Genomic DNA, 141,902 nt, shown 5'->3' with positions numbered 1-141,902 from the left:
CAGGGAGCTGTGCAAACACACAGCTCTTGGTGCCACTGACAAACACAACAATTTGTCCATGCAGGGTTGGCCATTATATTATATGAATATTTATTATGCTCTCCTACAACACCATTTACCCGAGGGTCTCAAAGCACTTTGAAAACAATAATTCTTTCAGCTTTGCAGTCCCATGAAGGGGGTGTATTAGCCTCCATTTACAGATAGGGAAATTGAGGCATAAAGAGAGAGCTTGCCCTTGATTGCACAGCGGGCCAGTGGCAGATCCTGGACCAGAACCCTTCTCTAACTACTAATGTATGCTGCCTTCCCAGCACTTTGGGCTGGACATGCTTTGGGATTGAAGGACCAATCCAACAGGATGCTGAGTGCCCTCGGTTCCTGGTGAACTCAGTGGGAATGGGGGCACTCAGAAATGCTAAGGAGGTGCTCAGCACTTGGCAGGATTGAAAGCTGCTGTATTTGTTAAGCGATAGCCAGGATCTGGAGTGGGTTCAGCCCTCGGCTGGGCCGTGCTTACAAGGAGGCTGGACTCTGGGCCGGCATGTGTCCTGTACGCAGTGGCAGATGAGAACAGAACCGCTGCAGAGAGCCCGGAATGGATAGATCCAAAACCTGGGGGTACCATTCTCCTTGGGAGAGGGGCAGGCAGCAGTTCCAGGTGGCAAGGAAGAAGGAACCCACCTCCTGGCTCAGCAGCTTGCATGGCTGAGTGGGCAGGAGCTGGCCTAACCTGGCCTCCTGTGGAAGTGGCTCTGGGCAGATCTCTTTTGGGGGATTATATGCTGTAGAGGCGGGGCCCTAGCTGATGCACTGTGAACTGTCCGTGGTCCTGCTGCTCCCAGGGCAAGGAGTGGAGCGGGTGGCTTGGGCTGGCCAGGATCAGGTAGTGGAAAAGGTATAAATAATACACTTGGGCATGGCTGTGTGGTGAGGAGGGGTGGATCAACTACTTTTTCCTAAATCCCTCCTCCACCTGCCTTGTAAAGGGTCCTTTCCCCAGGCTCTCCAGAGAAGGGTCTGGACCTCAGTGTCTGAAGAGGATTAGAGGCATGCAGAGAGTCCTGATTGCTCACTGGGGTAGAGCATCACCAGGTTCAGGTTTGAGAAGGAGATTTTTTTCTCCATGTGGGCAGGGACTGGGGGGGCTTAAGGCACCTTCTGGAGCACTGAATGGGGATTGGCCAGGTGGGGATATCCCACAGGCTCAATACTAATCCATCCCATTTTCCACTTGTCTGACGCGCACAATTCCAGCTCTGCAAGGAAAAACTGCAGCTATTGCAATGTTCTTCCTCCTTCCCCCATGCCAAAATGTACAACCACCCTCCCTTCCTGGTATCTTTCCTTTTGTGGGCTGGAGGGGAACCACAGAACGGATGAGTAGGGCGTCTCCCTCCAGGTTCTGGCCTTCTCCTGCAGCCGCTGCCCTGAGCTAGACACGCAGCCACAGCCTGGAGTGCCTCAGCCCAACAGCCCACTCGGTCCTTGGCCTCTTCTGTCCTAGTGAATGTCTGGGATCTGGCCACCTGTGCTGAGATCCACCCAACTCCTCTCCCTCCCCCCCCCCCCCCCCCCCGGAGCCAGGTCCTCTTCCTGGTGAATGTCGCCCGAACGGTCTGTTGCTTGGCGGCATTTGCAGGGTGACTTTGCCAACCTTTATTTCTCTTTCTATTAAGAGCATCAGATCCCACCAGCTGAACAAGCCCAAGGAGGGTGTGTGTGTGGGGGGGGGGGTTAGGGCACGGCACAGAGTGGGGGACAGCCAGGAAAAGCTAGAGACTGGAAAGTGAAAGAAAACAAATCTTTGGGCAGTGAGACAGCTGGCTCTACCTTCATTTCCTGCCCTCCCCCATTCACGTGTCTTGCAGCATCTGGCAGGCGATGGATAAGCAAAGGCTCGTTCAGCTGTGCACATCTAGATCCGGGGAAGGGTGCTCTGAGAGTGGCTATTTCCCTCTTGAAAGGGGCAGCCCCCGGGTCATCCTTTCTCTGTTTTTCATTTGACTTTCTTCCTGAGTCACTGAGCCCTTTGGCTCTGAAGTCAAGGCCACACCCCATACGGGGGGTGGGGGGGGATGGGACTCTCCTGCGGGCCGGACAAAACCACCCCCATGCCTGACATGGACTAGCTGGGCCAGCAGGAGTGTCAAGACCGAACAGCTCCCCGCAGCCCTCCCTGCAATATAGAAGAGTGGCACTCAACCTTTCCAGACAACGGTACCCCTTTCAGGAGTCTGATTTGTCTTGTGTACCCCCAAGTTTCACCTTACTTAAAAACCACTTGCTTATGAAATCAGACCTAAGAATACAAGTGTGTCAACATGCTATTACTGAACAATTGCTGACTGTCATCTTTACCCCATAATTACAAAATAAATCAATTTGAATATCAATATGGTACTTATGTTTCAGTGTATAGTATACCGTGCAGTATAAAAGTCATTCATTCAGTATGAAATTTCAGTTTGTACTGACTTTGCTAGTTCTTTTTATGTAGCCTGTTGTAAAATTAGGCCAATATCTAGAGTTGATGTACCCCCAGGAAGACGTCTGCATACCCCAGGGTACACATACCCAGTGGTGCTGGAGCAGTTTTCAGATTGGGGGTGCTGAGCTGTGCCCCCCTTACCCTTGTCTGTGCCGCTCACTGACCCCTAGAGCTGGGTCCAGGAGCAGGGCCGTGGCTCCAGAAGGGAGGAACACGGACGGGGTAAGGTGGCTGAGCCCAGGTGCGGAGCCCCTAGGCACGGGGGCTGGCAGTGGAGTCCCTGGGCATGGCGCTGGTAGCCAGAACCCTGCACAAAACCTGGCGGTGCTGCAACACCTCACACACCCGTAGTTTCTGTACCTATGCACGTACCCCTGGCTGAGAACCACTGACACAGAAGAGTGAATGTCTGTGCCAGGGGCCAAGTCCTGCCTGGTTTCCCATCCAGAGGGAAAGGCGAGATGCGCACTCCCAGACAGAAGCAGTCTGGCTCTGTGCTCTTTGTCCCAGTATCACCTTCCTTGTCCAAGCTGGGATGTCTCTGTGCAGGCGCTAAGCTGAGGGAGATCTACAGGGGTCACGTCTCTCTGTCTGCCCTGCAGAGCCATCTCTGTCCTTGGACTCCAGGGCTTTTCATCTCCCCACGCAAACACAGGCTTGTCCTGCTGCGGAGACCTGCAGAGGGAACAAACCCCTTGTTTAGTCCTACCAACCCAAGGGGTAGGCTGTGTGGCCTAGAGTAGGCCTGCCCCATCCCTTTCCCGGTCACTCCATCTGCAGAAGCCAGCCTGGCTGAATCTATCCAGAACCTCTTGCTTCAGTCCCCTTCCCCACTAGCTGCATTGCTCCTGGCATGAAGGGTTTCTGCTTCAGTTCACTCCCTCCTGGATCCTCTTTGCCAAGGGTCCCAGCCTGCCCGTAGTCCTTGTGTCTCAGAAATGCATCCTGGCTGAGTGATGGTGGGTGCACGGCCCGGCTGCTTGAGAAATGCGACCACGGGACGATCCTGAAGTGGGAGGGGTGGATAAAAGCCAGCGCCACAGAATCCCTGTGTATGATTTATGGATTTGTTTTTCTCATTATTGCAGCTATTAGCTAGATATGATTCCCGCTGGCGCCACCTGCTGGCCACTGACCTTTGGTGCTGGCAAAGTGCAACACGAGTCCCTGGTGAAAACAAGTGGAAGTCCATAGACTACACAGCCAGGGTGACGTTGGGCCAAGATGCTGGGTAAAAATTTGGCATTAAGAAAACCAAGATCTTGAAAGAACATTGAGCACCTGTTGAGTCCCTTACCAGTATAGCAATCCTGGAAGATTAGGCTCTGTCTAATCTTCCATCTAGACCCCCTACCCACACACACACACACACAGTCTACGCTCTTTCTATCTGCACACTTTGATGTAGACTATAATTTTTAAAAAAAATTGTTTGTCTGAAGAAAATGACTCAGCTAATTAGAGATGCGGCATCTTCTGGAGATGCCGCATGGCAGGTAGATTTGGGGGTTGGAAGATAAACATGTAGCCAATGACACTTTAAAACATGGATTTTAGAGAGACTAACATGTGATTTCAGTGGCTGGTGCATATAACTGCTGCTGGGAGTTCTATTTCCCACTCTGCCACAGGTTCGCTGGGGAATACCTCACTGTGTGCCTCAGTGTCCCCATCTGTGAAATGGGGATAAGCATACGGTTCGGATTCAGTGTTTGCAAAGAACTTTGAAGATGATCAGGGTTGAGCATTATTTCATTTGTAGGGGGCAAGGTGAATATTGTCTAAAGGCTCCCCATTTTGAGAAGATTAGGAAAAACTGTTTTTCTTTCTTCCATGAGCAGATTTTTTTCTCTTGGGAGCTCTGTTAGCTGTTGCAATTCTATTTCAGGTCTTGTACTGCCCCACATGTTGTGGCATCTGAGCATCATCTATGATCAAGAGTAGACTGTCACTTGAGGTTTCCTCTCCATTCACCACCACCCCCAAAGAGGGAGATGTTTGTGTGTGTCTGGTTTTCCCCCGCTCTTTTTGGTGTAAGTCTATCTTATCTCTCTCTCATGGCTAATAGGCTGAGGCTCGGGTAGTGCAGACAGCTTGGGCATGCTGTGTACTCAGAATAATCCTGTTACAGGTGGATTTCCCGATAGTCAGACAATCATTTAAAAGGGGGAAGATATTATAATGGAATGTTGCAGTGGGGAGCTGGTTGGCATGTCTCGGTATTGCATCTCTGAGGACGGGGGCGGGGTGGAGCAGAAAAGGGACAGTGGGCAAGTGAGGGTCTTTGAAGAGCCCTTTTCTTTAAAAGAAAGAAATGGTGAGGTTGGGTGCATGATGCTGGTGAAAGGCCCTTAGAGACTGATGTACTGTTTGCCTACAGCCTAGGTTCAGTGCGGGGACGGGGCGCACGGCAAGCTGTCGCACCATGGGGCCTCAGCCCTGTCCTAGGTGATCAGTTCCAGCAGTAACAAGGGAGATCAGGCACGACTTGGCTTCTCTACCACAGCGGCCACAGAGTTAGTGCCCATCGCACTGGAGATTTGTGAAACTTCATATCATGAGACTGAGACCCAGCAAACTCAGCCCACCCAGCCGCTCAGCAGCTGTGCTGGGGACCAGGCTGAGACCCAGCAAACTCAGCCCATACAGCAGCCACATTGGGCTGTTTTCCCATGCTGACCTGAGTGCAATCTGCAGGCACCGCCCAGAGGAGGAGGGCTATTCTGCCATCCAGTGTGGATGGGGAAGGGCATGAATAGTGCCCCTGGGCCCTCATCAGTGGCTGTCCCTGAACACCTTAACAAAGGCTCCTCTGAGCTTCCCGAAGTCTCTTGGCCAGTTTCCAGAAGGCCCTTCTGTGCAGCAGCATGAGCCAGCACAGCCTCCCCGCTCAAGCAGAGCAAAGAACTGGTTTGTTGGTTTGGTAGCTGACCCCAACATCCCGCAGTAAAATCTGGGTCCCTTGGAACCAAAACACAGCTTTTGGGGAGTTGCTTACCAAAACGACACAAACCCAACCATGGTGTTTGGGTTGAAATGAACATCGATCCCAGCCCCTCCCTGGGGAATGTGTCTTGAACCATCCCTGTCCCCTGAGTAACCTTGGGTGTGGGCCAGGAAAGGGGGGGGGGGGGGGGCTGTTCCCAGCCAGACCATCCCCCGCTCTGCTGGCTCCCTCCCCTCCTTCTGCAGCTACAGGCCGGCCTTCCTGCACCTCAGTGTCTTGCTCTCTGAAGCTCCCGGTCTGGGACCCCAGAAATCGCTTCATCGTGGGCAGTGCCTGGCCCAGGCCTTGCGTGGCCATCTCTGGCCCAGGCCAAATGGGACACCTTGTTTGAGGGGCATTGGTACCAGCAGCCCTGAACAGCTTGTCCCTGCTTGCCTGCCCTGACTCTTCCTCTTGTCAGGGGAGGAAACTCTTTTCTCTCAGCTCCCCCATGAGCAGAGGGCACCTTGGGTTCCTAAACACACCCTGGAATTTGCAGGGATGCTCAGTGCAAAGGCTTCAGGATGCAGCAGAGAGACTGTGGCACCCATTGCATAGCAGGGTGGGTGCAGGCTGGGCTGCCCAGTTGGCTAACTGTCAGGAGGGAACCAGTGGGGAACATCTTCCCCCCTTCCAGCAGATTTATCATTATCCCCATTTAACGGAGAGGGAGAGTGACCTGCAGGTTGGGAAGTTACTTGCCCAAGGTTCCAGAGCCAGGAGTAGGACCCAGGAGTCCTGGATCCCAGCCCCGTCCCCTGCACTAACCACTAGGCTGCACTTCCTTTGTATGTGCTTTATAGTCCCTGGAAAGGCCTAACGGCGGCCAAAGGAAGGAAAGATGAAGGAAGAGTGAGGCAAAAATGTGGCTGCATTGATCCAGAGCCTGCTGTTTATCCCATTTCCCCCTCCATCCCTCAAACCAGGGTGATCCCATCTGTCTGTCTGGCATCTGTCCCCCTGGACTCGTCATCTGCCCCATTTCCTGCCCCCAGGGAGGTGCCCTGAGAGGCTGGGGAGCCCCTTGAATAACTATCAGCTTGGCTGCCTACTTGTCATTCAGGGACGCCCTTGTGCTCCTTGTCTGCAGCATGGAGCTGGAGATGCCAAGCGGAGGGTGAACTGGAGGCCAAGCACGGGCCATAAATAACCCCTTCTGCAGCCAGCCCATCTCCAATAGCGGAGCCCTGGGCTTGTGCGTGGGCTCCTCCCAGCTCCATCACACTGTGAGGGGTCTGCATGGAGATGCATGCATGCTCTCCCTGCTTGCTTGTCTCCATTCCCTCACCTCGCTTCCCCTCCCTTCTCCTTGTCTCTCTTCCTCTGTTTCCCCATATCTTCTGCTGCTTCACACTTCCCCTGGGCTTCTCCTTCTCTGTCTCTTTCTCCCTTGTCTTTTTAGCTTTCCCTCCCCACCCCTTTCTCTTCACTCCATTCACCTGCTCCAACTCATGTGTCTTGTTCCTTTAAACCCTTTGATGGCTTCCTCCTGATGTCATTGGGAATGCAAGAGACAGAGGGTAGGGAGGGTTAGATACACCAGCTCTCACTTCCCCACGGGAATGCCTGGGACACCAGCCCCACTAGAAGGGCTCTTTGAGCAATGCTCTGCTTCTCTCCTCCCTGCAGCTGGGGCATGTGGGCATCAGCTGGAGAGCACATGAGGTCCTCAGGCTGTTTCCCTGCAGTCAGTCTGTCGGCCTCAGAGTGACACAGCAGTGGGAGCTGTGCCTTTCCTTCCTCCGAGCTGAACTCTCTCTTTAATGAAGCTGCCTGGCCCTGCGGAAGTGGCGTTGGATCTGGGAGAGACAGCTGTCAAGGGGATCTGCTTCGGGTGCCGTCCGTTCCTCCAGCCCATGCCTCATGAAGGCCAGGGAGGGAAGCAGCTGTGTTTAAAGCTCAGCTGGGCTTCTTTGGTCAGCAAAGGAGAGATGATTGCAGAGTGAATCCTAGCTTGTCTTCCCTGAGTCTGATGTGGAGGGGAGAAGAGAACCAGCCAAGGAGATATCAAGGAGCCAGCCTCCAGGAAAATGGGCATGAATGAAAGGAAGAGAAGTTGGCTTGTGGCCTTCCGCTCCCCTGGATTTATCAGCTCAAGATGCAGGTGAAAGCTCCATCCTGCATTTGAGTGCCCATGAGTGGGATTATGGCTCAGTCTATTTGACTCCAGTTCACGGGGCTCGGGCTGCTGGGTTAAAAATTGCCATGCAGACCTTTGGGTTTGGGCTGGGGCTTGGTCTCTGAGACCTACCTCCCACACAGGGTGTCAGAGCCCGAACGTCTACACTGAAATATTTAGCCCCACAGCCGGAGCCCAGGTCAGCCAACCTGGGCCAGCTTTAGCTGTGATGCAGGTCTTTCATTGCAGTGTAGATGTTCCCTAAAGGCCCCACTCACGCTTGGGATGATGCTTGCCGCTCCCTAGGCTTGATATGCCTGCTTTCTCTTGAGAAGCATGGTGACTTGCAAAGAGTCAGAATTCTGCGTCTGGGCCCGCTTGTGTCTCACGCTGCCATGCCTGGGCTGCCCTTACATGGCTCTGGGGGATGGGGGAGAATTGCCTGCGGGCGTGGAGAGGGTTAATTGAGTCCCTCCCCTGCCTCTTGTTAGATGGAATAAATGGGCTCAGAGAGTCAAAGGTGTTACAGGATCCACCTGACCCAGCATTAAACAGTTTTAAACAAGGTTCTGGATGGTATACAGAGACCTTGCTCTGTCCCATGGCAAACACACCACTAACAATCCTTTTAACCTTTTATTAAAGATACCAGAAAGAAAGAAAGAAAAGTAGTTAAAGCATCTGAAATGTAAAGCATTAAAGAAGCCTTTCTTTTTAACCATTTCCCTTTAGCTGGAGAGAGTTTTCTAGAAGGGAAACCCCCCTTGTTTCTTAGATGGTGGTAACTGTCTGTTTTGGGGACGGTGAAATTGTGACTTGAAATGGGCTGGAGCTGCTATTGCCACTGTTCAAGTCTGATCCCGTTTCCTAGCAGGCAAAGCCAGACAAACGCATGCAAAAGCGGGAGAGAAACAAACCGAGAAAATGAAGGTTCTGTCTTTGAGGTTGCCTTTGACTTGTAACCTCACCGCTGGAAAACACAGGCCCAGCACGTGGTCTTGTCAGCCACGCTTGAGACCTGGCACACTTGTACTAGCATCGGGCTGTTTGGGGCACTGCATTTAGCTGCCTTTTTCTGGTCACAGGCTTACAGCAGCGTTGAGAAATATACGCTCTTGGCCAGCTAAGCCAGACTCATTAGACAGAAGGCAAAAGGAGAGAGATAAGAAATAGAAGGAAAAGGACACAGGGCAGGTGTGTGTGGGGAAGTCTCGCATCCCCGCTGATGGTTGGGATGAGCTGGAGCCAGAAGAGGTGGCGAGGTCATCTGGCTCCCTCCCTCTGGTCTGGTCAAGACCTCTCTGGATTAGGATGAAGGAGGTTTAGGGTCCCAGGAGGCAGTGGGAGTGGCAGCTGTGATGTTGAAGCTAGTTCTTTCCACTTCCTCTCGTCAGCCAGTGTAGCAGTAGCCGCTGTCTGGTGATCCATATTTTCCTCCCAAATCTTATTTTTAACAAACCCAAAAGGGAGTGATGGGAAGAAGAGGCCCCTCCTCTTGTTGTTTTTGTCTACCAATTAGGCCTAATTTCCAAGGCAGCAATTTTGGTTCATTGATTTTCAGTCTCTCACTGTTTACCAGGCATGATCTTAGCACAGTCCTTGAATCAGTTGGCCTTTTTGTTTGGACTAATTCAGTCTTTGTCTCTCTCTTGCTCATTTTCCCACCAACAGGTTATTGTGACGTCTTACCTTGATTGTGAGCACGGGTGTAAGTTGCTATATCTGTAGGTCCAATTATCATAAGACTCCTCAGCTGGACCTCACTGCTCCCAGCTTTGTCCACAGTGACCATAGAGTTCACACCCACAGAGATCAGCTCTGCTCAGCCCGTGGCTTTCATTTTCTGCCAAAGGGGAGGGGGGGTGCACTTGCAACCTCACTGGGTGGTCACGTCTTCAACTGGCTTTTTCCTTGTTCAGATGACAGAGAAGAGCTAGCTAGGTAATCAGTCAGAACTAATCTATATAGGAGCAGGTCTCACTCACTTTTCTCTGCATTGGGGATTGAACCCAGACTCCCTGGTTACTGTCCGGGTCTTCTGCTAATGGGGACTGAACCCACGGCCCTAGTTATTCTCCAGATGTTCTGCCAGCTGGAGATTGAACCTTCAGGAGCTGTTGGCCATGGTGCAGGAATGTTTTGTTTTCCAGGTGTTTCTTGGTCTCTCCCACTCTAGCAGCTGGAATTACAGAGCCCACATGAGTTGGGGAGCAAGACTCCCCATTTGTGTATCCTGCACATCACTGTAGCTCAGGCCCAGAGCCCAGCAGCTCCAAAAGGCAACAGGGGTCCCTCCCTCTGGGTTCATCTGTTAGAAGCATGTCTCAGCTGGAAGCCTGCCACTCACAGTGGGGCTGGTCTCTTCACCTGCGGGGTTTGTGCATGCCTGTGAGGATGGGCTGTGCAGGGAGCAGTCAAAGGGCGGAGGACTCTTGGTGCTAGAGATCCAGGTCTCGTGATTCAGGAACAGCAGTAGTTTGTGTTGTGGTTGATATTTTCTGTGTTAAGGGATCAGGAAAGGAAGCAGGGTCTAGAGATGAGAATGGGGAACTGGGCATCTGGCTCTGAGGCCTACTCCCTGTTCAGCCACTGACTCCCTGGATGACTTGGACAAGTCACTTGCTCTCTCTGGACAAGATTTTCTAAAATACTCAGGGCCAGGTTTTCAAGTGCTCAGCACCCAAAATTGGGGCCAGATTCTCCAAACAGCTCAGCTCCCACTATGCTCAGCACCATGGGAAATGTGGCCATTTTATTTTGGTGCCTAAATGGGATCTGAGGACTTTTGAAAATCTGGACCTTTGTGCCTCAGTTCCCCCAGGTGAAAAAAAACTGGAATAATGCTACTTACCTGACAGCCAGGGCTGTTGTGAGGCATGATTCGTATGTCTTTTAAAACGTCTTTGAGATCCTCCAATGAGAAGTGCTGGAGATGCGCGAAGTATTATTGTCATCGTCCCAATGAATGAAGTCAACCCAGTCTCAGGGCGGTCTCTAAGCTGTCTAAGAGCACTGTACTCACCCTGTGGCTCCCGTGTCTGATTACATACCGTCCCAGCGAGTAATTACGTAGGTGGCAAATGTAGCTGTGCTGGGGTTGCTGTATGAGCCCATGATCTAGATAATATTACACCACAGTTATGTCTGAGATGAAAGCAGTTACAGTGCAATTAATGTCAGCGAACGGAACACACTTCAGCTCCACCCCTCTGGTTTCAATGGAGCCCCTGGGTTTACTCATCCAATCAGAGATGCTGTACGCGTGGGTTAGCAACTTTCCCGGTACGAGTGTGCTGTGCTGTTGCAAGCTGTAGAGGAAAGGGAGTAGCTGTGCGACCAGATCCTCAGCTGCTCAAGGTGTAGCCACATTGTGCCCGATGCTCCACGGCCCTCATCCTTGTGTAGTCCCTCTACACCAGTGCGAGTTGGCATGGTAGAGCATGGCACTGGTGCAGACAGCCACCCAAGTTGGAGGGTAATGGAGAAAGTGGCCCACCGACTTCAGCAGAGCGATGCCAATTTACACCCATGGCCGTGCCGAGAATGTAGGACCCACGTGCGCTCCAGGATCTCTCACCTCCCCATTTCCTTCTGCTCCGAGGTTGAGCTCTGTGCTGCTTTTATGAAAGGGACATAGGGTGGAGACAAATCAGGGCACCTGATTCTCCACGCTGTGAGCCCAGGGCCAATGAGTCACTTCCGTGAAGAAAGGTGAGCTAGAGCAGTGCAAACCGCTGTAAGTGACAGGAGAGTCAGGCTCTGTATGGGATATCTTGTTCAACATGTTGCTGCTGATACCCCCACGGGGCAAATTCTAGTTGCCCCGAATGTATATGCTGTGTGGGCCAGGGGGAGAGCCATACAAAGGCACTAACATCCTAGTGTACTTGTGCACAATGCAGCTGATGGCATGGGCTGAATGCAAGTGCGGCGGCTGCTGCATGGATGAGTGCTGCACCCCTGAAGAGTGTCCTGAGGGCATCAGCTAGTGGTGGGACTGTACAGCTGTGGGAGGGGCATGTTCCCTCTTGGCTACTAGTTCAGCAAGTGTCAGCACTTTGTGTGCTGTCCCTGGTGCCCTGTACAGACATGGTCCCCCTCTGCCACTGCTGCCGTGCTCCCCCGGCTCAGCCTGTCCCTGCCCCTGATGTCTGAGAGTTGTGACTCAGCCCTAAGTTATTAACATGGCAAAGATATTAAAGCTGAATTCCCTTTCCCCAGAGACGCTGTTTGTCGTCTTTCCAGCCCTTCTCTTAGCTCAGTTAGGGAGCAATTCGTTCCTGGCCTGCACAGGGGTGAATCTCAGCCCAGTGATGCTAAACCAGTCTGCTTCACTTCCTGGCAAGGCTGTTGGGTTTGAGCTTCCTTCCCAGAGGAAGGAAGGTTAATGACTCTTTTTTGATTTTTAAGTTTATTTTTGTGTTTTTTACAGATTCAGGGGGAAAAAACCAGCAAAAAGGAACCGAGATTACAAGAGTTTTTTTTAAAAAACAACCCTTTGAGTAAAGGACCCGAGGCTGTATTCTAACTGTGGCTGAAACCAAACGAAGCGCTTAAGCGTGGTTACCTGCGTCAAGGAATGTTAAGCATGTGTGTCAAGTCAAACACATGCTCAAGTGCTTTGCTCGATCAGGGCCAGCCTCCTAGGCCCCAGTCCTGCATTTGGGCCCTTGTCGCAGCGTTAACCCCACAGATGTCAATGGGTCTCTGGGTGGGTCCTGCAGTCCACTTGCGTGGGGGCAGTGAAGGCAAGTCCAGGATTAGACCTGGGGAAGGATCTGACCTACAGTGATTTACTTATTTTCTGTAATGTTCTGATATTTTCTCTGACAATGAGAGGTTTGGATGACCTCTAAAGAAATAAAACTGTAAGGTCTGACCCTCCCAGTTGTCTCCATTGGTAATGCAGCCTGTGACCCAAGTGCCGGTGGAGTTGGAAAATTTATGGCCTGATCTTGCATCTTCAGTTTCTTTTGAAGTCGGTGGAGCTGAGCATACTCAGCACCCCATAATCAGAGCTCAGCACCCAGCAGGAACAAACCCATTTTTGTATGACTTCAATGGGCTTTGGATCAGGCCTGTGATATTTTATGTACAATGGGCCGGATCCTGCGCCCACTGCGGTTAATGGACGTTTTGCTATTGACTTCAGCGCAGCGAGATCAGGTTAAATGAGTCCAAGCTTACACCCTTTACTCACCCGAGGAGAAGTCCCACTGAAGTGAATGTGAGAAGGGCAGTAAGGATTTATCCTAATGGACTTTTTGCATCAGTAAATATTACACACGTGAACAAAGCTTGCAGGATCGGGCCCAATGACTGCTTGAATCTTGCTTTTTCTTCTTCCTGAAGTGTTAGGAATTTGCTTCCACTGGAACGCATTCTCTCCACTTCTCTTGGGCCAGGTGGAAATGCAGAGGAGAGGGGAGACTAGGAGAGAGTTTTGTTACAAAATTGACAAGAGAAGACTGCGGGTTTATATTACCAAAGCTGAATCCTTAGATAAGGTTAAGACATGACACACGATTCCTACAGCCTGATACGGTGACTGTTGTACAAGTCAGTCTGCTGGTGGGATTGATGACTAACACCATACGCTGGAAACTGGCTGATGAGAGGGAGAGTTGCAAATCTGATTCAATTGACCCTCCCTGCATGAATTACCACGTCTCTCTTTAAATACCACAGGTGGATTGTTCTGAGACTTGGTGCCAGAGGAGGAGCGGAACGTCAGAAGAGTTGCCTATGTGAGCCAGCTGCTACTATGAGCCAGGAACGAACAGCTGATCACCCAGGGAAAGCGAAAAGAGAAATGCACTTAATAGAAAAGACCCAGCGGAAGCCACATGCAAACTTGAGCCTGTTTGACCATTTGTCCTTCAAAAGCTCAGTCAAGGGGCTGTTTTGTTTTTCAGATTGCAGCTTCCCTATATTCACAGCGACACTTAGGGCTGGCTCAGCATCCCCATTTTAAGTTCTCATTTTCAGGGGGTTTGTGTGTGCTGGGGAAAAGAAAATGCACTCTGCCCTGACCCAATCACTCTCAAGGTTGCAGCATGGACAGGGAGGCTCCCTGCTCCAAGAACTGGGTGTGGGGGGACAGCTGTGAGATAATCAGATCTGATGCATGGGATAGGGAACCCCCTGAAATATGGGATGCTATGGGACCTCCCCCAAACATGGGACACAGATTCCTGACATGTGGGATGCAGATCTCCCTGTGGATCAAGCCTTAAGAGATTCACGTCCTGATCTTGCATACACTTACACGTGTGAGTAATTTTATGCAAGTACAGTGAAATCTCCCCGTTGGCATAGGGCCAGCACATTAAGCCCCCGTTGAAGGCTTAAGTGACACTGACCTCATGCAGGCCCTCCGTGTGGGAGTGGATTTCACCCACTGAGCTGTCCCACTATTTCTGTGCCTAAGTGTTTGCAGGATCAGGGCCTCAGCTTGTTCTTTTGTGATGGAGGCCTGGGGTCCTGCCGGTCCACCAGGGGATTGGCCCTTTGGCACATGCAAGGCTCAGCGTGCTTCTTCCAGAGTCCCATGAAAGCGGGTGACTTGAGGGACTCCAGATGGAACACATGAATGAATGGGATCACGTGACTGCCTCTGCGGATTGCATGAGGCAGAGTTCTGAGCGCCCTCTGGAAGAAGTCCAGTGTGGTGGGGGTTTTAGACAGACAGCCCCCAGGAGCAGGCTTGTGTTGAGTGGAACTTTGTCTGTTAATAAAAACAAACCCCAGAAGGGAAAATATAATTTGGAAGCCCAACATAGGTACTGTTTGACTTACAGAAAGGAAACAGAGGCCTGGCCAGACCAATGATGGGGAAGGGAGTAAGCTGACTCTGTGGCATCTCTCTCAGCATGTGAGAGGTCGGAATCTGTGCCCAGGTGTTGTCTAAGGATCCTGGCCAGGATCCTCTACTCTGTAATGCAGAGGAGCATCTCATGAGCTAGCGTAATCAGTGCAGCTCGATTGGTGCACATCCCGCTACGTGCACTTGCACCAGCTGAGTTGGCTGCTGAATCTATTCTAAGTGTTTTGGTTGTAATCTTTATATTAAAAAAAAAAAAAGTGAGGATTTTTTTCTCATTTAAAGATGGTTTAAATTTAACAGTGGCCAGTTGTCAACTGAGTCATCCATAATTAGCATGACATGGTTGTGGTGTATTTTTGGCTGTGGGATAGAAGCAGCAGAGAAAGGCCAAGTTATTGAAGTTTCAATCCTGGTGTTTAGTAACTTTTTTCTTTTCTCCCAATGATTTGGAAAATATGGGTTTTATGGCTCCTCAGAGGCAGCCGTCACAACAGATGAGCAGGTAGCAGTTCCAGAGGAGATGGGCTCCACAGGTCAGCGAGGGGAAAAGGAGAGGGATATATATGAGGGCTGGGGATGTCCTCATTTTGCTGCTGAAAGTTCAGTTCTTTAAAAAGGGCCTCGATGGAGATTTACACCTGAGTTGCCCCAGCTCGCTGGGCAGGGACATCTCTAGCTTCAGGAATGAGTGCATCCCCCCCCATCAAAGCCATGATACCTTTGTCTGTTCCAACTGGTCATCTGTCCCCAGAGGGGATGGGGGTCGAAGGTTCTATCTTGTGGGACCAGCTGATGGGGCTACCTTGTGGGGGGTGGAGTGAAAGCACGTGGCAGGCGTGGATTTTGGCAGTCTTGGCGCGGTGGCTGCTGTGGCATGAGGTTTGTGGGGGTGGCTGGGTCACAGGGCTAGCATCCTAGACTACTTGCTCCTGTGATGGGAGGGAGACAGACACACACAGTGCCATATGTGAGCTTTGATCAAAGTTAAGGGCTTAGCTAAGCACCAAAGCCCCTCAGCTGGCTCTAGTGATGCTATCACAGGCTTCAGTAGTAACGGCGTCGGGTCTGTGACCCAACCTGCCATGTGCCTGGAAATTCAGAGTTAAGCCTGAAACTCCATTTGCAATGGGTGGGTTTCAACCCTATGCTGAGGATCCGCACAAGGCACCATTGTATGGTCTTTGGCAAAAGAGCATTTTGGTGTGTGTTTGTACAATGCCTAGCATGATGGGGGGCCTGGTCCGTGGGCTACGGTAATATAAATAATGTATGCACCACTGAAGCCGTAGGTAATAGAAATCAGGTCTCTTGATTCCTAGTCTGAGCGCCATGGGATGTAATGAGTGCGAAAGCTACATGTTGGCCTTCTGGGCAGGCGAGAACGCCCCTAGCCCCAGTGAAGTAGGTTTGTGCCATCCTGGGGTGGTGAACACTTGCGTCTCCCATTGACTTCAGTGACAGCTGCAAGCGCTCCTCAGCTGGTCTCTGGAATGTGCGTGTGAATTACTTCCAGTCCAGTTAACCATTGGACTGGCTCTTCGACCTAGACCTGGGGCTCATGGCCGTCATGCCCTTCTCGTATGGCTAAATGGGAGGGGTCTCCTGGCTCGATCCCAGCAGGTTTTGCAGGAGCTCTGGGGGGTCCTGGTATAGTCCAGATTGAGAACCACTTGCCTAAAACAACTTTCCCTATTGTCCTCGTTTGATCCTAGCTTGGTCCCAAAATGAGACGCACAGTGAAGGGACTCTCCCCTCTCTATTGAAATAAATACAGCTACAAATAGAGATGAAGTGTGAAAACAGCAGGGAAAGAATCTCATATAATTAGCAAATTAGACTGGAAAAACAAGGGTGTGAACCGACCCCCGTTCTCCAAACTGACGAACATATTTTCCGTCTCTCGATGAATGATGATGGCTCCTTCTTTCTGCTGTTCGGCTCTGAAAGCCACGTACCAGGAGCAAGGTTGGTCTGGCTCCATCTATCACAGGCTAATGATACTTCTGATGCCTCCCAGGGCTAGCTTCATTAGTATATGTGTAATTGGGGTGGGTGTGTGTGTGTGTGTGTGTGTGTGTGTGTGTTTCTTAGAAGGGGGGCAAAAACCCAGCTGAAAACACCAGGAGTAGGTGTGTCTGGGCAGGAAGAATATTTTCATTGCTTAAATCTGGAACCTACTATGTTGACTCTAAAAACATAGGAACGGCCATACTGGGTCAGACCAAAGGTCCATCCAGCCGAGTATCCTGTCTTCCGACAGTGGCCAATGCCAGGTGCCCCAGAGGGAGTGAACCTAACCTAATGATCAAGTGATCTGTCTCCTGCCATCCATCTCCACCCTCTGACAAACAGCGGCTAGGGACACCATTCCTTACCCATCCTGGCTATCTGCCATTAATGGACATAACCTCCATGAATTTATCTGTTCTCTTTTAAACCCCGTTATAGTCCTAACCTTCACAACCTCCTCAGGCAAGGAGTTCCACAGGTTGACTGTGCGCTGTGTGAAGAACAACGTGTGTAAGTACAAATAAAGCACCTAAACTCCTTTTCTCCCTTCCTGCTCTTTGCTGTTGGTTTTCCCTTTTGGAAGTGTATCTTTTAACTCTGTAGCAGGACTGGCTACAAGTTGGTACGAAAGATGCTTGATAAGATAGTTATGTCCAATTTGCTGTTGTAATGTGTGATCCTGTCCAGTGTTCTGTGTGCGTAACTGAAAACCTATGTGCATTCTGGACTCTGCTATGGTGTCTAGAGGGATCATGGGGTCTGTAGGTCTTCTGCCTTAGGAAAAGGAGGCTCTTGACTTACAAAGTGCAGAGCATTCACGTTGCTGAGTGACCATCACTTGCACTTCTTGAAAATCAGGCCCATGGTTACTGGGTACACTGTGCCCACCAAGGGCAGTTACCGCTCCTGTAAAGCAGCGGTTCCAGCCAGTCCTGCCCTCACAGCCGCTGAGCTGACATTAACAGAGGTGGGAGTTAAGAAAAGACAAGAAATCTGGTTGAGGGAGAGTCATGTGAGGCCTGATCCAAAGCCTGTTGAAGTCCATGCGAAGAGTTCTATTTCTCACTAGGTTTTGGATCAGTCCCTTGATACCAGAGGCATGTGTATTGCAAGCTTTCACTTCCTACCTCAGGATGAAGAGCTGAGTCAGACTTTTATAAGGGCTCGGGTTTTGCTGGCAAAGCAAACTGCTTCCAACTTGGGCTATGGTTGGTGGGAACCTCTGCAAGGTCTCTGCTGGCCTCGGTGTCCCTCTCCATCAGGCCCTATAAAAGCCTGATGCTTAATGAGCATAATTAAGGAAGCTACTGGTGTGGTGTGGTGTGGTTTTTTTTTTATATTCCCCAGTCTTGCACTATCCCCCGTGGCTCTCAAACTGCAGTAACAATCTGCTTCAAGGAACTTTTCTGTCTATTTCCAGGGACCACAAGAGGGAGGAAAATTTAAGCTGAAAGGAAGAACATAAGTAATGCAAAACCACATGTCCAGTAACACACAACCAGCATGGCTATTACAAACACAGCTTGGGTGGGAAGCCAGGTCTCTGGTTCAGTTTGTAGATGTATTCACAAAGTCACATCCTTCTCCTAATTCATGCCTGGGCTCTCTACTCCCAGCCATGGCCCAGATCCTCTGTCTCCTCACAGCACTCTACTTCCAGGACCCCCAAAGTGCCTCCTAGCTGGGGTTGTCTTCTCGCTAGGAAGCTAGGTGGCCTGTTTAACCCTCTGATGTGTTTTGGGACAGGTGAGTGAAACTCTTCAGGAGAGTGCAGGGGACAAGTGTATCTCCCCTGTGGGGCATCTTCAGGACAAAGCCGGGGGGGGGAGTGTCTTTCCTCACTGTCTCAAAAAGTCCCTCCCATCTACCCATTAAGATCCCCTCCTCCACCCACGACCTCCTCTGCTGCTCCCTTTAGGTCCAGTGAGTGATTTCCTGGTGTTATGGTAGTGCTTGGAGGGCCTCCCGTGCTAGGTGCTGTGCATGTCAATAGTGAGAGACAGTTGCTGCCTGGCAGATCCTACAATCTAAATAGAGAGGGCAGATGAAGGGAAGGAGAAAGAAAGGATGGCTGTCTCCCTTTTCTACGTAGGTTTGTGGGGGGGGGGGGAGATGGGTCAGATTTTCCAAAGGTCTCAGCTCCCTTCTATGAGTCAAAGTGAGTGGCCAGCTGTTCCCAAGAGCTCAGCCCACTGGGAGCTGCTGTGTGGTAAGCACTCTTTTAAACCTGGCTGTGATGCACCCAAGGTCAAGCAGGAAGTCTGTGGCAGAGACAGAAACTGAAGCCCTGGGTCTCAGTCCAGTACCTTAAGCACAAGAACTTCCTCCCTCTTGAATCGGACTGCCCTCTCCTCCCATAGCCCGGCCTTAGTCCTCTTCTCCAGAGGTATTTCCGCCTCCTCTTTAGCTACCCCTGAAGTGGCAGAAATACCCCCATCGTGTCCCTACTGCACAGGCTCACCTCAGTTACTACAGCCCACATATTAAGAGCAGGGAGGTCTTTAATAGCAGGTAGCTCTCTCTAGACCTGGCTGCTCTAGAAGGCCCACTATAACTGGAACCTGCCAGCCAGGGAGGAGTTCCCTCAATATTTCCCTATGGATCTGAGAGGGCTGGGGGTGGGATGGGCCTCCCTTTCCCGCTCCCAAGAGAGCAGATGGGACGCAGGCTCCATGGTTACACCATAGGGTGGGTGTGTGTGTATCTGATTGTTAGTCAACCATGCCCCCCTCTTATCTGTAAGAGCACAGGAGAGGGGACCATCTCCGGATGACATGGAGGAAGCTGTGGGCTGATGAGGGAGGAGTGTGGGGAGAGGGGGAACAGGGGGCTGAGGTACCGGGGAGGGGGGGGGGGAGAACAGGGCTGGGGTACCATGGTGGCACAGGGGCAGGGGGGTGACTTTGTGGTCAGGTTGTCTTCTCTGTTCTCCAGGCCTGGGCCTGATGTGGGGTGGGCAGCCAAGCTGAGATCCAACTGTCCCATTGGTTGCTTGGGCAGGGCGGGTTTGTTATGGGGAGAAGCTTCCCTTGGGGAGTGATTGGGTCCCTGGGAAAAGGTTTTTAGTGAGAGCACAGATTCCCGGAGGAAGGGATTAACTCAAGGGTGGGGGTGTGGACTGGGGGACAGAAGGGTTTCCCCTTGGTGGGAAGAGCAAGGAGAGGGGGTGGCCACATGCCCCTCTTTGGAGGCAGATAAGGAGAGGGAGTGGTAAAGGAGGGGACACCAAGTGGTGATGCACAAAACAAAGAGCGCAGAGGACAGGGCACCACCTCTTCACGCAGAGTGGGGGAGGCAGATGGTGAGGGGTGCAGAGAGATAGGAGTGTAGGGCTGGGGGTGGCACAGGGGGATGGGGCTGGAGGGCAGCAGGTGGCATGCAGGATACAGGGGAAAGAGTGGCACAGGGGGACAGGCTACTGGGGAGGGGGTGGCACAGGGTGATGAGGTACTGGGGATGGAGAGTGGGAACAGGGGGTGACTGGGGGTGCAGGGGAGGTGGGGAAATGGGGCTGGGGTACCAGGGTGGGGGTGACAGTGGGGGTGCAGGGGAGAGGGGGGAAACAGGGGGCTGGGGTGACAGTGGGGGTGCAGAGGAGAGGGTGGCACAGGGTGACAGGCTACTGGGGTGGGGGGTGCAGGGAGAGGGTGGTACAGGGGGATGAGGTACTGGGGATGGGAACAGGGGCTGACAGTGGGGGTGCAGGGGAGAAGGGGGAAACGGGGGGCTGGGGTACCGCGGTGGGGTGACTGGGGGTGCAGGGGAGAGGGGGGAAACGGGGGGCTGGGGTACTGGGGTGACTGGGGGTGCAGGGGAGAAGGGGGAAACGGGGGGCTGGGGTACCGGGGTGGGGTGACTGGGGGTGCAGGGGAGAGGGGGGCCCCAGGAGGAGCGGTGCAGGCTGGGGGTGGCCCTTCCCCGCCCAGGAGCACCAGCAGGCGAGGGAGAAGAGGGCGAAGTTGCCGGGTCAGTGAGAGGCCCTGCCCGCCCCTCTGCGGGTCTGCGCGGGTGGCAGCCCGCGAGCCCCCCCTGCCCTGCCGGCCCCGGCCATGCAGTGTGAGCAGGCGGGGGGGGCGATCCCGACGCCTTCTCCCTGGCAATGCGCATGATTCTGCGGCTCTGTGCACTGCGCGCTCCAACCCACCTTGAAACGGGGCCTGCCTCCCTCCCTCTGCCCACCGCCCCGGCACTGGCAGCGCCCCAAGCCAATCAACGCCCACTCGCTTCCCCTCCGGCCAATAGACGCCAGGCGGGGGCGGACCAGAGCAGCTAAAGAGCCCAGGCTAGGCTACGCCCTGAGACTTCAGCTGAGCTGCGCCCTAGCGCCTAGTGCAGGTGCCTGGTGCGTGTCAGGAGCGAGGGAGCCGGGGGCTGCGCCAGGGAAGGAGGGATGGGGCGCGTGGAGGGGAGGCAGCCGGGTCCAGGGACGAGGGCATGAAAAGGGGCAGCTGGAGGATCCTTTGCACCGGCCAGGGGCTCTGCAATGAATGGGCTCCAGCAAGAAGGGCACTTTTGAGATAGGATGATGCTCCTTATTGATGGTCGGTAGTACTATGATTTGGTATGTGGCCACTTTGATAGCAAGTGTAATCACCACCAGAGGACTTGCAGCTCAAGGTGAGTTGAAGTGCAGCATCTCGCTGCTGTTTCTCCCCCCCTCCATCCCCGTCTCCCAGTCCTCGAGCAAATAGCTTCTCAATCTGCCTTTTCCCCAGCCTCTTTATTTTATTTTTATTTTTTGCCCCCCACCCCCTGAGTTGCGAGCATCTGAGCCTTTTTGTTGTTGTTGCAAGTTTCACTCCGGGAAGGAGGAACTGCCAGGGGGATTGTGTAAACTTGCAAATCTAAAGCAGCTGATTTGGGTGCCGGGAAGGTAGTTGTGTGAGTATTTCAAGAGGCTGCCTGCAGGGAACCCTTTTGGTCTGACTAGTAGAAGATGCTTAGAAGAGAGAGCAGGCGAGAGAGAAATTTTCTTTCTCAGACTTTTTTCTGAAGCATCAGAAGAAGCATGAGTTGGTATTTTATTTGTAGCTTGTCGTACCCTTTGCTACAAGAGCATCTTGAGCTTTTCAGAGCCGTGGTTTCTTTCTTTCTTTCTTTCTTCTTTTCTTTCTCGTTTTTAAGGTGTGGGGAAAGCTTTCAGAGACCGGAGAGAAATTCCAGATGGACAAATGTAGAGTTGGTCAATAAATTTTCTTTTATTAAAACGTTATTGTATTAGCCAACAATTTTTTTTTAAAGTGAACACTCAATGTTGCTATTTTAATAATGCTACTAGGGAGCCCTTGAGGAGCTTTTAACTTTTTTTAACTTTTTTTTATCCTGACGAAAAATATCAAAAAAGGGGGGGGACCCAGTTTAGCAGAGAAGGAATTTTTCTGCTAGTCAACCGTTAGCGGCTCACCTTTCGTCTTGGGCAAGAGGTGACTTGAGAGACCTCTTTTGAAGCCCTAAAATTAATAGGGGAAAAAATCCGGAGTCCTTTTTCATGTATTTTTTTTTAACTAAAAGCTGAGCAACCTTAATTACATGGCAAATGCCAGGTAGGAAACATTTTTTCCAATCTGTTGTGAACTTGTAGGTGCTTGTGATCAGGTGCAATGACAGGTGCAAACTTCTAATAGGAGGTGTTGAAATCGATTCAGTGGGCTTGTTTGGGAGGTGGTGAAGAGGTGTGGGGAATGTGAAATCTTCTTCAGAGATGTGACTTCAGAGCAAATGTCCTTGCCTTTAGCAACACGCTTGTAAAATGGGCTGGCTGTTCTGCTATATGGCTACCAGTTACAGCATGAGATGCGACTCGTTTAATGTGCATTGCTTATGTATGATGGTTAAGTACTTGAAATGATTCCTAATAGTGCCTGGCAAAACAGGGTTTTTTATTCCTTTTAAGGAAATTTGCAGAAAAAGAGCTAGAAGCGCCCCGAGCATCTTATGAAAATGCTAATCATTTTAAAATGACCTCCCTGAGGGCAGTCAACCAAAACTCATGAAGTTTATGAAACATTAGCTTGCACACAGCACTGTGCATTGTGTTCTCGGGATTGGAGTCATTTGAATGCTGCAAAAATACTCTCGGGGGGGGGGAGGGGGCTTTGGAATTTTCTCTTTCAAGAAGTGAACCACATGAGCCGTGTCTGGGAAGGCAAGGAGGCTATGAGTGACTGATCCCTGTGTGAGGGAAGGAGGGGAAACCAGGATATCTCTTGCCCACTCCAACAGGAGGCACGCTTCCTATAGGTTTTTCTTCAGCTGCTTTTCACTGGGCCAATGTGGTCCTCACCAGACCTGCCACTCAAGATGGATGGAGCAGAATGAAGTTTCTCACGATTAAAAGCCCTGCCCTGCTTTAGTGAAGGTGCAAAAGGATGTGGTCAATGCAAAGTGTGTCCTGTATGTATGTAAGCATATCTCATCCCCTCTTTTTCTCCAGGCATAGGGGCTTTGGATCAATATCAGCCCTGCCCTGTTGGTCGTTAATGGCATTTCTCCAGTGGCTTTCATGCTTGGATCCCCAGGAGCATTACACTTACTAAATAAGCCTCACATGCTGCCTTTGTGAGGTGGGTGGTATCCTCTCCATTTTACAGATCAGTAAACTGAGATGGAGATTTGATCAAGGTCACTAAGGCAGAGCTGAGAATAGAATCCAGGAGTCCTGATTTCCCATCTCCAGCTTCAGCCACTCAATAGTACTCCTTCCCATCAGCTGCATTGCCTCATTCATTTGGCTGTCACCTGCAAACCCCTTCAGGTTCAGTGTGAGTTACACTCTCTTAGCTCCAACAGCTGTGGATCCCGAGGTGTCTTTAGCCAGCTGACCCTATTACGCCTTCTAGCCAGTGGCGACCAATAGGTCTCAAAGGTCACATAGAGCTGAAGGGTCAGATGACTAATTTGATTCCTGCAAATGCCTTAATCCAGGGAGCCCAATGGAAAACTAAATTCTTGACTTCTTGGTGAGCACTTCATGCTTGGAAGTGAGATTGGCATCTCCATGAACGAAGCATAGCAGACCAGTGGGCTACCCCAAGGACATCTATAGTAGCCCTTTTTCACCAGCCCTCCATATAATTTTCCAATTGCCAGTATGCTTACTGGATAGAAAGGGCATTTATCAAGAGTAGTAGCTGACCAGGTTTCCCCTCTCCACTGCCTGATCCCAAAGCTGTAGCCCTGCAGGTACACGGTGGTTACCATTACAAGTGACCCTTTCCTAACAGCCACCACTTTTATTTTCTCCCCTAAGTTTAGGGGAAAGCTAGCCTCTCAGTCCAGTGTTACTGTTTATTGTGGGTAGTGCCTAGGAGTCCCAGTCATGGACCATGGTGCTATGTGCTGCAGAAACACTGAACAAAAAGACCGGATCGTACCTGCCCCAAGGAGCTTACAATCTAAGACAAAACCAGGTGGAGACAGGCAGACAGAGGGGTGCACAAGGAAGAATGATAGCCTCTGTTAGGCCAATGTAGTCTGAGGCCAAATACTGTAATGGACCTCAGATACAACCGGTTGCTTGTCAGGGGGACTCTACTCTCCAAGTTCTCCATCGTTGCGGGGTCTGTTGCGCCCTAGCCTGACGGCAGGTGTTTGCCGAGTTAGGGATGTAGTGTGATGTCCTCTTCCATGGTTGCTCCCTGTACATTGGTGCTTATCCCTTGCTGGTGATGGGCTGCGCTTGGCATCTGTAGCTGGTTCTAAGAGTTGGCCAAGCCCTTTCCACCAGCTGAAATGCTGGGGTCTGCTGAGCAGGAGGATAATTTGCAGGGGTGAGTCCAGAATGGCCCTCTGTCTCAAGAAGAGGGGAAGTTCTTGTTGCTTAGAAATACCATGAATAGAATCTCTTCTTTGCTGGAGGGTCAGGATTGGGGGTGGGGCACTCTGCCCTCTTCCTGAGCGGAAAGGGATGCTTAACTCTGAGTGCCATAGGGAGACTGAGAGCTCCCGGCTGGGGCAGCTCCTGCATGTTAGACATGGGGAAACAGGAATTCTGGGGCAGAGCATGTGCACTGATGGGGGTCAAGGGAATTGGTGTCGTGTGTGTGTGCGGGTATGCGCACACGTGTGCTTTGGGGGTGCGCGCGTGTGTGTGTGATCAGTGAGTAGAGTAGACGTGCTGAGTGAGTGTACTATGAATAATGCGTGGGAGCAGACTGTGAGTAGACTGCGTGGGGCGGGCGAGCTGTGTGTAGTGAGTCTGCATGTCGATGAGGCTGGAGTGCCATAATGTGTATGATCAGGAAGTGTGTTGTGGATGGTAGGGGAGTGTGTGTGTGTGCTTTATGTAGTGAGCCTGTGTCCTGTGTGGTCAGTCGGCTTGTGTGCGTTCGTTCCATCTACTGTCCCAGCTTTGCTCGGGTAGCTGACCCGTTAGACCTTGTTATTACCACAAAGAGTTAAGGCAAGATACCTCAGCATTATAAACTAAAACAAAACTGGAGTAAACAATTTACGTCCCACCTTACATGTTTTATAACATTTGTTTGTCTTTTTTGTTTCTACTGGTTTGAACAACACATCCCTATTTATTTCCTTAAACCATCTTCTCGTGTATTAAATTAAAATGCATTTGTACCAGCTGAAATATATTTACATAAATATTTAGGGCCTAGTATGCTAGCAAGGGCTTTGCCAAGTTTGTGTACTGAACAGTGAACTTGTCAGCATTTGCTTTAATACCTGGCCTAACTTTGGTTCTTGGCCCTCTGCTTCAGGCCTCAGATCTTGCATCAGCCCCAGTGCTCCAAGCTTTCTCTCTGCATCATGTACAGTGACGGCTATGGGGGTGTGCCCCCTGTCCATAATTGTCCTGTGTGCAAAGGGGGGCTGTAAGCGTGTGTATATGTGTCGTGCGCCATGAGTGAGCATGTGTCAGTGCATTGTGCTTAGTGTTGCCTATGCACAGCAAGGGCCCTGAGTATATGTGTACTATGCTGTGTGTGGAGGGTTAATGCGAGCACAGGAGGTCTGTAAGGATTTTCCCCTTGGGCTCTCGGGCAGGGCAGGCTAACGGGGAGGGCTGCTCTGTGTGATTCCTTAGAGCAGTGGTTTTCAACCTGTGATCCGCAGACCTCTGGGGGTCCAGAGACAATGTCTAAGATTTCTAAACAGGTCCATGTCTCCATTGGAAAATGTTTAGGGGTCTGCAAATGAAAAATGGTTGAAAACCACTGTCTTAGAGGAATAACTAGCCTGGCCTCAGAGTCCTGGCTCTGGAGAGCTGTTCTGTATCCCCTTGGGATTCCTCCATATGCATCATCTCTGCTCGTGCAGCTCAGCAAGGTCTTACCCTTAACCTGTGGGTCTGAGGCAGGACAGAGCTGGGCAGCTTTCTGCATGAGCCTGACACGCAATCTTGCGTTTCTGCAGCTCTTCAGCAAATAAATGAATGGCGAGGAGTCTTCTAGTGCCATAGAATTTGGAAACCAGAAGTTGTCTCCACCAGGCTGGTGATGGGTGGGAGGAGATGGCCCAAGGTTCTCCTCTGTCCTTTCGCTGCAGCCACACGCACCAAAAAAACTTTCAGCGCACGAGACAAGCTGGCCAAAGCCAAGGCATTCGGAGCCAAGGCTCCAACTCCGCATGGCCTGCGAGTGACCATGGCAGTGGCAGCCTTGGCTCCCAATGACTTGGCTTTGCTAAGTTCGTGCTGAAATCTGCAGTGTTGGTTCTAGCCTCTGCATGCTCTGGGGGTGGCAGTGCACCAGCATGGGTGGTCTGTCAGAATCCCCCCCCCCCCCCGGGTGTTCTACCACCGTGCTCTACAGCACCCCTGCTGGGAGACGTGGGCGCGACAGCTGTGCGTGCTGGAAGAGTTCTTTCGCTGGTCCCTGTCGCAGTTCCAGCGTGGAGAGGCTGGTACTGCAGCGGCTGCAGGTCTGCTTGCAGCTTGCACCCCGTTCCCTGCAGCCCCTCCTGGCAGGGGAAGCTGGGATCGGGATAATGGTGAGCTGTTCCATCGCCACAACCTCGCCTCACCCCCTGCCGTGCTGCTGGAACCATGGGCACGTGGGCGCACTCCTTGTTGCTAAAGCTGCTGACGTCTCGTCACGGCATGCACCGGATACTGTTCTGGAGTCCCCTTCGCATCCCCTTTGATAAGTGTCCGTCCTAAGTCGCTGATTGGAGTTCTTAAGGGCAGCCCTGCGTCGCCTTGGCTGCTGTCTTTGCCTCTTCTCTGCCTGCTTCTGGCCGCCGCAGCCCTCCCCAGGGTCTTGAGGGGTGGCCAGCTGTCAATGAACTGATCCAGCGCAGTCTCAGCCTTCTGCTCACCCCTCCATACCCCGGCTGAGGAAACGGGCGCCGAGGAGTCACGTGGTGACAGCAGGATGCTGTGCTGTGACGACCTTGGCTCTGTGGTCCTGCCCTTGGCCCGGGCTCTGGTGAGCACTAGCCGGGAGTCTTCACTTTGACTACTTGGGGCATCTGCCCTTCTCTGTCCGTCTGTCTCGCTGCAGGGCGGAGGTGGGTGTGTGTGGAGTCTCCCTTGTGTTCTCTGTCTCCTGCACACAGGAAGAGGAGAGAATCAGGCTACAGGAGACAGGGATGTTGGGCTGGGCTCTCCGAAGCCTAACGGCTAATAGCACTTTTGCCTGTTACAGTGCCTTCTGTCTGAGGCTCTCAAAGACCCGACTAGCATGCACGAGGGGAGAAAGCATTATCCCCTTGTTTCAGCTGGGGAAACTGAGGCATGGAGTGGGGACGTGCCTTTCATGAAGTCATGTCGTGAGCCAGTCGCAGAGCTGGGATCAGCACTGACTGACCCTGACTCCTGATCGTGTGCCTTAGTTAATTACAAGATTTGGTGATTATCCCTGTTCCGTAAGGTGACCCTCCCCTGCCTTTCCAGGGAATCCCATCCCTTATCCCCAGCTCAACAAGGAGTAGCGGAGGACCTGTGGCAGTCATGGCATGGCCCTGAGGCAGACTGTCACTTCATCCCTGTGGGACGCACTCAGGAGCTCCCTCTGGCTGGAGAAGTGGCCCCTTGCAGTGCAATCACTCAAGACCTGGGCTGGTAACATTGGGTGATAAGACTCTGAGCTGCTCCCCTCCCAGTGCGGAGCCCCATGATGTGGCATAGCAGATCTCCACCCGAGAGCTCTCCATCCCTTGTCCTGGATCAGAAGCTCTGATTGCAGGGCTTAGCCAGCAGGGACTGACTGGAAGGATCATTTAAGGCCTTTGCTAAAAGCTGTTGGTTCTTGCCTCCTTCCCTACTGAAAGTGGCTCCTAGTGTCACGCTGCTCCTTCCTTCCTACAACTTGGGGACTCCAGGGGAAGCGAGGGCAGCAAGGACCTCTCTGGCCTGGTGACCCCACCAACCCAGCCCAGCTTTTGGTGTGGGCCTCCTAGCCATTTCTATTGCTTTAGTAACAGGGTGGACTCCCCAGAATAGGAGAAGGAATAATACAAGGAGTGGTGAGCTCTGTAGGCCTCTGATCTCTCACCAGTTTCACAGAGGTGAGATTCTACTGGGTTCAGTGGTGTTCCTGTAGCTGTCATTGGAATAAGGCCGTATATGTCAGGGACAGGCAAGCGGAGGGCATCTGTAAGGATAATGTTGGGGTGGTTTCTCCATCCTTGAGGATTTGGAGTGAAACACCGATGTTTCTCTAAACAGTCTGCGGGAGCTACTCTGGCTTTGTCCCTAGGTTGCTCCTCTTATGCTCCAGGGATCATCGCCGGTGGGACTGCTTAACTCAACTGAAAGAGGCTGCAGAAGGTGATGCTGAACTCTGAGCCCAGGGGTCTCTGAAGGTCCCGGCTGCCCCTGCTGCAGCAGCGTCTCTCGCTTTGTCTTCAGTGAGTTAAAGTCCAGGGGGCTGGGAAATGGCATGCCGAGGACTCTGTGTTGTTCCATGCCTTGGATATCAACACCCTGCTGAGTGTTCATGGGAGCGTTGGGACTGGGACCCATCTGCCGGGATTGGGCATCTGGGCCCATGCACCTGGCAGCGTGTTGAGTGGGAGGGCTTGGCAGTGGGATTTGCACTGAGTATAAATGGGGGAGTATGCTTTATGGACATGGCTTTCTCCCTTCCCCTAGTGTGTCCCCAGGATCTGAAGGCTCCGAAAGAGAGGGAGGCATGTGGGTGGCTGTCAGACTGGGAATAGGGCAGATTGTGGTGGTGGTGATTTGGCTTAGATGCCTGTTGTAGAAAAACCCATCCTGTGAGGTCTGGGTCCTGGGAAACCCCTGTTCCTCTTCTGTGCTGCAGCCATGAAGAGGAAACCTCTGGATGGAACGTGGGGTTTGGGGGAGCTGGAGCAGGTTAGGCTGTTTTCCCACCTATCTTTTAATCTTTGCTCAGTGGCTGAGACTTGGGGGATCTTTTCCTCCCTCCACCCTTCTGATGTCTAGCACAGGGACAGTGGGAACCAGTAATTCCCCAACCTTGAGGGGTGCGGGGGAGGGGAGCAAAGACTAATCTGATTTATCTTGATTACTTCTCAGCCTCTAATCAAAGAGCAAGTAATCGCCCAACCCCCGTGTCTCTGCTGGAGTCCCAGCCTGGTAGTATCTCGCTGATTGGGGAGGGGCAGCTTGTGCCTCTTGCTGGCTCTGTCATGCCCCTTGTGATCCTCTGTGAAAGAGCTATCACAGAAAGGAAGGCCCTATCTCCCTCCATGGCCCCAGCGCTTGGTTCTGCGCCTGGGGGAGTCCCTCCGGGAGAGACCAGAGGAGGCAGGGCTCTGACAACTCCAGGGATTGAGGAGGCGGGTGCGTGACTGGGTATGCTGCTCGGCCTGGAGCACCCGTGCTGGCAGAGGTTGGGAGCTGAAGCGGGGGCCGCCAGCAGGTGTCTAAGCTGGCAGAGTAGAAAGTGTTTGTGTCAGAGTTATTAGTTTTGGGGTTGTAAAATCGCCGTGTCTGGAATGGCTGTAAACATGAGCTGGTTTCATATGTACTAGCAATGGAAACCACCAGCATCTGGTTACCGGCGTTTGCAGGAGGCAGATGGGCTCTGGCTTGGCAATAGGTTTCATCACACCCCACTTGCACCTGCTGTGCTGGGCCTGCTCGTGCCCGCTCCTCTGTTTCCTCAGGTACTGGGGGTTCATTTTCCTAGGATCCTGCTGTGCTGGACGCTAGGGCGACCCCCCTCTCCCTGTGGAGCTGTGGGATGGGGCCCGCTCCGAGTGGGGAGAAGGGTTTGTGTGAGTGCAGCATGCAGACAGCTGGATTCGCTGGGGATGGCTGGATCTGAAGCAGTCTCTGACCCCGGGGGTTGTTTCCACTCGACTTTCCTGCCGCAGCTGATCAGTGCTGAATTTAAGGGTGGGGGCAGCTGGTGAATGAGCACGTGCGAGCGACTCTAGGGGCAGCCACCTAGGCAAACGTGCGCGTGCTTCCTTTGTGTCCCACCGCCCTGGAGGCGAATCCCAAGGGATGCTTTTTCTGTACATGCTTCTCTCTCGTGGGGGTCTCCTGCTCTGTGTGCATGCCAGGTTTGGTTGCCGGACTCCAGCAATCCCCTGGCACTCCTGATTGTAGGGCCGACCTGCGTGCACCCAACTAACTGCTTGGCAGCCGGCACCATCTCACCAGCAGGGCGGAGCGCTGCCTCCCTTAAAGGCACCGTGCCCATATTCAGAGGGAAGAATGATCATCGCGTGCGTGCTGGAATGTCAGCGCTGCGAGAAGACTGGGACTGATGCTTCAGAGCAGGCAGCTTTGTGCCGTTGTGTTGTGTTGCGTTGCGCTGTTGTAGCGGGTGGGAGTGTGCTGTGACTTGCGTCAGACAGGAGAGGTCCAGGGTGTGGGTAGCCTGTGGCAGAAGAAGAATGCGCTTGTCTGCTGCCCTGGTGAGAGGCACCGGTATGTGGGGATGGACCTTTGCCATCTTGTGCATCTTGAACTAGGAGAGCGGCTGCCACGGGTTGTGGCTGGTGCCAAGTTAGGTCCTAAGGGGAGAGTTGCGTCTGGGACTAATGTATGAGATGGGGGCTGGCGTTCTGGGTTCTACTTCGGCTCTGCCGCTGATCTGCTTTGTGGCCTAGGGCAAGTCACCTCCCTTCTCCGTGCCTCAGTTTCCCCATCTGTGACGTGTGGATAATGCCAACCTCACCAGGTTGCTGTGGCTTAATTCCCAGCTGCAAAGCACTTGAGGACCCTAGCACAAACCAACCCTCAAAGCTAATCCATCTATATTAGCACAGTGTCTTTGTGAGCATGCTAGGTAACCATGGTCTGTTCTTTGGAGGCTGCTCCAGGAAGAACCAAGATACCATGGCTGCTGCTTGAAATGAGGAAAGGAGATGAACCCCGGTGTCCTGATGGGTACTGTGTCCAGTGGCTTCTGATCTCAAGGCTGTGTGTGAGAGCTATAGGTGAACACCTAAAAACTCCAGCATTTGGCCACGTGGTTTCTGGGGGAATTTTATTTTTAACAACTTTTGCATTTAACTCAGCAGAGGCAGCATAGTTTAGTGGGCAGGGCACTACGGGGAGTCAGGAAACCTGGCGTCTGGCCCTGGCTCTGCCACTGACCAGCTGTGTAGCCTTGGTTAAGTCTCCTCTCATTCCACCCTTTGTCTTGCCTACCTAGATTGCAAGTTTTTGGGGGCAGGGGCTCTTAGTGTGTGTATAATACACACCGCACCTAGTGCAAAGGGTTCCTGATTTCAACTGGCACTTCTGTCCTACTGCAATGATTCCCACTTCCCCAGAATTGATGGTTGCAATCTCAACTACAGCTTACCCAAAGTTATTTCTCTAGGAATTGTCTTGATTTTATAGTCCCCTTTTCTCATTCATGTGGCCTGGAGGATGGTGGTGGAGACTCGCAAAACAGCATTTTGGAAAGAGGTGGTGGGTGGAGGATGAATGCTGTCTAGCACACTGGATGGGAAGACCTAAGGACACTTCCATGATCCTGTAGTCTCCGATGGTGCTGGGGGAACTTAGATCATGTCTCCTCTATGGTTGCATTTATTTTACAGGACCACCAGTGAAAGCCAGGTCCCCTCTGCTATATGGTTCTCTGCTTCTGAAGGAGGAAAGGGGGGTTGGAACCTGAAGCTTCAGGGAGCCTGGTTACTCTGAACTTGATGCATAGACCATTAACCTGTCCTCTCTGGTTGCTCCAGGTCCTCCCCTCCTTCCTTCTCCCTTTTCTGCTGTGTGACCTTGAGGCAAGTCACTTGACCTGTGTGTGTCTCAGCCAATCCATCTGGAAAATTGGGTTTAAAAAGCAGGAATCTTGCTGCAAACCCAGATGCTGCTGCTGAGCTGAGGTGGAGAAGTGAGGAGGGAGGGGGAAGACCTTTGATTTTGGGACTAGCGGGGCTGTTATCCAGGGTGACGGATTCAGCCAGAGGGGTGGGTCAGTGAGGCAGGTCCTCTCAGAGCGACACAGATACCCCACCAGCAATGCAGACAGCCAGCATTCTGCAGAGTCAGACTGGCTTCCTCAGTAGTTCTTTAGATGACTGAGCAGCTAATTGCAGCTTTCTGTCATGTGCAGTTTCCAACGGGCTGAGCAAACCCCCACAGCTCAAGCCGAGCCACTTGCTCCTGTCATGTTCCGCTAGTGATGTGATCTGGGAGGAAGGCGGATGGACTCCAGCTCTCTGCCACCCTCCTGGTTAGCAAGGGTGGGGTCCTTGCCATCTTAGTTTCTCCCTAGAGCAGATCCTCCTGCTTCCCTCCCTGCATTCTTGTGCCTCCCCCTGATGAAATGCCAGTGGCTTGTGTTCCCCGATCCCTGAAATATTCTGCCTTCGATGCTGTGAATGGGATCTGTCAAAGCAGATTTCATCTCTGCACCGCAGATTCTCGCACCGCTTTGCGGGGTGAGAAAAGGCCTCTTTGTTACTGGTCTCTGAAAGCTTTGGGTTGGGCTGATCCTGCCACCCCGGGGTGTCTCTCTGGTGGATACATCATCACTGCCTTGGGGATGGGTAGCAGGGCGCAGCTGTGGCTTGTGCATCTTTCCTCTCTACTCTCCAGAAACTGGGCTATGATTGGCTGTGGGTGGAGGGGAGGGTCGGGTCCAAATGGGACAGCGGTACCTCTATGCTGATTGGTGGAGGTGCATGCAGGGTCAAGGCTTCCAGGCCTCTGATTGGTGGTGGAATGTGTGGTGGGGGGGGAGATGACACATCTGTCACTGGTGTCTTGGCCCCTGATTGGCAGGGAGGCACATCTCTCAGGCTTGTTGTCCAAGTCCCAGCTGGCCCTGTGGAGTGGCAGAGTTGGTCATTGAGCTCGTTAATTACTTGTTGATGTCAGGGGGCCCTGAGCACATCGCTCTCCGGCGGGATGGTGCTTTCGCGTCCTCTGAGCTTTCCCGTGACCTAAAGTGAACCTTGCGATTGTGCTGGCTGAGCGCGGAGAGATGGCTCCAGTGCACAGGGCGCCCCGGGAGCCTCCTGCTGCACGGCGTCCCGGGGCACCAGCGGGGCATTAAGGGCGCAGGCAGCTCTGCGGGCACTGGTACCGGGGGATGGAGGGAAGGCTCACGTCGTCGTTCAGGCAGAACTGACTAGGGTCGGGTGTTTGTCTGCTGCCCCTCTCTGGCTTCCCTGGACTGGTGTCTCATCCATTATCTGCCATAGGGTGCTTTCAGGGAGAAAGCTTGGCTGCCCTGGGGCAGGGCCAGGGTTCATTTTACCTGATTGTGTGTCTGTGCCATGCTGGTCCGTAGGCAGCGTGCGTGATGAGTGTACCAGTTTCCTGGTATGGATGTGAAGAGTCCCCCAGCCAAGCCCCTCCGGCCGTTTGAGAATCCCTCAGCTTCGCTTTCTCCCTGGGAGTTTGGGGTTATCTGCATTTTCCTGAGGGACGTTGAGCACAAAGAGGGGGCAGGTCAGGGATCTCTGCACTCAGAACCAGGAATGAGACTTGGGGATCTAGACTCTGACCCCGCCCTGCCCTGCCGGAGTCAGGCACAGAACCCAGGCACCCTGACTCCCAGCCCGCCTGCGCTAAATGCTGGACCCCGCTCCCCTGCCAACCTTGCACTCTTGAAGAGGCTCAGAAGGTGCATTCGTATGGGATTAGTAGTGAGAGGATGGCAGGGTTGAAAACAGCACCATGCCCAATGAGCTGCCCTTCCTTTTCTTTCCCCCCACAAGCGGGAGTCCCATGTGCTGCAGTCAGAATCTGGCACCCTAGAAAGATCTGGGGGTTGGAGAATCTGTTGGAAATGTCCATTGAACTCCTGCTGTGCCCCTTGGTGAAGGGGGAGGGCGCCACGATGGCTCTGACCCATTGGGATAGCCCTGGGAGCGAGATGGCCAAGTGAAGCAGTGAAACCCAGCTCTGAATATCTGAAGCCTTCAGGCATCCAGATGAGCTGACCGGGCTGTCTTCTACTTGTCATGAGCTGGGTGGCTCTGCTGGGAAAGGCGCAGCAGCTCGGAGTGCACATGCCTTGCCTTCTGTCAGCTGAAGGGAGTTTACGGGGAGGTGGAGGGACTGCAGGAGATTCCAATGCTCAACATGTCTCTACTGGATCAGGGTGATGGGAGATGTGCCCATATGCTAGGGAGCGTATGGAAATATGGCAGTAGGGCGTCTCCTCTCTGATCTCGCTGGTGAAGCCTTACTCACTGACTCCTATTTGTGAGGCAGGTGTTCTCTCCACTTTAGAGATCGGGGAAACTGAGTCACAGAAGTTGGGTGTGTTGGCCAAAGGAGCAGAATGAGCCTGTGGCAGAGCTAGAAATGGAACCCAGGAGTCCTGACTCCCAGTTCCCTCTAACCCATAACCACAAAACAATGTTTCCCCTCAGAGCTTGAAGTAGCCCCCAAGAATCCTGATGCCCAGGTTCTCCTGGAAGGAGCTTGCAGTAGAATCCAAGGGACTGACTACTTGGGCTGCTGTATGCTGCACGTGTTCTCTCTGGACTCAGACACTGCCACAGCTGCGTGTGCATGGTTGTATTGTGTTCTAAAGCTTGTTAGAAGGACTCGACGGAGCATGGGAGGGGCACTCCTCACACATGGACTGAAATAACCCCATGAAATGTTCAGAGACCCTAGTTCTGCCGTTCCCTGTCATCGCTGATTGATGGACCCAGCCACAAATGCAGTACCTGTCACCTTACATTTGCTCTGCTCCACTATTCCATCTGTCGTGTCCCAGCTCAGGGTTTGACACACTGCAGTCCACAGCTATGGTTCTGTGTTGATCCAGACTGTTGGACATCCCCGCTGGCCACTCTGTGTCCTGGGGATGATTGTGGGGGGGGTGTTTGGGGGGCTCATGACGGGGCAGCAGAGCCATGAAGATGTGCCCACCAGGATGGTGGGGTCGAAGATGTCAGAGCTGTAACAAACAAGAGGCCCTTTCTCACCCTGCCATGCCCACAGAAGTGAGAATCCACAATGCAGGGGTGAAATCAGCTAACAGAGCTATCAGAACACCTCTGACACTTGAATGGATCCTACAACAGACAGTGTCCGCTTAGAAAGATCCTGCCTCATACGTGATGTGCTTGTCTCCTGCTGCTGGCTTCTATTTCAACCAAATGGGCTGCAGAGTGCAGAGGACACGCTCATCCTTTGGCTGATAGGCTTGCAGAATGGAAGCGAGATGCAGTGAAAGAGGTGAGGGGGAGGAGGGAGGATGGAATATGTCGGGGGGGGGGGGGGGGAGAGAAAGAGGAGTAGAGTTACTTCTATTGCGTATACACTGCCCTGCCCAGGAGCAGCCGGGCCTGTTTGTGCATGGAAGTTCCATCAGGGCCACGTTTTGAAATGTGATTACCCATGCCCTGCATACGTGCCAGCCCTTCATTTCTCTGCCCCCCCCCCCCCCCCCCCGTGCAAAGTGGCACTTGCAGAGTGGTACTTGTGCATGCGATTCGTTGAGTTGGGTGGGGCTTTTTAGTACTGAGATCTCTTCTGTATCTCTCCATATGGCCAATCGTAAGCATTCAAAAATCACGTGTCAAACCACAGAAATTATGAAATGTTTTAAATAATACCTTTGGGATTCTTTTCATTTGCCCTCCTGCTTTTAAATCTTTAGGTCCCACATGGGTCATGCGCTCAAGCTTTTCTTCACAAACGCGAGGGCCGGAAACCTACTTTGTAAATGAAAGCTGAAATTCTCACCTGATCGCATGCCTTCAGGAGCTGGGGCTTTTAAGAAGAACACGCAATATTGCGAAACTTGTAAAACTCTGGGAGCTGGTGACGCTGATCTCTCCAGCACCAGTCACACTCATATCTATAGTGCTGTGGTGTAAATGGCAAGTTTTTGGAGTGCACCATGGGTGTGCGTGCATATTTTGTAGACTCAACAGGTACCTATAAAATGTGACCCCACCCTGATCTGTCAGTTACTGAAGAACCCTCTGCGTTTGAGTATGTTGTCCCATTTCCATGATCTCTTTTGCCAGATCACAGATGCAGTTAAATGCCTGAAGGTATCCTGAATGTGTGTAACTGAATGGGACTGTCCCCAAATATACCCCTTGGGTTGGAGGTGCAGTTAGCTTTCCCCTTGTCCCTCTTCCCTGCTGCACGGGTATGGGATGCAGGCATCTTTTGCGAGATTTTGAGCCCTGTGCTCCTCACCCTCCCTCGGGGAGGGGAAGTTACTAGACTGGAAGGGTAATTCTGGGCCAAGGCCACTAATGTGCAGGCAGAATGAAACTTGCTAGAGAGACGAGGGCATCTAGCCAGGTATGTGAACTGAGCAGGAGAGGGAATCCAGAGTGAAGGGCAGGGCTGGGGGGTGAGAGCAGGGATCCCCACAAGAACTGGGTGCTTGTAATTGTAATGGATGGCAGACAGCTTTCCTCAGGTGGAGGTGAAGCCTAGCCATGCATGTGGTTACCCCACTGGCTTTTCGATTAGATACTGGCACTGCAAGCTGCCAGAAACTGACCTATTTTCCTTCACTTACATCTCAGCACTTCCATTCCAGAGGCTACTGCAAGGCATATGCATGCTGCCCACTTCCTCTGTGCCAAGCCTCTTTAGGTGGTAGTGGGCATGAAGCACGTGGCAACCCGTGAGGGTAAAGTTGCAGGTGTGTGTAGTGGATCCTGCTGATCCATGGGCCCTGGAGGTGGGAGAGGACCCGGCCCATCAGGGTGTGCAGGCGGCTCTGACCTGCCTGGACTTTCCTCTCTAGTCTTGGAAAGAGGGAGAGGGATTTCAAACCCAGCTCGCGATTCATTTGGTTCCAATGCATCCCTGTTTGTTGCAGTCTTTAAGGGATGCATTCAGTTCCAAATGGCCTTATCCCAGGAAACGGCTTAGAGCTGGGCCCCTTGTCACTTGGTCCTGGCTCCGTTTGAAATGGAGATGTTTTTGAAACACCCGTGTGCACCCATGCACATCTTTCTCTTGCTCAGGCTCCCTTGTGCATTCCTTTTCTTGTTCATTTGTTCTCTCTCCCCACACTCATCTGTTCCTTCCTTCTCTCTCTCTCCATTTGCCCTGTTGGTTCTCCCGTTCCTGTGTGTTCACTCATCCATTCTCAGCTTCGCACTTTGTGTTGCAGTTTCTCCGTTCACATACACACTCCCATTCCCCTCTTGTTAATGAGCTGCTTCTGGGAGCTGAAGTTAACCCCCTCTGCTGCCAGCGGGTGGGCTGTGAATCTTTGTCCAGCTAACATTGGCTTCTCCCTAGCGCTCTCCTGATTGGTCCCTCGCTTTGGCCATGCTGCCGGGAAAGGGCTTATTGCCAGGCCAGTTAGAAGGGAGGGAGGAAAATGGAGCATTTACCTCTGCGTGGGACAGTTCTTGTCTGTTCTGCTCATCTTTCCACACAGAAAAGGGGATGAGGCAGTCTGTCCCCTCCAACTTAGCTGCTACCACCTCATGGAAGAATTGTAGGTCCCAGAGTCTTCTGCAGGGATTTGTTCCATCACTTCTTAGCTGTCCACCTGCCTTGTTATGTGGATGACTTTGATTATACCCCTTGGTCTTAGCCCCCTCATGGCCTCATTTCCTGAAAGCCTGAGCACCTGCAGCTCCTGGTGAAGCAGTGTTGCTTCTAGAACTTGGGAAATCAGGCTGAGTCTTTGCCTGGGGCTGAAGGAGGGGACGGTGATCTTCAGAGATGGATTGTCGTGTGGAGGTGGCCGGCAGGGACTTCTGTCGAAGAGAACTCTTCAATCGCCTTAGCTTCTGGGCACAGGTCAATGGCTGATGCTCATGAATCCCCTTTCCCCCCAGTGATCCCCCGAACACTTTCCAAATCCCATCGCTGATCAATACAGTGCCCTGGCTTTGCCTAGCCCGTCAGAGAGACCAAGACACGCGTCCTGCCTCTGAGTTCGCAGGCTAAGGCAGTGTGAGATGATGAAGATGGGCCAAGCAAGGGGGTTCAAGCAGTGCAGCGTAACATACGGCGCCTTACAGAGAGAGTGAAGCTGATTGAATGCTGGTGGTTTTGAGAAGGGACTGAGGCAAGAGGGGGAATCCAAGGGGTGGGATGGAGTGCTGGGGGAGGGCTTCGGAGGAGTTGCGTGAAGAAGACAGACCCTTCCAGGCGCAGGGAGGTGAGAATGGGAGGGAGGGAGTGAAGTGAGGAGCATTGGGGGCTGGTCTCAAACCCCTCAACTTCACTTGGTTCTCCGTGACAGGGAGCCAGTGGAGAGACTTGAGGAGCAAGGGTTGGGCGGGGACATGGTCAGAGCAGTGGAGGAGGAAGTCTACATTACCTGCTGGATGCTGGGTAGATGGGAGAGGGGAGGGTCCAGAGAGAAAGCTTGGAGATGCCATGCCATCTAGCCCCTGGCATCGGGCCATGAGACACTTGTTGGCTCTGCGGGGGGGTGAGCTAGGAAGGAAGGGGAGGATCCTGCCTGTGAGGGGTGAGGAAAGGGAGGGGTCCCAGACAGCCGTGAACCCAGGAGGATGGTGGCGGTGGCAGGGGAAGGGGTGAGGTGGGCAGAGGGGATCTGCGTTTGCTGTGCATGTTTTGAGGAAGCAGCGGGGCACCCCTGAGGAGACATTGGGGAGATGGCCGCAGGCTGGAGAGGGAACCGCAGAACTGCGAGCGTTGCCACCAACAGCCAGAGCATGGGAGGTCACTGGCACAAGTGTAGAGAGAAGGGGGGCGATGAGGGTCGCCAGTACCCTGGGTCTTCCCCAGAGGGCCAGGAGTCCCTTCCTGAGATGTGTACTATGTTCCCTTGCTTCCTTCTCCTCCCCTCCCCGCATGTGCTCAGAGGCCTCCATGCTGCGAAGTGCTAGAGAGGATGGTGTTAAAGTGGTGAGGGCTATACATTAAATGGCTCGTTATTCTCCTGGCCATCCTCAGTGCAAAGAAGGGATGCCTGCAGGGCCGGGGGCTCAATGGCTTCCTTCCAGACGTCATTGGACCCTTTGTATCGGGCCTCAAAGATAACGCGCCCTGTACTATTTTTGTGTCTCTTCTGTAAAAGCCTCTTTGAAGCTGCCTCGGAGAATGGGCTGTCCTGTCCCGGCGATTCAGCAGGCCCTGAACGCAAAGATTTGACGCTTCAGGGCTGGCGTTATCCTGAACGCGAGGCTGTGCGTGCCAGTGTAGAGAGCTTCCTGCTCCTGCAGCCCCAAACTCACTCGGCAGGAGGCACTGTAAGGAATAGTGTTAAGGATCACGTCGCTGCTCCAGCCCGTGGCCCCCGTCCTCTCTCGACCGATCCCCTAGGCAGGGCAGTGGGGAAAAGGTGGTACCGTGCTGTCGGGGATCCATCCTGTGGGTAGCTTTTGCCTGTTCTTTCCTCTCCCCCAGGCCGGGCAGGAGCTGCTGCTGCTGCTATATTTTTTCCCTTTTGTGCTGAGAAGCTTGAAGATTGAATTACCGACTTCCTGGGAGGAAGGGCCGTGAAATACAATCCAGTCGAGAGCAAATTAAAGTTGGTAATCATGCCCAGAAACCCGGAGGCTGGCTGTGAATGGCCACGGTGGGGATCAATCCGCTGTCTGGCCTGACATGGCACTGGGGATCTGCTTCCAGTCGAGACTCGCTCATTCCCAGCTGGAGCCAGGTGGTGGGCTGGGAGCTCCTCTGCCTTTGGTCCCTTGCCATCAGAGCAGCGTGGGCTGTGCTCTCATCAGATCTCGGCTAAGCAGCATCAGGCCTGGATGGTAGTCAGATGGGAACCCACCGGCTGTGGCAGGAAGTAGCACAGGTCATCCTTTACGTGGTGGTCTTCCCTCGAGTCAGCACCGAACCCAGGATCCCAGCGTTAGGTGGGTGGCGGTGGGAGGGGGTTGTGTGCTGTGCTCTTGCTGGAGTGTAAATGGCTGACACAACGTGCTATGCTCTGCACTGACCACAAAGTGGGCTTTGTTGGCTAGCTCAGTTCTTCACAGCCACATTCAAACGTGATTGTCCTTTGAGAGAGTCCCTCCGGGTCTGGATGGGTGGAGCAGAGTGCCTCAGTGTGGATGAAGCTTGAGCTGCTGCTGCCTGAAGGACGAGGACTTCAGCCGGCGGAGGGCCGTACCGGAAGGGGTCTGAGGGCATGTCAGCCGAGCAAAAGCTGCCCATGGGCTTGCCTGTTTGAGCGAGCTTGAATCCAGCGAGAGCAGGTAACAATAGTGGTGAAGACAGTGCAGCGTGGGTCTCCGAGGGGGCTAGTGTGCCAAGCACCTTCCCAGGGTCCGTGCCGGGCTTGTGTTCCCCATGCTGAAGCCTGCACACTGTTGGCTGTGCGTACGTACCCTCGGCTGGGGAGGATGGGAGCGTGGGTCCTGCTGTAGCTTACGACTGAGGTTGCGGCTATTCTTGGGATCAGCTAACGCTGTGGCAGTCCATGTGAGCTCTGTAGCTGGTGCCTTCCTTTCACTCCCCTTGAGCGCTGTAGCCCTGTGGGGACCGCATCTGCTGGCGTGGGGTAAGGTACAGTTTGCAGCTGGCTGGTGTTGGTCCCTTCCCCCTGCAGCTGGCCAAAGTGTGTGAGCTGGTTGGAATCTGGCTCTGAAACAGGTTCAGCAGCCACGGGGAGAGACTCGTTGTGAATGGGACCTGCGCTCACGCGCCCCGATCCCGAAAAGTGGGAGCAGAATCTTCAGACCTGGAGAGGAGCAGGCGACGCTGTGCTGGGCTACCAAGGGGCTTGCTCTACAGCCAAGCTGGGAGCATTGGCTCAGCAGGGCTCTCCTGGCCCACACCCAGTGCCAGGCAGTCCCCTGGCCTGGTGATGCCAATGACCAAGCTCCCTAGGATGGGCACCGTCATTGGGTCTGCTTGGCCTTCGCTGAGGAAGGACTGGGCCCTGTGCTACTCTGCAAGGCTGCCTCTCTAACTGCATTGCTCTTCCTCCCCCTCCACCATGCCTTTCCTGGTGTCCCTTCCAGGCCAGGCTGGGCCAGCCCAGCTCCTGCCTCTTGCTGGTGGGGTTCAAGGCACTTCCTAGTCTCGCAGCCTTCCCCCCGTTGCTCTGTTTCCTCTTGCCATGGGAGCAGCCCTCCAGCATCCCCACGCTGGGTTGGGAGCAGGGGTCTGCTGTCGGCGGAGCCCCGCAAGCCGGGTTTCGCTTCCCCAGGCGTGAGCTACTGGAGGCAGGTGCTGAGAACCGTCACTGCTCCCAGCACACGGCGTCCCTGGCTGAGGGGGCTGTTTGCTTGGCAGCGTGTGTGGGGGCAGAAAACGAGCATTATTGGACCAGACGGAGATTAAAATTCAGGGCGAGAAGCTGGAGCTGGCGGAGGAAACTGCTGGAATGGGGGGAGAAGGGAGCTGGTGCTGCGTCAGTACCAAGAGCCGCTACTGCTGGGTTTCTGGGGCCCTTGCTGTGCTTTCTCCCTCCAGTGAGGCAGCCTCTGGGTCTCCTGGCCCGATCCTGTGAGGTGCTGAGCACCATCCACTCCCACGGACTGCAGGGGGCTCTTGCACTGAGGCCATGTCTGAGGCGTGTAAGGCAAATATCGAAGCCCTCTTCGGTTGATCTTTCACTCACGCTGCCCAGACCCTTTGGGATGGTATGGCTGAGGCCTGGCACACTCATCCCACCAGTGCTCCTGGGTTGGAGGGCACAGGCGGCAGTACGGGACCAACTGGCGCTGCCAGTGCATATGGTGGTGTGTCGTTCCCTGTTCGCCAGCCAGCCCCTCCCCTTGCCCTTCCACTGCTCTTGCCGGCCGCGTGGAAATCTGAATGCTGCTCAGGTGAATGGAGGGCCTGGTGCTGACTGGAGAGAAGAGAGCTGGGGACTGTGCCAAGGTGCATTAAGTCCTACATGCGTTGGCAGGGCTCCAGCTGTGTGTTAGGGAGACACTGCAGCTGCTGCATACCGGCGAAGGCTTGGATGGGCTCCGAGCTTCTGCACTGCACAAGCTGCTAGTCGGGGAGCACTGGGCTGGCGAGGGCGTGGGAACCTGCTCGCTCCCTGTTGGGCAGGGGGCTGGATGGATGCAAGTCCTTGGTACCCTGAGACTTGGGGGCATGGTAAAGAGGTCTTGCAGATCTTCCTGTGGGGCAGAAGGGCTAACACCCTCTGTCCCCAGACTGGGGTGGCTGTGAAGTCACCCAAATGCTGCAGCCCTTGCTCAGCCAGTCATGCACCCTCTTCCCTGACTCCCGCCCCAGGAGTTAAAGGAGATTAGCAGGAGTGCGAGATTGGACCCTCATCCAGGAGGGCTGCTGTGACTAGCAGGGGAGCCTGCCCCTCCTTCCTTTGTCCCAACTCGGGCTCCCACAAGGCACCCTCACCAGCATCGGTTTGAATCTGGTAGCTGCGGTCACATTTTGATGGGCGGGGGGGAGATGGTCCTACTGGGGAGCTAGGCAGGTGGTTGGGGGATCTCCGGGCAAACCCCATGATTTCTCCTGCTGGCTCGGACCAGGCTCCTGGGCAGTTTGATCTCAGATGCCGGCTGAGGCATGAGGAACGGTTTGGCCTTCAAATGCCCTGTGCAGACCCCAGCCCCTCCCTCTCGCTGCTGCTGCGGCTGTGCTGTATCTCCGCTACGCTGTGCGGAGCCTGCTGCGGCATCTGAAAGCAGGAGTCACTCCAGAGCTACGGGGGTGCATCTGGAGCTGGCCTGTGGCTAGCAAGCCATGGCTTTGGTCCCTGTAGCATGGGGTGGTTGCATTGTGGGAGGAGAGGATAGTAGCACACAAGGAAATGGCCCCAGGGCACTGGAGTGGGAGAGGATGGAGGCCAGTCCCTCAGAGCATTGCAGATTTCAGGGGTGGGGTGGCAGCTGAAGTCACCCCATCAGCTGATGAGGTGCGAAAGCCTTGGCCTCATTAGAAATGCAGCGATAACGAGGCCCAGCAAGGTGCAAACAAATCCTGTACAGGTGGTGTGAAGGCCGGGGGTGGGATGATGGTGGTGGAGAAGGCTGCAGCTCCTTGCTGCGTGGCTCCCCTCTGCTTTTAGACGTGCCCCTGCTTCCTGGTGGCGTGTGCCTGCATGCATGACCCGAGTGATCAGTTACACTCCCAGGCGAGAGAGAGAGCCCCTCCGTGCCCACGTGCCAGGTGCCCGGCCTACTCCTCTGCGCATGCGACCACACCCAGCGTAAACCCTTCTATTGTCCCCAGGTCCCTCCTAATACACCTGCACCCCAACCACCCCTCTGCCACCCTTCTCCCTGTTCCACGTCACCCCGGGCACGCTCCTCCTCCGGCCACAGACACCATAGCCTTCGCCCATTCCCGTGCCTGGGCCGGGGTGCTCCGCGCCTGGCTGGTGGCCCTGTGCTATCAGGCTGGTGCATGTTTTTTCCCTGCACTGGTGCGGCTTGCAGAGGAGCGAGTCTCTGGCTGCTGCCTACGCGATCCCAGCAGGTGCCAGAGCCACCTGGCTCCTGCGTCCCCAAAGGGACTTTGATTATCGGCCTGCCCGAGGGGCCCGTGGGGGCCGTTTGCTGGCTTACGTTTGTGTCCGAGCCAAAAATAACCAGGGATCTTACTCTCCTGTTGTGGAAAAACAGTGATGTCACTATTGGCCAATCAAAGCTGGCCCTGAAGAGCAGAGCGAAGGATCTGGGAACATGCCTCCCTGAAGAACGAAGATTCTTCGCGGGTGGAGGTAGCGGCAGCCTGAGCCGCTTCCCGGCTGCCTGCGGAAAGGAGCCTTTTCACGCTATGAAAGCTCCGATACCCGAAGCCGCAGGCCCACGGAGCCGCTTCCCTGATTCCCCAGGCTCTGGCTTCTGCAGGATCCAGGCAGGAGCTGGCTGAAAGGAGCTTTTAAAAACCGCTGCTCCCCTGCCCCTGGGGAGTGCACAGCAACTCCAGCCCCCAGCCTCTTCCAGCCGGCGTCTGTGCAGGGAGTGGGGCAGGACGCGGGTGGTGATGTGGCTGACGGCTTTTTAAGCCCCAGCCTTGCTTTGCCGACACCTTTTATAGGAGCGCTAGTTTTGGGGGAGCTCGCAGCGTTCCCCTGTAACGGATGCTTTGGCCGCCGCAAGGCGCTCAGAGGAACAGCAAAGCTAGCCGCTCCCGGCAGGGGGTGCTGTGGGGCATGGTGTAGGAGCGGCAGGGGGCTGCTAACAGCTGCTCCGGCCCTGACTTGGTAAGATTGTGCGGAGGCTGGTGGGGTGAAGCTGGTGGGATTTCTGGGTTGCCAAGGGTTTTAACGCTCTCTCCTTGCCGTTGTCACGCTGAGCTGGGCTGGCTGGCAGCAGAGGCTGGCCCTGTGTGCCATGAGTATGGTACCCACAGGCCTTACGGCACAGCTCCTGCTGTGGAGAGACCCCTTGAATGGGCCTGTGCAGGGTGGGACTGCGTGGGCTCCCACCCACCTCCCAGCCCTTGTAGGAGAACAGCTGGTTCGCCTCTTCTCTGAAGCTGGCTCAAAGGATGGAGAAGGGGAGGAGCGGGTATGCCACAGCAAGCTGCTGTGAGCCCTGCACTTTTCTCGCAAATCCTGTACCGACTAATAGCTTGCCATATATACTCCAAGGGGAACCACAAACCACTGCATTATCCCTGAGATTGTGCAAAGCCCGGCGGAGCCATGTAGGGGAGGCAGTGTGGCCTAGTGGATAAAGCACTGGACTTGGACTCCGGAGATGTGGCTTCTGTTTCGGGCTCTGCCACTGCCTGCTGGGTGACTGCGAGGAAGTCCCGGTGTCGTTCTGTGCCTCAGTTTCCCCATCTGGGAATTGGGGCGAAGGATGCTGACCTTTGTAACACACTCTGAGCTCTATGAATGAAGAGTGCCAGGGCTTGCTTTTACCTGGCCTTGAAACATAAGCTGCCCTGGGGTGAACATAGCTGTTCAACATTGAAATTGCAGAGGGGTTAGTTACCCCTGGTAGAAGTTGGCCAGAACCTCAGTGGCACAATGGGCCTTTGGTTGTAGGACTGATCTGAAAGGGTGCGTCGTCAGCAAACTAGCACCCCCTAGGCTTTGGGGTCAGAGCTGACTCAAAGGAAAGAATGTCACCTGCTGCAGCTGCAGCACCATTCTCTGCAGCACGTGGGTCTTTCTCTCCTGCAGTGACCTGACCTGACCCAATCCTGCTAAGCCTGGGGAGAGTCCTGTGTTCGCAAGGGGAAATGGGCTAGCTGCAGGCTCCCGGTAGCGTGTGGGGAAGGGGCTGGCAGCATGCTTGGGGGGAGATGGAAGATGCCTGTTTGGACGGTGGGGGCTAGCTCTGGTCTTCGGGAGGGGGTGATACGGCTGGTGCAGGTTAGTGGGGTACGGACATGGGAGGGGGATGAGGAGCTATGGGATAGGTGTCCTGTTCTGGGGAGATGCCTGTGGCAGGCTGGGTGGCCAGAGGCTCGGGGTGAAGGGCAGGGCTGGCCCAGGGTCTGGGGCTGGATGTGTCAGGCATCCAGTTAACTGAGCAGCTGTTTTAATGACGCTGTCACCGCCTGCTGGGCTGAGCCTGGGTGGCGTCGGCTCTTTCCCCTTTCGAAAGGCCCGTTCCAGGGGCTCGTAGCGCCTTGCGATAACTGGCTGGCGGGGCGACTGGATGTCTCCCCTGCCGAAGGGAGGAGAGGCGTCCCTGAAGAGATTATTCAGCAATGCAGAGCGGATCGAAGAGCTGTGCATTTCCTGCCCGCACCTCCCCCTCCTCTTCTTCCAGAACGGGGAGGCAGGGGCACCCGCATGTGGGAGCTTGAGAGGAACGTCCCCTTGGAGGGAGTCTCCACGTGCTGAGGGGACCGGAGTTGTGTGTTGGTTGCGGTAGCTGCTGTTCCCCAGCAGGGTGGAGGAGCTTACTGGGAACATGTTGCCCTTTGGATGCTGTGACTCTCTAGGTTTGTATAGTGTTTCCCGTTCTCAAACTGCTGACGGAGAGGCCAGCACGATCCATCCCCGGCGCCATGGCGAGCCTCAACAGAGGCCTGTGGAGTGGGATATCCTTCTCAGTCTGCTGGCTTTCCTCCACGTGGCCCTGCTGCCCTGGTCTGCTCCTAGTCTTCGGCTAACATCAGGGGGCACTGTGCTGCCGGCTTGCTGCCCTTCAGAGCCTGGCCGTGCGCCCTTCGTTAGCATGGCGCTGTGGGCGACTTGCTGCACGGTCGGGGCATGCTCCTTTGCTCAACACCCCAGCGTGGCGGTAGGGAGCTCAGCTGCTAGAGGGAGTGTCTCCGTTTCCTAACCAGGCCCAACTGCTGGTACCCAAGCTCTCGTGTGCCCTGTGAAAGAGTCGGCATGTGTACCTGCAGGAGTGAGGAGAGGGGCTGCTTGCAATAAAAGCCACTGACTTTGCCCAGCTCGTTTTTTGTTTTGTTTTTCTCCTAGCTGCCCACGGCTCAAGGGAGGAACCCGAGTTTGTGACCGCTCGTGCTGGCGAGAGCGTGATCCTGGGATGCGACGTGATCCATCCGCTGACCGGGCAGCCCCCTCCCTATGTGGTGGAGTGGTTCAAATTCGGAGTCCCCATTCCCATCTTCATCAAGTTTGGGTTTTACCCTCCCCATGTGGACCCAGAGTATGCAGGTGAGTCTCCGAGCCATGGGCTCCTGTGCTGAGAGGGGATGGGGCTTCCGTGGCCCTTCCGCTGGGCTTGGGGCTTCAGCATCTTCACCCGGAGCGACCAACCTGCCGTAGGCTGAGGCAGATGCATGCTGTGTCTTCCGGCCCTGAAGCACATCCTCCACCCCCCCGCCATCCGGGGAGGGCGGCATTCCTCTGCTCTGTTCCCCAGCATGCTGACTGTGTGTGAGGAGCGCAGTGAGAGCTGGCTGTTTGGCACAGGACTGTCTCCTGTCTGCCCCCTTCCAGGAAAGACACTCTCCCCCTCTCCCTTTCATTCCATTCTTTCCATGCGGCTGGCTTTAATTAAGCAGCAGCATCGGGAAGCCAGCTGGGCTGTGTGGGATGGAAGGAGCCAAGGCAGCAAAACTAAGGGCAGGCGCTGCTGCTCCCTGGGAACAGCAGAGAGCCTGGGCTGCTGCTTTTGGGGACAGGAGCCTTGCTTGGTGTCCTCACTGGAGGAAGCTGCTGCCACCCATTTCCTCTCTGCAGCAAGGGGAACTAGTCCTTCCACTGCGTCTTGCCCTGTCCCACTGGTGGTTTGGTTCCAGGGGACACCCCTCGGGGGGGGGAGAATGAGAATGAGTTGGGTGAGTGGGGCGGGACTGAGTCAGGAGGTACTGGATCCAGAGGTCCCCAAGGTGTAAGGCCAGTGTCCAAGCTGTTGAGAGAGCCAGAGGTTCTCAACACCAGGCCCCTGCTGCTGGTGTATCTGGGGGCTGGGGGAGCTCAGCACCTCTGTAAAGCGGGTGAGCGGAGGAGAATTGAGTAAGCAGGTTTCAGAGTAGCAGCCGTGTTAGTCTGTATTCACAAAAAGAAAAGGAGTACTTGTAGAACCTTAGAGACTAACAAATTTAAGCAAGGAGACTGGCCTGACCCTGTGGAGCGACTTCATAGAATATCAGGGTTGGAAGGGACCTCAGGAGATCATCTAGTCCCCAATTTTTTTTGCCCCAGATCCCTAAATGGGCCCCCTCAAGGATTGAACTCTCAACCCTGGGTTTAGCAGGCCCATGCTGAAACCACTGAGCTATCTCTCTCTTCTCCCCCCCCCACCCCCCCGACTTACCTGAGGGGAAGGGGAAAGGGAGAGCAGGCAGTGAGGTGTCCCCGTGGGTGGTTCCATAGGCCTGCTTCCCATGGGGATCTCTGCCCTGTGCAGCCCGTTTGCCCATCACTGGCTTCCTAGGGGCTTGTGCTGCATCCCTTCACCATCTCATAGTCCCCTGTAGCCTCCTATGGCTTCTGGGACCTAAGGAGGGTTGCGATCTCACAAGGCAGATCAGGACGGGGAAACGTGTTGGAGATGTAGCAGCAGCTGGCTATCCTGGTGGGGGAAGGGGGTGAGGCGCAGAAGGGGTCGTCCCTGTGCTCTGGTGACTGTGGCAGGTGTGCAAAGCCCTGGGGTGAGAAGCTATTGCATCTCCTTAAATGCCCTGCCAATTGGCCCCTTGAAGCAGCAGGGAGCTGGAGGTGCAGTGTCTGTTTCTTGCATGTGGTGCACGGAGCTGCACGGTGGTGGTAGGGGAGGAGGGATCACTGGGGATGGAGAATAAATGCCGCGCAATCCATGTCCTGAAGCGTTGGATGGGGAGTGGGAGGAGGCAGGGAGCCTATTACCATGTGGGCTTTGATCCCAGGCCTGGGTGGACCCTAAACTAAAACCATGGAGATGCACAGCTGCCCCTGAATGATCTCCCAGTGAGATGGGGAGAGTAACAGGACGCGGGAGAGCAGTCCCTTGGCCAGGAGGCGGGGAGGCACCCTACAGCTGTATGGTTGGCTTGTGCGTGGGACTTGGCAGACAATAGAGGGGTTACTGCCAAGGAGGTATTGACCGGGGATGGGGAGAGGGAAGGGGGTGGCTTCCTCCTGCAGGTAGGTACATCAGTTCCCTGTGGTGCTCTCCAGGAAGGGGAGAAGGGATAAGGGGTGGGTGTGTGTGTGTGTGCACCCTAGGAGCAAGGGAGAGTCTCAAATACTCCAGCCCTGCCTCCGCTTCCAGGCAGTGCCATCACTCCCAGGTGGGAGTTGGCCAGGAGCCCTGATTCCCAGCAGGCAGTGTGGCTGGGGAGCTGGCAGTCCCTGGAGGGTGTCCAGCAGGGAAACGAGCTGGTGGCTTGCTGTGTGCTTCTCTGGCCAGGAAGAAAATGATTCTCTCATGAGGGGCTGGGGTTTTCGTCCTCTCACTCTGGCCTGCGATTGTGCCCTGGCCTGCCCTATTCCACCTCCCCACCAACCCTGCGCATCAGCCGCAGGTCGCCCCTGGTTTGCCCTTGGCTCTGCTGCGAGTCACTTTTCAACTTCGGGCCTCCTCGGCTCATGCCTCAAGGCTGCTTTGGATCGTCACCTTGAGTGGAGTTGGCTCTCTGTGCTCTAGCCCGTCCTTGGTCAGCAGGGGGGTGGGTTAGAGCCAGTGGGGCTGGTGGTTTCTGTGGTGGGAGCACTTAAGCACTGGAAGCTGGGTTGTGAGGCTCCCCTGGCATGCCGGCTGCCCCACAGCTGCATGGGGTAGCTCTGAGTCACTGCGCACATGGAACAGACTGACCTAGAGGTGAAGGGTGCCTGTCTCGTGGCCTGTCCCCTGGATGCAGTGATGTGTGCTAGCCCAGAATGGGAGCATGTTGGAGCGTCCTCCTGCGGGAGGGCTGGGCTGCCTTTCAGAGGGAGCAATTCTGTGGCAGCAGTGGCCGGTGAAAGGGCTACAGGACGCATATTGGCTTCAACACGGTGCTGGAGCCAATCTGACGTGTGTCCGTGCAGGGCCCCTCTGCTGGCAGCAGAGCAGGTGCTCTTAATCCTAGGCACACTTCCTCGTTGCAGCAGGTCGTCTTCCTTTCTGAGACATGAGATGAAGCCCTGTGTCCCAGATGAGCTCCGAATCCACGGGGCCCTGACCTCCTGCTCTCTCATGGTCTGTTGGCCCTTCCTATGTCCCTGTGGCATAGATCTCAGATTTGCAGTATGCATCGCGTCCATCTTCTTTAGCATGGGGCTGATTGTCAGCAGGGATATCCTGGCTGACTGTATGGGCAAGTGAGAACTTTCTAAAGCAGCTTCTAATTCCGGGGGCCTCAGTTCTTGGGTGCCCAACCTGAGACCCCTGTGGGAGGTGAGCGTCCGCAGCTGTCTTTGAAGTCAGCAGGCCTTGCGCTGCCTGGAAAACTGGGCCTGCGATGCATTGTGTAGTGTTGGGCCCCCCAAAAGAGAGAAATCGGTGGCCCCTTTTGAAAAAGCCCAGCCTCAATGTCCAGTGGCGGAGAGCCAGCCTCGGCTGGGAGCAGGATGGACTCTCCGCAGCCTCTGTAAGTGCCATTTGAGAGGCTGGGTGTCAAGTGGTGGGTTGAGGGGTGAGGCTGATGCTGCATTGCGGCTTCAGGGCCCCCTTTCCCTGCTGAGAGCTGAGTCCCTCTGACCCTGTGTCTCTTCCAGGCCGCGCCAGCCTTCATGACAAGGCGTCCCTGCGCATCGAGCAGATTCGCTCCGAGGACCAGGGCTGGTACGAGTGCAAAGTGCTTATGCTGGATCAGCAGTACGACACCTTCCACAACGGCAGCTGGGTGCACCTCACGGTCAATGGTGAGTAGGAGGTGGGGGGGCTTCCCCTCCGCATGCGTCTCTCTGGGCAAACCTGCTGCTAGCATGTGACTGACCAGAACCCCAAGAGACCAAGTCCCAGAGCTCAGCTGCCCTCTTGTCTGGTCTGCGCTGTCCAGTAATGAAGCCCTTTCCCTTCACCCAGGCATCTCCCTTCTCCTTTGTATCTCTGTTGAAACTGCCAGCGAGGGCCTTCCATCATCTCTGGTTTCCCCCATCCTGTGTTACGGGGAAAGCAGCCATCTGTCAGGAATGGGCCTCGAGGCCCCATCTGCTGCCATTTCTCAGACCGTGCTCGCAGCAGCCAATACGGCAGCGCCAGGGATCCGGGGATATCCTAGATGGAGATTTCAGGTTGGGGAGAGGAGTGGATGAGAGGGAGGAGGGGAGATAGTGGGAGAGAAGGGATGGAGGAGTAATACCAGGAGGGTCTCTAATCAATCAACAAAGGGCTTGAAGCCTTACAAAGACACCTGTGGAATAGATGAAGGCTATAAAGTGAAAGAATCCCTATATGCAGCAATGAAATGCAGCCCCCTCTGGAGTGGAACATGGCAGCTGTTTAACAGTAATACTTAAACAACTATTTGGGAAGCGAGGCAGTTTTATACCCCCGTCAAAACTGCAGTGGGTGTTGAGGTAATAGGATGTAATTCTGTTGGGACACACATGCTAACATCCCTTCAGTTCCCCAAATTTACCAGAGCTCTTTAATGACCACAGCTGGTCAGGACCTAACTTCTATGTGGCCAGCAGTGCTGGCATCAATACGAGGGAATAGCCCCACTTAGTGTCAGCAGTTCCACTTCCCGTGTGTCCTTCCATGTAGCTATTCCTTGGAGGGCTCCCATCCAAGTTGTGGCCTAGCCCATCTCTGATCTGCTCGATACAGGTTGTTACCAGTCTGTCTTGCTGCCCCTCCTCTAGTTTCTGTGTCAGGGCTGTTCCTCCAGGTTTCCTTCGCAGCACTTTTCAGAGTGTCCCGTGCTCGTTGTGTGATGCCTGGGAATCTCTCTGGGAGGGGGAAGGGCCCAGAGCTGCCCTCCTTCTCATGAGAGGCGACGGGGAGAGAGATGGACACGTAGTACTGTCTATTTATCATGCTTACCTAGCCCCCACCACTGTGGTATCTGAGAACCAGTCTTCAATATCTTCACAACCCCTTGACACAATCCCCAGCTGTCAAGTGGGAGCACTACACTCCCACTTGACAGCTGGGGAATGGAGGCCTAGAGAGACTAAGTGACTTGACCAGGATTACCTAGGATGTGTGTGATGCTGCAGGAATTGAACCCAGGCCTCCAACAACCCAGGCTTGTGCTCCATTCACTGGACCATCTCTCATGGGTCATTGTGAGGTAGAAGGCCGGTGAGGTGCACTGGGACAGAGGTAGGCAGCTGCTCAGACAGCAGCTAGAATAGGGTAAATCCAGGGAAATTTTAGATAGTGAGCAGTCAGGGACCAATCAGCCAAGTCTGGGAATAACCCAGCTGGGGGCAGGTCTAGCCTTCTGAGCAGGACCCAGGATTCCGCATTAGCCTAAGGAATGTGGTTCAGGGCTCACTGTGCATTTGGTACATCTGAAAGGTGCAGAGCAGACTGGGATTGCAGGAGGCTCTGTGGGTGGGATGGGAGAGCAGGAGTGTAGCATATATATGCTCTGTATTAGCAAGAGGAAAACCAATGAAGGTAAGAAACACTGGTACATGGCAGCTCCCCTCTCTTCCTTTGTCACCTTTCTTTATAGCGTTCCCTTGGCTGAAACTGCCTGAAATGTGTCTTGGGTGGGTTTACTTTGTCCTCACAGAGCAGCTGGGGGACCAGTGAGCTGGTCATCTGCGTTCTGCTAGCGAGTTATTTTTTTGTCATTGCTTTTTAAAAAGTTGATCAGATGAGCAGGTGGCCATGTCTCGACGAGACTGAATCCCACCCTGGATGCCTGGCTCCTGACCCTGCAAGCACTCCGCCGGCAGTATGCCTGTCGGGTTCTGTGGGAATATTGCTCGTGGAATATTGCAAGATTGAGCCCCAGGAGTCGGTCCAGGTGAAGGAGAGAGGAACTGCCTGCTGGGAGATTGCACTTGGACCTTGCCAACATGCAAGTGGTACCACTTGTGTTAAAATCCGTTGAGTTGCCCCTGTGCCAACCTGTGTGTGGGTGCACATAAAGCTGTTCACATTGGTTGATATTGGCATAGCTTACTTTGATCTGTTGCAAAGAGAGTTAAGTGTGTCCGTGCAGGAGTTGCACCCATGTAACTGAATTTAACTTAACTGATGATTTTTTTGTTTGTTTAACTGGACCCATTTTTGTAAAGTTGCTCCGAACCTGACAATGGACTACACTTAAATTTCAAGTTTGAAAAGCTTTCTCTTTGGGGCGTGTATGGGTGCTTGGTTTGTTTGTAGAGAACAGCATTGGCAGCCTACAAGTTTGAGCGCACGATACATATTGCATAGGTCCTCCCTTGGGCTTCACGCTTTCAACTGGAATAATAAGCCAACCATTGAGACTGAGAATCTGACTGAAAAGAAAAGAATTTGATAAGGAATGCGCTTCCATTCATTATTGTATTTAATCAGAGCCAGAAGGGTGCCTGGGGAAAGAGGTAAAGAGAAGTGGGAGGATGCAGGGTGACAGATTTTGATCCTTGTACTTATGCTGGATAGCACTTACTCTGTGAGTAGTCTCATTGGCTTTCATGTTACTTTGGAAGGAGTAAAATTCAGCGTGTGTCAGAGGATCAGAATCTGGCCCTTTTTTGCCTTGGCTTGTTACGTATTCATTCTTATAGTTCCTATTTCAAGATCTCGGTCTCTTTGTGGTCTCTGAACTCGTGGGTAATGCTGTGAGCAGGATTTTTGAGAACAAAATGTGCTTCCTGATGATGCAAGTGGAGATGGCTCCACCAGACTGTACTCTAGCCTGATGCACCAGCACAGACTGCTGCTGTGCCCCTTTGCGTGTGGATTTCAGGTTGCGTTAGGTAACAAATATAAATGAAACCCATCTCAAGCCGGCAGCTTTTGCCCACAGGCTGCTGCAGGTCAGGTCTAGCAGAGCTGTGTGTGGAGGAGTCCCATCCTGGAATAGTGGGGGCAGGATCAAGGTCTATTCCAAGCCGGGTGTGGGAGGCCTGGGACTGAAATAACAGGGAATTGTGTAGGTCAGGATTTACAGGAACGAGCCGATCTGGTGATAGGAGAGGGATAATGACTAGGGATGCTGCCAATCAGGATAGCTGCGTACCAGCAGGTGCAAATGACAAGCTTACGTATCCTCTGCCAATTCAGTGACTCTTTGCCCTTCTGTAGCGCTTCCCCTCGGAGACTTGCAAATGCTTTATACGCGTTAACTAGTTAAGCTTTGCAACACCTTTGTGAGCTGGCCAGCGGCTGTGTGAGGATTGCTTTTCCTACCTCTGGAGCAGGGCAGCAGTTTAAGAGTGCACCGTGGCACTGTGCAACAATATGAAGGGCAGGAAATAGATGCCTCAGATCAGTGGAAACTGCAGGTTGCCAAGGTGCTATTAGCTAGCAAGGGCTGGCGTTAACCCCTCCCGTTACACACAACGTCCCCAAGGATCTGAAAGGGACACATGTGGTGGGGATTTCAGTTCTACATTTCATCTAGAAGCTGGCATCTCCAGCAGCAATGGGTAGGGAAAAATGCTTGCCTTTGTCTTGCAAAGTTCTTGGCTTTGGTTAAAAGTCCCAGGTGTGAACACCTATGGCAAGTGAGCTCTTCCCATTCAATAACTGGGTGTGCACTTCCTCGAATGGGAAGAAATGTGCTCTATTCCAGCCGAAGGGCCCCTGAGCAAGGCCCAGTGGAACCCTTCTCTTTACTCACTGCGATTCAGGAAGAATAAATAGCTTCTAGCCGGGGACTGCTGTAGCCAATGCTTGAGGTGCATTGGCCAAGCTACATGGAGGGGAGCCCAGGGCTGGAATAGCCTGTCATCGTTGTGTTTTTTTTTTCCCCAATGGAAGTAAACTTTTCTAGACAAAAACCCAAGGGAAGGAGAGCAGATGTATTCAGCAACTTGCTGCAATGATAAGTGTAGTATAACTTCTCTTTAATTTCAGACAACGCACAGTCAACTTGTGGCACTTGTTGGCAGGGCATATTGTGAAGGCCAAAACTAAGACGGGATTCCAAAAAATTTGATAAGTTCATCAATGGCTAATACCAAGATGTCAGGGATGCAACCTCGTACCCTGGGTGTCCCTAGCTGCTGACTGCCAGACGCTGGGAGTGGACGACAGGGAGTGGATCACTCAATGATTGTTGTTTTGATTCCCTCTGAAGCACCTGACACTGGCCACTAGGATGCTGGGCGAGATGGACCATTGGTCTGACCCAGTATGGCCAATCTTATGTACTTTTTGATGGACACTGTGCCTCAATTATGTCTTTATCACTTGAAGGAAAACTAAGTCCAGACTTATTTTGAGTAAGAACATTACTTACAAGAGGGACAAACTTGTATTTGTAATTACATGGTTTAATTATGTGGAGCTTTTAAGATAAATTACATTTTGAAATAAATTTTGGGAAAAGAATAAAAAATTTTTTGTAAATTAATTGGAAAATCAAATCTTTCTTTTTTTGAAACTCAGATTTTCTGAAATGACCTTTCTTTTTTTATTAGTGCTAAATAACGTAGTAACTAGTAATTTGTCACATTAGGATATGTTGTTATCTTAGAATAAGTAACATTGGGATTGTTTCTGTCTATGTAAAAGCAGGACATCATGACTTAATGATTAGCGCAAAGGACTGGGAGTCAGGACTGCTGGATTCTGTTCTCATCTCTGCAACTGACTTGCCCCATAACACTGAGCAAATGACTCAACCTCCCCAGCTGTAAAATGGGGCTAATAATATTTCCTTACCTCCCAAGGCGAGGCTGAATTTCTTGATAGGTTGTAAAGAGCTTTCAGACCTTAGAATGGGCGGTTCTGGAGAAAGGCAAAGCAGTAGCTTCAATCAACTAAAAGACGCACAGGAAAGTCAGTGGCCTCTTTAAATAGCTCTTGTCTCCCAAGTTAGACATAGGGAGAAAGCATGAGGAGAGTTGTAAGAGAGAGTGCAACTTGCCCTAGTTTGTTAATAAGCCCTTTGCACTTAGATAACACCTTTCATCCAAATGCCTTAAAGAAATCCATGGGGCTGCATGGGCATAATAGAGGGTTGCATTTGGCTGTAATTAATTAAGCTTCTCAAGATCCCTGGGGAAAAGGGCACCATTCTTCTTCCCATTTTACAGACCAGGAGACTGAGGCAAGGAGAAGTTAAAGTTAGCATTTCCCAACATGGTCTCGGATTTTCTGATGGCTCAAGTTTTGGGTGCACAACTTGAGAAGATTAGGACTTGCACTTGATTTTTCGGAGCCAGGGTGAGACCGCTCCAGCTGAAGTCAATGAGAACTGTGGGTGCTCAGGTATCCCCTAAAAATGGAGACAGCCAAAGTCAGACGTCACTCTTAGAAAATTCTGGGCAGTGTGACTTGTCCAGGATCATACAAGTAAATCAATGGCAGAATCAGGAATAGATCCCTTGGGCCTGGACTCCCTCTGCTGCACCTTAATCACATCATCATTTGTGTCCATTCATTTGAAAGCTAATATTTTTACCTAATTGCCTTTGTTCTCTTCCGTTCCCGGTGTATTGGAACTTGAGAGTTGCCGGTAGGAAGTGGCAATCTGATTACAGGGATGTTGGCAGCTTTGTGGAGATCCCAGTCTGAAGTTTGTGGGGTTTTAAATAACTGCACACATGTTTTCCTGCCTTTCAGTGAGAAGAGAATTTGTTTCATTGAACACATCCCTACATTGTTCACAGCTTAAACGCTGCAGCATTGTGGCTGGTGCACTGCAGCATTGTGGTCAGAGAACCAGGAAGTGAAACCGATCAGTCTAGTTTAATTGGCTGAATTTAATGAAATGCAAAAAGTAAACTAACTTGTGGGCTGGCTCACTCGCCCCAGGGGGTTGGGATTCTGTCTTGTCATATTCAAGAACTAATGAAATAAGGCATTAGCTTGGCTGAGTGCAGATCCAAGAGCATGGATGTAAGGTCCTTTTGCTCAACCCAGAATGTTCAGACTATGGCTGGAGTTTTCCTGTCTCCCTTAAGCCCCCAGTCTAATTTAATTGTACCTTGGCAAAGAGTAATGCCTCCCTCCAGAACAGGGTTACGTGCCCTGTGTGTGTGTGTAAGTGCCCACGACTGAGCATCGAGAATGGTTCCCCCCCTTTCATCAGGAGGGATGGGAGGTCCCTTTGGATCTCGGCTAGTCACTGGCACGCTGCATAGATGAGATTATCCTGTCCCGGGCTGATGCAGGATTGCTCCCTCCAATCTATTCTCTAGTGCTTTGTCCAATCTGCTTCCCTTGAGGAGTTTGTTCCACAGCCCGATAGATCAGGAAGATCCGATGATACTTAAGCTTACATTTTCCTTCGAGTTATTCCTCCCTTCCCACCCCTGTGTCTTGTGGAGCAGCTCTCCTCCCTCTGCACATCTGCAGGTCGACTGCTTGGGTCGGGTCAGGACGCGGGGTGAGTTTTGGAGATAGGCAGGGATGTGTCCTGGGCCTAATTAGGGAGCAACCCAGGATCCTAGCCGGTTTGAGATTGACTCTGTTATTAATTCAAGCAAGTCAGAGTGAGTCACCGGGAAGCAGATGATCCAAACAGGATGGAGCTTTAATTAAAACAACAGTCTCCTTCCTCCCCTGCCCGCAATACTTAATAATCGGGAGAGTCTTTGGAAGGGCCCATGAGGAGCAGAGGTTGAAAAGTGTATGTGTCAATGGTAGGGTAGTGGAGCCTGGTGCCCTTTCCCCTGTGTGTAGGGGGCCCTGCAGTGGTAGTGGTTGTAGCCTTGGCGGAGGGAAGGGGGTTTACTTTCTGCACCCCCATGCTTTAGAGACTCTTCCCCTCCCTGCCCCCATGCCCCACTGGAGGGCTAGGTGAGGGAGTGGAACACAGGTGGTATGTATTGGGGCGGGAGTATGTCTTTGGATGCTGGTGTACCTGTCTGTGGAGACCTGTGTGGGGCAGGGCAGGTGGTATGTGCTTCCCTGAAGGCTTTTGTGTGTACCCATATGTGCTGGGACAGGCAGGGGATGCACCTGAGTGGGGCCCGTACTTCGCCTCAACTGCGAGTAGCTCATAGATGGTACCTTCCCAAAGCACCTGCCACAGGGTCAGCGCAGCAGCTGCTTCCTCTTCCTCGTGACAGGTGCCGATGGTGGCCCAGCATGGAGTGGAGGCTGGTTGCCAGGAATACCTGCCCCTTTCTCATGGCACGGGCTAATACTTCTTTTCCCCTGGTATGGCTAGTTCCCATGGCACCTTCTCCCTCCCCATTCAGGGGTGAAGTGTGGTGAGCCCTGGAAGGGGACCCATTCCTCTCCTTTGCCGTCTGTTTCCGAGAGATCCTTTGGCCATTATTCCCTCAAGCTTTCCTCAAAGATAGCCCGTCTGAGTGCCCCATACCCTTACGTTGGCTGCATGCGCCCTGTCCCACAGAACGTGTGTTACTCTGTATTTTATACAGTGCTGAGCATGCAGGGTTTAATAACTGAAATTATCATCTTAATCCTCTAGGCCCAGCCGTACAGTATAAGCAGAATTGCTTTTAGAGGGAGGGCTTTAGCGCTTCTGGAGCTCATTAGCTCACTTAGTTTTCTTAGGAAAAAATAATCATTTGGGGGAAACCACATATACTTCTTTTCAGCATAGATTAAATTGCCAAGATGTCTCCCTAGAAAGTGGAATTTAACTGTGCCTGATAATTAGGGGTGTGCTGTAATTCTGCCAGCCTCTTGAATCGGAAGGAGACTCTCTCTCTCTCTGCAGTGCAGTGTTTTCATGTGTTGTGACAATAACAAGTTAAAGCATAATTGGGGGGGAAAGGAACTTGGAACTGTAAATGGGGAAGCGCCTGGAGTGGGAGGAGGGAGCTGGGGCTCTGGCAATAGCCACGGCTGTGGGACCTGGAGCTGGTCGCGTTACCTCGCTGTGCCTCAGTTGTCTACTTCACAGGAGGGGTTGTGAGGGTTAATTGGTTAGGCCAGCGCTTTCAAGGGTGGCCTCAGTTTCTGGGTGTTCAGTGTCCCACCCCTGGGGTGATGCCCAGAAGGGTTGTTCTCCCTCCCTCCCACCCCCCCCCCCCCCGTCCATCCAGCAGGAGGGAGCTGCAGGTCTTCAGCACCTTCGAACACCAGCCCTAACTAAAAATAGAGGCCCCTGAAATCGGTGGCCATTTTTAAAATTAAGTGTTGGCCTTGCTGTTTGCGACTTGTGCTGATCTCCTGTGATGGAGGGAGCTAGGGACCTGCTAAGGGTGGCTGTTGTTTAATGAGGTCAGGTGACTCACGGTTGGCTTTTGGCTTTTGCTCTGAATTTACTTCACCTGGGGTAAATGACTAAAGACAGCGCATGCAACCGTATCACTGACTGTTCTCTTCCGCTTCAGTCGAATGACTCGTTCCAAGTGTTTGGTAGGTACATGGCTGTTGGCCGCTGCAGGAAGGGTGCATGCAGGTAGAACGTCCCCTGCGGCCCTGCGTGTAGCACGCAGCCAGGATGGATTGATGGTGTTTTTTTCTGCTGAATGCAGCATTGACTCTCCGTGTCTCCCCTGCAGCTCCCCCCACCTTCACGGAAACGCCCCCCCAGTATGTAGAAGCAAAGGAGGGCAGCAGTATCACCCTGACCTGCATGGCTTTCGGGAACCCCAAACCAATTGTCACCTGGCTGAGAGAAGGGGACCTCTTAGGTGCCAGTGGGAAATACCAGGTAAGTGTTTAGCCTGGTCAGCTGCTGTAAATGCTTAACCCTGACCCCTGTGGTGGGCAAGCCTGGCGTGTCACCAGTGTAGTGAGTTGCAGGGTCTCAGTCTTGATGCAGAGGAAGCTCTCACACACACACACACTCTCTCTCTCTCTCTCTCTCTCTCTCTCTCTCTCTCTGATTTCTGGCTAGTATCAAACAATAGCCCCTGGGGTCGAGGGAGCAGCTGCCCCTGCTCTCAGGAGAGGTGCTCTCAAGGTCGGATTGGGCTCTAGGTGTACAGAAGACCACAAAAGGTGGCACAATCAAGGTTTCTTAAGGAAGGGTATGGATGTCGTTGAAGCAGCTGGTCTCTCTGGAGCTATTCCTGCTGCCTCAGCACTCCCCCTCCCTCCTCAGCCTGTTTCCTGGCTGCCTTTAGAGATTCAGTTTCTCCTGTTTCTGAACTGCAGGGAGCATCAACAAGCAAGATTGCCCCCTTGCTGTGACCATCCGCCCTCCGGCCTGCCATGGCCATGAAGGTTGGGGAGCAGCGGTTGTGCCCGGAGCCTGCTATGCCTGGTTGCCACACTGGCAACTGCTTTTCCAATCTTCTTTTCCTACCCTCCTCCCCCATCTCTGTTCTATTCCATCTTCCTTCCAGCTGCACTTAACCCATGCGAAGGTGCCAGGCCCCCAGAGAGCTTCCTGTGCCTCTCGGAGAAGAAGGTTTTCTCTGCTGATGAGGTGCCTTCCTGAATGCAGCCTGTGGGAGCTGCTCGGGTTTCCTTCCCCCAGGATGGGATCACAGGAGGTTCTGAGAAGCGGCTTTGAAAGCCCTCAGTCAGTAGAAACTCCTGATTCTTCACTTGCTTTCCTCTGGTGTGAATCAGGAGTAACTCCCTGGAATTACAGCCTGGTATGGGAGGGAGGGGAGCCAAACCCTTCGCCCTTACTTTATCTGGACTGGAGGAGCTGGCTGGGACCAGGCAAATGCTTGATCTAGCCATCTATTTGTGCATCTCCACACGTCCATCTGTTAGGTTTCCTCCGTCTCCTCCCCGCCCCTTTTTGTCTTCCAGTTCTCTGTAAAATGTGGGTTTGAAATCCAGAGTGTTTGGAAACGTAGAGTAACAGTCAGAGTCCTCAGCTTGCCTCCCCCTGCTCATCCGCCCCATGCTGGGGGCACTATTCCTGCCCCGTGGCCTTGACTACATTGCTTCATCCCGTCCCCTCTCTGTACCCATTGGTCCTGCTTGGTGACTTGTCCTTCCTGGGCTTGGAGTGGTCCCTACCTACATGTAGGGATGCAAAGGCCTTGCTGGCAGGAGCTGCAGGTCCCATCCGAGCCTGCCCCAAGGGAAGGGACGGGCTGTCCTGAACTGCCGCTGTGGACACCACGGCCCCTGCCTGAGACCCAGGCTGTGAGGCGTTGCTCGGCCTGTCCTAGCCCTGGACACTGTTGCTGTGTTACGGTCACGGAGAGAGGCACGGGCCAAGCCCGTTGGGTTCAGAGGGAGCAGATCTGGCTCACATAGTCTGTGGATTCTGCATGAGTTTTCTTACTCTCATTGCCAGTGCTGGAAATGGTTCCATTAGGGAGGGATGGGGGTGTGTGTGTGTGGGGGGGTGTTGTGAGGAGGGGAGTGCTGGCGGGTGCATTCACTTGAGGATTGCTGCACTGGGGTTCCCCTGACTGAACAGGGTCAACAGTGTCAGTCCCAGCCCCTAAGAGATCCTCTGGGTGTCCTTGGAAGCCTCTGATCCTCAGCTCAGCCAGGGATTCCATACAGCTGTAATTGGCAAATCAAGCATTGGAATCAGCGCAGGCACTAATGAGAGTCATTAGGAATAATTTGTTACTAATTGAAATAGAAGGATGAGGCAGAGTGAGTGTTGGGGGGGTGGAGGGGCAGATGGCAGTGGGGTGAGGCTCTTGCTGTGCGGCAGGGGGTGTGATCCCTTGGGGTTCCTTCCCTCCCAATCCTTCTGCATAGCAGAAGCTATATCCTTCATCTGCTGCTTGCCCAGTACCTGGAGTGAGGAGCTGTGCCCTTCCCCCACCTCTCCAGCCCTTGCTGCCATCAGAGGCAGGAGCCCAGCCATGCTAAGCAGATGATGGGGAAATTGAGCAGGTTTGATAATGGCTCTGTACAACACTGTCAATTGCACCACAGCCCCTGTGGGACAGGTTTCTGCTAATGTGCCTGCCTAGAGGAAGAAGGGAGGGGGGGAAGGTGAAATGGGGATGGTAGGGGATGACCATTACACATCTCCTCCCCTGCTGAGTGCAGGCAGTTCCTCGCTAGGCAATCTCTCACCTGCCAGTGGTAATGGACGTGGATCGCTGCAGGGGTTGAGCAGCCCCCACTGCTGACAGGGAGGTGAGGAGGAGGAAGAAAGGCAGGGAAAGAAGCTGCTGCATAAACCGGGGAGAACGTAGTTAGTGGTGGTGAGCGCCAAGCAGCAGCCGCGAACGACGATGTCTCGGTCTTTTGTCTCAGCCCTGCCAGGGAAGGAGTCTGTGACTCTTCTACACAGGGACTCGAGTTGCTGTAAGCTAAAGTAATGGACTTGTTGGTTCAAATTCTCTGCAATGGAGTCAGTGGAGTTACACCTGCGGAGAGCTTGGCCCCTTAAGGACTAGTGAAAGGCACCTCGTTGATGGCCCTGGAGACAGATGTCCTGTTAATCCATGGGGGCAGGACTAGGCAGGCTTTTCCTCAGTTCTGCCCTGCCAATGCACCCAAGCCTTGCCTTAAGGAGATCACTTCTGGGAATGAGTGAGAGGCCAGCCTTCCTGGGAGACGGTATGGCCCCCTGGTTAGGGAAGGGGGCTGGGAGTCAGGCCGTGTTCCCAGTTCAGTCTCTATCACTGTGTGACCTTGAGCAAGTCACTGGGCCTCAGTTTCCCTAGCAGTGCCACGGGGGTAATGAGTAGGCCCCCTTTGTGAAGTGCTTTCCGGGTATCCGGATGGAAAGGCCGACGGAAGCGTTCGAGCTGACGATGTCCTCAGCCAGGGGCACCACTTCAGCACAGGCCTCTAACTCATCGCTGCGACAGCATGACGTTGGCTTGGCAGATGGGAAGGACTCAGTGCCATGGGGTCAGAAAACCTGCTCTGAACATGTGCAAGGCAATGGTGAGATCAGCTCTTCTAATGGCCTAGGGAGAGGGGAGCCTGCCGTGCAGATAGCTTTGGTCCCTCCATACTGATCTATCAATGGACCTTAGCCCAGACCTTACTCAGTCCTGGCCTCCTGCAACCTCTCCTCACCTGTGCATTGCTGAAGGCAGGGAAATTCAAAAGAGAGAATTCTGAACAGCCAACAGTGAGTGTGTGCAGGGGCGTGGGTGACCATGTGGATTAGCGCACCGTTGTGAGGCTCTAGGATGGGGGTATGAGGTGGATGCTGTGAGTGGGCTTTAGCATGAGTGCTCATGTGTGCTGATGTGTCTCCCTTGTTCTTGGTCCAGGTGAGCGATGGGAGTCTGACTGTCGTGTCCGTCAGTCGGGAAGACAGAGGCGCGTACACCTGCCGAGCTTACAGCATCCAAGGGGAGGCTGTGCACACCACTCGCCTGCTCGTACAAGGTAATTCCTCTCATGGGAAGCTCCTTGTGGGATTCCCAGCACCGTGCTACAACCACGCTTAGCTTTGCAATGAGGGCATCTCCAGACAGCTGGGCAGAGAATGGAGAGCCCTTAGAATTGGCACTGGAGAGCCTTGTCGGTTACTGACTGGCTGCAGGAATAATGGGAGTTTAAACCAGCCAGTCATATGCTGCCAGGGAAAGCCCATCCATCAGCATTGCTCGTATATGCGGTCGGGGGAAATGATCGCGTTCAGCTGCCTGTTGCTGATACAGAGAGAGATTCTGGTGGCAGCACGTGACTTTTTTTTTCTTTTCTTCCCCCCTCGAGGCTGAAGAGGACTATAGCAGCCAGCAGGAAAGCAGGGCTTTGTTCTTGGCTTTGCATCAGTCTTTTAGGGGTATTCCACGTGATCCAATGTACAGCAGCATGAGCTAGTGGTTAGAGCAGGGGATTGGGAGTCAGGACTTCTGGGTTTTATTCCAGGTTCTGTTGCTGACTCACTCACAAGTGCGAGTCGTGCTCTCTCTCAGCTTCGCTATCTATGAAACGGGGAGTTTTTACCTCTCACTGGGGTTGTGAAGCTTAATGTTTGTAAAGCGCTTAGAGATCCGAAGCTTAAAACTCCATGGAAATGCCAAATGTTTTGAGCTCTACTGGGGAAAAGTGCTATATAAGAGCTTAGGTATTATTATTATTTATCATCCATCATCCTATGCAATCCACTATATTATTAAGCACTTGTATTCCTCAGACAGCTTGGGCCTCGTTGCACTAGGTGCAGTACATACACCTGATAAATGATAGCCCCTTCTCTGCTGTCTAGGCCTGTATAAAATAAGGCATGTGTCATCCAGCCTGGTGTACTCAGGGAGTAGTGTATGTAGCATCTTCCGCTCAAGGGCTGTGAGGGGAGTATGCAGCTCTGGTGTAGGGACTGACTTGGCCCGTTGTCCGACCCATGCAGCCTCTTGCAAGAGAGACGTGGCCTCCTCCCAACTGTCCATTAAAAATGCCATCAATAAATAAACGAGGAAATTAAGCCCAAACCCCAGATGTTTAAATAACATTACAGGCTGCCAGCTCTACTGACCAAAGCAAGGAATGCGACCTGAGGGCTGTCGCACCATCCTACAATATACGCAGGAGAATAGTGGCAGCAGGACCTGTCCTGGGCCTCGAGGGACATGTCTCATGCTGATTCTGAGGTTGCATATACCCATGTCTTCCCTCCCTTTGCTCAGCAGACGTCCTCTGAACTATACTGCGCTTAGAGAGGGCGGTTCTGTGGCAGAGCACGATACTGCATCTGCCCCAAACCCTTTTGGGAGGTGGTGTGTTGAAGTGCATAAGGTGCCAGGCTGAGCACCAGGAGACTGTGCTTCTGGTTCTTTCACTGACACCCTGTTTGATCACCCCCTCCCTGTGCCTCAGTTTCCCTGCTTAGAAATGGGGATAACGATACTTGGCTGATTTTCTAAACTGCTTTCAGGCCTATGGCTGAGAAATGTAATGTGGTGGAGGAGGAGATGAGGAAAGAAATGTCCTAAGAAGCGTAGTCAGCATGATCCAAAACTGATTCTACCAGGTTTGATGGTGTCCAAGTCAGGACTCTCCCACAAATATTTGTTTTGGTGGCAACTTGTCCAGACATTGCATGACACACCTGCAGCTCTTCATCTGTGATTTGGCTTTATTTAAAGGGGGGAGTTATTTTTTTTGATGGGGAATGTGAAATAGCTCTAATTGTACCATAAAGCATCTAAAACCCCATCGTTTATGGGGGAGCAAGCAGTGCCCACCACTTTCCCTTTAAACCTTTGTGTAACATGCAGAACCTTATGTTAGGTCAGTCAGGCTTCCAAGCATGACAGTGGATTCATGCTGCTGTCTGGATTAGCTCTGCTGATAGTGTGGTCTATGGAGCATTTGCTGGGGGTCTGTGATGAGCCAGCTGGTCACGTGGTGCTGGCTTCTCATTCGCAGCTGTTAAAATTGCATTAGAAGAAGCTAAAGATACGTAAATATTTGGTTTCCAGAAGCAATTGCCACAGGGATGCCACGTGATCGCCAGGGAGCGAGATGAGCCACTCCCACATAGAGGCATGGCTCAGACATCCACTAGACAATCTCCCTTAAGCTGTGATCCACAAGATGAAAATGTTTGCGAGCCCCCTGTTTCAGTCTGCGAATCCCTGTCTGTGGGGATGTGGCATTGTGGGACTCCAGTCATCCCTTCTCTGATGGGTCTACACCCCTTTTTATTAATAAACAGGGTCGGGCTGTCACCCCAGAGGAGCCCAGAGCCCCTTTCAGACTGTACGCATGTGTGAGAATTCAGGACATACATCTGCTGTGTTAGCACCTAATGGTTCTGCATCCCATGTATACTAAAGCAAAATCCGCTTAATTGGGGCACCCCAGGGAATGGCCTGTCTCTTGGATTAAGCGGCTGTTCCGATTAACAGAGAGGCTCTGATGATTTTTTAAGAAGTGTGGGAAGACTTGCAAAACACCAGAAAATGCTGTACAGAATAAAGATGACACCTGCTGGGTCTCGTCTTCCTTGCAGCCCTGCTTCCTCTCCCTCTATAAATCTTTTACTTGGTCAATTTCTGCCGCAAGATAAGGGAGCTTAGCATTTCACACCTATTGAAGCACTTAATAGTGCTCTGCACTTTTACGCTCTTTCCCATCGTCAAAGCACTTTGCAGACATTAACTAACTAATCCACATAGGTTTCAGAGTAACAGCCGTGTTAGTCTGTATTCGCAAAAAGAAAAGGAGGACTTGTGGCACCTTGGAGACTAACCAATTTATTTGAGCATAAGCTTTCGTGAACTACAGCTCACTTCATCGGATGCATCCAATGAAGTGAGCTGTAGCTCACGAAAGCTTATGCTCAAATAAATTGGTTAGTCTCTAAGGTGCCACAAGTACTCCTTTTCTTCTTTCTTCTTAATCCACATAGCATTCCTGGCAGGTTGCTCCTGCCCTCCTGTTGTTTTACCCATGGGCCATGTCTACGCTGGGCAAATGCCTCCTGTTAGGAAATGTTAGCTGCCATAGACAGGGACAAGTTTGTGTATCTGGTTGTTTTGTTTCCTTCCAGCATAGACGGAGTGGAGGAAGGAATCTGAGATGAAGTGACTTGCCCAAGGTCAACTAGGAAGCCAGTGGCAAAGCTGGAAATGAACCTAGGAAACTTGACTCCCAGTCTTCCTTGCTTTAACCTCTAAAGAGCACATACTACCATAGCTGCGAATAAAACCCAGGAGCCCTGATTCCTGGACCTCACTACTGAGTAACCGTCTCTCACCACAGATGGTGTTAAAAACCACTGTGCTGATTCCTGGAAAGAGGGTGAAGGAGAGGAGACAGCTCCGGGGTGAGCTCAGTGAATGGAGAGGTTAACGGAGGGTGCCGTGCGTGTTGTGTTAGTGTGGTTGGCCTGGTGACAGCAGCAGGATGGGTGCCAGCCTGGATGACATTGGCAGAGGGTGCTTTGTTAAGCAGTCTGTATTCCCTGCTGCCCTCCCCCATCCCCTCTCCTTTCTTCCATTCCTTCCCCTCTCCCCTGCCAAGGGGGATCTTAGAGACTGAATATTGAGCGTCTGTTTCATGCACTGAGCTCTCCCTGTGGGACTGATTAAAACTGCCCTTTGCGGGGGGAGTTTGAGGGAAGGATGCTGGAGACTAGCTAGCTGGAAGCTCTGTCTTCCCATCTAGACCAAGGTCGGGGCTTATGCTGCTCTGGAGTCTAACCCTGTTCTGGTCCCCACTACTCCCCTTTTTGCTGCGCCTGCATGATCCTCTTACAGCACTCCCTGTGTGCCTTAAACGGACAGAGCCCTCTGCTAGGGTAGTGCTGGGCACCCATTAATCCCTCTCTCCCAGAGGGCCTTGGCTTATCAGAATTGCCCCAGTGCGAAGAGCTAGTTGTGTTTTGGTAGAGGCTCTGGGTTGAAGGCCAGTCTTGTGGGAGCCAGGCCAACTGAATGCATGGAGATGCTTACAGGTGTCTGGACCTTGTGTGCTAGGGGGAAGAGATGCTCCCTCTTCCCTGAGAGGCTGTTTATGGCCGGAGCTTTTCGGCGGCTGAGGTAACTGGTTTTCTCGTGCTCTTCCTCAGGACCCCCGTTCATCGTTTCCCCTCCAGAGAACATCACCGTCAACATCTCCCAGGATGCCCTGTTCACCTGCCAGGCCGAGGCATATCCAGGGAACATGACCTACACCTGGTACTGGGAGGAGGAGAACGTCTACTTCAAGAAGTAAGCTCGGCTCTCGGCCCCATGGTCCATGCTGGGAGGAGCACCTCTCGTCGCAGAGCCGTTCTCTCTGTCTCTCAGTAAAGGAAGGGGTCTGCTGTTCCAGAGATCCCCTCAGTCCCACAGGGAATCGGGATACTCTCCCAGCACTGCGCCTCTGGCCCCCACCCTGGGTTAGTGCACCCATCCAGGCAGCTCTGCTGCCCTTGGGGTTGCCCTGACAGCTCCCTGCGGCCAGCTCGGAGAGCCGCTCCCTTCCCTGGAAGAGGGGAAACTCTGTGCTGACTCCTCATTCCAGTTCTCTCCCTACCCTTTTACCCATCTTTTCCCTTCTGTTTTCTCACCCCCTGCAGTGACCTGAAACTGAGGGTCCGGATCCTGATTGATGGGACGCTGATCATCTTCCGTGTCAAACCAGACGATGCTGGGAAATACACTTGCATTCCTAGCAACAGCCTTGGCCGCTCACCATCGGCCTCCGCCTACCTGACAGTGCAGTGTGAGTGGAGATGGTGGGGCAGGGAGGCCTGCAGGATCTAAGGACCATACCTGCCATGGGAAGAAGATGGCTTTGATCATGTCATTGTCCCAATCCTGCCTAGAGGCCCAGTGTAACCTTTAGGGTTACTGTGACGTGACAGCAACATATGGAGTGAGGTGGAGGGGAATAAAATCTCACTAGATTATTGGGTCTGATGAGACTAGGCTGGCTGGTGTAGTGTGTGGGTTCATTACTTTGTTTAATGCAATGGTACCTGGCATTTGCCATAATGAATCAGACAATTGATGCATCAAGTACAGTATGCTGTCAGTAGCTGATATTTCAGAGGAAGATGAATACCCTGCTCCCAGCTAACAGCTTGATGCCATGCAGGGTGGGTAGGATTCTTTCCTTGCCTAGGTGCCCATCGCCTGTTAGCATCCACAATGTGGAAGACGTTTTCAAAACACCCTGTCCCTGCTCGCCCTGAAGCATAACATTTGACCTGTCTTTATTCCAAAGTTTTTGCACCCTAACCAAAGGTAAGGAAATGCTAGCATACGCTCACATAAAAAATACCCCAAACCTTCCATGCAGGGTCCTCGGACCCGGATTCACCACAGCCCTGCCTCTTGTCCCGGCACTTACCGCACTGCAAAGTGCAGGTAAAATAGTATTCGATCAGGAAGTTAGAGATTGCACCCACTCTGTGCTGGCATAAATGATTGCACCTTGTACAGTCTAGCTGTGGTCTGGGATGTTGCTATCTGTGGGCGGGGAGAGAGAGAGTGTGTAGAACCACTGCGAATGTCTGTCCTGGGCAATGCTGTGTAGATCTAATTCACTGGGGTCAGATATGATGGTGATGGGCCTTACTGAAATGCCTAAGACTGATAGATGGGATTGTGCTCCTTTTTAATGTGTCTGGGTGCAAAGATTACTATTGGTTCCAAACTCTCCAGCCTTTTGAATGCCAGCCAGAGTATCGGACTAGGCTGCTGATGGCTGTGAACGCTAATAATAGTGTGTCTTGATTATCAGTTGTATTCCGTCTTGTTCTGTGTGGGAAGTAGGGCCGTGACTGTGTGTGTGTGTGTGTGCACGCTTATATTTTTATGCATAATTATAAAAACCTGTTAATGCTGCCTTGTCTTCCGGGTGTGTTGGCATCCTGAAAACATTAAATACAAAGCAGTAACTGATCTAAATAAATTGAAGAGAGATGGACTCTGGAAAGGAATGTTATTCCCAATGTCTTCACATTTAGCATGCCTCCCCTCCTACGGCTTTCTGTGGTAAGGGTCCAAATGACTGTTGCTTACAAGAGTGATGCTGGAGGCAGTGTGGCCTAGTGGATGAAGCACTGGCCTGGTACTCAGGAGACCTGCGTGCTATTCCCAGTTTGGCCCTGGCATGCTCGGTGATCTTGGGCAAGTCAGTTCTCCACTCTGTACCTCAGTTTCCCCGTTAGTAAAATGGGGCGAGTGATACTGACCTCCTGTGTGAACTGTTTTCAGATGCACTGATGAAAGGTGCTGTAGAAGAGCTAGGTTCTTTTGAGTTGATTTGGCCTGTTTCTATAGAAGACTATAGCATTTGATTTTATAAGGGGAGGCAAAAGTCTGAACAAACCGATGGGCCTTAGGCTTTCTCTTGAAGGCCAATAGACTCAGGCTATGGATGGATAATTAGTAAACATGCATTAAGGAGCTGGGAGACCTAAGAAGCCAGTTCCTTCTCTTGTATGAAATCACAGAGAAGCAAAGTCCAGAGCCAGGGAACTGTCCCCAGGAAGTGCCCTGTTCAAAAGGATGCAAGTTTAGGGACTGCTTACAGAGGCATCTGGGTGGACCTCAGCTTTTGGGAAGGTATACTGCTTCACACCATCAAATCTGTCCTGCCACTGATCCAAACCTCACTGCAAGGCTCATAACCATCAGAAGCCGCCCCTGGAGAGCAGGCATACAAAGGTGGGGTTTGCACACCTTTTTCTTTCACCTGGGTCCTGGAGATGTGGAGAGGGCTTTTTATACCTTGTCATTTAAAGCTCCAAGGCCTGCTTGGCGTCCCTTCACAATAATCCAGTTCCTTGGTTGGAATAAACACCTGTGCTTTTATCCTTGTTCTGGGATCTTTGCTAATGCGCTGTGAGCTAGAGCGCCTCATTTTCACACGGGTCAACTTTCTTCCACTGAAAGAGAACTATTTTTTGGAAGTAAATTTAGTGCTGGTGAAAGGTGCCAGATCGGTGGCCTTGGAGAATGCAATCCTTTCTCCCTCCTTACCTAGCAGATCTGGGGCAGTGTCAGCACAAACTTCCCATACGCTGTTCAGTCAGGGAGCTTCATCTCTCATCTGGAAGGATCAACTTTAAGATTGGCGGGGAGAGTAGGTGGGGAATTTGGTCTCCAGGGCCCATTAAGTCCTTAGCCTCTCTGCCAAGATTCCTCAACAAGAGGCGTGGGTGGGCAATTATCCTGGTGGTCACTTCTCTGTTAGACTCTGGACTGAAACCACCGACTTGTTTCACACAAGCCACCGTTGCAGCTGTTTGATGGGAACAGCTTTTGGTTGTTACTGAACCTGGCTGGATTTCAGCCAGTGACCTGGAAGTGAAAGGCTCTGTAGGCCATTACTGATCCCTGGAGCTGTCCAGTCTTGTTGATTACATTTCCTAAGACATGATGTTAAACTAGGTGGGAATAAAGCAAGTTGCATATGATGAACTACTTTCTAATCTGGGTTACCATGCGGCTACCACAGTCACGTGGCCTTGGTAACTCCTGGCTGGATATTAGCAGTTTGGAGGGAGTGATTGGATTTAAAAATGTCAGATAGTGAGCCTGTGGAATAAAAACACCTTCAGCAGCCCCATGTTCCCCTGCTTCACATATGTGCACCCAGATTCCTGCAAATATCAGTACCGAATGGCCCCAGGACGCAGCCAAAAAGCAATAATGTAAGATTCTTGTATGGATTTTAATAATTCAGTTTCCAGCCTTTAATATCTCTGCAGTTCTCTCGTTTTTGTTTTTCCCCTCTAGCCGGCCATCAAATCTGGAGATGGGGAAGGAAGGAAACTAACAAACCCCGCCCCAAAACCCAACTAGCAAGGATTCATTCTTTCCCATTGACTTGTTCATGTTCCCATCAATCTTAGAATGAAGCTTTCCTGCCTTCCCCCAGTCCCTGACAATGGCAGGGTAGTCCCACCACTTTGTGCTTGTCTTGGGAAATTACTGACACCCTCTAAGACTTTTTTCCTCTCTATGTAATGTTTGGGGGGCAGGGGAGGAACTGGAAATTAAGCAAGTGATTGGGTTGCTAGACCAGCAAAAGGAGAAGGGGGGGAGGGAGGGGAAATGATATTCCCTCTTTTCATATGCATATACTGTGGGTGGGAGTTACATGTAGCTAAGTAGCACCTGGGGATTGTAATTTGATGTTGGGAAACTGTGTTTGTGCCCTTGGCTATATCACCTTTTCAAGGGGAACGCCTTTTCCTTCCAGGTGCTTTCAATTGAGGAGCTCTCCGATCTTGCCCCTCTCTTTACCCCCTCAAATAGGGGCCTCCTGGCTGTTGCCCTTTTTTCTCTTCCTTCCCCAGTGGTTCATGCTCTTTCAACCCTTGTGTATTTTCTTCATGAGCTATTTCCAAGTTGCATGGGTTTTGTGGATCTGTGAAATGAATGGTGTAAATACCTATCCCTTCAATATGGTGGGCAGAAACGGGGGTTTGACAACCTGTGGCTCCCAGCTTGCCTCACCACCTCTGTTAAAATATTGGAGTCACTAGCTAGCCGTTGGCTTTGAATTAATTGTTGCTGTGATTTGACATGCAGAAGCAAAACAGGGCATAACCCAGGATTATCTTTGTTTTGTGGTGTTTCCTTTGCATGCCACCTCTAGCTGGATTACCCATGCTGCTACTGTGCTCTGTGTGTGTTTACCTCCCTGTGTTCTCTGGGGAGTACCCTTGACGCTAGGGCTTGCTCCGCTTCCTCGATCCAACAGTGTACTGAGTTGCAGAGCCTGAGGGGTTGAGGTTGAGTGAGAAGGAGCTTAGGTTTTGCAGGAGAGGGAGTGTTGTAATGGTGCCGTGAGGACACTTGTAATTACGTTGCACGTGTATTTTTTCTTTTAACGATAATTGTACATGGGCCTGCAGCTTCAGGTAGGGAGGTCGAAGTGAAATGCTTTGAGTAGGTAAAGCTTAATAGAAATTCTAAATATTTTTAATGGATTCGGAGAGGATAATGGAACTATAAGGATAATGGTCTTCCAGGGCCAGAGGGTAATGGATGCTGCAGAGTTAGCATTTAGGCTTGGAACTCATAATGATGACCTTGACCCTTCCAAACCAAGGTACAGTGACGAGCATATAGTGGGGTGCCCAAAATTACTGGTCCTCTGAGCCGCATACGACAGTCTTCAATAGTTCGAGAACTGGGGTGTGCCTGCTGAGGCTTGGGGTTTCAGCCCCGCGGGAGGTGCGCCCTGTGCACCTCCCTCTCTGCTGGGCAGAAGCCAGAGATGATGTGCGGGGGAAGGAAGGAATGCCGCCACAGATTTTTGCTGCGGTTTGCTGGCCCTGCTTGGTTACATGGTGCCGCTAGGTCCCCTCCCTGCATGTCAGCTGCTGGGAGCTGCGGCCATGGGGAGAAGCAGTGGCCGACAGTTGGGAGCTGCAGGGAGAGCTGCTCCGTCTCCTGCAGAGCTAAAGCAGCAGCCCCTCCCAGCTGTTTGCTGCTGCCTCTCCATGGGGAGTGAACACCAGGGAGCTGCAAGGAGGGGCTGCTAAGGGTAAGAAAGGGTGGGGGGGGGTGACTCAAGCCATTGGGGTGGGCCGAACCTTTACATTGTGTGCCCCACCCCCCAGCAGGCACTAGTCTTCTCTGGCAGAAGCCCCTAGGCCCACCACCCTGTTGTAGGGCAGAAGCCCTGTGCTCCTTCCCACTCCCCAGTCTGGTAGGCGGAGAATGGGGGCTCTGCGAGCTTCACTTGAACTGTAAAAGAGCTGCATGCGGCTCGTGAGCAGCGGATAGGCGGGAAACGAAGGGCAAGATTATTCAAAATAACTTCCTACTCCTCCACCCAGATCCCGCCCGTGTGGTGAACATGCCACCCATCCTGTATGTTCCCATTGGGATACATGGCTACATCCGCTGTCCGGTGGAGGCGGAACCGCCAGTCACCTTCGTCAAGTGGAACAAAGACGGACGCCCCCTGCGAGTCGAAAAGGTAAAGTTGTGTCTGGGCGAAGACAAACGGGGCTATTGTGGAAGGAGAAATGGGGGACGCATCAAATGGTGACGCCATAGGGCGCGACGGGGAAGGGTCCGGCTGCATGCCGCCATTGGTCTGGAGTCGATGGGGGCAGGCAGGCATGTCACTGGGAGCTGTGCGGGAAGGCTCAGCCATCATAGCAGGGGAGATAAGTCCCCAGTTCGGTCTCTGCTTACCAACTTGACCGGTCCGCTTGAGGACAGGCAAAATTATAACAGCCTGTCAGCCCATGAAATACTCCCTCGTACCCTTCACTACCCGCGCACCTCACGCATACGTGGGGTCAGCCATTCTCTCTCTCCCTCTCCTTTCCCTTCCTCCTCCTCCTCCCCCAAGCTGCTGCCATGGTTGCCTCTGCTGTGCTGCAGGGGCAGGAGACCAGAGACGGCTTCTTCCACCTGCCTCTGTAGGGGGCTTTGAGGGCTGCCCGTGGCAGCAGCAGGCTCCCCATGCTGAGAGAGCACTGGAAGGAGGAAAGCGCCAGGGGAACTAGAGAGGACTGAGGGGGACACAACCTGGGCTGGCCTTCAACCTTGTTCCCCTTCTCCAAGCTCTGTGCGGTGGTTGGTTGGCCGACAGGGAGCTGGTCAGGCCAGGGCACCACAGGGACCCAGTGGGAGAGGTTGTGGCACCTGGTTCAGAGTGGGCCAGTCAGGTGGGGATGTTGTTGGGATCAGGGGCCAAGGTGCCAAAAGCATGTGGCAGTGGAAGTCTGCTTGTGGGAGGAGCTGCCTGTTCTTTCGTGGCCCGGAGATAGGGACCATCATACAAACGTGCTTAGAGTACGACTGTGTTGCAAAAAAAAACCCAAACCAAAACCCATGGCAGCGAGTCTTGGGGCCTGGGTCAGCTGGCTCAGGTTTGCAGGGCTGTGCTATGGAGCTAAAAATAGCAGTGTTGACATTTTCCCTTGGCCTGCAGCTCTGTAACATGTGGAGGCGGGTGGGGTCTTGGAGCCTGAGTTCCAGCCTGAGCGGGAGCATCTACACGGCTATTTTTAGCCCTGTAGGTGAGCCCAACTCATTGAAATGCCCAGATTGCCTATTCCCCTTGTTCGTGGTTATTTTAAAAATCAAGCTGGGTATGAAGGGCTCAATCCAGAAAAGCTCTTAAGAACCTGCTTCACTGGGCTGCTCCATGGGGCTTAAAGGTAAGCAGGTGCTCAAGTGCTTTGCTGGATTGGGACCACAATGCTCAGCACCTTTCAGGATTGAGCCCTGAGCTGCTGGTATTTAGCACCTCCCAGAGCCCACTTCTTTGTACATGTCCCAACCTCCTCCCACTGTTGTATTCCCTTCTCAGTTAAACAGAAGGTGCCAGCATCCTGCCCCAGAACAAATCTCAGTGCTATGCACTGCAAAAGGCAGACACATGATATTTTTAACAGAGGACCTGAAGGAGAACTCTGCCATTTGTGCTGAGTGCCAGGGCTCTCAACTCTCTGACACGTACAGGGTGATGCCCACAGAGTCATTCTGCCACTTGGCCTTCTTCACCTGGAGGATGATCAGGGCCCATATTTCCTAGAGCCTCCATCCCTAGAAGACTGGGTGTAGTGTAGAGTAGGAGGGAGAAGTGAGGGTGGGAATAAACTTGGCCAGAGAGAGGGAAGAAATGCTGAGTTGAGACGGGGAGGGAAGAGGTGTGGTCTGTCTCAAAGGCTGCAGAGGAAAACTCTTTTTAACAATTACAAAGTGTTTTTTACTTGAAGAAACCCCAGCAAGCTGGAGAAAGAGAAGCAGAATGAAGGGAAGAAGTAGGGGAAAGGAACTTGTGTCTGGCTTTCTAGAAGGCATGTGAATTTGACTTAATGGTTTGGTTCTTCCTCGCAGTAACCCCTCTTCCACTGAAAAAGTATGCCCTCCTGTGGATGCGGGGATGGGTAATCTTCTTCCGTCTCACTCACCCCCCTGTGGGTGTTTATAGCCACCCCCTGCTTTCTTTTGCCAATATTGGCAGGCTTAGGGGCAGCTCTTTGTAAATCCACCTTTCCCACCAGGAGGGGGGCGAGGAGGGGGAACCCTGGACTTCATGTGCCAGTTAAACTTGTCATACCATGGAGTCTTCGGCCTAGGTTCTCATATGGCTCCTGTTGGTGCAGTATCTAAACCTCACGAACCTAATGCCAGCATTGCTGTTAAAGTGACCACTTTGGCGACTCAGGGTTTTATGGGAGGCTGATGTTAAAAGCCCATTTAAAGAGTCTCCATCTGCTATGCTCTTGGTATAATGATCTGAGCAAGGACTTCAGGCCTTTAATATTTAAACTAAACATTCAATATTTAAAGTTTTGTTTAAATATTAAAGGGTTTAAAGTTTTTGTTCTGACTGTTCAAACCAGGGATCGTAGCGGATCTAGAACATGGCCTGTCATCTCCGGTATCAGCCACCCATGGCATGGGTATCTCAGATGTGATTTCGATAAGATGGCTGCTGTCAGCTGGAGGAAATTCAGAAGTTCCAGTTGTGAATATAAACTTTTGCCCCATTTATTCTTTGGGGAAAGGTTTCCTTTCAATTTCTTTGTCTGAGTTATCTAGACCATATCTATCTCATACTTTGTCCTGCCATGAGTGCAGGGGACTGGACTAGATGACCTCTCGAGGTCCCTTCCAGTCCTATGATAACTTTTCACCCTCCTTGTCCCCTTTAACCTGGGCACTGCATGCATTTCAAGACCAGAAAAAAGGGGTGGTGGGAGGTCCTGTATCAGTAGCCCTGGAGACAGGCATCCATTGTCCACAGCACAGGAGCTGCCCGTGCCAATACCCACCCCCCATATTGCCTCAACCCTGCCCTGTTGGGTCCACTGCTAGGTTTCAGAGAGGAGTTCAGTTTCTCTGGCGCATTGAGTCCTTGACCTCTCCAAGGAGAATAAAAAAGGCCCAGTTGTGCTGATGACTTTTTTCTAATGGGGATACAAAAGAGAATGGACTGGGACCCCCACCAATTCATCTGCTGATAGTAATGACTTCTGAACACTATTGAGCTGGGTAGTGTATTTGAATTAGTGCCCCCGGCTAAGTATTCCATACCCCATTACCAGGGCCCTGTGCCAACGACTTTCCCTATAGCAATAGATTTATACCATTCAGATAGATCCATTATAACTAGCCATCACAGCTGGTAGTCTCAAAATGATTACAAACATTTTTAAAGCTGTATTTAAAACCCACTATGTTCAGAAGAGACTCTTTCCTGTGGATGAAATCACAACGAAAGTAACCCTTGTTCTGTGTGTGATTCTAAGTGTCTCTTTAGATTGTAAATTCCTGGAGGTAGGGACATTGCCACTTTGTTTTCCTTTTAAAACCGTTGTTTCAGATATCTCATGTTTGTAAAACACTTGAGATGCTATGTTACTTCAGGAGATTTTTTTCAAAGTAGTTTGGGGGGATTTAGATACTTTACCTTAAACATAATGGAAGGTGTGTATCAAAATCTCAGCCATAGCCTGTACACAGCAAATAGGCAAAAGCAAAATGATGGGATTAACCATTTCAATGCCACTTGACACCAAGCACCTGGCGTAAACCTGGTTATATTCCAGAGAGATGTTAGTTTAGTAAAAAACACATCTGCTTTTGGCTGCAGCATGGTTGACGAAATTGGTTTCAGCAGCTGTCACGTTAAGTTCAAACTCTGTGTCTCTCCCCACTGCTGAGGAGCTGAATCAGCATTTTGTGGAGTGTTGGAAGAATTTCAGAGTAGCAGCAGCAGCAACATGAAGAATGAAAAGAATTTGTTCAAATGACGTCTTGAGTGGGCTTCGTGATGCGGTACAAATCTTGAAATGGCAGCAATGTTGTTTAGGGTGGTTGAGGAGGAAGGACCAGGAGTAATGGCATGAAATTGAGCAAAAGAAAACTCAAGCTGAACATCAGGAGGAAGTAACTTCCTGAGATCAAGATTGGGTAGGGTTTGGAGTACTCTTCCCGGAAGAAGTGCTGACACTTTTATTGCTTGGAACAATAGAAACTAGATTGGATAAAATCTATTCACCAGCGAATTAGACAGCAATCCCGCCTTGGTGCCTGGGATGATGGCCTTGGTGGGCCTGATTACAGTACAGGTGTTCTCCATCTCTGAAGAGAGGATGTCACACTGCAAATAAAATTGAACCTCTTAATGAGACCATTTTTGCCTCTGCTTTGTGGAGGTAGGAAGCTATAGAGGGTAAGGAGCTCTGGAATGCTTTGAAGAACAGTGTGCACCATGTGGACGTTCCATTGCTCCTAAAGGTGTTTTTTATGCTTGGAGTAGCCTTGCTTTGTGGCTGACTCGAGAAGGAATGTGTTGATTCATAGATTTTTTTTTTTTTTTTTTTTTTTGAAGCCCAGAAGGGAGACCATTATACTAATCTAGTCCGAATGGGCCAGAAGAAACTATTCTAATTATCTGGTTGACATCTTCTTGGGTGTTTCATAATCTAGAGAGATTCAAGGAGTTGAAAAAGAAAAGTTTTGGAGTTTATGGAGTTAGAAACTCTGCAACCAAGGAACGGAGGTTCTAACTCCTGACCATGAAAGTCCCATTTGTCTGGCCTGCAAAGGGGATCCCATCTGTGATATGGAGCTGTCATTAGCAGCTGTGCTGTATTTGAAGGTGTTGCAAGGTGAGAGCAGAAAAGGGAATAAAGGGTCTCAGACAATACACAGGATCTCCAGCCCAGAAATTACAGTGACTTGTTACTACAAATAAACTTGAGAATGGATTAAGATTTGGACATCTCGCAGAAGCATTGAAGACCACGTTCAGGGGATATTTTGGGACCATGGATAAGCGATAACTACTCTTGGTCTTGTGGTAACTCCCATCTCTCTTGGCCTTCCAGTATTCTGGCTGGAACCTGCTGGAAGACGGGTCAATCCGAATAGAGGAGGTAACAGAGGAAGCTCTCGGCACTTATACCTGTGTGCCTTATAACGCCCTGGGTACGATGGGCCAGTCCCCTGCTGCCCGACTGGTACTGAAGGTAACATACCCATTTGATTCCTTGCTATCAGAAAACTTTCAGTAGTTTCTTTAATGATGGCATTATCATGCCAAAGAAAAGTTCTCTGGGGCGTTGCTGGGGATTGGAGTACATGCATGTATTTTATAAAAATCAGGATGGATAAAAATTATGATTTAAAAAAAATGAATTTTTTATATTGAAATGATTTTTTTTAAAAGTACATGTCACTAGTTCTTTCCATTGTACAGTCTTTAATTGCTGCAATGGATGGCTTGTACTTGTTTGTTTAGCTAGCTTTCGAATAGTTATAAGTTTCAGATTTTTACATAGCCTTTTTTTCTACGAGGAAGTTTCATACTTCACGTGCTCATGTGTGCTGAAAGAAGTAAGTGCGGGCCCTCAGTAATGGTCACACTGTGTGGAAAAACACAAGCTCAAAAGCAAAATTGATTAGCAAATAGCCTGTGTTAGATTTGTGACCAACACTACCTTCCTATATATTGAACTTTTGCAAGTTAAGAAAGCTGGAGTGTTTTGAAGTGGATTATACATCTTCATCAGGGTTTATAGTTTAAAGCCAATGGGACTTGTGCTTCCAAATCACTTAGATGCTTTTGAAAATCCCACATTTAGGTGCATAAATATGGGCGTAGGCTCCTATTTTTGAAAAAAAATTGGTTTGTGGTTTTTTTTTAAAATCACAAGAACTTTGCTAACGTATTGAGTCAAAATACATTACCACTGAAGCAAAGATTTTTGCTGCTAAAAGATTTTATAAAAAAAAAAACAATTTTAGCCCTCGACGCTGCAAACACTTAAGCGCATGCTTAACTTGAAGTCCATTAGTACTCCCAATGAAGTCCACAAGACTGTTCTTGTGAGGAAAGTTCCTGCATCATCTTTTTTTAACAAAAAGAGAAGCTGAGTGTTGTAACGGTTAACGTTTTATTTTAATGTTTACATGGCAATGATTTGTAAACCTGTTACAGCTTTCAATATAAAGAAAAAGTTACTTACATAGCTGCTGAAGTGTTTGCAAATTCAGGGCCTTAATTTCCAATATTTTTGGTCCTCCCCTCTCTCCCCCACATTTAGTTATGTACAATTCAGAGATGACACCCGGGCAGAGTGGTCCTCTAGAAATTTTCCCAGCATTTATAACTTGCTATAAGCTTAAATTGCTGCAGCCCACCTTTTCAATTCATTTTACAAAGCCCCAACCTGATTTAAAATCAATGAATTAAAAAAAACAAACAAACAAACCAGGTGATTTAAATCCTTCTGCCCTGATGAGAACCCACTAGTTCTTAACTTGATTTGTGAGTAGATCTTCAAGGAGTGAGTGTGTGTGTGTGTGTGTGTGTGTGTGTGTGTGTGTGTGTGTACACGTGCCAATTGTCTGGTGACAGTTACTTGAGTTTTCCCTTGGCTGCAGGACCCACCCTATTTCACGGTGCTACCAGGCTGGGAGTACAGACAAGAGGCAGGGAGGGAGCTGTTGATCCCTTGTGCTGCTGCAGGAGACCCCTTTCCTGTCATCGCCTGGAGAAAGGTACCCGGCCTGCCAGACAAATCTGCAGTGCCTTTGGCTTTTGATGAATATTGCAGACAGAGAAGCCACACTCTCTGTCCCGGTAAGAACAAACTGCAGGTACAGCTGCTTCGCTTCGGGCTGCACCACTGCTGTCCTGTCCCGCAGGTGGGTGGGGGAAACCCAGCTCCTGAAAACCAAGTGTTTAATACCATGAAACCTTCACAGCAGCATCTGCAAAGCTGAACAGGGCCCCCGCCCCCTCTTCCTCTGGCTGCTCCACACTGCTATCAACTTCAGGAACACCCACCGATGCTTCCCCACCCTTTCTGCCGGGGTCGCCACCTGCAGGACAGAATAACCCTCCTGGGGTGCTAGATTGGGACGATGCAGCGTTGACTGCATCAGCAGGTGAAGCGTTGGCAATGGTAGGGCAGGGGTTCCCCGTGACGGTCCGCGGCTGCACTTTTGGAAGTATCCCCCTCTCGGTGGAAGCTACCAGGCTTTTTTAGTGCAGTCCCGCAGCTGCTTTGGTCTCCTCTTGGAATGTATATTCTGCAGCCTGGGGCATTTGCCCACACATGGGTTCTTCATGGTAAAGAACCAGCCTTTTACTTTAACACCTCCGGAGGGCACATAGAATTGGAATGGGAAGAAATATTTTTACTTTTGTCTCAGTTGTGTCCCCAAGTGCCCCTGTGATGCAGCCTGCATTGGCATGATAATGGCGTTCTGATATCCTGTTCTAATTCCAGGCCCTTGAACTGGTATGTCATAGGGTAGCTCTATGATAACGGCTATTATAGCCCGGTGGATTTTGGCCTGAGGGGGAGCTTTTTCCCACTTTCTTCTGTACAGTGTGGCAGCTAGGGATGGAGAATTCCCTCCTTTGGACTGGGTCTTCTGCCCAGATACACAAGCTTCTTGTTTTCCAGTAGCACCAATAGTCCTTCCTCAGCGACCAATGTAGTCACTCGCTGTGGGCTTCCCAGGTCTCTGCATGTTAGCCAGCGTGCCCCTCCTCTCAAGTCTCCATTCTCCGTATAGAAAAGCAGTCAAACCAGTGGGACCTGCTTAGCCCTTTGTCCCTACTGCAGGACCTTCTTCCCGGGCCTTCCATTCTTTTACTGCTCTTTCTTCTTTATTTGCTGCTGTTTTGTGGCGCTCTCCAGCCTTGCATACACGATGCACAGGGCCGGGATTTCCCAAGTACACCATATCTAGCTTGGGGAGAGAGCGGGAGATGGAAAGGCTCCCAACAGGACAAACAAGTAGTTATGTTGGGGCAGTCAGTGCAAGGGTACGCCAGCTCACTGTGGAAGACCATGCACAGCTGGCGTTGCCCTTGATTTTTCTGGGTTCGAGGCAGAAGATAATAAAGTAGCCCAAGGGCAAACCTCCGTGGATGCGGGTAAGAGAATGAGCAATTGAAGTGATTTGCTCACTCCTCTAGAACACTTGCATCTTTCTGTCCATCTTATTTCCTTTCTCCTTCATTTCTTTTAATCCTTTCCTTTATTTTTCCTGCTTTTCAACATCTTCCCTTCTGCCCCATGGTGTTTTCTGTTTCTTCTGCCTTGATTATCCCTGGGCATGTCATCCTCCAGTGTTTTCAGTCAGGACTAGTCTGGACTTACCTGGGTTCCATCAGAAAACATAAAACCAAAGGCCCTCACACACTCTACAGGCTCATGAAAGCTACGGCCACTTCAAACCTGGCTTCTGTGGTGAGGCCACTGAAGGCGTTGGATTCAGCACTGGTAGCCACTTAGGGCGGTTGATCGCGCTGCTCCCCCACCAAAAAAAAATCTAGCCATATACAGGTGTTGAAAGTTAACATTGCATAGAAGGCCAGTAATTAAAACAAAACAGAGCACCTAGGCTTTTCTTCCTGAATGTTTCCAGCCTTGGTAGCCCTGTTTGTGAAATGTGTCCTTTTGAACCTTTACTGAGGAACACTATGGTGTGGATACAGTTTACTTTCTAAGAGTAAATCGGAGTATTATTTAAAGCATTCGTGTACAGGCATATTCTCTACTCACTTGTACCATTGCCACTGAGACAAATTTGACCTCTGGTGTGCAAACTTAGAACCAAGTGAAAGGTAGAGATCACATTTTTAAAATGGGGCAGGTTTGTTCTTAATGGTGCATTTGCAGGCTCCATTGGACACTAAGTGGTTACTCATTTTAGGTTTTGAAAGTGTGAACTGGAGCAATCAAAGATCCATATCACTCACCCTAACTGACATAAAACTCTGGCTTAGTGCGTGTGATCATATCTCCTTCTAGTGGCTGGCACCAGAGACTACAATAGCCTGCTACTTGCAGCTAAAGGAGTTCTCTTTTATCTCAAGTGCTAGAGAGACTTGTGCTTTGGATGCTGAACGTCCCAGGTTGAATCTCCTCAGAGGTCCGTGGTGTCCGTATGTCTGTGTGTTTATGCTTACGTAGCCAAGTTGTAAACACGGCTCTGTTCTGCATGCCTTATGTCTAATTATCCTGCCATTTTTAATTGGCATGGTTAACTGAAAATCCATAAACGTGCTGCCATCTGCCGATCTTTGTAGCCAGCTCCAAGTGCTGGAGAGCCTGGAGCCTCTTGACCCCCGGCTGGTATTCTGTGGGTCTCGCACGTAGAGCCTCGCTACCAGAGTGTGACCTCATGCTGCTGCTGTGCAATGTGCTTCTGAGTTGTTGTTGTTTTTCTTCCCCTTTGCTCTCTCTTCTTTGCTCAAGGTAGGGAAGCCCAGTAGAAGCAAGCACAACACCCTTCCAGGTGGCACCCTGCAGTTCCGATCCCTCAGCAAGGATGACCATGGGGAGTGGGAGTGCGTCGCTACCAACGTGGTCGCAAGCATTACTGCCAGCACTCACCTTACAGTCATAGGTATGAGAAGGCCAAGGGCTGGTCGGGGGGGCTTGGGAGAGCACGGCAAGAGGGGATAACTGAAGGGGAATAGGGAAGGGTGGAGGAGGGGGAAATAGAAGGGAAGGAGCGGGTGTCGTCAAGAAGGTGGGAGAGCAAAGGCCGTGCAAGGGGATAAGCAGACCAAGAGATCACTGGGAGGAAAGGACTGAGCTGGAATAAAGGAGGTTGGTGATGGAGGGGGGAAACAGAGGAGCAGCTGAGGGGTGGGAAAAGGTGCTGAGTGGGAGGGATGAGGTTAGACAGAGAGACCACACTAGTCTCTTCAGGTGCCCTCCTCGCAGGACATTAGCCCGTAAGTCTGTGTGGGGACGGAGGGTGGGGAAAACGTCTTTGGATTCCCCTCCCAACCTTCCCTACCCTCCTTTGTATTCTGAATTGATCTGAGCCCTGCATCTCCAGCGGCTGGGTACATAGACACTGCAATTGAAGGTGTAATTGTAGCGTGGGTAGGCATACCGGCGCTAGCTTTAATCTAGCTACTGCAGGTAACAATGTGACTGAGGCTGCAGCAGCCTGGACTTGAGTGCGGGTTAGTAACCCAAGCACATACCCAGGGTCCCTGATGGGCTACCGTCACACCTTAATATGTGGTGTTGATGTACCCTTTGTTTGGTCCTGGAGTCGATTACCTGGGCTTTCAGCTTGTAAATGGATTGGCTGTTGGATAATTTGGAGGCGGGGGTGCGCTTCTCTGTGTCAGGAGAGGTTCATGTTTCCTGTCTGATTGTGCCAAGCTGTGTGTCTGAAAGGTATTACTCAGGGGCGCTTCTCATGAAAAGAAGAGCAACATTTTCCTTTAATTTCACACTCCAGTGGTGCTGTCTTTAAATCTCTGTCCTTTTTATTACGGCCACGTCCTGAGGCAGATTGAAGGGCTCCCCTCCTCGCTGGCCAAGTGTGTCCTCCCCTGCCGCAGCACAGTTAGAAGACAATTTGGTTAAATCTCGAGGGTTTCTTAATCCTGTGAACTCCCAGATACTAAAGTATGTTCCTCTGTGGTTCCTCTAATTAATGGACTTGCTTGCTGAGAAGGCTAGGTGTGCAGTAGTTCTGTGTGCCCAGCACACCTGCATGTTTCCCAGTAATGCTTTCTGCTGGGAGAAGCGGGTGCTTAAAATGGGCCCCTTCTCTGAATTGTCGGACCACCAGTACAGATAGAGGTGGTCGGCACCACTGACCTATCTGGATGCATTCTCCAATGGGACAGATCTTGCTTCCCGAAAGTAAAGTTTTAAGTCCTCTCTGAGTGCACAGAGGCAGGGGAAAACGTCCTTCCACTCCTAAGAAGAAGCTCCCATTCCTCTAGGCTCCTGTTGTCTTTAAACAATCATAAATTCCACAGTCCAAGGGCTGCCATTCTTCTGGGTGCTCTGGTGACTGGCCCTATGTGTGTGTATGTATATTTCTCTCTGTTTTGCCTCTCACACTGAGTTTCTCTCTACCTTCAGGCACAAGCCCTCATGCCCCGTGTAGTGTGCATGTCGTGGTCTCCATGACCTCTGCCAACGTCTCCTGGGAGCCTGGCTATGACGGTGGATACGAGCAGACATTCTCAGTTTGGTATGGCCCTCTGTGAGTCATCCCAGCATGCTTTGCTCTCTGCTTCGTTACCTTTCTCCTCAGCCACAACTTGGAGCCAAGCATAGGCACTGCCATTTCTAAGCTGGGGTGGGTGAGGTGGTGAGGGGAGCTTCCCATGGGCAGGACGGCTGTGAAAAGCATGGGTCAGATTCCAAGCCAGTGTAAATCAGTATAGCTCCATTGACTTGAATGGGGCTACACCCACTTACATCCTCTGATATTTTCTGCTCTGTTGAGCCTTGGTGCCCCAGAAGAGTTGAAGTGTGGGGACCTGCGAGGGGTTCTGATAATTTTTTGCTGAATACTCTGCTGCTGCTTCATTGAGGGTTTGTTCTAGTGGACTGTCTCTCTCTCTTTTCCCCCTCTTCCTATCCCTGCTGCCAGTGGATCTGAGAGACAGATGTATAAGTCTACATGTACAGTTGTCAACCCCTTGCCCTTGCATGTGTTTCTGTTGTAGAAGGCTCTAGGTCCGCCATGCTTTCATTGGTCCTTTTGTCAGCCCTGAAAACTTACTCTGCTTATGTTAGAGTGGAAATACATTTTTTTTCATTAATTCCCACCTGCATGTTTTATGTTATTTCCACCTATACCTAGTTAAAGATGAACTGAAAATCCTGTTTTGAATGCTTAACAGTCAAATCACTGACTGAAAATATAGAGACTGTAAAGTATACTCTCAAGAAACGTGACTACGTCAAAAGGCCACTGCTTTACTCCACAACTGCCTGTGGGTATTCAGAGTCCTAGAACAAAAGAACGACCACACTGGGTCAGACCAAAGGTCCATCTAGCCCAGTATCCTGTCTTCTGACTGTGGCCAGTGCCAGGTGCTTCATAGGGAGTGAACAGAACAGGTAATCATCAAGCGATCCATCCCCTATTGCCCATTCCAAGCTTTCTAATAATACCACTCGGGACTTACACAGAATACGTCTCCGATTTGCTGACTTCAATGAGACAAGTGAGCATTTGTTACATTTTTAGTCCTCTTAGCCCTGCTGAGCCACCACAGCTGTAAGAAAGCAGGCTCCATCCTACTTCCACTGGCACATCTGCCACATAGGATCCTGCTCCCGCTGATGTCAAAGGTGGAATTCCAGCTGACCTCAATGGAGAGGATCAGACCCTACATTCTGAGACGGAACGCACTTCTGCCTGTTGAGATGCCCTAAGGGCGAAGGCCATTTCCTGCTCCCACTGGCTCTGCGAAGAATCGAAGACCTCTAAGGAAGACGACAGTTGCTTAATGGAAACAAATGATACAGCAAAAAGGACTCATATTTTCTACCTATATTGTCGGTGTTCTTCGGTTTTACAGTAATGATTGGCCAAAACCGTTGACAGTTGCTAGATTTAAAAAGCTGTTTAACACCTGTCCAGAGTAAACACCAAATTCTGATAGCTTTTGAGGGTTTCTGGATCCACACGTTAAACAGTCGTGCCAAGATTCACACATCCAGCATCCTAGCGCAACGAGGCCCACAGCACGGGGATAAGTGCCAGCATTCAATCTACAGCTTCCCAGCGTGAAAGGACCTGCATGATCGCACCAGGATTCGTGCACCTGGCTGCCAGAGGTGTTGCGACTCACACATAAGTGCCAGAGATTCACATTCTCAACCTATGACTGAAGTCGCCCCCTCCCACCCCCCAGTAGCGCTGCTCTTTAAGCCAGCTTTCCTTTTTCCCCACGGGTAGTAGACTGTGGAAATGCTTCTGCAGTTAACCCTTGTTGTGAGAATCGTGGTGGGCTGCAGCACAGACCAGTGTCTCATTTGGATGCTGAGCTTATTTGCATTCTGTTCCTTCTCAGGATCTCTGTCAACTGAAATATGAAACGTAAAGGTGATGACGACCTTCTGTGTTTCAGCTGTGGTTTTCTTCTTTCCCTTCCCTCCTCCCCCACACCAGTTGGTTCGTTCGTTCTTTCTTTTCTTAATGTGGCCAGATGGAGTCTTCAGATAGAGTGGAGATTGGATACATGCTTCCCCTGATAAATTCTGCTCTGCTTGAGACAGAGCACCGTACCAGAGCTCGGAAAGTGGGGGCTGGGCAGTAGCATGGGGAGACAAAAGAAAGGGAATAAAAAGAGGGAGAAAATGAGAGCGCGAGAGAGAGCGAAAGGAGGGAGGAAAAGAGCTATGAACAAGCAAGAGAATGAGCTTAGAGTGCAGAATTCACACAACTGCCTCTGATTAAAATGTCCTTGAGAAGGAATAATTAAACCTCCTTCCTTTTGAAACGCATCTCACCTTGGAGGAGGATGTCAGCTGCTGCTATTTGCTGCCAGCTTCCTTTACTGATTCTTTGTCTACTTCCTGAGAAGCCAGGTTCTCCCATCTACTTTGAGATACCAAACAAAATGAGACTAAAGTAAAAAACAGTGGAAGGGGAATGGGTAGATGGGGGAATATTAGCTCACACCTTGAGTAGGGGCTGTACAGTGGTGTTGGACGATAGGTCCAGTGTGGTGTGGGAACCACTTCTGGGTAGAGAAGGAGGAGAGCCCACTTTGCTTGTAGAAAGTCATCCCTCTGAGTATTAGCTGCTCATGGGAAGTGTCAGCCAGGGAGACCCTGTGGGATATGGTGCCAGAGGGATTGGAGAGAGAAAGCCAAAGCAGGCTTGTCTGCTGCAGAGCTACTGCTCATTATTCATGTCCACTTATCAGTGCCAGCCCTCCTCTCCTTCACAGATTGGAAATCCGGGCAAAGGTTATGCATTCTTCTCCCTGCTGTATTTATATGACCCTCCTCAAAGAGACCTTTCCTGCAGGTCAAGTCCTTTGGACTCTGCTCTTTCTCGCCTTTGTCCTTATTGGCAGCTGCTGCCATCCTTCTAACTTAACGTTTTCTCCTGCTTTGCTGAGCATCCCATGTTGACAGTGTTGTTCCGTATCTCACCCTTTTGGCTGTGCTGGGACGCTTTGATTATAAATTTCACCCACTGTGTCAAAAATGGCACTTTCTCTTCCAACGAACAAACCAGAATAAAGCTCCGGGGAGCTGAAAAGTTAATTCCGTCCTGCTAAGCGTGCAGTGTTCGGAACTATGTTTAGTGAGACTTTGTGGTCTGTTGTGCCGCTTTAGGATAGTTTTATGTGGGTCTGAACAGCACCTTCCATGGGAGCGAGACCTGGCCTGGGGCTTTTGGCTTTTGTAAGCTAATGCAGAGGCCAAGAGTTCACATGTAGTCGTGGATGTTACAATCTACGTGGGTAAGAGGAGAATGGGCCATGACTCTGAGGCTGCTGTTCTTTATAAAAAGATCTAAGCGGCATTTACTTCTGCCTTTATTCGCTGTCCAGGTGGGTTTGAGAAAGGAGAATGGCATTGATAAAAAAGCACTGTTTATCAATGACTTTCCTTCTGTCTTATAGCGTGCATTTCATCTAAGGACCTTAAAGTGCTTGTAAATATATCCGCACCTTCAGAATATATCTCTAGTAGGGGGATCACATGCTGGTGGGGACCAACAAGTCCCATGTGTAGCCCAGACTCCGTTTCAGCTCTTTCCCCCTTCTTCTCTAGTTGTTGGGGCGTGCTGTGAATACAAGTCCAGCTCCACAGAGACATTTGGAGAGAGTCCATGCGACAGCAGCTGGGTAGCTCAAGCATGCTGCTGGTGTCTGTGCAGCATCTTTAGGGAAGAGCTTTCCCCATGCTTTGATGGTGATCAGTGCTGGATTTATAACCAACGCCCCTCCTGTGTCATGCTGTTCCAGTTACTTAGCTGCCTTACTGAGATTGACAGCTTAGATGCCTGGGCCAGGCATCAATAAGGAGCCAGTGGGAGGGAACGCTTGAAGGCAGCAGCGTTAAATACTGCAGGGAGACCTGAATCAGACAAACATTTTTGAGCGCAGCTTCTTTTCTGACCTCATACCAACTGCTGGTGTGACAGAGGATTCTGGGAGCTGTAGTTTTTAAGGTAGTTTTGTTAAACAGGAAAGACTTCCTATCCACTCTGTTTCTCTGCAGGACTCTTTGCTTCTGGTAAAGGAGTACTTGTGGCACCTTAGAGACTAACCAATTCATTTGAGCATAAGCTTTCATCATCTACAGCTCACTTCATCGGATGCATAAAGCTGTAGCTCACGAAAGCTTATGCTCAGATAAATTGGTATGTCTCTAAGGTGCCACAAGTACTCCTTTTTTTTTTTTTTGCGAATACAGACTAACACGGCTGCTACTCTGAAACCTTTGCTTCTGGTGTATGCAGAGTTCCTCTGTGCATATGGCTTTGTTCCCCCCCTTGGCCACTTCCATAGCTTCGTGCTTCCTTTCTCCCTCCATTGTGGCAGTATCTGTCTTCTCCCCATCCCTTATCTCCTGCTTTGTAAGCTTGCCCAGATGAATAGCTAGTGGCTTTACATGTGTTGTGTACACCATAATTCTTTCTCTAATATATATATATATATATATACTACAGCAATCCCTTGTAAATAATCTACTGACACTATGATAAACTGCAGCTTGTGGAGGTTATTACTGCAGTATATATTTCTAATAGGGGCTTAGAGTTCATAGCTGTTGTTGTTTTCCACCCCATTGCAAGTCAGGGATGCCACTTTGAGGCATTTAAGTGACATTATTTGCCATGACTTCACATTGCCGTGACTTGGAGATGTAATCTCACAAGGTCATGAATCTTGGAGTACACCTGGGAACCTTTGGTCCCCCTGTTCACACTGGGTTTGTGGAATGGATTAATAAAAAGACCTGAGGCTATCCTGTCTGAAAGGTTCCCTTACCTTCCTATTCTGGTCCTGAATTCTCTGCCAATAGTTCTGGTAGGTGATGTTTTCCTTTGTGTGATTGTCTATGTATACGTTCCACTGTAGGTGTGCACCTAATGCACTCGAGCAAGAGACTTCCCATACCCATTGGTGGCACACGCATCCCGCTGTCTTCATGTGCCAAGTGATGGCATGAAAGGGGCTTGGGCACTGCCTCCCTCAGTTCCTTCTCACCACCCCGGCAAGAGTTGGAGAACCCTGTCTTTCTCTGAGCTTCAGTTAGCCAGCCATAAAGCAAAAAAAAAATTATTCGTGTGTGTGTGGTTGTAGCTTACTGTTAGTTTTAGTGTAGTTACAATTTAGTGGATTTAATTATACTGAAATCCCCAGGTTTTGAACAATTTGTCACATTCAGGGCTGTGATTTCTATTAATGACAGACAAAAGCGTTGCTGAAACTGCTTAGGTGAGGTGCATGTGGGGACAAATGTCCTATTTGTACCTCCTTCCCAATGAGAATAAAAAAGCAGAGTGATTTCCGCCTCAAAGTACATCTTCTTGAGAAGGTCACAGGTTACCATTCAGTGCCCAACCCCAAGGCAATGGAGTGTTTGTCCACGAGGAGTGGCATTCCAGCTGCCCCAGTTTCTAAGCCCAAGACAGGTGAGAAACATCATTCATCTTTGTCTCCAGAGGACTCCTCGAAGTGCTCAAAACCCTTCTCAGTCTCTGAGATGGATAAATGTTAAGTCTCATTCTTCCCCTCACAAAAAGGCTCTGAAAAGTCCTCCAGGGCCAATTCAGGAGCTGGCTGGAAGCATCGACACTCAGTTACCATCAGAGGTGACACCATTATCTCCAGCACCAGAGGGGCTGTTGAGACTGGTGCCTTCACCCCTACCTGCAAGACAGCTGTCTCAGACCTTACCAGCTTTAGCAGCCGAGCACTTAGTTCTGCTGTTGGTGTCTTCGCTGCCCCAGGCATTCTTCACAGTAAAAGACCTTTGGTGTGTCCCTCTCCTGGGCTCTCCTCTGTTGCATCGTCCAGTCCCCATCTCAGTGGCCTCCATTTCAGTGGCACTACTGACACCATTGTCTACAGTCGCCGTGGTACTGCCAATTCCGTCCGCTTCATGGGTGTGTGTACTGCATCAGCGCTGCGGGAGCTGTCAATGTTCGCTCATTTATCTGCATTCCGACCGCTTCCGTCCACCAGCACGGTCAGATACATCGTCAACATCAGTTCCTCTGGGATAACACCAGGTGCCAAGACTTGCTCCAACGCCTCCTGGGACTGCTGTTCCTTTTACTGAAGAGGGGTGCATCTCCTCTTCTTTAGACTTTGAACATGATAGACAGTCACCTGGACCCATATCTCTGTCATGATGGTCTCCAGACTGTCAGTGTTCTAAAGATTTCCCAAACTCTAGAGCAAGATCTTTATTATAGGGCTGCTCCAGTTTGGTGTTCCTCCATGGTGGTCTGTTAAAAGACTGGACTGTCCACCCTGGCTTTCTTGGGGCCCCTTGGCCTGCTCCTAAAATATCTAGAAACCTTGTCGGCTACTCAATCCAGAAGAATGTCACCTTCTCCTGTTCCTCTAGTGCCTAGGGTTGACACTTCTCTAAGCCTACAAATTCTCTCTAATGGAACCCACAGAAGAAGAGGAGACTGGAAAGGAGCTTTTAGCTGTCCCCTATCTATATCTCTTCCTCTTCTCCAGATGAGGCCACCGCACCAAAGTCAACATCACCTTCTCCTGAGGACTTCAAAGTTTTTCAAGATCTAGTTAGGAGCGTGGCTGTGTCTCTTTGGGAACACAAGCAGAGCTTGTGCAAGACAATCCTCACACGCTATTAAACGTTTTGCAAACTCCCACTCCTGAAGGGGTTAACATTTCCAATAATGAAGCTTTACTGGAACCTACGAAGACCCTTTGGCAGACACCTGTCCCATCCCCTGAGAAATGGGCGGACAGATACGCCTAGGTTCCTCAGCAAGAATTTGATTATATCTTTACCCATTCCATTCTAGACTCATTAGTGCTCACGGTGGTTAATGAGCATTCCAGGCAGCCTCACGCTAAGGCTCGAAGATTATAAAAGGCTGGATCTGTGTGGTAGAAAGGCATATACCATTGAGAACCTTCAGATAAGGGTCTCAAATTATCTGGCATTGTTGTCCAAATATACTTTTAGTAACTGGCCAGCGATTTCCAAATTCATGGACAAACTGCCTGAGAAATACAGGGATCGGTTCTTGGCCATTTGTTTTTGAAGGGCCTGTCGCTGCTCATACTTCCCTCTAAGCACCAATCGACGTGTCGGATGCTGCCTTACGCTTGATGGCTGCAGCAGGCTTCTGGCATTCCAAGAGAGATGCAAAATGCAGCAGAAGTTCTGCCGTTTGAAGGTGCTCAACTGTTCTCTCAGAAGACCGGTGACGTAATGTGCATGTTAAGACACTCTTGTGTGAGCCTTAGTTTGTTGTGTGTCCACCCTCGGTTACAAAAGAGGAAGCAAGTTAAGCCCCAAACAAAGTACAGGCCCGAACAGCAGCAGAGACCTGTAGAAGGAGGTCTAAGACTTCTAGGTATCACCCACCACATCGTCTGTAACAGGCGCTTCTCACCAGATTTAAGTGACTTTGAAACAAGCGTTTTGATACACCTGTCTAGGACAACGTACCAACTGTGTGTCATCTCATGCATTCAGACCCCCGTTTGGGAAGAACCCATCTCTCTCTTGGTTTTTTTTGTTTTACAGTGAAGAGACCAAGATCACATTGGACAAGTGGGTGCTCGGCCTTGTAAAGTAGGGATGTGTTACCCAATTTACCACCCTCCCCTTCCCCAACTCATCCTCTGTGCTCTTGTTCAGGGATCAGTCTCATGAGATTGTTTTTAGACCGAGAAGTACATTGATTAACACGGGAAACAATAGAGGAAGTTCCTTATCATGGAGGGAAAGGTTTCTATTCCTGCTACTTCCTAATTCCCTAGGAAAAAAGGCAGTCTTTGGCCATTATGGACTTAAGAAAGCCAAACAGATGTATCAAGAAAATCAAGTTCTTCCCAAAGCTTCATTATTCCAAAACTAAAGAGAAGCTCCATTTCTTGTGTATTGTGGCATTTTACCTGGACCACGCATTCTTTCAGCTCCTCTCGCAGACTATTTGTAGTCTATGCTGTGATGATGAAAAAGCAATCTGTTACAGCCCAGCGTATTTCACGCTGGATTTCACACTGTCAAGCGTTGCTATGATCTGGCAAAAGTCTCTCCTCAAATTTGAGGATAACAGCCCACTCCACTCGGGCTCATTCCACTTTGTCAGCCTTCTTGAGCTACATCCCTATAGCAGGCATTTGTAAAGCTGGAACGTGGTCATCTGTGTGTGCATTCTCCAGGCACTTGGCTATTACTCAAGCTTCTCCGGATGGCGCCAGATTCGACAGGTCGATGTTGCAGGTTCTCTTCAAGTAGTCTGAAGTTCTTCCACCTGTGTTGGAATTGTTGGTGGGTCTCCTACCGTGAAATGTATATGTACACAATCACTCGAAGGACAAAAAATGGTTACTTACCTGTACAGTAACTGTTGCTTTTCAAAATGTGTTGCGCACATATACTCTACAACCCTCCCCTATTCCCTGCTACTTTGGTTTTTCAACTTACTGGTGGTATGAAGAAACAGAATGGGAGGCAGAAACCGCACCCCTTTTATGCCCTTGGCTTGGTGCAAGGGGTGAACGGGGTGCATATGCCACCTATGATTGTGGCTGGCAAAAGTCTCTGAGTCAAACGCATTGGTTGTGTACATACACCTACACTGGAACGTATATGTGGACAGTACATCTCAAGGAACAATAGTTACTGTACAAGTAAGTTCCCATTTTTTCTGGATGGTACCATCCACTAGCAGAAGCTTTCCTTTGTGGAGACATGCTAGGATGCCTGCTACCAGTTAGCTGTGAGGAAAGAGGAGATGGAGGAGTAGTGGTTGGAAGAGGCAGGTGCAGACTGAGAAACAAGAGGCACCTATATTCCCAGGCTGAATGAACTCTGTCATTCTTGCCGTCTCCCTAGATACATTAAAATCACCCCTTTTCTTTGCTTTTCTTGCTGGATTCCTGGATCCTATATTGCGTGGGTATGGCAGTCGGGTGTTCAGTTTGAAAAGCCATGTGTTTGGAGTCAGAGGAAGTCTCTGTGAGGATTGCAACTGCAATCTCTGCCTGCTGGGTGGCCAGGGTAGCCACCATCGGAAGGCAAAAAAGGAGATCAAGGGAAAGAAATATGGGACACAGACCTTTGCCCAAATCCTCTGCTGATGCAACTCCATTTACTTTGGAGAATTTGCCCTCTATGTTCTTAAAGTGCAGCTATTCTTATTAAATGACATGTCACCGAAAGCGTGCTGTTCTGTCTGAAAAATGACTTAAAAATTGCATCCAGGAATTCCTTATTTGTCTCAAACACGTTTACTCGGTTTCAGAGTGAAAAGATGTAGGGTTTTGTTTTTATTTTTGCAGGGGAGAGTGAAGGGTTCCCACGAACTACCATTGCTAGCCCTGTAATCCTGGGATCAGATCTCAACTTGACTGATTTTCCCCCCCCGCCCCAATCTGACACATGCTTAATCACCAGTTATGAAGATTATCGAGGACTGTTTCTGTCCTTGTAATGCCTGCGTAAACTCATTAGGATGGATTCTAATTTGTGATAAGGCTCCTTTACACTGCTCAGAAATGTAAATAAAATTCACTCTCGCTTTTAAACCCTTTTACGTTGCCCCGGGCCTTGGTTTAAGTGAGAATCTGGCCAATTGTCTTTAAAATTCTCCTCTTCTTTGCCCCAGCATAAACACCATTGGTTTCACTGGAGTGACTTCTGGTTTGCTCATATGTACTGGTTATTACAATTTGGCTCCATGTCTCCAGTGGGATTGCACTGGGGGGGGGGGAGGAATTGCTCTGTATTGGGAACTTAGTTAATTTTGCTGATGAAGTGTGAGGCCGAATAGACTCCGCCTCTCTCTGCCATAGCTGCGGCAGTGACACCAGGAATAAAAAGTAACAATGACCTTTTGTCAGGATCAGTAATCAGGATCTGCCTCTGGATACCCACTGAGAGCAGGGAGAGAAGTTTGTGGCCACAGTCAGACTGAAAGGGCTTTTTGTTAAGGGCCTGGTGTAATGAGGGAGGGCTGGCAGGAGTGTCCCTGTAAATCAAGGTGTGTTTCTGACTGGGTGTACCGTGGGACGGAGTAGAGAGCCCTTTGGCCCAGCAAACATTTTTCGTCTCAATCTCTGTCTTTCCTCTGACCCAGTTTCAAGGCAACTCACTTCTGAAGGTGGCAGAATCTCAGCACCTTGTCCTCACATATTGCTGGTGTATGAAACCCAGTCACTCAGGGTAGTTCCATTATTGCTTAAGGGATTGGCTCTCTGTCTGTCCTCTTTCATTCATTCATGCTTTCTCTCAAAAGCACCTCCACTTGAGTTGTTTGTCTCCTCTCTTGCCAGGACGAAGAGAGCACAGTTTGGACCCCATGACTGGCTGTCTCTTCCGGTACCAATTGGTCCTAGTTGGCTGCTGGTGGACACCCTGGAACCAGAGACCGCCTACCAGTTCAGTGTCTTGGCTCAAAACAAACTGGGTACGAGCGCCTTCAGTGAGGTGGTCACTGTGAACACGCTCGGTGAGTTGGGACATCATGGAGCTAGTAAAGGAATTCAGAGAGTCCCTGGATATGAAGAGAATAGAGATGGGTGGTGAGATGAGGCAGGGTACTTTGGTCATGTTCCGTAGACCCTCTCTCATGTTAATGGCGCCAGTGACATTGCCCATGCAACAACCAATATGCCCCATGGCTTAGTCATCAAGCACCACAGGATTCACCAGATCGCAGAGATAAATGTTGAAATCTTGTCTTGTCTTGAGTGGAGACTTGTTGGCTCAGGAGTTCCATACCCCAATACCATTCACCTTCAGGTCTCTGTTTCACAGGCAGCCCAGGCTGATAGTAACCAAAACTCATTGGTCCTAACCGATTGTAATGTACACCCTATCTCAGTCCAGGTCACAGCACGGCCATTCCTGATGGTTCTCTTGTGGGTGGTCTCAAAAAGATCCAGGAATGAGTGGACTTTCTGAGACCGTATCCCTCTTTCTTCTTCACCTCCTTGTATCTGTGGCTGTTCCTTTTTCTCATAAAGACTTGTTGATGCGACCTGTGTGGCTGCATGTCTTAAACCTACAGTTGCAGAGCAGCAGGAACTGCCGTAGTGGATCAGACCAGAGTCCCTCTAGTCCGTTATCCAGTCTCAGATAGCAGCCAATGGCCAGTGCTTATGAGAAAGTAATACGCTACCTTTAGTGCTCCTCCACTGTGTCGTCCTTTCCTGTGAATCTTGCAGCTGGTTGGTGTATGCCTTGAGATCTGTGGAGTCGCAGCTCTGGAGGCTTAAATCCTAACCAGCACAGCTGCAGGTGGTGTTGGATCTGCAGAGGAAGGATGACAGAAGAGAAGGGCGCATGTGCACATTGAAAGGAAGTGGAGAAAGTCGCCAGTTGTAGAGCATACGGCTCTTTTTTTCTTGACTCCACTAAAAGCATTCTCTGCCCCATCCCCTCCCTGTCCTGTGTGTCTTCAGCATTCCCTGTAACAACTCCAGAACCCCTGGTGCTGGTTACCCCACCGAGGTGCCTAACAGCCAATCGGACGCAGCAAGGAGTCCTGTTGTCGTGGCTTCCTCCAGCCAATCACAGCTTTCCAATTGACCATTACATCATGGAGTTCCGCGTAGGGGAGAGGTGGGAGATCTTGGACGATGCTATCTTGGGGAGTGACAGTGACTTTTTTGCCAAGGATTTGTCTCAGGTAAGAGGCGGTCTGAGTGCCCTTTGGTTTTTATAATGGGTTGGCCCTTTGCCTGGGTTATTGATAGTGCACCATCTGTATTGCAGCACTGGGAGAGCATTCGGGGAATACTTTCAGGATGTCGGTTGCTTATTTCCACAGTAGGGGCTACTTTGGTGTCCTGAAATATAGACCCAGTGAAGAACAAATTCCCTTATCATCCCAGGGGAAGAAGGGCAGTCCCTCTAGAACAATGTTGAGGATTCGTTATCTAGTCTGGAGAAGGCATTTTGGTGTGCTAAATTGTTGAAGGAAGCTTCTGACTAGTGGCTTTTGTTGTTGTTTGGTGCTATAGGACACCTGGTATGAGTTCCGAGTTCTGGCTGTCATGCAGGACCTCATCAGTGAGCCTAGTAACATTGCAGGTGTCTCCAGTACAGGTAAGTGTCCTTCCATCCTTCCAGCCCCAAACAACTTAAGCACAGAGCTCAACGTGGAAAGGCAGTATTGCAGTGTGGTGAGATGCAGGGTCTGATCCTGCCAGGTACTTGGGGAATTGAGAGCCCTCTGACTTCACTAGAAACTGAATATTCTGCAACTCCCATGATTACGTTCACAAAGAACTGCTGGGCTATGCAGAATGGAACAGCTTGCGATCTGAAAGAACAAATCAGCGCAACACAGTAGCACAATAGGCCAGCAGCAAAACACGGTGTTCTATACTGTAACAGAGTACAATATGGAACCGAATAACGGAGCATAGCCCGAAGCAGGGAGTCGCAGTGCATCACAGTTCTGCCACGTGCACTGAGAACAGTGCCCCAACCCAGGGAATACGCCGCATTGACATGAAAATGAAAGCTGCATGAAGGGCAGTGCGATACTGCACCATGGAATAAAAACAAAAACATTGTAGCTCCACGAAAGGGACTGTAACACACAGCAGCAGAAGAAAGCACAATGCAGCCCTGCATACACCGTAGCGCACAGGAATATTTCTCAGTCTTCAGGAGAACCCACCATATCAAAAATAGCAAGTTGTGGTGGAAGGCAATATAATTCAGGGAAGGAGAGCTGGAAATAAGAACTATGGGAACCTAAATTATACCAGCTCACAATATGAGACCAATGATTCTTCAATTATGCTGTGTATAGGACAGATCCAGTCTAGCACTGCCCTCAAGTGGTGTTATGCAGAAGCACTTGGCTGGATGCAAGTTGCACACTTGACTTTTTTGTTTTTTTAAGATTAGATTCCTCTATTGTAGTTTGTCTGCCTGAATTTGCTAGCTCTTGGGTGTGTAGCTGACCTCAGTTTATGGCCAGGTGTAATTACACAAAGTCAGTTACTACTGTCTCAGCCCAAAAAGTTCTACAAGCTGGTGCTAGTGACAGGTTTCCAGGGACAACTAAGTGGATAGATTAAGTAGTTAGCATAAACCATGTAAAATCACTTCCCAGTAATTGTGTACACACACTTGAATAAGCTACTGTCAAATTTGCTGATTCAAATCCTGCCAGATCAGCCAACACTGAGAGTTGTTGGATAACTGTTCAGTGGCCTGTGAGTACTAATAGTGTGCATCTCGGTGCATGTCCAGTCGGCAGGTGTCCACGTTAACTCTGGGTCGCTTGCATACTGCAGTGATATGCACGATGTAAGAACATAGGAAGAAAACCAAAACTACCAGCACGTTTGGCCTCCCTGTTGGTCGTCTCCTCAGAAAGACAAAAGACTGAATGGGGCCACAGTGGCTGAATTCCCCTTTCACTCCTAGAGGTGACCCCTGCAGAGCTTCCACTGCTACTTCCAGTGCTGACTGCTCTCCAGTTAAGTGGATTGCCAATAGCGATGATGCTTCTTCGTCATGTGGACAGGTCTTTGTTCGGCTCTGGGCGGAGACCCAAAAGTATCTCATAGACCACTTCCCAGGCATCTGAGAGTAACAACATTGACTCACTACCACTCTGGGCTGGATTTAAACCAGTAACCTAGTTGGGAAAGGCTCTGAACCTGAGCACCAATCTCCTGAACCGTCCAATGCTGCTTCTCATTTACACACCCTGTGTAAGCCTCACTTTCCAGGCAATGATCAGGACCCTGGTTGTGGAGAACAGTTTCTTTTAGAACTCAGAGGGTTCTCCTTTTTCTGCAGACATCTTCCCCCCGCCCGACCTGACGGACGATGGTTTGGCCCGACCCGTGCTGGCGGGCATTGTTGCCACCATCTGCTTTCTGGCTGCTGCCATCCTCTTCAGCACACTAACTGCCTGCTTTGTCAACAAACAACGCAAACGCAAGCTCAAGCGCAAGAAAGGTGAGGCCTGCTACTTTGTATTTTTTCTCCTGTGGCATTTTGTGGTCATCTTCCCTGTCTGTCTCTCCTGAGCGTATTCAGGTGAAGCTTGCCCTAACTTTATCCATCAGCTGTGACTGTTTGGATCCTGGCCCTTCCTCCCCCACATTCCTCGGCTCTAATCTGAACAGATGGGTAAAAAAATTAACAAGTGATAAAAATGTGTCCTGAGGTCTGGAGGCTTGCTTTGAGGATCCCCCGACATCTCACTGTTGCGAGAGGAGAAGAGTGGTTATGCGCTAGAGCAGCGTAAGGGAAGAGATGCGTTCTGGCTATACTGGAACCTCTGCTGCTGTCTGAAACATCTTGTGATCAGAAATGGTAGAGGCAAGGTGGGGATGAAGATGAAATTGAGAGAGGTATCTAGGCTGACATGGCAGGGGAACCTTCCTAATGGTGATATCGGTTAGGCCAGTGGGTTTTAGGTTTGGGGATTTTTCATTCTTGGGGAGAGAACCTCCTTGCAGAGTCTTTCCCTTCCCATAGCTCTCCAGTGGTTGGTTCTTAAGTCACTTCCTTCTGAGGGCCACCAAGACCAGCTGCTCGTATCACTGGTGTTTCATGGATCATATAGTGTGAGAACTGTTGCATTTTAGAGCAGGCGTGGCCAAGTTATGGCTCTTTTACAGTTAAGGTGCAGCTCGCAGAGCTCCCTATGCTCCTCCCCGGGCATTCTCCACTGACCAGACTGGGGAAGAGAGCTCAGGGCTTCCACCCTTGTGCAGGGTGGTGGGGCCAAGGGCTTCTGCCTTGTAGGGAGGGGTGGTCTCATAGCTTGAGCCCCCAATGGGGGAGAGGTGTCAGGGCTTCAGCCAGGTGTGCCTCCCCAGCAGTTGCCACTCCAAGGGGCACGTTGAGAGTGTTTTGCGGCTCTCAAACTTCTGAAGATTTATTGTATGTGCTCCAAGGGTCAGTAAATTTGGCCACCCCTGCTGTAGAGCATCACCCAGAGAAAGTGGTGGAAGCCCCATCACTTAAGTTATATAAACTGGGATAGGAATGCCCTGCAGGGAAATTCACATGAGCTGGGGATGCGGGGGGTGGACTCTTTTTTTTTTTTTTTTTTTTTTTTTTTAATCTCTAGTGTGTATGATTTGGTGACAATAGGATTGATAGGAAACTGTCTGGAGTTGTTTGTTTGTGTGCGACTATTAAAGCACAAATCAACCAAAATTTGGCCTCTTTTTGTCAAGTCTTTTTTTTTTTTCCTTTCTTGTTGTTGATTGTAAGATTTTTGATGCCTTTTTCTGCCTAGTTGTGCCTCTTTAGAGTTCTCTCTTTACTCCCCCTTTTCTTTTCCAGACCCTCCTCTCTCGATAACCCACTGCAGGAAGAGTCTGGAGTCTCCGTAAGTATTTCTGCCTTAGAGGTGCCACTCAGGCTGTGTTCTATCTGGTAGTTTTGGAGACCCCTCTTTGTAGGGATGCTGCTCACAGGAAATGGAAATATCTAATGTTGAGTATCTCAAATCTGCTGATCGTGGGGTCTGATGCTTTTGGTGTTCCCTAAGTCTGTGGAAAAAAAAAGCCTGCAAGAGACTGCCTGGCTTTAGAGCAGAAGCAGAGGAGGTAGTTACCAATGAAGCCTGTTGTAGGAGATTTCCCAAGGGAGTAGTGCTGGACTTTTTATTTTGAGGTGGAATTCATAAAAGATTAGAGTGGGAAGAGACCTCAGGAGGTTATCTAGTCTAATCCCCTGCTCAAAGCAGGACCATTCCCCAACTAAATCATCCCAGCCAGGGCTTCGTCAAGCCGGACCTTAAAAACCTCCAAGGATGGAGATTCCACCACCACCCTAGGTAACCCATTCCAGTGCTTCACCACCCTCCTAGTGAAATAGTGTTTCCTAATACCCAACCTAGACCTCCCCCACTGCAACTTGAGACCACTGCTCCTTGTTCTGTCATCGGCCACCACTGAGCACAGCTGTGCTCCATCCTCTTTGGAACCCCCCTTCAGGTAGTTGAAGGCTGCTATCCAATCCCGCCTCGCTCTTCTCTTCTGCAGACTAAATAAGCCCAGTTCCCTCAGCCTCTCCTTGTAAATCATGTGCCCCAGCCCCTTGATCATTTTCATTGCCCTCTGCTGGACTCTTTTTCCAATTTGTCCACATCCTTTCTGTAGTAGGAAGCCCAAAACTGGACACAATACTCCAGGTATGGCCTCACCAGTGCCGAATAGAGGGGAATAATCACTTCCCTCAGTCTGCAGGCAATGCTCCTGCTAACGCAGCCCAATACGCCGTTAGCCTTATACTGGCAATTTTTAAGTGGCTGCTTTAAAAGAAGTTGTGGATCCTTAATGCAAGTTTCACTGTGTCTAAGAATATTTCACCTTTGTTTTTTCTTCAACTGGGAAATTTAGAGTTCTACGAGCAACTCTTTTTGCCTTGAAGATTCCCCCATTTTATCTTTCTCCCCACACTCTATTAAAGACCCTGGATCGTTGTGTCCCACTGGTCTCAACTCCTTCCAGAGCCCATCAGCAGCACTCAGTGCGTCCACCAGCAAGGGTAGATAGAGACAGGGGGTGTCTTTGATGTGAGTGTAGTAGTCTGGCCTCTGATCACCTCATGTGGTAGCTTCAGGAGCATCATGCAAGAGACCTGTGCTGACCCTGAGACTTGGTATTTTTTATCTTGTTCTACTGTTGTCGTCATTTTTTTTCCTCCTGTGGGCTCTTCCATTTCACTGAGAAGACCACACCTTTAAATTTCCTTGCCCCCATTGTCTCAATTGGATTTGCTGAGTCTGTGTCTCTAATCCTGTTTGTCCCAAGACTTGTGTGTGGTCGGGGGGGGACTCTTCAGAACAGCTGCCCCTTTCTTCCCTTTTCAAGCCTTAATCCTTACCCTCCCGGCTTGGAGGAAAATCATAAGTATTTTTTCTTCTCATTGTGTGAGCTGGGATCGGAAGTTGCCAAATACTGCAAGAGGGGATGTTCTTGTGCTGTTCTTCCCCAACTGCAATCTGAAGCATGAGAAATGAAATCACATGAGGGAGAAGATCTTATGGAGAGGTTTCCCAGCCTAGTTTTGCAAGAGGCTCAGATAATTCAAATGAACATACAAACCTTTGGGTACTTAGCCAAACTGAAGCCAAGCCCTGGACCTGTTTTCATTCGGTCTTATGGGTCTGTAGAGCTAATTTCAAGAAATTGCAGTGGATTGCCTGCTTGAGGGAGGGATGAGAGAATATGGAACATTTCTCTGTTTGGCAGTCAAGGGGGGAGAAGTAGTGGCTACCTGTTTTGTCTTCTGTCTTACACATGCCCCTGCCCAGCACACTGCTGGGGCCTATGTTAGAACCACATGAGCTTCTGCCATCTTAATAATGCCCACACTAAATTCTTCCAGGCCTCCCTCTTCTGGGACCAATTACTGCTTTTTCTTTTTGTGCCCGACTGGCCTGTGATCCCACTGCGCAAGCCCCAGATTTGTCTCCTTTCCCCATGACCGTCCCCCACCCTTTTTTCTTTTCTTTTCTTTTTTGGTTTCTCTCCTCTTTGGTCCAGGTTGTCTTCCGGTAAAGTGAGTCCCGAGAGCATCCGCACGCTCCGCCCCCCCTCGGAGTCCTCTGATGACCAAGGCCAACAAGGCAAGCGTATGTTGAGCCCCAGCAAGGAGAAGGAGTTGTCCCTTTACAAGAAGACCAAGAGGGCCATTAGCAGCAAGAAGTACAGTGTCTCCAAGGCTGAGGCTGAAGCCGAGGCTACTACCCCCATTGAGCTCATCAGCCGTGGGCCTGATGGCCGCTTTGTCATGGACCCCTCAGAGATGGAGCCCTCACTCAAGACCCGCCGGATAGAGGGCTTCCCCTTTGTGGAGGAGACAGACATGTACCCTGAGTTTCGCCAGTCAGATGAAGAGAATGACGACCCCATTGTGCCCTCCTCTGTGACAGCCCTCAAATCTCAGCTGACCCCTCTCTCTTCCAGCCAGGAATCCTACCTTCAGCCACCAGCATACAGCCCCAGATTCCACAGGGGCTTAGAGGGCACAGGTGCTCTGGAGAGCCGCCTGCAGGCCACTGGTCAGGCCAGACCTCCAGCTCCAAGGCCTTTCCACCACAGCCAATTTTATGGTTACCTCAGCAGCAGCAGTCCTGGAGAGATGGACCCTCCGCCCTTCTACATGCCAGAGGTCAGCCCTCTCAGCTCTGTCATGTCCTCCCCTCCTCTGCACCCTGAGGGGCCCTTCGGACACCCTACCATCCCAGAGGAGAATGGAGAAAATGCTTCCAACAGCACGTTGCCCCTGACCCAGACGCCAACAGGGGGCCGATCTCCTGAGCCATGGGGCAGGGCTGAGTTCCCTTTCAGCAGCCTGGAGGCTTCTCCCATGATATTTCCTCAACAGCTCCACCAGTGCGAGGTGACAGAGTGTGTGCAGCTGACGGCCTGTCTTCCTAGGGGCCCGCCCCCTTCCTCCCTCCAGGTCCCTGCATCCTACCCTGGCATTCTGCCCCTGGAGGCACCAAAGAGTTGGACTGGCAAGCCACCTGGCAGAAGCCAACCCTCTGTGCCCACCACCACCAAATGGCAGGACAAACCTATGCAACCTATGGCGAGTCAAGGGCAGCTAAGACATACCAGTCAAGGTATGGGCATACCCGTGTTGCCTTACCATGAACCGTCCGAGTCAGTCAGCCACAGTGGCACAAGCACATTTGGCCTGGACACCAGGTGGTATGAGCCCCAACCCAGACCTCGGCCTAGCCCTCGGCAAGTCAGGAGGGCTGAGCCCAGTTTACATCAGGTGGTGCTACAACCTTCGAGGCTTTCCCCTCTGACCCAAAGCCCCCTCAGCTCCCGCAACAGCTCCCCGGAGCTGACTGCACGTGCCAGACCGCGACCGGGTCTCATCCAGCAAGCGGAGATGTCGGAGATCACCCTGCAGCCCCCCGCAGCAGTCAGCTTCTCTTGCAAGTCCACCCCGTCGACCGGCTCCCCGGCTCAAAGCAGCAGGGGGGAAAGCCCCAGCTACCGACCTGCCGTGGCCTTCACCTCTTTGGCCACTGGCTACCCCTCCTCTCAGTGCCCCTCCCTTCCCGGGGACAGTATGGATGTCTTTGGACAAATTCCCTCTCCAAGGAGGGCTGGAGAGGAGATTCTCAGACCTGAGCCAACACCGACAACATTATCCACTTCGGGGTAAGTGTGTATGAATCCTTTTAGCTGCCCTTTATCTGCCTTTCCTTCCCCACCCCACCTCACCCACTGCCCCCAACTCCCTCCTCCTTCCCCCATCATCATCATCATCATCATCTGAAATCATAGAGGTGGTTTGGACACGCTGCAGCATCCCTTTTGGAGGTGACTTCCAGTTGGCATTGGTAGGACCCTGCTCTGAAGAGGCTCTTGCTACTGGCACCGTTAGGACACGGCTCACGATAGTGGGTTAAATAGGCAGAGGAACAGTCGGTCATTCAACAGCTGCTCTTCCCCTCGCAAGTCTCTTGGGGATTGGGAGTCTGTGTCTTCGGATGTGCGGAGAAGGGCCTTTCCATGTAAGGAACTAGATTAGGGGTCTCGTTACCTGTGCTTGTTGGGTAAGTGACCAAGGGTCACCAGCAGTTTCCTTTCTTGTTTCCTGGCTCTTGACTTTCCTGGAACATTAGTGTGTGCCTGGCTCCCTGGCTTCTTTCTGCCCTTTCCCACAAAGTCTAGTGACTATAACGAACGACAGAGATGGCCGCAAAGGTCACCTTGCCGCTCTATCTCCAAAAGCGATGCTGCAGCCCCAAGACTCGGGCGGGGAGAGGGTGCAAGGATTTAGTCCTATGAACAGCATGTCAGGAGAAGAAATTCACCCGAGCGGAAATCAGGAAGCTGCTGGTATTCAGAGATCCTGCCCCAAAGAGCGAGGCTGCTGCGCTAAACTCCAGTGGCTGGTTTTCCAGGTACCAGGGTTGCGCCAGGCAAAGCGTCTTTCTGTTTTTCTTCTCTTTTCTCTGCCTCTTTTTCTTCTTTCCCTCGTCTTTTTCACAGCACCTTAGATCCTGTAGATGTTCTTTCCTTCCATCCTCTGTCTTTTGTTTTAAATTCTATTTTTCAAGTAATGGGGTTTCATCTCTTGATCCCTCAACTCGTGGAGCTCGGGGAATTAATGGCTTGAAGTAAACTATAAGCTCAGTGCAGTTAAACTCGGTGGAGAGAGGACCTTGGGGCAGGCAAGGAGGAAGGGCGATGTTCAAGCTTGCATAGCCAGCATTGGCTAAGGTGTAGGAGGTTAGTGTCATGTCAGGAAAACCGCATGGTTTGCAGGTGGGAGCCTGGCTTTTCACCCTGTGGTGCCCCTTGCATTTCATTTACTCTCTCTGGTACCTGGAAGCTTTAAATCCTTAGAAACCCAATTAGCCCATTCAGCACTGTTGTTGGTTGCTGGCTTCTGGAGACTGGATGAATGGGTCAGAGAGGGGTGCTTATATTGGAGGGGCGTCTGTAGTAACAAAATCAACCCCAAATCAATTCTGTTGTGGCTTTTAAAAATATATATGTATATATCATCTCGTGTGTGTGTGTGTGTATATATATATATGTATATTTGTATATGTCTCCAACCAATCTAATATAGCCAGGATACCTTGATGAGCTATAGGGAAGTCACAGGACAATTCTGTGTTAGAGCACTGTTGTCTGCGCTTTTATGCAGTGTTTTCATCCGCTTTGTTTTTTCTTTTGTTTCTTCCCCCTTTCGTTTCCAGCCACGTTTGGTTTTGGGTTTTTTGTTTGTTTGTTTGTTTCCCCACTTCTCCTTTGGCATTTTTGACGTGCTGATGTGTTGCGGAGCTCGGCTCCTTGCGGGTGTTGTTAACTGCTTTGTTTTTGATTAATCTCAGCTATCTGGGCAGTGTTGTCGAGACAAGCTTCTCCTCAGCTCAATAGGTAAGGGTGATCCATGTCCGAAAGGATGGCGTGGGGGCTGTCGGAGGGTGGCGGGGAGCGGGGCGTGGAAGGGGCTTTTCCAATCCCATCTCTTCCTTTAAAGGGGAATAAGGAATTGTAAAATACTAGGACAAAACCTTTGCACACATAGTCTCTGTGGCTTTTGGGTTTCCCCACTCACCAGTGCCTCAGGGCTCTCATGGGTTCAGAGAGGCCTACCTATGGTCGGGATACAGGTAGAAAGACTTGGTATGGCTGTGACTTTTGTGGGGGCAAGCCTAGTGAGGAGGAGAGACCGCTCCTCATTCTGTATTGTGTAGGGAGGTGCATGGTCTAGTGGACTGAATGGGGTTGGGAGCCAGGAACATGTAGGTTCTAATCGCAGCTCTGCCACTGACTTGCATGACCTTGGGCAAGTCGCTTCACCTGTCTATGCCTCCAGTTTCCTCCTCTGGCAGTGGGGATAGTAATATGAGTGGCGAGAAATGGTCTGTGAAAGTGTTATATAAATGTTCAGTGCTATTTGAAAATGAAATCTTAAAATACTGGATTTATCATACGGATACAAATAAGGGACTAAGAATACAAAACGGGCACATGCTCAGCAGCACCTAATAGTAGCTCTCTGTTTGACATCAGCTAGCAAACAGTTAGTTAGTTATTTGGGACCATGATCTCATTCCATGAATTCAGTAAAGGGAATCCAATTTCAAAATACTTCTCCAATTTTATTTTAATAGCCGAGGGTTCCCCCCTCGCCTTCATTCCCAAAATTCCTAAATTGTATTAAAGTGGAGGAGTTCTGGGGTTTTTCCTTTTGCAGATTGCAGCAGTGCGCCGCATAGCTTCAGCTCATCAGTGTTAAAGCTTTGTTTTGAACTGTAATAATTCAATTACAATAGAAGTCTCATCTCTCTAAAATTTTCCTCAATGAAACCTTGCAAGTTGGCTTCAAACCTAACCAGGATTACAGTGACTTAAGCAAATCTTGCAAGATTTTTCCAGGAAAATACCTCTTGGAGACTTTCTGGGGGCAGTTTCACAGATGTAGCAAGGTCCTGGAACAGAAACTGAAGACAGAAATAGGAACTTGTTTCCAGACTCCTTTGTAGTGGTTGAGCTTCCTCCTCGTCTTCCGTCCACTGAGTTCTTCAGTGCACTAAGCTTGATTTTACCCACTACTAACTCTGAAGACCAGAAGAGAAGGTCAACTGAAGTGACATGCAGGGCCAATACCAACTGTGATGGCTACCAGTCATGCAGTGTCCCAGGTCTGCTTTTATTTCCACGATCGGAGAGCCTGCATGCACCCACGGAGCAGCAGATTCAGACACTCTCAGCCGCTGATCAAAGGGTGAGAGATCCAGCTCCTAGCCCCCGCGTGGGCCTGCGTGGCGGGATAAGAGACCCACCGAGTGTTGTGTCACAGCTTAGTGAAAGCAGCAAGTGACACTCGAAGGGGTACAACCCTCCTAGCTCTCGCCGAGACGTGTGATGAGGGAGACAGATGGGGATGTCGGGAGGGTGTGTTGCGGGCGGGTGGGAGGGCAATACAGAGCTGGACGTTCAACCAGGGGAGAGAATGAGGTGTCGGAATGGTGGGTCTATCGCACTGAGGCCCATCTGGCTGGCGGGGAGTGCAGAGGGCGACTGACAGAGGGAGCAGGGACTTCTTTACCACTGTGTCCTTTTGGAGCATTGCCCTCATAGCTGCCAACCAAACCGCTTCAGTCCTTTCCGCAGAGCTTCAGAAGCCACTGAGAGAGAGGCCCTCCTTTCGGGGTGTTCTGTTTCGCCCTGGCAACCTTGGAAACTTTCTGCCCCACACCCCACTCCAGGTACCCATGGCAGCCCTGAAGCCTTTTCAATCCTCTTCTTGCACCGATTCCAGGCCGAGATATTCATGCGTGTCTATAAAAGTTTTCCGCAGCAGCCAAGCCACAAAAATGTCCACCGGCAAAGGCCAGGGACTGAAATGCATCTTACTCTGGGACTTGGGTGCAGAACCCATTGTAATCGAACCTGGGTTCACTGACAGGCCCTCCCTCAGCTAGAGGAGGGAGAGAGCCATTATCTCGAATGGGGAAGGCAGAGGGATAATAAATCCTGCACGCTAATAAGAAAGGAATCCCATAAACAGCACAGCCAAGTAATTTCTTTCTGATTTAGGGTTGTAAAATTGTCAGTGGATCAGAGCACTGGAGCTTTATACCAGACTAGCCAGGTTTTATGCCGCAGTAATGAAAGCGGGGAGGGGAGATGTGGTTTACAAGCTCTGTGGTGGTTTACCCATCAGCAGCGGGGCACTGCTAGCAGGTGAATGGGATCTCCTCTGTGGGGATGCATGCAGATCAGGCAGATGGGGGCAAATAGAGGGATACAAGTGACTCTCTGCATGCGGTGTTCATTTATAATCCCCTGACGTGGCTGGAGTGGGAAGGCTTTTGCAATATCTCTTGCTGTGCGAAGGGCAGGCAGGTTTTATTTAAGGGTGTGGGTAATTTTATGCCATGATCCAATTAACTTTCCCCTTTCTTTTAATTGAACCCAACGTGGCCTGAAAGTCTCCTAACGGGGAAGAGTTGGTTCTGTCCTCTCGCTGCGGTAGGAAACCCAAAACCCACAGGGAAGGCAGGCGAGCACCTGTGTTACCTCGGCATCCCAGGCTGTCCAGTGCTGGCAACCCCAGCTCCGCTCCTCCCTTGGGACAGCACAGTGAGCAGCTGGTGTGCAAAGCTTCTGGTGCCTCCTAGGAGCAAGTGGCAAAGCCATGTCCATCCCATGGGGGAGGGAGCTGCCCCACCCCCAGCGTGGGGGGGACGACGACTCCTCGCGTTGAGTCGGAAACGAGTAGGTTCCCCTTTAAAGACCGTCCGTGTGCTGATCCTCTGCATGTGTTTCATAGCCACTCTCGCTTGGAGAAGTTGAGTCCTCTTGTCTGAGTGGTTTTGTTTTTTTGTTTGTTCGTTGGTTTTATTTTCTCACTCCTGATTTCATTTATCTTTTTTCCCCTGCTGTGATCTTTTTTCTTCCTGTCCTCTCCTCTCCTCTCCCACCCCTCTTTTCCTCTCCTTTCTCCCTTGTTCCTCTCCTGTCAGCATGGTGAAGTCCGTTGTGTAGATGAGTTGTGCCGTCTGCAGACCTGTAGACGGGATGCCCGCTGTTATCCGCTCCTTTTTATCTCATTGCGGTGGGGGTGGCTTGGTAGCAGCTCTGTGGAAAGGGAGTGACTTCTGTGTTTTTCTAGCATCTTTGATTTTGAAGGATCCTAAGCCGATCCCAAGTGATATACCCACAGCAGCCTCTGGGTTGGAGGCAGCAATCAATTCCGCACAAGACTGGAGGGGAAGAGGAAACTCCTACTCCTAAGAAAAGTCTCATGGGATCTTTAGTGCCATGCAGCACACAACGGATCTTAGCTTGTAATATTTCCTTGCATGAAAGAACCCATGTATATCAATGGAGTTTATAATCTTGGAAGGGTGAAGGATGGAGTAAACCTAGCCAGGATTTGAACCTGTGGGATATAGGCTGTCTAGATAGTTTCTCAGACTGGACCTTTAGATGCCAAGCAGTTGCCTAAATTCTCTGCCTGTTTGCTCAAGGGAAGAGAGGCAGGGAAGATGTGTGGGGAGGGAAAACTTTTTTTAAATCGCACCCTGGGGTCTTCCTGCCTCTTCTTATGACTTGGCTTCCCATTCTGGTGGAGGTGGGTTGCAGTTCTGTCCTGGGCTTTGTCTGCTACTCTTCTAACCTCCGACACGTAAAGGCATTTGAAGAAGAGCAACAGAGATTCTTTGCTGGGTTGGACTAGTAGAACTGCTCTCTTAGCCTAGGGATAAAGCCCTTCTTGCTATGGATACTGGAGACTCTTGTTTCAGCTCCACTGAGGAGGAGTGGCGAGGCGTGCAAGCTTTGTTAACTCGCTCTTCTAGATATTGCCCTTTGCACACTCAGGAGCTGGCTGCTTTGTGCACTCCCTCAATAACGGTGAGGCACCTTCAGTAACTTTCTGTCCATATGGTTCTGACTCATGCTCATCGGGAAGTGTGGTAAATTGAAGACCAGGAGAATGTCTCCATTAGTTCTTCTGACCCAAACCTGATGCTTTGCAGAGTCTGGGATCTGAGTTCACTTCGGAACCTTGTAGAAAGTACCTGCTGCATTTTTAAAGCTACCTTCAGTGCTTCAGAGTGAATGAGTGCAGGGACAGGTTCCTTTGCATCACACATGGTGTATTCTGGATGGTCTTTTTGCATAGGCTGCTGCCCAAAACACTACAGAAGGGGCAGGAGGCATGAGAGGTCTTTTGCCAGTCTTGGAAACAACCACAACAGGAGAGTTGGAGTTGACTGCAGAAATAAAGGGTGGCAGAGAGGCTCTAAATCTGTTGGCGAGTAGCTGTCCTTTCCTCTGCTATTGTCCACTCTTTACATCTACGACGCCTGAGGTCAAACTCTATTTATGGTGAAATATGGGTTTAGTGTGCTCGCGATGTGTGGCTGGAAATGAAGGAGTGGGGAGTCCTATTTTAGAGAACAAATGGAAATGAGTTTGATGGCGTTTCATGCTAATGTCTAGTGGGCATTTTTCTAGCATCGTAAATGTCACAGTTGCTGATATCTTCTTTGAAGAGGCACATGGAGAAATGGCAGGGGCTGCTACAGGTCAAGGCCGAGCGATATCGCTATAATTGTGTGGCAGTGGGGACCAGCAGCAGACTAGGTGCTGCAGGTTAGAACTGTTTCTCGGTTCAGGACTGAAAGCGCAGGAGCTGTTGGGCTGGAGTAACAGGGGTCAGTCTTGGTCAGGACTGAGTTCCATTGTCAGAACCATTTGGAGAAGTTCACTCCGTACCTGCCTGCATATAGCAGCCACACACTTGCTTGTATCCCATTGATCTAAAACTGAAAACTCTCTCAGTAAAATAAGGCATGGAGTAATGTGTGCGCAAGCTGGGTGCAGAGGAGGGCAACCGCTAGCCTTGTCGGTACCAGTTGGTGTTCAGCAGCACAACATAATGTGCGGCTCATCAGAGAACACCAAATAGAAAAATGTTACGGGAGCACGAGCTTCTAAAATGAAGCTATAACCCTGCATTCACCATTGGAGGCAAACGTTGGCTTACTGAAAGGAATTGAACTGTCGTCCCTTCGCTTTTACGCATCCTAATTCTAGTCCATCCGAGGAGGGTGAAATTCTCACTTGGCTCCAACAGGAGGGAATTGTGGCTTGTCTAAAAAGGTGTTTTGTCCTCTGCTGAAGTTAATGCCGCCTGCTTTGTGGGGAGTTCCAGCTATTCCATCAGAGATGGTCCTGAGGATCTGTCTCTTGGCACATTAGTCAAATCTTGATGTCTATGCTTGAGCGGTGAATATGAAAGGGGCTGTTCTATACCCTAAATCTTATGGCGTTAGTTGCATCTGCTGGTCCCCAGCTGCTCAGTCAAATTGCTCATTATGTTCCATATGCTTCTCAGTGCTGTTAGCAAAATCAAGAAACTTTGCCAGTCATATCAGTGTCTTTAAACACGTTGGAAGTCACCAGCCTGCAGTATTCTAGCAAAGCACCAACTGCTACAAAAGTCCGTTCCCATGTCAGCTTGTCTTGTCCCAGCGTAAAGTCTCACCATGCCACTGTGGCCTTAACACCAAAATGCAATGAGGGACGTAGCATTGAGTTATGGGAAGCCCGGTTCTGTATATATTAAATACTCAGGGAGTTCCCTCCTAGAACAAATGTCAACTACAATGAGATGCTACCAGCTGAACAGGATGAAAATAAACAATAATCTCCACATCCAGATTTTTCATAGCTAAATGGATGGAATACCCTGAATTCGGCCCACAGATACCTAACTCCTCTGTGATGTCTTTTATCATGGAATATTGCAATACTTTAAGCCTCACAAAACCCCATGTGCGGTGGGTATTATCTTTATTTTGCAGATGGGGAAATGGAGACACATTGAGGGATAAGTTACTTGGCCAAGCTCTTGCAGTGACTGAGCAGAGAACAGAATCCAAGTATCTACTCCAACCTCCCCCCCCCTTCTTTCAGTGCTCCCCAGACCCATTCAGCACCAGACTGATGTGATTGCGACCAGGGATTGGGTTTCATGTGTCTTGCAAGTTCTTGTGTTTTGCAAGGACCCATGCAATTTCCGGCGTCTTAAATTCAGGGTTAAAGCCTAAGCCTTAACCTAACTGAGAGTGTGTGTGTGTTTTTTGTAGTTTGCTTTTCTCTTTGAGCATTGAAATGAAGGACAAATCCTCCTCTTCCTGACCTGCTGTTGGGTCAGAGGCTGGTTTCTTGATTAATACTCCACATTGTACAGAAAGAGCCTTCTACGTATTGGATTTATCTCTGGGAAGGCTCCAAATGACCGGATGGCCGCTAGAGTATCTGACAGTGGCATCTGACAGTGAAAGAGAGCTGCTTTGGTTTATGGCCATTTACAGTGCGGATTCCCCACAGACAGTCAGGCAAACCTTTCATATTTTCTCCATAGATGGCACTTTTATCTGTGGGAAAAGCACTGGCTAATGTAATCGTTGTCTTTGTCCAAATCTTCTGCTGCTCCAGCCTGCCCTATTGGCTCTCTCCATCTCTTTATATGGGAAAACTAGAATTCTTCCACTTCTTTACCGTAGGCTGCCCTGCAGCAGGCATGTAATGTGAGTTTTGCCTCTGAACATGTCGTCTTCCATCAACCCCACACTTATCGGTTCCATCTCGGTTTCTTCTGCTGCCTTGAAGATGAGCACAGGAGAGTCCATGGGAGCGAATGAGAATCCCAGTGTGCTGGACTACTCTTGATTAGTCTCAAATGCAGTGAAGTGTGAACAGAAGACCAGCTCCGATTTGGGTTCAGATTAACCCATGCAGGGAAGTGTTACTGAAATGTACATGAGCTGACACATAGACACCCCATTCTTGCTCCCATTGCCCAGTTTCTCTTTCTTTGAACCCTCAAGTTGATGGGTGAAAGGTGTAAGTGCAGTATTCCTTGCTGGTGCTAACTCTTTGAAACTGCCACCCGGCAAAGAATTGTTGCCTTTATTTTCCTCTTTCTCTCAGGAAATGTTACGAGCTACCCCTCTCTTAGCAGGTGTTTTGAGACGATTTGATCAGTGGTCTCCAGTGAGTGAGTAGTGATACCAAAAGAACATCTCCTCTGACTTGGAAAGGTGTGACAGAGGGAGGGGGAATGTACTGGAGGCTCGGTGGATTAAATCTGTCCTTTCATCTCAGGAGAGCTGGGTTTGAGTATTGGCTTGATCTCACAGCGAAAACTACTTTGTGGACCTGGCCTACTCACTTTTATGTGAAAACTTGAGAATATATAGTAGGACAGACTTCATCCTGAGGGAATGCTTTTCCTATACTCACCTGGCCCCAGTGTCCTGTCTTCCAATATCTAGTCAGGGAAGGACTAGCAGCCTGGAAAGAAATGCACAAAAAAACCTTTATGCAAAGAGCCCATTTCCCATGCACCAAACTCTAGAGAAAACATTGACCTTGTAACAGGCTTTGGTGGAAGAATAAACCAGACGGAGAATAAATCCGTGAAATGGGCTGGGGAAACTTGCACTACTGAACCCCTGAATGAAAATCCCGTTGTAGGAAATAGAGATCTGCCCCTGCCGCCCCTCCCCCCCAGTGATAAAATCTTGTAACTACTTTAATTTCAAAGTCATGGTATGTCTTATTCTACTGGGGAAGAAAATCAGAACCCTGGCATCTATCCTCAGTTCTTACTTTATGGTGTGTGTTGTGGCCCAGAGCTGTGATCCTGGAAGGGGGTACCAACTTGCCAGCCCCAAAAATGCTGGCTTGTAAACTCTGTGTGTTTCTGTTTGCCATTTGGTCCCTGTTTTTGCTGTGGGGCTGGGGAAGGGAAGGGTCACTGCTTGTAGTCTGTCTGGGCCACTGTTGCCTTAGCCGGTGGCGCGCACAGCGGTAACATGAGTGCCGCTGTCCTGTTACCATACGCCTTTTGCTTTCTCTTTCTTTAAAGGGGTTTGACGCGGGTTCCCAGAAGTGCCTTGCCGGACATAGGATCTGCCCATCGCTACCTACTTTAATGGTTTTGAAATTACAGAAACAAATGCATTTTTAAGACGTGAGCCTCGGTACCGGTTGTCTTACAGCGTGGCTCTTCCAATTCCTCCACAGCGTAGCCATCAGCAGGCATTTGATTCTGTCCACAGGAACAACCAGGGCTGGAGCCTAACACCTCTCTCTAAACTTTGCCAGTTTCTGCCTGACCTACGCTCATCCATGGTATGAGAGGGAGGGAAACAGTGGACAGGGAAGTGTGTGTGTGTGTGCGTGTGTGTGTGGGGGGATGGGGAACTACAGCTGTCCCAAAGGCAGTGAGTAGATGGTGTCATGTTTCCACCAGCATCGTATTTAGCTCCAGTGCAGCCGGCTGACCTTATTCCATCGGCCCAGGGTTTCTCACATTTTCCTTTCCATGGCAGAGGATGACCGGTCCCTCCCCACCCGAGATCTCTTCTGGCTGGAGTGTGACAGGGGGCCACTGATGGCACGTGTCTGCTTTTCCTTTCTAGAGAACGTCCATCTCCATCCCGGAACGCTGCTGCACCTGAGAGGCTCGAAGCTCTGAAATACCAGCGGATAAAGAAGCCCAAAAAGTCATCCAAGGGCTCCTCAAAATCCAGAAAACAATCCAGTGAGTGTGAGGATCACAAGACTCCCCACTAGTCTCCCTGTCCATCCTCCGTTTGAGGCCTGGGTGCAACGCTCATTAAAGTCTCTGACTCTAATGGGAGTTGACTCAGGCCGGTGGACTGTAGGTCTCTGTTTGAGCTACTATAAAACCTGTGTTTTATTCTCTTGCTCAACTATTCCTTATAAAGGAAGCCGGCTCTTTTTCCACGAGGCCACCAGGGCTTCCTAGCTCCTTTCAGCTGTAAAATGGAAGGCCCCATCTCCTAGTTTTTGGTTTTTTTTATTTTCCTTGGGATGTTACTCCAGATCTTAGTCCAGAAGAGGAAGGGGATAACTTCCCTTTGTAGTCCTGAAACTAGCTGGAGAGCCCTGGAATGACCCTTCTTCCAATGCCTTTAGTGGCTCTCTATCCATTTAAATTCAAGATCCTCCTACATCTCTCCACCTACATCTCTGCTGTCATTTCCTCCTGCTCCTTCTCCAGCCCCCATCTTCTCCTCAGGTCCTCTTCCCTTTGTCTCCTCCTCCCCCGCCAAGCTATGTGCCTTCTCTCGCACTGTCCCCTACACTTAGAACAACCTTCCTCTTCCTATCCTATATCAAATCCCTCCAAAAATCCTCCTCACTCAGCTGAGCATCCTGTGTTAACCTTCTCCCCAGCCAAACCACCGAGGCTGGTACGTTGTCCTGACTTAGACTGTGAGCTTCCCAGGGCCGGGCCCAGGCATTTGTTTCACACGCTCTGTAAAGCACCACATCAGCTCGTGGCATTGTTATAGGTAACTAATCCTCTTTATCTCTTGTCCTCCTCCTTCTCTCTCCCTCTTCAGATGGTTCTGCCTCCCAGGTTCAGCACCTTCCCAACTCTCAGGTACTGTCGCCTGACGAAGCGGTCTCCCTCCGCAAAAAGAAGAGACACTCTCGTCAGGATCCCTTCGCTCGCCTCTCCGCATTGAAGGATGACCTTTGCCACCGGCAGCTCCCTGAGGACCAGACAGCTATTCTCAACAGCGTGGACCACGATGATTCTGGCGGGCATGCCACCTTACTTTAGCGTAGCACCAACCAGCGAAGGTTCAAAGGTGGGGGGGAGGAGGGAGAGGAGATCTCATGAGCTACAGACGCGTGTGGGGAGAGATGGGGTGTGAGCGTCAGCCTGGGTTCTCATACCAACAAGCTGAATGTGCAAAAGCGATCGTATTGCACTGGGTGCACACAGTCTGTTTGGTATCACATCCAGGAAACCCAGCATCCAGTCTTTGCCCACTGGGAGAGGCTCTCCCTTTCATAGGACACCTTCCATTTAGTGCGGATTGTGGGGTGGGGTGGGAGGGAGGAATATCCTAAATTAGAGGGATGGAGGGAAAAATACCCTAGCCTCACCCACCCCCTGCCATTTGGAACAGGAAAAGGTGAGATTGGGGCTTGCAGGGCTCAGAGTGAGAGGGATTCAAACTTAGTGTTGTCATAAGAGTCTGTTGTTCCTCGAATCCCCCTCTCTCTGCTACGGCTTCAGTTTTATGAGTGCTGGAAGAAGGATGAGATTTTACATCTTGGTTTCCAAAAGTTTTATGTATAGATTTAAAAAAAAAATCATAGATGCAGTTTGCAGTGTATATTTATACAGTGTGTATTTAGGTAGGAACATGGAAGTAAGCAAATGGCCTGAACTCACAGGAATCATTTGGATTCCACAGAAAACAATGAAATGACACACAACAATCCAGATTGGAACCGATGACCCAGTTAATCTGATTATTTTAGAATAAAGCATTACAAAATTATCCCAGAAAACTTTACCCGTGGAAAATCTCATTGCCTCTCCAACTTTTGGCCAAAGGATGATGGATAACAAAAACACAAATTATATTTTACTTCCGTCCAAAACCCTCCCCCAAAACTCCAGGATAAGTAGATGTGTGAAATCTTGCAAGGTCACACACAAGCGCACTCTCAAAACTTGTTAATTTTAAGGTAACATCTCTTTGCAAACCTGCAAGGATGGGGGTGGAGGGTGGAATTTAAATCCGAGGATCTTCAGTCTCAAACGAGGCTTTTGTCAATGTTGAGGAGGGGGTTTAGATTGTCAATTTATTGTTATTCTTAGTGATGTTCCGTAGTTCACTTTGTAAGATTAATGAAGTCTTCGAATACAAGAGCTCACAACAGGAGTGTTTACGGTCTTTAAGCTTTGCTGCCGAGTGAGGAGAGAGCTTGGACTTTTTTTCTGTGTGGAATGTGAATGGAAATGGTTCTGCTGGCGCACCCCACCAAAAAGCCCTGGCTGGGATGATTTAGTTGGGGATTGGTCCTGCTTTGAGCAGGGGATTGGACTAGATGACCTCCTGAAGTCCCTTCCAACCCTGATATTCTATGATTCTATGAACTTCAGTCTGCATCTTCCAATCTGTTGCCCCACTGATGGATGTGAACCAGGCAAACACAACAACGCCTGAGAAAAGGCTTTTGGAAGGTAACTTTTGGTCCCCAGAGCTGAATAACTGCTTCTAGCTGCAAGCAGTAGAAACAAATTCCGTCACCTTGCATCAATTCTAAATATGTTGCTGATATGTCCCCTCCCCTGTTCCACCTCCGCCCCAGTTTTAGAATGAATGTGATGCATTGGGTTTTAACACTCCCAGGATTCAGTCTGAGGAGTTACGTTGTCATCCTTTTACCAATGCCATTCCAGCTCTTCGCCAGAGTGTATTTTTGATTCAGATTAGTTGAAGACCGATTCACATGTCCATCAGTTTCTCTCTGGATTGCATAGGTCTATATACGAGCGGCAGCTCTGGTGTAGTGAATGGAATGTGAGGCTAGGAGTCAGGATCCCTGGGGTGTCTTCCTGGTTCTGCCACTGACTCATTGTGTGGCCTTGGGCAAGTCACTTAACCACTCTGTGCCTCAGGTTCCTCATCTGTAAAATGGAGATAATGATACTTAAGCTCCTTTGTAAAGCACCTAGAAGTCTACAGATGGAAAGTGCTATATAAATGCTAGGTATTATTATATTCCAATATTGAAAAATATTTAGATACTTTCTAAGTGGCAAGATCAAACAGTACATCCAGGTCTTTGTGTATTTCATCCCTTGTGCTGGAGTGTGAAGATGGTAGCCTGCCTGGGAATAAAACAGTTACGCTTTTTAAAGTATTTCATGTGGGTGTTTTTTTGCTTTAAGTGAATTCAGGATGTAGAAACAGTCTCAGGTGAATCCTGGGAGGACCTAGGTACTTCTTTGCACAGAATCTCCACAGCCCAGGCCTTTCACTTGCATACTTCCCAAGGTGGGTGGGTGTGTGTGTGTGTCTGTGTTTGGTTTTTTAAGTGGGATGGCCACAACACTTTCACCAGTCTTGCTGTGGTGAACACGTGCTTTGACTATTTACTTGCTAATGGTTGAACCTCAAAGGGCTCAGTGGCTGGACGAGGCATCCAAGAGTTTCAGATGCTTTGTAAAAATGAACAGTTTAGATCAAGCAATATCAGTGAGTCAAGTGGCTGGGTGAAATTTAAAAATTTCACCAAGAAGTATCCCAGGAAGACTTTTATGAAGGTTTTTGTTTCCAGTCACATCAGATGTTCAGAAACCACAATAATAATAAAAATGGGTAAACTCTTTCAAACATCAAAATCCTGATTAGGCTCCAACCACATCAGAGAGAGCTCTGTGATAAACAGTGGTATTTTTTTCCAACTTAAAGAATTCCATCCAACAGGAGACAGATTTGCTCACAAGGGAGAGGAGGGTACTCTGCGTAAAATCTGAATCTCGAGCAGGGATTGGGGCATTTTGGCAAGCATACCGTTGATGGCCCTGGCTAGGTGAGAAACCAACTTTGCCTGTGGCCTGAATGAGTATTTCTTTCTGTACTTTTAAGGATTGCCCTAGGCTCCACTAGGACCTGGATTGGATTTCATGTCACTTGCACACTAGGTGTAAAAACTGAGCCCATATGACATCAGCTCACAGACATTAGTGCCAGATTGAAAAACAGAAACTGATTTCTAGCCCTGGTCCAACAGGCCAGCTGTTTTTTTAAAAAAGACGTTTTCTCAATGGGGAAGGAAGCAGTTAGCAGTAGGTACCGTCTCAAAATTTTCCAGGAACCTCTGCCTTCAAGGTTCCCAATCTGTCGGTGTGTCCTCACGCACGCTAATGTCACAAGACTCTGGACCCCCTCCCGTCTGTGGCACAGAGGTAGGCTGTTTTACTACTGCTTCCAATCTCTAGGTGAAATTGGTCCCTGTGCAGAGGGGGTAGCACAATGTCTACGCACCACTTAAGTCTCTCTGAAGCTCTATTTTGGTGAGGTGCATAGGCCTTCTGCTGACTCTCTGTACAGAGCAAACTTCACTTCACTTTCAAAGACCCTTCTTTCTTCTGCTCTTGCTTTGTAACCGTCCATGCAGGATGTTTACTTTTTGAGCATTTTCTGGGCTATTCGTGGTAGCTCTTCATATTAACAGGGCAGTATCTTGGGTCTCTTGGGATGACTGTCTCCTCAAGGCCCTCTCACTGTTCTGATGTACGTAGCCCTAGATGACTTAGATGCAGGGCTGACTGGCAGAATATGTCAGCTCACTTGGTCCGTCTTCTACAGGTTTGTTTCTTTTGCAGACACTTTGAGCAGAGAGCCCCCTGCTTTCCAGGGCCTTCAACTGTTAGCGACTGGAGCTGCCGCCCTCTCTGTCTCTTTCAGCTCTGTGAGCCATATAGAACCCAGGAAAGGGAAATCCAGCCAGTGAGCCTCTTAGAAGCATCTTTCCTTTTTCAAACTATTCTTCAGCCTTTACAGCTGCCTCCTCCCCATCTCCTTTACCTTAGTTACTATTGTGGTTCATGTTTGGGGAAGAGGGAGATGCCGGGCACGAAGGGAGAAAATATTGGCTCCCTTCAACCATAGCAAATGTGGCCTGTGCTCCGGCAAACGGCCTCTCCCCTCATTGTGGAAACTGCTTTCACAACCGTCTGGCTTTGATGGCCTTCACAAGCGGGTTTTCTTTTCACCTTGGCAACCTGGGACATTTGAGCTGTGCCAAAGGATGCCAAGCCTTCTCCCGTTTCCGCCCTGTTGAAAACCTTTTGCCTTTTTCTTGGTCAGCTGCAAACACAGCTTTTTATTTAACCTGGCAGAAAAATTCCTGGGTTGAATCCCCTTTTTGTAAAGCTGTCCTGGCTGGAAATTTTTGCTGTTTCATTAGCAAAATTATGGCCACTCCCCATGGAAATACAGCCCTTTTTATTGGTTTCCCTGGAAATCCCAGGCAACACCGAAAAACCCACTTTCACGGGACCTGTGGGGCACCACCAACAGTAGGAATGTTTTTCATCTGGCTCCACCGAGCGCTCCTGCTTTGTCAAGCATGTAAATACCACAAGATCATAACATCAAATCCATCGATGCTTGCACCTTTTTGGGAAGTTGGTTTTCCTACTGTGTAGAATATTTCTGTGTAAGAATTCTCCCCATCGTAATCCTTCAGCTCCTTTTCCACATAATCTCAGTTGCCAGATGTTTTTACAAGACAACTTTTCCTGTTGCAGCTAGGTGTGGTGGTTTGAGGACATGGGCAGCAATGTGTGGGGGGTGGGAGTGCAGGTGCACTGCTATAATTTCTGCAGCTCAACAGTGAAGTGGTACCGCAGATGTATACTGTGAGTAGCAGCCGTGTAAGTACAAAATCAACTGACTGAAGCAGAAAAAGTTTGATTGACTTGAATAGTAGTATTTAAATCTGACTATACCCTAGACTTCCTTTTAAAACTGAGGGAGGGAGGAGCCAAGCAGAACTTCCTCCCTCACTATGTTTTGTTAAGCAAATGTATATTGTCTCCCAGGATTGCCCCTGGATGCCCTGATGTAAAAGTTTTCTCTGCAAAGGGCTAGTTGTTGCACTCTGAGAAAAGAGGAGAACTGACTAAACTGCGCTGTCAAAGTTTGGAGGGTTCCCCTGACCTCATCAGAGCGCAGGCTTTGTATGGCATTCCAGCTAGCCCTGCAGATTTGTTTTGAAAAAATTAGGCCCAACTCTTTGAAACTCAGATTTGCCTTGCAAATCTATTCTTTGTTCAGAACGTCTTATGTTTATAAGCAACGTGTACTGGTGTGAGGAGGGAGACTTAGTAAGTGGATTTGGGTGTTAATACCTGCATGTAAAGTAGGCACTTGAAGAAAAATGATTTTGCAGTTAAGGTACCGGACTGGAATTCGAGAGACTTGGCTTCTGTTCCCAGCTCTGCCATCGACTGTGAGAGCTTGAGTGAGTGACTTAATGTCTTTGTGCCTCAGTTTCCCTGCCTGTAAAATAAAGTAGGATTGTTATCCCAATCTCAAGGAGGAGCGATGAGGCTTAGTTATTAATGTTTGTTTTATGATTTGAGACCTTCAGATGGAAAAGGCTATGACCTGTGTGGTCATGTTATGTATAGATACCATGGTATCTGGAGGCTATTATAAATTCACAGGATAGAAGTGCAGTGTATTTCTTCTCAGATGTCTAAATATGCTTTGTGAGTGCTGACCTATACCTGTCAGATGCTGCCCCAGATGCAGAATTGAGCACCTTGTCTTTAACTCCCAGATTTCTTGGCTCTTCTTTTCACTAATCCAGGAAGTCCCGGTGGTGGGAATCCATGATAACTTTTCCAGTGTATGGAGTTTGCTACCTGAACAGCAACTGGAATACCTCCTTGGTCACTTACTTCCATTCTCCTGTTGTGAGTTTTGAAGGCTGTTCTCAGTATGTTGAAGGCACTATGTCTGCTTGTGGTGTCTCAGTTTATCTCCACGGCACTGGACTGTGATTCAGCCGTACTTTCAGGGAGAATTGGAGACGACGATCCTGTTTCTCGTTTGGTGTGGAGGAAAAGCTGAGTCAGACATGCATGCAAATCGCAGGGAGTTGTGTGGTGATAGCTACTGAACTGCATTTGTAATGTAGGCTTGGTAAGTGAAGTTATCACCTTATTAAATGGAACTGAAAGGCCTGGTTTGAGCATGCGACTGGGTGCCAGGAGTTCTATTCCCATCTCTGCCACTGGCTCAGTCTGTGGCCTTGGGCAGGTCACTTCACTTCTCTGCTTCAGTTTCTCCATCTGTAAAGTGGGGACAATAATATTAATTTACCTACCTCACAGGAGTGTCGTGAGGATTCATTAGTTACTATTAGTAAATCCCTTTGAGGATAAGATGCACTAAAAATGCATATTTGATGGGGCTGGCCAGGGAGGGCTGAAGGACAGTCCACCAGTGCCGCTCCTAAGTCTGCCAGAGGGTCATTCTCTCCTCCTCCTCCTCCTCCTGTTCCAGCCGCTATCAGCTTGACAGAGAGGCCAAACTGTAGTCCCAAATGCAAACTTCCTCCAAACACTTGATCCAAACCTGCTTCTTAGCGGTTAATATCATTTGTGATGGGGACAGCATTTCCGATATCTTACTGCTTTAATCCTTTTTTTTTTTTTTTTTAAACGAGCAGTTTCACTCATGGGTTTTAGGTGAAAAGCTAGACGTTTGGATGGACACTGAAATATTCCAGGTTTAGTCGGATTTATTGTTTTGGAACAATTAGCTAGGCCTTGTCCACATGAGAGAGTTGGCACAGCTATAACTTGAGTCAGATTTTAAAATGATGTAGTTGAAATAGTGCAAAAGTTGGACACTCATATTTTGGGTTAAGAGTGGCTTATTTTCATTTAGTTAAACCTGCTTCTAATGGTTTTAAACAAAACTAAAATAAGTCTCCGGTTTAACTAGATCACTTTGAATTCTCACCTAAAATTATACCAATGTAACTTTCTCATGTAGACAAAGCTTTAAGGCGCTCTTAAACTGAAATAAGTGTGTTCACACAAGGGGAGTTGCATCCATTTAACTGAATAGGTTTGTACAAGTTTCTTGTGTAAATTTGGCCCTAGATTTATTTATGTGCATTTTTATCTCTCCTGTTCATTTGTATTACAGACGTGGAGCAGGATTTTTCCAACTTAGTACAACATATTAAGAAGGTGCAGGATTCTCTGGGCAATAAGCAAAAATCATGGCATTTGTTCAGGGACACTCGTGTGGATGCAAAATTCTTAAAGAAATCGGATTTCAGAGGCCGTAAAGGGTGAGATTCTGGTCCCTGATGCACTGGTGTAAATTTGGAGACCCTCCATTAACTTCAGTAAACAATCTAACTAAAAACAAACTTATCCTAAAAAAGGTACATTTGGGAAACGATCCCTGTTTGTTGAGGTCTAATGACAGTCTCATAAAAGCAGAAGCTGGATTTTAATAAATAGTGCCAAAGAGTTAATTGATGGATATCTAATGAATATGTAGTGCACAGCTTAATGTCTTGTCTGAGCTGTCCTGAGCCGCACCACTGTAGCGGCTGTGGTGTTAGTGTGAGGGATTAGTGAACACGCCTACGCGGGGACGTGGCATCTCCTAAAGAGGTTCACATTAGTCCCCGCAGTAAATATATGTGGGGACATCCATCTCTTCTGTAAATCCGCTGCAGTCAGTGCTGTTACCCCAGGGGTAAATATGGCCTGTTCTCCAGACTTGGGTGTATTTTATGCCCGGTGACTTTGCTTTCATTCTGAACTTGCTCTTTATTTGAGAGACAAACCATTTTTAGAATTGCTGCTTATTGTTGAGGAAGGAGGAGAGAGAGAAGTCCCTCTTGGGCTTTAAGGGGTCAGAAAGGCTAAGGAGGGGTTTGGATGGAGAGAGCATGGACGTGGTTAGTTTTCTCCAGCACAGGTTTGTCCTTGTCCAATGGCTTCTGGACAAGATGACTTCATTTGAGTCCAATGCTGCTGCTGTTGTTTTAAAATCCCTCCTTGGACAGCAGCCGCCTGAGTGGATTGTTTGGGGTTTTAGAAAACTAATTTTTGTTACAATTGCTAGAATTTGTATTTCTTCAACTTTTTTGTCCTATGTCCCCACGAGGTAGCTGAGATCCCCCCCCCCGGATCGCTGGCTGTCCCAGCATTCAGGGACAGGACCTCCAGTGGCCCAGCTTAGTATTCCCTCCTCATGAATGGTTATTGGAGTCCCTCCATAATGAGTTTTCAGACATTACTATATTAGCTGGGTCAGTTTTTTGGTGATCGTTTCATTTGTTTTTCTATTTGCCCTTCCGTTTGGGTGGTGGAAGCTTTCACTGAGCAATGTAGGGCCGGGAGCCAGGCCGATTATCCCAATTTAGGATGATTAATTTTGGAATTAATTTTTCCTGGTGATCACTAGTGCAGAAATCCAACACTTCTGGCCTGACAGTCCAGATAGGAGAGGCAAAAACTAGTAAAACTTTCTGGCTCATATTTAGCAGATGCTCTCTGTAGCAGGTTGGGTGGCTCCCTCTATCTGCCCTTTTATCAAAATGCTGAAGGCTCATAAGCACTACAGTGATGTAAATAATAATAAGCTCTTTGATTTGGCAGCTGCTGTTGGTGCAGTGGATTTTAATGGTCAATGTTAGCTGCTGGGAAACATAACTAACCCCAGCCCAGATCGATGGCTGTCCATTGCTTTTGGATAGGAGTCATCAGCAAAATGAGGCAGTATCACCCTCTCTGCAATACGAAGTCTGCCAGTACACAGTGCACAGGATAAGGATGAAGGTACACATAGGTGACTTTTCCCTTTTTGTTTTAGTGGTAGGCTAGAACCAAATCCATGGATCTAAACACGTCTGAACTTCGAGAAGTTTGGATCCAAGTCCAAACTCGATGGCTCAGGCCCGTCTCTACTTGGATTTGGAGGCTGCAGAAGTAGTTTTCTAGTGAGGATGGACCATCAACTCCAACTTACTCTATTTCCTCACTTTCTGTGAACCTCTTGGGGTTCACCAGTCACTCCAGCCTGGAGCTGGCAGTTGATCCTTCTATAGAAAGGAACATTTCTGAAGAACTGAAAGAGATGTACATAAGCGCTATATAAATAGGTAGAGAAACATAAGAGAAGAGGTAGATGTAGACGCACAGAATTCTGATATATTTGCATGTAAAGGGGATGTTGAGGGTGATGGGTATGAGGTGGGGTTGGGGAGAAAGTGAGGGAGGGAGAGAAGGGGATAGAAGCAATCAGACTCTAGGCAGGATATAGGAACAGAGACAGGCATGGAGCACCCCTCCCAGCTACTCCCCATTATGAGGGCCTGACCTTCATTTTGTTCCTCTGTCCCCACATCAGGACCTGCTTCTTTTTTCCTCTCTAACCATTGCAAATAATTTAAATCACCGAATCATGGAACCAAGATGGCAGCAATGGGATGCATTCAAGCTAGCCGGCCCAAGGAGCGGAGAGGGGAGCTGCGTGAAAAAGGTGTTTAGCCCAGGCCCTGTCTGGACTGGGAAGGAACTGAGGCTTAGCGGAGAGGAGCAGCCTCTTGTACTGGAGCTAAAAGTCAGTGGGCCCTGGGCCCCATGAGGCACCAGTTTCTATGGGGTCCACAGAGACCTACATCTTCACTTGCTGTTTTGGGTCTTGGCCTTGTGTGTATGGACTCAGGCGGGGGAGAGGGCCACTGAACGGTGAGCTGGGGAGTGAGCGGGACAAGTCGGTGGCTGCTCAGGCAGTGTCGGTTTCCTCACAGACACATGATAGTTTTGAGGCCCATGAAGTGATCCCAGCAGGACAGAGTCCCAGGGACATTGGGCTGAGATGTGGGCTGAAAGGGTTCTCGCTTGTTTGCTACCTAGCATCTGAACTGAGGGCGATTTTGAAGCACAGAACACCCACAGCATTTACTGTGCAATCCTCAGAGACCTCGTAACTACATCTCAGCGTGACCAGGAACAATATGTGCAAGAAACTGATTACTTGTGCCACCAGTCTCTCCGTGTGGCTGCTGGACAGTCGACTGTCAGCGCGGTTTCCCACTTGGCAATACAAAATGGTAGCTTGTTTCAGTATCGGCTCTTAGCAGAGGAGTTGGGTTGGCTTTGCTTCCTGTAGGCTGGCAAGGGCTACACTCTTCCAGCAGGGCTGTGAACTGCCACTGGTGGCCAAGCCAATGCCCCAGGAGGCCTCAGGATATCTTTGAAAGCAGCCTGTCCTGCTTTGTGATGCATGCATGCACGTATGCAGATGAACATGGTGCGCACGGTCAGGATCCGTGTGCTTGCGTGAAAATGGATGCATGTCTGTATGACTAACCCCAGTGTGTGCATGTGTGGGGGTGATGTTTGCAGTGTTAGATATACTTACACAGTACAAGGAGAATTGAGACTATCTTGCTGCCAGCCACACACTAAGATCTGAGTTTGCTCCCTGTGATGTGCACTGGAGTCATTTGTCAGGAAGTGTGTTGTGGTGAGGGAGTGGTAATGAATAATAGTGCTGTTGTCACTGTTTTGATGTCCATTTAATGGAGAACAAGAGCCGAATTCTGATCTTGGTCTGTGTTTACACTAGTGTAACTCCATTGACTTGACTGGAGTTACTCCAGTCTGTGTGAGAACAGGTTTCCAGGGGTTCAGTAACCAGGTGCAACTCCCATTGACTTCAGTGAACTTACACTTGCTTATACCACATTTCCACATCTCTGCTTATGTGGTCTACTGACTATCTTACATCCTTGGGTGGAGGGCCTGCATCTGAGCAGCTCTCAAACTGGACTGCCAAAATTGCCTGGCACAGGGAGTGCTGTAGACGGGAAGCATGTAGATGTCTGGGGAGGATTAGGAAAGGCATGTATATAAAAATCCTCTCTCCAACAAATGCTTTGCTATGTAGTATTTAATGGCACCTCATTTGTTCTCTGACTTTGTTTTTAAAAACAAACACACAAAAGCCCTCTAATATAAAATCCATATTGTTTTTACTCTCTGGTCACTTATGAGGTGAAGTGGAACCTGCTCTTTTCAGAAACACTTGCTTCTGAGGAGACCGATGAAAACCTATTGCTTTTATTCCTCGATTTGAGAAATGTAGCATTTTCCATGCCAGATTGTACCACTGGTCAATTGAAACTAGTTCCCTCCCATAGTCATTTATGCCAGAAACTTCAGGGAAAGATGAAAACCCCTATAAAATAGCCTGTTGTCAAGGGTTTTTATTTGGGGTGGTGGGGAGGGCAGGGAGTTTGTGTGGCTTTAGATTAAAAGGCTCGTTACAGCTGAGAAAGCAGCGATGGCATTGGTGTGTAAGGCAATGTGCCCTCAAACTAAACTGGTTTGGCAAGATTGACCCATGCGAGAGATTTGTGTAAATTGGAGAGTTAAATTTAATTTGCACTAGTTTATTTACACACACTATTTCACTTTTGTGGTAGGAAAACAGATCGCTGTATGGAATTACGAGTGTCCACCAGGGAATGCTCATAAAGCTTTATTCTGCTCTCCGAGAAAGGGGCTTGAGGCAGTTAAATTTGGATGAGAGCTGGGGAAGCTCGGAAGTGAGTTCAGTTCTTCCCTGCCCTCTCCACAGGATACACTCCATGCGGAGAATGTTCTTCGTCAGTTGTTTGTTCTGTCCCTATCAGCTATTCTTTGAGATGGGGCCCCCCCGCCCTCTTGTGTGTTAACCTAATAGACTCCTCAATGCCTGAGTGACTGTTCCTTGTCTTTTGTATGGCAATATGTATCTCACCCAGTTTTGCTGGGTAACCTCAGGACATGTGCAATCGAGAGGTCGTGCCCAACCCAAATGCTAATGGCTCTGGGAGTTTGATAAATTCATGGCTTAGGACTTTAAATAGGGAGAGGGAGGTGGGTTGGCCTGGGTCTTGGGGATTCAGATGTTGCAAGCATGCTTTTTGGTGATATGTAAGGATTTTTAAATTTAAAAAAAAAAAAAAGGGTGGAGTATTCTTGTAACTCCCAAGTAATGAGCGGTGGTTCTGCCAGCTTCTTTGCTTCAGGACAGAGTGTAAGAGCTGATGAACCACTGGCAACCTCTTCTGAGATCAGGTGGCCTTCAGCTCTCAGGGTCTGGTCCATTAGCTGCCAGTGCATTGCACAATGCATTGAAATACCTCCTGAATGGCTGGAAGCTCTGGGGAGGTATGGAATGAGGGACAGGATGTCACATAGCTACCACTGTGTTTTGGCAAGCCTGTATAGGAGCTGGGAAGCCAGGCCCCTTCCGCTTGCTGGTGGGGACCAGGAATCTCCTTGATCCTCCTTTCATTGCAGACAGAGCGAGATTTGGAGCTAAAATCTGCCTTCCCAATGCCCCCGTGCAACCCAATTTACCTCTGGATGTAACCAAGGGGAGGAGAGTTTGGCCCAAGGTTTTGAGTGACCAAAACCAAGGTCTCTCTCAACAAAGCAGGAGGGCTTCTTTTCCGTTCCTCTTGAGGGTACAGGATAAAGCTCCCTTGAGGAGCCAACAGACCTATAGGGGCTATACATCTCCCTTGGAAAAGTTGATCCTGGGGCTTGAAACTGCAAGTATACGTCCCCTGTTGTTTCTGAAACACCAGGCGACAACGAAACCGACTTGACGGGTCACAGTGTCTGTATGACCCCATAAATACGTGATCTTGGTGCATTGAAAATGGCATTGTATATACAACGATATAAATATATATTTACTTTCTATTTTAAAGGGGAAGGGAAATAAATAAGAAGTATTTAAAAGAAAGTACTTTATTAATATGCATCCAAAATGTCCGGGAGGCTAGAGAGAGAGGCGGTCAGAAGTGGAGAGACTCTAACAGCTGGAGCAAAGGTAGTATTTTTGAATTGTGTTGCATTTAGAGTCCTCCACTTCTTCATCCATATATAAATATAGACGTGTGTGTGTGTGTGTGTATATATATTTATATATAGTAAATCACATAGTTTGCTTTATTTTTTGTACTCATGCTTAGCTCCGTTTTGAGCAACACAGTGTCTTAAGGTGATCATGGGCTTTGTGATACAACAGATCTTCTGCGTGGCCCAAACAAAATGTCCCAGCTGAAGGTGTCCTCTGGATCAGGTGGGTCCATTAGGAATGCATGTGATCTTTTACCCTAGCTGGAAGCACAGGGGGTGTTGGGCAACACAGCCGGTTTGGGTGGCTTCCTGTATGAGCTTCAAATCGATCTGTTCCACGTTAGTTCTTGCCATTCATGCCTGTGGTGCAGCGTATCTGTTCTGTGAAGTGCATTTAAGTTGTCGCTATAGTATACTATCACTTCGGAATAAAAGGAAAAATAACGGGGGGGGAGGGGCATGTTTAAAAACCATAAACCAGAGGAGGTGGAATGGCTGATGCACAGACGCACCGGGCCACTATAAACTGGGTGCACAGACCTTGTGGAGTATTACAGCATTCGTTTTTGCCATGTACGCCTTTTGAATGGATATGCAGGCTTATGGAGGCCTATTCTAGGAGGTGTCTTGTGAGAGGAAAAGGAATCTGCTGCTAATGTGAATTAGGACCGACTGCAATGAGGAGAAGGTGCTTGTAGCTGTATTTCTGCTTTAGGCAGCGTTTGACGTTTGTTTTTCAGAGAAGTGAATTTGTACTTTATTTTTAAAGCTGTTTATTGGAAAACAAATGAGCCTTTTTGATTTAGATTAAGAAATCCAAGTCCTTAACACCTCCTGCAATTACCATCAGAGTGGGATGGCTGTGTTTTCGCCACCCAGCCGGGCAGCCTCTGCATTGGATGAGCTGGCTCTGGAATGACCTGAGAGGGAAGGTTGGATTTGGCAATGTTGAAGATGATACTGTTCCATAGATCCGTTGTGGGCCCCTTCTGAGCTTCTCCAGATGCAGTAAGTCTTAGAAAGGGTGTGCCATTACCTCGTTATGGTTTCCATTGGTTACCAAGCCTTGTAGGCCCTCTGTCTTCTAAGAATGTTTGTTGCCTTTCCAAAACCTGCAGAGAACTCAGCATCTAATAACAGGGCAGATTGGGGCTGGGGGCGGCTGTAGCTGACATTTAAAGAGCTATTTTGTTCAGCACATTGGACTGGAACAGCTCTCAGCAGCTACAGACTTTGTCCACTGGAGGCCTCCAGCTTTCAGGGGATCCTCAGTGGAAGCAAGGCTTTAAGTGGATTTAATTTTTGTAAGCTTGGGAATGCCATGGAGACTTTTGATGTTTGCAGGGAGTCCCTCATGTGACCTCTAGACAGACTCAGTTGGGGGCATATTGTCTGTAGGTTTCACCCATATCGTGGAATTCAGTTGCCCACTGTAGCAGGGCATCATCTCTCTAGGTACTTTATATACCTGTTCTAAAAGGATCGTAGACTTTGAAGCCTCATTAGGTATCCTCTGGGACTGCCGTTTCCTGTCCCTCTCACCAGACTGTCCAAAGCCAAGGTGTCCTGTCTATGGCACAAGCAGAGATCATTTCAGAGGTGTAGTTTTTAGCTCACCACAATTCCTCTTGGCCAGCAGGGTGAATTCCATGAAATAACACGCAGTTCCTGAATGAAAACAAAACCCCACTCCCTTCCTACTGGAGTTTTAAAGGGGCAGGACAGATAACTGCGCTGCAGGTGCAATAGAGTCTACTACTGAAGTTTTTTCAATTTTTCTTCAAAGCAATATTGAACCAAACAAAAAAAACATGACTCAGAATTTGGGTGAGAGAGAAGGCATGTCAAGGCTGAAGGTAATTTCTGAATGACGTGAAAGACTCTGTTTTTTTAAACTTAAGGCAAGGATCCTTACTCTGGGTTTCCATTGCATGTTCCCACTGCTGCCTCACCCCAGTGGCATGCACATAGATTCCACAGGCAGAAAAGAGTAGAAGATGGAACTGAGATCTACAGTGCAGTTCAGAAAGACGAGTTTTCACAATGCTGAAAGAGGGATTATCTGTTTGCCAGGTGAGCCAAACAAACTGTGGCTCCATTGAGGCTAGCAGCAACAGTCCTGTGGTCTTCTCTAAGACCAAGGATTGGCACCAGACCTTCAGAAATGTGTGGCCAGGAATGAGCAGTAGGAAGTCCTGAGTTCTAATCCTGACTCTGACACTAGTTTCCCAGAGTGCCTTTGGGCTTGTACAGTGGGAACCAACCTTACCTGCTTACCTTGTAAGGTTGAAGATTAATGAGCTAATGTTTGTGCAGAGCTTTGGAGCTGGAATCTTGGCTTTGAGTAAGTTCTAAGTATTATTATTGTGGACTTGAGGCTTCTAGCTTTTGGCTCATTCTACCTCTTATTCTCTTCCTGTCTTTGGGCATCTGACTCTGTGGGAGTTTTGCCTTTGACTTCAGTGGGAACAGGCCCTAAATGAATAATGGGGAGACATTTGCTACTGTTCCCATTAAGCTTTAAGGTCGGAGGCTTGGTCAGAACCCGCAACAGGTCCAGTCTGCGTTTTCTTGGCAATTATCTGACTTTGATAAAGAGTGGCTGAGCTGGTGGCCAGATATGGGGCAAAGGGCCTTGCCCTTCACTTGGAACCAGCAGAAATGTGGCTCCGAGAAGTGGAAGCATGGACAGGAATTCTGGGCCTACCTAGCCTGGGCTCTGGCTGTGCTCCTCCCGTCGTTGGCCCTGTAGCCTGACTCACTCACTGAGAGCTGTTCCGACTCCCTTTGATGTAATTCCCACAGCCGAGTCCACGTAGAACTTTAAATGTTTGGTCTCTTCCTATTGGATTTTGGTCCAAGTGTGTGTTCTTTGTGGGTGACTTTCTCCCCACTCTGCAGAGAAACCAGGCCGGCCATGAGTTCACGAGCATGATCTAAAACCTGAAAGAGGCCATGTAAATGCCCATCCTCTCTCAGGCTGGGTCACTTCACGGAAACGGCTCTGCCAGGGCCACCAGTGGGACAGGTGAGTTGCCTAGGGCAGTGGAATTTGTATGTATTCTTTGTGATGTTGACCCTGTGGCTATGAGAGGCATGCAAGCTCCAGATGTCACACTGATCCGTGCTCACGCAGGTTAGGGAGCCTGTTCTGCCCACATTCCTTCAGTTACTTGTCATGGGGCATTCTGGCCTCCAGCTTTGAGAGCCCAGCCAGCAATAGTCTGGCTGACCTGAAAAGCAATGGATTGTGGTCAGAGAAGCCCTTTGTGTCCTCCCCGAACCCAGATCATGCCTGGCTTCAGAGGAACTGCCACTGTTGATGGGGCAGGGAGGGATGCGTACTTGAGGGAAACATAATCACCCTTCTCCTCCATACTAAAAACTGCTTGCAGTCTTCTCTTTTATGTATGGCTTCCCAGCTAGGGGAAGGGAACAATCAGGAGGAAAGAGCAGTGGTGTAAACTGCAAAATAGACCTCAAAACTCTTCCATCCCCTTCCTTACCCCAAAGGGGCTGTACGTCAAGCAAGTAGGTAACCGAGCAAACAGTAAGAAACCCACTGGAGGTGGCCTAAGGGCAATCTCCATATAGAGCAGGCTCCAGTCCCTTTCTCAATATCTTACCTTGGGGAATTTCTTTAGTCCCCAAGAAGGCACTGCGGCATGGTGGGGCGGTATTGTGAACCAGCCCAGTAAGCTATACTGCGCTGCTATCACCGACTTGTCCAAAATGCGCCCAGCACACCAAGCTGTGTGCCAGGGCGACCCCAACCGGCGAAAGCGTGAATGTAACCCGTTCAGGAGGGATAGGGACACTAGGAATTCAAGCCCTTCGAAACGGTGCAATTTCTTTCTTCAGTGTCACCTGTTAGGTTTCTTGATCTTCTATTCTTTTTTTTATAAGGGAGTGTTTCCAATTACAAGCCAAGATTTGTTCAGCACCAATTGCTAAGAGAGCAAAGAAAAACATGTTAGATGGCACTGATAGGTTGCATTGATTAGCAGAAAATATGTGAAACACTAACCAGTAAGGACAAGGACTTCCCCAGTCACCTTGTTCTCGGGCTGGGTGGCTTACCATGCACTTTGAGTGTGGGACACTCAAATTGTGGTGTTTTTTGTTGGGGGCAGGGGTGTTAGCAGCTTTCTTGTTCCCCCCCATACCCCTCTATCCCAGAAATCACTTACAGAAAAAATAATGGCAAAAAGACATTTACAAAGCACACTTTCTACAGTAATATTATTAACCCCCCTGATGCCAAATGCAAACCAACGGCGCCTCGTTTCCAACCTGATGCGCTAGGGTTCAGGGAGTAATCTCGGAGACGAGTGTCTGTCCGCTTTCTTTTTTATACCCAAGCCCCGGTGTCCATCTGTTGTACCCACTTCAGACGTCGTGCACGTTTTTGTCGCGCTTCTTGCAGCATGAAGCGTTTGGGGGATTTGCTTTAAATGGATGTTCTGGGAACTTGAGGATTTTTTAAAACCTTAAAAGGACAAATAAGAGGGAGGGTGAGCGAACACAGTTGAAAAGGTGTTTCAGTAAGGGCCCCGCTTCTGGTGCCCACAGTGAGCCTACATCTAAGCCCCCTATAGGATCAGAAGTAAGGGAGGGTGAGTTTACAGCTTTTCCTGAGCTCTCCTTTCGCTTCCATCTACCATGTGGCTGCTTGTTTGGAGTGCTCCATCCATCCTCCTGCCCAGAAGCACTTAAAGGGCCAATCTTACTTTTCAGGTCCCAGTCCCACTCCTGCTTCTGCCCAGTGTTGTTCACAAAGGCCAGTGCAAGGCATGAGGGCTGCTGACTGCAGAATGGATCTGGACGGGCTAATGATCTTGGGGATGCCTTTTTCCCCTTCAGTTTGTTCCCTCTATGGGCTTCACATACACGTCCTCCCTTCTCCCCCATGGTCAATAACTACGTAGGCTTCTTTTTAGAATGATCCTGCTCTGGGGCAAGGATGGAGTGCCTAGCATTCTTAGTCTCAAAATTTAAAAATAGCCAACTTAGGACTTTCTGTATAACTGTGGACTTTCTGTTTGGATTTCTCTTGTGGGAAAGCCCTACAGAATTTTAATAACAAATGATCACCTTTCTATTGGTCTCTTGAGTCATCATATGGAGTTTAATAGAAAATTATATCCTTATAGAATTCTGTAGGATAGTTTTGAAACTCCTATATAAAGCTTATCATTTTTCTATTCAATGTGATAAGTTTTTAGAGTCTGTGGAACCCTGTTAAATTTCCATAGGCCCCTATTGGTTTAATTCCCTGTTAAACTGGTGGGATTTTCTTTAGAACGCCAAGTGATCTTCTGTTGTGTAGGGTCTTTTTTTATTTCCTTTTTTTTTTAAACTTGTCTATATTTACAAATGACTTTAACCCTTGAAGAGACCATTCAACCTAGTTTCCATTTCTTGAATGTCGAGTATTACAATGTATAACACACATTAGGGTGCTCTTTGGTGCTGTTTTAAATGGTAGCCAGTGGGACTGGCTTTTTTAATAACAATAGTAATAAAAGAAACATTAGTCCCACTGGTTCCTTAATGTTTGTTGTTGTGGTTTTCTTTCTTTTTTAATAACAGTTAGTGATCTGAACTGAACTTCTGTGCTACTGGTTACTGACGTGCACGTCAAACGCTTAGCCGCTCTGTCGGTGTGGTGACCATGCTGGCGGCGATTGCAAGTTGGGGTGGCTGTGTAATAATTTAACAATCGTTGGACTTTTTGTTTTCCTTGTGTTTTTAAATTGCACAGATGCACACAGCAAAAATATTCGACCTGAGCCCGAATGGCAACTAGAGGGTTAATTTTTAACTTCAGGTATGATTTTCAAGAGAATAAAATTGAAAAAAACAAAAAAAAAAACAGAACACTATTTTTTCAGTAAGCTTTTTTTTTCCTGTAAACAATTTAGAAATAAATCCAAGACATGATGGTGCTGTACCAAAGCCTTATACAAAACTTATTCTGCGCTCTATATAATCTCTCTATAGCTGTATAGTTGCTCTTGGCCTCTGTTTTTGTGAAGGTCTGTAAAATACCAGCAGGGAGCAGTAAAGACTGGGACTTGGCCCTGGAAGTTTAGCCAGCGATGGTGTTTTGTCACTTGGGAGCCAAGGGCAGGGGGCCTCATTTCTGCTGTGGGAAGAGATTGGTCAAATTTTATTCAGTCCCTGACTTTGTAACGAGGGGAGGAAATGGGGATGCTCTCCCAAACTGGGTGCTAATCTGTTCTTGGCAGGTAAATGTAATCTCCTGGGGGATCCGGACGACAACTCTCTTTTTTTTTTTTCCCCCTCCCAGGAAACTGACTATGCAGAGAACCCCCAGGAAGCTGAGTGTTTCCCTTTTAAGAGTCTTGAGGGCCCAATTCATTTCTCTCACATTGATGCACCCTGCTTTTGATGTCAGTGGATGTGCCCACGTGTTACGGAGAAGGGAATTTGGCACTAGTGGGAATACAACCAGCTGGTACTGAGAAATCTTCCAGCTCAGCCATTCTGGCACTATACCTCATTTGGCTAAAGCAAACACAGACCTTCCATGGTTCTCTCTGTCAAACAATGTCTAGCCCCCCAACACTTCCTTTCTTGCCCTATCCCGAATGAAGAGCTAACCTGTTTGGCATTCACTGGAGGCAACTCCTAGTTGCTTCTAGTTTGGTGGCTCTAAGCAATAAACCCACTCTGTCTGTCTGCCAAGGATGCTGGCCCCTTAGGTACCTGGACTACTGCCAATTTAAAAACATAGTCTAATAAACATTGGAGGAAAATTAATTTGAAGCCCTGCCTTAATGTGACTGGCTTGTCCTTAGACCTTCACTTGCTGGTATTTTAAGGCCTGCTGAGTACTAAACAACTCATCACCAGTAACATTGCATGTCCATAGATGGATTTTTTTTAAAATATATCCAGTTAAGAAATTATGGCAGTGTTGCAATGTTAAATAAAACTAGCCATTCTGTAGGAGAATGATGGATTTTGGAATTGATAAAGTTTAACATTTAATTGCTCCTCATGTAACATTACTTTGCTTCAAAAATGTTTTGTATTTTGATATAAATAAATATTTGCTTAAAAAATGCTGGCATATGGGGTCATGTGCTCTTGTGAAATCCCTTCCATCCTCTAGTGACCTCTCCCCAGTCCATGTTCCCGCTGATGAGACTTCGGGAATATTCCATCAGTGTCCTGTAGGTCATGTTGAGTGAATCTTCCCTGGTTCATGTGTTGTTGCTACCATCGGGGTAAGTGACTGGAGAATTCTGATTTGGCAGCATCTTATAGTCACGTTACCCTCGTGCGGCAAAAGTGTAAATGATGAGACAGGGCTCAAGAGAAGAAACTGAACTGAAGTTCTGTGCCTGCTGTCCCCTCCCTCTCCTTTGCTCCAGCTGCCTCTCCACAGCCTTAAACAAAGAGAGAAGGTTCTTGGTGTCCCAGGTGTTGACATAGCTGGGACACCGCTGGCTATTACCCAGTGCTGCCAGATCAGTCATGGCAGCAGTCTGACCTTTCAGAGGAGCCCTGGGAAGTCTATGGGAATGGACACCTGGAACTGAACTAAACTATTGGTTCCAACCTTCCTTTTCTTGGAATCCCCCTTCCAATAGACTGGTGGGCGTACCCGCCTTCTGCGTCTCCTCAGGTAAAATGCCCTGGCACAGTTACCGTGTCCCCATGTCTTTTTTTTGCCATCAACCACGCAATCGTTCGCTCGAATGAGTTAATGGCAACTTGATCACCTACCTTCCAACCATGCCGTTAAAAGCAGAGCTTCATTTTTGTTATTGCTCCAAATATGAAAGCCCAACCTTTTGAAGAGAGTTGAGCAGTTTTTCCTGTACAAGTATCTCTCCATCAAGGCATGTCAAAAGAAAACACAAGCCCTTTTCTATTGCGCCCAGAGCTTAGGGAGCAAGGCCCTGTGCTAAACAGCAATTATTTAGCAACTTTCAACCTGAGAGATCCCTACATTCTCTCCAAAACCTTTACTGGAACCACTTTGCCCACTGCTGAAATGCAGACTCCTCTAGTGTGGGATAAGACCGCTGTTTCCACAACGTCGTGACACAACTGTTTGGGGGCAGGAAGTGAAGAATCCTGGAGAAACTGCTGCAAGGATTTATGGGGGTAGACTGCAATCCTGAACAATACCTAGCTAGCTAGACCCTGGAATGCCCTCAGGGGAATGGGGTTCATGCCTCATCTTTTATGAAAAGTGCCAGGGGATCTTTAATGGCCAGTGCCTCAGTTTTATGTATCTTGTGGAAAAGATGGCACCTCCAGTCGCACAGAGCCTCTGAGCACTATGCTGGGGCATTGGCTCAATGATGAGTCCGTGGAAAGTGGATCACCACCCCTTCCTGCAGCACCTGGGGGTTCCTTCGTACCTTCCACGAGGAGTAAAATATCTTCCAGTAAACATACTTGCCACAGAAAGCGTTGGACGGCCCCAGGGCTCTGGCCTGGGATTTGTAAGACCTGAGTTCAGTTCCCAGCTCAGCAGCGAACACCATGTGTGACCCCGGGCAATCACCTTGTGCCTCAGTTGCCTCATCTGTAAAATGGAGAGAGCACTTCCCTCCCTGACATGGGGCTGGGAGGATAGAGCCTGGGGGCTGAAAGGACTTAAGTGACCAAATGCCACTGAAATTCAGTTAGGCACCTAATGCCTCCCTTAGGTGCTTTTGGAAACCGGTGCAGTGCTTCAGCACCCCTGGTGAGGGGGGCCTACATACCACAGAGGGGAGGAGCCCAGTAACTTCCAAGGAAGGGCTTAGGGGCTTCAGAAGGGAGAATCCCTGCTTAGAAAACACAGGAGCCTCCTCCTTGCTTCTTTTATGAGTGGCGTGGGGGGCTGCACAGGGAGGCCCTTGGCTGCTGCCACCTACCATTGTTACAGCACCGGTGGTTGCTGTGTCACGGAGCCTGGTGATGCAACAATGCTGCCCCCTCAACCAGGAGTCTGAGTGCAGAGGCCAGTTCCTGCGGAAGAGGGGAACTGAGGCTGAGGGAGGGCTCGTCTCCCAGGGGAGACGGTCCCCTAGGATGATTATTTCCTCTTGGGCTGTGTATATCTTGATGTGTAAATCGGTTGGCCGTCGGTTCCCACCCAGCAGCGCGCAGGTAAGGGGGCGATGGGGTTATTCTCTGGCTTAGCTGTGAGCTCCCCATTAGGCTGGGGCCGGGGGGGAATGCACAGGGTTCATGCCAGCCTCACCCTGTCTGATTCCTTGCAGGACATTAAAGTTGTGGAGACCGAGATGCTGTCCGTGCTAGAGCACTGGCTGAGGAAGGTGAGGATGAGAGCCAGAGAGTAGCAGCATGCCCGAGTTAGTGAAATCCTAGCCAATAAGACACCAGCAAGGACGGTAACCAGGGAGCGGGTTACTGTGTTAACACCCAGATGGTAAAGAGGGGCACTAAGCCCCAATGAAATCATTTCAGTGCCTGGACACTGAATTGGGGAGGATTTTAATACCTACCTACCTTGCTAAGCCTAGAGGTGGGGTCGGGGGCAGGATCAGTTCCTGGATCTGATGCAGAAATACACTGCTGCTAAGTGGGGGCATCCTGGATTTTAATGCCTGGTTACCTGGATGCTAACTAGGAGGTAACCACATTGAATGCCCGGTTGTCTGGATGGGTACAGACAACGGGCCTGGTTTTGGTGCCTTGGTACTTGGATGATAACCAGGACGGAGGGAAGAAATATGGTTTTCATGCCCATCTGGCTCAACATCGGGGCTGTAACCACCCTTGTTATGAAAAAGAAAATCTTGGTGAGGAGACGGTGTCCCACAACACAGTGGAAGAGCTTGCATTTTTGATCCTCAGCTGTTAAATGTCCCTGATGGTATTCTGGGGACTTTGGTTCAACTCTGCTTGGAGAGTACTTTAAGCCAAAGGCTCTGAGGTAATTACTTTGCCTCAACAGACATTAACAGTGGAGCTTCTTATTTGATACACACCCAGCTAGGAGATTACATTCTAGCCTTCTAAGAGGACTGGTGTGGCAGGTTCCACTCTTCCACCCCTCTGTGTTCCGAAGAGGGGATGGTACCTGCTGGGAATCAAGGGGCCCAAGTGTTTTTCCCTAAATGGATAGTTGCTTTGTTATTAGCCCTCAGTTATAAAGAAGTATAAAGTAAAACCCCAAGTGCCTAAGAGCCACTGAGGTCTGATACCTGCACAGTTCATTCTAGTCACTGTTCTCCCTCAGGAATTGCAGGCAAAGCTGCCTAGGAAAGATATTGCTATTTTGCTTCTCTTTCAGATTGAAGAAGAAGCTTCCAAGATCTTTAAGCAGAAACTGGAAAACAAGGCAGAAACCAAAGCAGAAACCAAAGTGACCCTTTCTGCTGGCCAAGATTCAGGAATGATAAAGTCACAGGTATCTCCTTGGGACAGTATCCAGGGGGCGGTGTGTGGAGTGAGAGGTGGATGCGTCCTATGACGCTGTACAGGAGAAGGTGGAAGAAGCAGAGTCCGTGTGGCATATCCCTAGTTTTAACACACTTCTCTCATGGTGCTATGGGTAGGATGGGCCAGCATGTCCAGTGGGGTTACACCAGGGAGGCATTAGGTGCTCCAACACCTTGACAGTGGGTGAGGTCTGAGAACTTCAACAGAATAGGAAACAATACTCTGTTTTCCTTCTGCTGTTGATACCAAGCTTGGCTTTGCCAGTGAAACCATAGCAGTTACAGATGGCTGGACTGTCTGTCATCCCCTGGAACTTGGTTTAAAACATTCCTTGTATACACCAAACCCCTTAGGCAGCTGGGCCAGGTTCCCAAGGGCTCATTGCTCCCATTCAGGGCCAGGTTTTCAAGAGTTTTTTTCCTCCCTCTTTGGCATCCTCCAAACAAGGGCCACGTTTTCAAAAAGTGCTCAGCAGCCGGCTCCTTCCGGCCTGCCACTTATGTGCCGAACTCTTTTGAAAATCTGGCCCTTGCTGCTTAGAATGGAGTCCTTCTCCACAGAGGACAAGCAGTAATTCCCATCTTCATTTTGGTTTGGCTCACTGTTTCCTCCTTCTGCAGTTTAAGGGGCTAATCAAATATCAGCTACAAAAGTACAAGGTGATCCGATAATTTGAGGAAGGCTTATCCTCCTGTGTAGACAGCATTATATACAGATAGGTAATTGTGTTATGGTTTTCCTCATCTTCCTCTGAAGCATCAATTGACCTCTGCCAGAAGGAAGATTTAGTGACTGTCCAATGTGCATTGAAATCAACTGAAAGACTCCCATTTGACATCCACGGACTTTAGATTAGACTCTTAGAGCGTATAAGGCAAGGGACTGTGTGTGGGGTTGGGTTTTTTTCACCATGCACACCAGTGGTTCCCTATGATGCATAATGATGCCAGGATACAGACTTGCTTCAGCAGTGGTTTGATCTGGTATGGCAAATCCTGCTCTCCCGCTATGTTCCACGTGAACTTGAAAAGCAACCTTTCCACACAACTGAAATGTCACCCCTGAATGCAATGCAGTAATAGGCACTGCTCAGCTGCATTTGGCATTAACCATTATGATCTCATTAATGCTGATACAAAGTAGATAGTAAAGGGCTTTTTGTTTTTTCCTGGTTAAGACTCTGAGCTGCATTTCATCCTATTTCCCTTCATGCCAGGTTTTTGCTGCTGTGAATAATAAGATCTGCTCTCCCCCGTTTTTCCTAGACTGTTCAAGTCTCTAGCACGAAACTACCAGTGTCATCATCTAGCCACGGTCTCCTGGAGGAGAGGACAAAGATACAGTTCATAAGATGGAGGTAGAGTCCCTTGTACTTATCCCCTGGGAAGAGGCAAAGGGTCTGATTCTGCAAGGTACTGAGCTGGCGTAAGAAAGCGGAAGCCCCGTTGAAGCGAGAGGTGGGGAAAAGAGAAGGCAATGAGCATCAGTGGGAGCCAGGATGCTCCGGCCTGGACCAAAATACCAGATCTTCAGCTGGTGTACATCACTGCGGTGAACGAAGTGGAGCTGTGCTGATTTACGCCAGCTGAGGATCTGGCCCAAAGTGGGCAGTGTTTGGTCATGGAGCTGTGGAGTTTATATGCCACTATATTGCAATGTATTAAAAAAAAAACCAAAACCAATCGCAACCTTTTACAGCATCATGCTTACATGTCAGCAATTTTGATCTCTTAGGTTCTACTAGAACTAACGAGGAGCACTTTTATCTTGGAGGATACAGTCCTCCCATTGGGTACACTGGGATAACCCAAAGATTGGGGACCTCCGCAGAGCTGGGCTTGGGTGGCATGCTGGATGGTTTTTATTGGTGACCAGGCCAGCATCAGAAAACCACCTGAATGGACTTGTGTGGTTCTTGCAGTCACACCCGGGTCTATCGAGTATCGAGTGACATCAGGAATGAAGCCATGCGGGAGAGGCTGGAACAAGTGCGAAACAGGTGAGATCCTCTTGGCAGGTCCTTTAAACACCTGCCAGCCCATATTCAGGTCACGCCCAAAAGGCACCAGGTGCTGCCCCCATCCACTGTAAGACACAGTCCCTGCCTCAGAGCTCACACTCTCGGTGCTGAGCACTCTGGATTGTGTGCCGTGGGACTAGGCACGTGCTGGAGTGGGGCCAGTGTGGTGGAGCCCTAGGGTAATATTGTCAGGATCCTGGGAGAAGGTCGGCAGGACTAGGGGTAGGCGCTTGGAATCCCAGAGCCAGTATCGGGGTCAAGAGTCAAGCTGAGGTTCGAGTCAAGATAAGGATCCGAGCTGGACACAGAGTCAAGAATCTAGCTGAGGGGCAATACCAGGTAATGAGGTCGGGATCCCAGGGGTCGTTCGGGAATCGGAGGCGAGATCAGTACCGGGAGCTCAGAAACAGAGAAGCAAGCCGGTTGTGGAAGCTAGCTCTGTTGCCTGGACACATCCTGGTATGCCTTGTTGGCTCTTCTGACAAAGAGGCGTACCAGGACTGCTAAGACCACGCTTTCAGATCACTCGAGGTGGAACTTCCTGTCGTGTTGAGCCTCTGCAGATTGTGGGTTGCCGGGAGTGGCCAGGTTACAGTTGCTGCTGCATGGCACTGTGGGGATGTTGGTTGCTGAGTAGCCCTGCAGGTCTGGGTTCAAGTTCTGCTGATCCTTAAAAATATGGATGTGTAGCCAGATATTCAGAGTGGGCCTCTAGTGAAAACTTTGCCAGGCCTCCATAATAGGGAGAGAATTCAGACATGTTTGCTTCTGTTCAGATTTGTCACCCCTTGGAAATCCAACAAAAGTCCTCGAAACTAGGTGTTCTTCCAGAAGAAGAGTCCAAGTTCCTTGGCTATCCAGAGTCTTCATTGGCTAGAGAGATCAAGCCAATGGTCACCATGCTACTACAGCTGTTCTTCTAGCTGGAAATTAACCCCTTGTCTCCTTTCGCACAACAGAAGAACAAGGGGACTTTCAATTAAATTGCAAGGTGGAAAATTCAACTCTGATAAGAAATACTATTTTCTCTCAACATGTGATTAGATTGTGGAACACATTGCCACAGGATGCCATTGAGACTAAAGAATTAGAGGGCCAAACATTTCTCTGGATAAGAAAAATATTCAGTGTTCTAGATAATGCAAAAAGAAAAGAATTTCGCAAGGGATAACAACTCCCTGCTTTAGGGTTTAAGCCAGGCTCCAGTGATTTGAGGATGGGGTGAGGCCTTTGTGGGGGCTGGAGGGCTCTTGCACCTTCCTCTGAGGCATCTGGTTCTGGCTACTTTTAGAGACAGGATTCTGGATTAGATGGACTGTGGGTCTGATCCAATCTGGCGGCAGACATCAAATTCTAGCTTCTCCCTCTGCAGACTCAACTGCAACATCTGCTTTCTCGATGCTTTTACCAGTTGGACATTGAACTATAGATCCCCCTAAATGCCATCCAGGTGCAGGAACCCCAATTCTGCAGTTAGGTAGCAGCACGTTTTGGGTTTTGGCCTGCACTCAGATCTTGCAGTGATGGGCACCTGTGCAAAACTGTGAAATGGATGGATAGAAGTTCTCCCCAGTGCATTGCTGGGTCTGACACCTCCCTATAACTTGTTTCTTCAGCGTGTCCCAGGTCATGCTTCAAGCAATGCAGAACAACAGGTCGAACACTGATATCCGAGCCACCCTTTCGAGCTAAATACAGCAGGTAAGGCATGTAGGCCAGGTAGGACATTGGAGAGGAGTCTCAACTCATTCCTTGATTCAGTGCTCCGAGCTTCCTCAAACCTGCCACCTCCATAGACCTGACTCTACAGAGTGATCCCTCTGTTCCTGAGGTTGGAAAGGAGCTTGCTCTCCAGTTTAATCCAGCCCTGAGTTTCTTCCGATCACTGCTTCACCAGCTGGCTTCCCCCAGCTAGTTCCTGGGCTGAAAGTAAACTTAGGTCCATGATGAAGGGCTAACGTTTGTACTGAGACACGTAGGTCCAAATAAGCGAGTGTCAGGATAACAAATAAAAGCGATTTCTCCCCAGAGTGAATCATGCCAAGATTCCCTCCTGGCCTCTGTTGCTGGTGCTGCAGACCTGGGGCAAGACACGTTGTGACCTCATGTCACACCTGGCCTAGGCATCCCAGGGCATCTGACAGTTGAACCCTCCTGGTGGCTCAGTGGAACCTCGCTGGCTTTCTCTCTCCTATGGGGAACCTCAGGGCACGTGGTCCCATGCCATCCTGGCTGGCCAGTTTGGGATGTGTCCCCTGACATTCTAAGCCACCCAGGGGGCTGAGAGTCAGCCCACCTAAATCAAGTTCTACCTGGAGCTGCTTCCTGTCAAAACCTGACTGTGGCCAGGGAAGCCATCCCGGCCAGCAGCTCGTGGCCATGTCAATCTGTGAGGGCAGGGCCAGAGGGAAGGCACCAAGGTTCTCTTCTGTTGTCTGGGGCATGCTTGGCTGGGCCTTGCACACTACTTTGCCCTGGCTGATAAGTGGTGATTCTGTCCTGCTTTGCTTTCTGTTCTCAATGGGCCCCGATGGCTGTTCACCAAGAATTCAGCGGGGGTGGGGGGAAATGCCGATGGTTCTGGGGTCTCTTTGTATCTTGACCCCCAAAGTCAAATGCCGGGTTCTGGCCTTGGCTCTGGTGGTACATAGGGGAGGGGAAGGAGCTGCCATGGCCCCAGGGCAAATCCCCACCTGCAGAGAAACGCAATAGATTCTGGCATACGCTCCAGGGCTGGTCTAGCTTATGCTGGGGGTTGTACTGCCCTCTGGAGCAGGGAGTGTCCAGGAGACAGAGGTGGTTCAAAGCCACCTTTCTCATCCTCCTCCTCAGCTGCCCCTCCTGCATGATATCTCCCAAGAGGCTCAGCGCAGAATCTAGCTCAAAGCCTGATCCCTTCAGTAAGA

General features: G+C 50.1%; 1 protein-coding gene across 1 annotated transcript; it reads left to right on the top strand.

Moving 5' to 3' along the window:
* Nucleotides 1-45,626: 45,626 nt before the first annotated feature.
* On the top strand, nucleotides 45,627-113,891 carry IGSF9B (immunoglobulin superfamily member 9B). The gene is made up of 20 exons (XM_077839637.1): nucleotides 45,627-45,654; nucleotides 46,048-46,245; nucleotides 49,714-49,860; nucleotides 58,543-58,694; nucleotides 62,146-62,263; nucleotides 66,396-66,537; nucleotides 66,888-67,033; nucleotides 72,114-72,256; nucleotides 77,136-77,276; nucleotides 78,694-78,810; nucleotides 81,528-81,678; nucleotides 83,169-83,280; nucleotides 93,563-93,738; nucleotides 94,694-94,920; nucleotides 95,255-95,339; nucleotides 97,056-97,217; nucleotides 98,559-98,604; nucleotides 100,769-102,406; nucleotides 112,717-112,838; nucleotides 113,668-113,891. Exons 1-20 carry the CDS (start codon nucleotides 45,627-45,629, stop codon nucleotides 113,889-113,891), a joined length of 4,275 nt encoding a protein of 1,424 aa, XP_077695763.1.
* The last annotated feature ends 28,011 nt before the right edge of the window (nucleotides 113,892-141,902 follow it).

Source organism: Eretmochelys imbricata, chromosome 22 (assembly GCF_965152235.1).
Source record: "Eretmochelys imbricata isolate rEreImb1 chromosome 22, rEreImb1.hap1, whole genome shotgun sequence".
Taxonomy (NCBI): Eukaryota; Metazoa; Chordata; order Testudines; family Cheloniidae; genus Eretmochelys; species Eretmochelys imbricata.
The sequence above is the reverse complement of the archived record's forward strand: the minus strand, read 5'-3'. Positions and strand labels throughout refer to the sequence as shown.

Excerpts from the sequence above, each read along its gene's own strand:
- IGSF9B (XM_077839637.1), top strand. The coding sequence starts at position 45,627 with ATGGCGAGCCTCAACAGAGGCCTGTGGA. Across the intron at positions 45,655-46,047 it reads CCTCAACAGAGGCCTGTGGA|CTGCCCACGGCTCAAGGGAG; the intron begins GTGGGATATCCT and ends TTTTTCTCCTAG. Across the intron at positions 58,695-62,145 it reads GTGCCAGTGGGAAATACCAG|GTGAGCGATGGGAGTCTGAC; the intron begins GTAAGTGTTTAG and ends TTCTTGGTCCAG.